We start from the raw sequence: 143,067 nt of genomic DNA, 5'->3' as shown, positions 1-143,067 counted from the left end.
TCTATGGTGCTGCGGACCCCAGACTTCCAGGCTCCCAGGCTCCCAGGCGCGGGCTCGGGTGCTGCGGACCCCAGGCTCCCAGGCTCCCAGGCTCCCAGGCTCCAAGGCGCGGGCTCGGGAGATGAGGGCCCCAGGCTCCCAGGCTCGCAGGCGCTGGCTAAGGTGCTGCGGATCCCAGGCCCGCAGCCTCCCAGGCTCCCAGCCTCCCAGGCTCCCAGGCGCGGGCTCGTGTGCTGCGGACCCCAGGCTCCCAAGCGCGGGCTCGGGAGCTGAGGGCCCCAAGCTCCCAGGCTCCCAGGCTCCCAGGCTCCCAGGCGCGGGATCAGGTCCTGCGGACCGCAGGCTCCCAAGCTCCCAGGCTTCCAGGCTCCCAGGCGCTGCTAGGGTGCTGCGGACCCCAGGCTCCCAGGCTCCCAGGCGCGGGCTAGGGTGCTGCGGACCCCAGGCCACCAGCCTCCCAGGCTCCCAGGCTCCCAGGCGCGGTCTATTGTGCTGCGGACCCCAGGCTCCCAGGCTCCCAGGCTCCCAGGCTCCCAGGCTCCCAGGCGCGGGATAGGGTGCTGCGGACCCCAGGCCCCCAGGCTCCCAGGCTCCCAGGCTCCCAGGCGCGGGCTCGGGATCTGAGGGCCCAAGGCCCCCATCCTCCCAGGCTCCCAGGCCCGGGATACGGTGCTGCGGACCCCAGGCCCCCAGGCTCCCAGGCTCCCATGCTCCCAGGCGCGGGCTCGGGAGCTGAGGGCCCCAGGCTCCCAGGCTCCCAGGCTCCTAGGCGCGGGGTAGGGTGGTGCGGACCCCAGGCTCCCAGGCTCCCAGGCTCCCAGGCGCCGGCTCATGCGCTGCGGACCCCAGGCTCCCAGGCTCCCAGGCTCCCAGGCGCGGGCTAGGGTGCTGCGTACCCCAGGCTCCCAGGCTCCCAGGCGCGGGCTAGGGTGCTGCGGACCCCAGGCCCCCAGCCTCCCAAACTCCCAGGCTCCCATGCGTGGTCTAGGGTGCTGCGGACCCCAGAACCCAGGCTCCCAGGCTCCCAGGCGCGGGCTCGTGAGCTGAGGTTCCCAGGCTCCCAGGCTCCCAGGCGAAGATCGAAAGCTGCTCAAAACCAGTATCCGGCCTCCCGTGCGTTTGCTCGGGAGATGCGTGCCCCAGGCTCCCAAGCGCGTGCTCGTGAGCTGGGACCCCAAGGCTCAGAGGCTAACAGGTGCGTTCTCGGGAGATTGTGCCCGCAGGCTCACAGGCTCCCAGGCGCGTGCTCGTGTGCTGCGCACCCCAGGCTCTCAGGCGCGTGCACGTGAGCTGGGACCCCAAGGCTCACAGGCTACCAGGCGCGGGATCGGGGGCTGGGCTTCACAGGCTCCCAGGCGCGGGCTCGTGTGCTGCGCACCCCAGGCTCCCAGGCGATGGCTCGTGAGCTGCATCTCCCTGGCTTCGAGTGCAGGCCCGGGAGCTGCCTCCCCCAGGTTCAAAGGCAACCAGGCGCGGGTTCCGGAGCTGCGGCCCCAGGATCCCAGGCTCCCAGGCTCCCTGGAGCGGGCTAGGGTGCTGCGGACCCCAGTCCCCCAGCCTCCCAGGCTCCCAGGCTCCCAGGCGCGGGCTCGTGTGCTGCGGACCCCAGGCTCCCAAGCGCGGGCTCGGGAGCTGAGGGCCCCAGGCCCCCAGCCTCCGAGGCTCGCAGGCTCCCAGGCGCGGGATAGGGTGCTGCGGACCCCAGGTCCCCAAGCTCCCAGGCTCCCAGGCGCGGGCTCGTGTGCTGCGGACCCCAGGCTCCCAAGCGCGGGCTCGGGAGCTGAGGGCCCCAGGCTCCCAAGCACCCAGGCTCCCAGGCTCCCAGGCGCGGGCTCAGGTCCTGCGGACCCCAGGCTCCCAAGCTCCCAGGCTCCGAGGTTCCCAGGCGCTGCTAGGGTGCTGCGGACCCCAGGGTCCCAGGCTCCCAGGCGCGGGCTAGGGTGCTGCGGACCCAAGGCCCCCAGCCTCCCAGGTTCCCAGGCTCCCAGGCGCGGTCTATGGTGCTGCGGACCCCAGACTCCCAGGCTCCCAGGCTCCCAGGCTCCCAGGCGCGGGCTCGGGTGCTGCGGACCCCAGGCTCCCAGGCTCCCAGGCTCCCAGGCTCCCAGGCGCGGGCTCGGGAGCTGAGGGCCCCAGGCTCCCAGGCTCCCAGGCGCGGGCTAGGGTGCTGCGGACCCCAGGCCCCCAGCCTCCCAGGCTCCCAGGCTCCCAGGCTCCCAGGCGCGGGCTCGTGTGCTGCGGACCCCAGGCTCCCAAGCGCGGGCTCGGGAGCTGAGGTCCCCAGGCTCCCAGGCTCCCAGGCTCCTAGGCGCGGCCCAGGTCCTGCGGACCCCAGGCTCCCAAGCTCCCAGGCTCCCAGGCTCCCAGGCGCTGCTAGGGTGCTGCGGACCCCAGGCTCCCAGGCTCCCAGGCGCGGGCTAGGGTGCTGCGGACCCCAGGCCCCCAGCCTCCCAGGCTCCCAGTCTCCCAGGCGTGGTCTATTGTACTGCGGACCCCCGACTCCCAGGCTCCCAGGCTCCCAGGCGCGGGATAGGGTGCTGCGGACCCCAGGCCCCCAGGCTCCCAGGCTCCCAGGCTCCCAGGCGCGGGCTCGGGAGCTGAGGGCCCCAAGCTCCCAGGCTCCCAGGCTCCCAGGCGCGGGCTCGTGTGCTGCGGACCCCAGGCTCCCAGGCGCGGGCTCGGGTGCTTCGGACCCCAGACTCCCAGGCTCCCAGGCTCCCAGGCGCGGGCTCGTGTGCTGCGGACCCCAGGCTCCCAAGCGCGGGCTCGGGAGCTGAGGGCCCCAGGCTCCCAGGCTCCCAGGCTCCCAGGCGCGGGCTCAGGTCCTGCGGACCCCAGGCTCCCAAGCTCCCAGGCTCCCAGGCTCCCAGGCGCTGCTAGGTGCTGCGGACCACAGGCTCCCAGGCTCCCAGGCGCGGGCTAGGGTGCTGCGGACCCCAGGCTCCCAAGCGCGGGCTCGGGAGCTGAGGTCCCCAGGCTCCCAGGCTCCCAGGCTCCTAGGCGCGGCCCAGGTCCTGCGGACCCCAGGCTCCCAAGCTCCCAGGCTCCCAGGCTCCCAGGCGCTGCTAGGTGCTGCGGACCCCAGGCTCCCAGGCTCCCAGGCGCGGGCTCGTGTGCTGCGGACCCCAGGCTCCCAAGCGCGGGCTCGGGAGCTGAGGGCCCCAGGCCCCCAGCCTCCCAGGCTCCCAGGCTCCCAGGCTCGGGCTCGTGTGCTGCGGACCCCAGGCTCCCAAGCGCGGGCTCGGGAGCTGAGGGCCCCAGGCTCCCAGGCTCCCAGGCTCCCAGGCTCCCATGCGCGGGCTCAGGTCCTGCGAACCCCAGGCTCCCAAGCTCCCAGGCTCCCAGGTTCCCAGGCGCTGCTAGGGTGCTGCGGACCCCAGGCTCCCAGGATCCCAGGCGCGGGCTAGGGTGCTGCGGACCCCAGGCCCCCAGCCTCCCAGGCTCCCAGGCGCGGTCTATGGTGCTGCGGACCCCAGACTCCCAGGCTCCCAGGCTCCCAGGCTCCCAGGCGCGGGCTCGGGTGCTGCGGACCCCAGGCTCTCAGGCTCCCAGGCTCCAAGGCGCGGGCTCGGGAGCTGAGGGCCCCAGGCTCCCAGGCTCGCAGGCGCTGGCTAGGGTGCTGCGGATCCCAGGACCCCAGCCTCCCAGGCTCCCAGGCTCCCAGGCTCCCAGGCGCGGGCTCGTGTGCTACGGACCCCAGGCTCCCAAGCGCGGGCTCGGGAGCTGAGGGCCCCAGGCTCCCAGGCTCCCAGGCTCCCAGGCGCGGGCTCAGGTCCTGCGGACCGCAGGCTCCCAAGCTCCCAGGCTCCCAGGCACCCAGGCGCTGCTAGGGTGCTGCGGACCCCAGGCTCCCAGGTTCCCAGGCGCGGGTTAGGGTGCTGTGGACCCCAGGCCCCCAGCCTCCCAGGCTCCCAGGCTCCCAGGCGCGGTCCATGGTGCTGCGGACCACAGACTCCCAGGCTCCCAGACTCCCAGGATCCCAGGCGCGGGCTCGTGTGCTGCGGACCCCAGGCTCCCAAGCGCGGGCTCGGGAGCTGGGGGCCCCAGGCCCCCAGGCTCCCAGCCTCCCAGGCTCCCAGGCGCGAGCTCGGGAGCTGAGGGCCCCAGGCTCCCAGGCTCCTAGGCGCGGGGTAGGGTGGTGCGGACCCCAGGCTCCCAGGCTCCCAGGCGCGGGCTCAGGTGCTGCGGACCCCAGGCTCCAGGGTCCCAGGCTCCCATGCGCGGGCTCGGGTGCTGCGGACCCCAGGCCCCAGCCTCCCAAGCTCCCATGCACCCAGGCGTGGTCTAGGGTGCTGCGGACCCCAGAACCCAGGCTCCCAGGCTCCCAGGCGCTGCTAGGTTGCTGCCGACCCCATGCTCCCAGGCTCCCAGGATCCCAGGCTCCCAGGCGAAGATCGAAAGCTGCTGAAAACCAGTATCCGGCCTCCCGTGCGTTTGCTCGGGAGATGCGTGCCCCAGGCTCCCTAGCGCGTGCTCGTGAGCTGGGACCCCAAGGCTCATAGGCTAACAGGTGCGTTCTCGGGAGATTGTGCCCGCAGGCTCACAGGCTCCCAGGCGCGTGCTCGTGTGCTGCGCACCCCAGGCTCCCAGGCGCGTGCACGTGAGCTGGGACCCCAAGGCTCACAGGCTACCAGGCGCGGGATTGGGAGCTGTGCTTCACAGGCTCCCAGGCGCGGGCTCGTGTGCTGCGCACCCCAGGCTCCCATGCGCTGGCTCGTGAGCTGCATTTCCCTGGCTTCGAGTGCAGGCCCGGGAGCTGCCTCCCCCAGGTTCAAAGGCAACCAGGCGCGGGTTCCGGAGCTGCGGCCCCAGGATCCCAGGCTCCCAGGCTCCCAGGCGCGGGCTAGGGTGCTGCGGACCCCAGGCCCCCAGCCTCCCAGGCTCCCAGGCTCCCAGGCGCGGTCTATGGTGCTGCGGACCCCAGACTCCCAGGCTCCCAGGCTCCCAGGCACGGGCTCGGGTGCTGCGGACCCCAGGCTCCCAGGCTCCCAGGCTCCAAGGCGCATGCTCGGGAGCTGAGGGCCCCAGGCTCCCAGGCTCGCAGGCGCTGGCTAGGGTGCTGCGGATCCCAGGCCCCCAGCCTCCCAGGCTCCCAGGCTCCCAGGCTCCCAGGCGCGGGCTCGTGTGCTACGGACCCCAGGCTCCCAAGCGCGGGCTCGGGAGCTGAGGGCCCCAGGCTCCCAGGCTCCCAGGCTCCCAGGCTCCCAGGCGCGGGCTCAGGTCCTGCGGACCGCTGGCTCCCAAGCTCCCAGGCTCCCAGGCTCCCAGGCGCTGCTAGGGTGCTGCGGACCCCACGCTCCCAGGTTCCCAGGCGCGGTTTAGGGTGCTGTGGACCCCAGGCCCCCAGCCTCCCAGGCTCCCAGGCTCCCAGGCGCGGTCTATGGTGCTGCGGACCACAGACTCCCAGGCTCCCAGACTCCCAGGCTCCCAGGCGCGGGCTCGTGTGCTGCGGACCCGAGGCTCCCAAGCGCGGGCTCGGGAGCTGGGGGCCCCAGGCCCCCAGGCTCCCAGCCTCCCAGGCTCCCAGGCTCCCAGGCTCCCAGGCGCGGGATAGGGTGCTGCGGACCCCAGGTCCCCAGGCTCCGAGGCTCCCAAGCTCGGGCTCGTGTGCTGCGGACCCCAGGCTCCCAAGCGCGGGCTCGGTAGCTGAGGGCCCCAGGCTCCCAGGCTCCAAGGCTCCCAGGCTCCCATGCGCGGGCTCAGGTCCTGCGGACCCCAGGCTCCCAAGCTCCCAGGCTCCCAGGCTCCCAGGCGCTGCTAGGGTGCTGTGGACCCCAGGCTCCCAGGCTCCCAGGCGCGGGCTAGAGTGCTGCGGACCCCAGGCCCCCAGCCTCCCAGGCTCCCAGGCTCCCAGGCGCGGTCTATGGTGCTGCGGACCCCAGACTTCCAGGCTCCCAGGCTCCCAGGCTCCCAGGCGCGGGCTCGGGTGCTGCGGACCCCAGGCTCCCAGGCTCCCAGGCTCCCAGGCTCCCAGGCTCCAAGGCGCGGGCTCGGGAGCTGAGGGCCCCAGGCTCCCAGGCTCGCAGGCGCTGGCTAAGGTGCTGCGGATCCCAGGCCCGCAGCCTCCCAGGCTCCCAGGCTCCCAGGCTCCCAGGCACGGGCTCGTGTGCTGCGGACCCCAGGCTCCCAAGCGCGGGCTCGAGAGCTGAGGGCCCCAGGCTCCCAGGCTCCCAGGCTCCCAGGCTCCCAGGCGCGGGATCAGGTCCTGCGGACCGCAGGCTCCCAAGCTCCCAGGCTTCCAGGCTCCCAGGCGCTGCTAGGGTGCTGCGGACCCCAAGCTCCCAGGCTCCCAGGCGCGGGCTAGGGTGCTGCGGACCCCAGGCCACCAGCCTCCCAGGCTCCCAGGCTCCCAGACGCGGTCTATTGTGCTGCGGACCCCAGGCTCCCAGGCTCCCAGGCTCCCAGGCTCCCAGGCTCCCAGGCGCGGGCTAGGGTGCTGCGGACCCCAGGCCACCAGCCTCCCAGGCTCCCAGGCTCCCAGGCGCGGTCTATTGTGCTGCGGACCCCAGGCTCCCAGGCTCCCAGGCTCCCAGGCTCCCAGGCCCGGGATACGGTGCTGCGGACCCCAGGCCCCCAGGCTCCCAGGCGCGGGCTCGTGTGCTGCGGACCCCAGGCTCCCAAGCGCGGGCTCGGGAGCTGAGGGCCCCAGGACCCCAGCCTCCCAGGCTCCCAGGCTCCCAGGCTCGGGCTCGTGTGCTGCGGACCCCAGGCTCCCAAGCGCGGGCTCGGGAGCTGAGGGCCCCAGGCTCCCAGGCTCCCAGGCTCCCAGGCTCCCATGCGCGGGCTCAGGTCCTGCGAACCCCAGGCTCCCAAGCTCCCAGGCTCCCAGGTTCCCAGGCGCTGCTAGGGTGCTGCGGACCCCAGGCTCCCAGGATCCCAGGCGCGGGCTAGGGTGCTGCGGACCCCAGGCCCCCAGCCTCCCAGGCTCCCAGGCGCGGTCTATGGTGCTGCGGACCCCAGACTCCCAGGCTCCCAGGCTCCCAGGCGCGGGCTCGGGTGCTGCGGACCCCAGGCTCTCAGGCTCCCAGGCTCCAAGGCGCGGGCTCGGGAGCTGAGGGCCCCAGGCTCCCAGGCTCGCAGGCGCTGGCTAGGGTGCTGCGGATCCCAGGACCCCAGCCTCCCAGGCTCCCAGGCTCCCAGGCTCCCAGGCGCGGGCTCGTGTGCTACGGACCCCAGGCTCCCAAGCGCGGGCTCGGGAGCTGAGGGCCCCAGGCTCCCAGGCTCCCAGGCTCCCAGGCTCCCAGGCGCGGGCTCAGGTCCTGCGGACCGCAGGCTCCCAAGCTCCCAGGCTCCCAGGCACCCAGGCGCTGCTAGGGTGCTGCGGACCCCAGGCTCCCAGGTTCCCAGGCGCGGGTTAGGGTGCTGTGGACCCCAGGCCCCCAGCCTCCCAGGCTCCCAGGCTCCCAGGCGCGGTCCATGGTGCTGCGGACCACAGACTCCCAGGCTCCCAGACTCCCAGGATCCCAGGCGCGGGCTCGTGTGCTGCGGACCCCAGGCTCCCAAGCGCGGGCTCGGGAGCTGGGGGCCCCAGGCCCCCAGGCTCCCAGCCTCCCAGGCTCCCAGGCCCGAGCTCGGGAGCTGAGGGCCCCAGGCTCCCAGGCTCCTAGGCGCGGGGTAGGGTGGTGCGGACCCCAGGCTCCCAGGCTCCCAGGCGCGGGCTCAGGTGCTGCGGACCCCAGGCTCCAGGGTCCCAGGCTCCCATGCGCGGGCTCGGGTGCTGCGGACCCCAGGCCCCAGCCTCCCAAGCTCCCATGCACCCAGGCGTGGTCTAGGGTGCTGCGGACCCCAGAACCCAGGCTCCCAGGCTCCCAGGCGCTGCTAGGGTGCTGCCGACCCCATGCTCCCAGGCTCCCAGGATCCCAGGCTCCCAGGCGAAGATCGAAAGCTGCTGAAAACCAGTATCCGGCCTCCCGTGCGTTTGCTCGGGAGATGCGTGCCCCAGGCTCCCTAGCGCGTGCTCGTGAGCTGGGACCCCAAGGCTCATAGGCTAACAGGTGCGTTCTCGGGAGATTGTGCCCGCAGGCTCACAGGCTCCCAGGCGCGTGCTCGTGTGCTGCGCACCCCAGGCTCCCAGGCGCGTGCACGTGAGCTGGGACCCCAAGGCTCACAGGCTACCAGGCGCGGGATTGGGAGCTGTGCTTCACAGGCTCCCAGGCGCGGGCTCGTGTGCTGCGCACCCCAGGCTCCCATGCGCTGGCTCGTGAGCTGCATTTCCCTGGCTTCGAGTGCAGGCCCGGGAGCTGCCTCCCCCAGGTTCAAAGGCAACCAGGCGCGGGTTCCGGAGCTGCGGCCCCAGGATCCCAGGCTCCCAGGCTCCCAGGCGCGGGCTAGGGTGCTGCGGACCCCAGGCCCCCAGCCTCCCAGGCTCCCAGGCTCCCAGGCGCGGTCTATGGTGCTGCGGACCCCAGACTCCCAGGCTCCCAGGCTCCCAGGCACGGGCTCGGGTGCTGCGGACCCCAGGCTCCCAGGCTCCCAGGCTCCAAGGCGCATGCTCGGGAGCTGAGGGCCCCAGGCTCCCAGGCTCGCAGGCGCTGGCTAGGGTGCTGCGGATCCCAGGCCCCCAGCCTCCCAGGCTCCCAGGCTCCCAGGCTCCCAGGCGCGGGCTCGTGTGCTACGGACCCCAGGCTCCCAAGCGCGGGCTCGGGAGCTGAGGGCCCCAGGCTCCCAGGCTCCCAGGCTCCCAGGCTCCCAGGCGCGGGCTCAGGTCCTGCGGACCGCTGGCTCCCAAGCTCCCAGGCTCCCAGGCTCCCAGGCGCTGCTAGGGTGCTGCGGACCCCACGCTCCCAGGTTCCCAGGCGCGGTTTAGGGTGCTGTGGACCCCAGGCCCCCAGCCTCCCAGGCTCCCAGGCTCCCAGGCGCGGTCTATGGTGCTGCGGACCACAGACTCCCAGGCTCCCAGACTCCCAGGCTCCCAGGCGCGGGCTCGTGTGCTGCGGACCCGAGGCTCCCAAGCGCGGGCTCGGGAGCTGGGGGCCCCAGGCCCCCAGGCTCCCAGCCTCCCAGGCTCCCAGGCTCCCAGGCGCGGGATAGGGTGCTGCGGACCCCAGGTCCCCAGGCTCCGAGGCTCCCAGGCTCGGGCTCGTGTGCTGCGGACCCCAGGCTCCCAAGCGCGGGTTCGGTAGCTGAGGGCCCCAGGCTCCCAGGCTCCAAGGCTCCCAGGCTCCCATGCGCGGGCTCAGGTCCTGCGGACCCCAGGCTCCCAAGCTCCCAGGCTCCCAGGCTCCCAGGCGCTGCTAGGGTGCTGTGGACCCCAGGCTCCCAGGCTCCCAGGCGCGGGCTAGAGTGCTGCGGACCCCAGGCCCCCAGCCTCCCAGGCTCCCAGGCTCCCAGGCGCGGTCTATGGTGCTGCGGACCCCAGACTTCCAGGCTCCCAGGCTCCCAGGCTCCCAGGCGCGGGCTCGGGTGCTGCGGACCCCAGGCTCCCAGGCTCCCAGGCTCCCAGGCTCCAAGGCGCGGGCTCGGGAGCTGAGGGCCCCAGGCTCCCAGGCTCGCAGGCGCTGGCTAAGGTGCTGCGGATCCCAGGCCCGCAGCCTCCCAGGCTCCCAGGCTCCCAGGCTCCCAGGCACGGGCTCGTGTGCTGCGGACCCCAGGCTCCCAAGCGCGGGCTCGAGAGCTGAGGGCCCCAGGCTCCCAGGCTCCCAGGCTCCCAGGCTCCCAGGCGCGGGATCAGGTCCTGCGGACCGCAGGCTCCCAAGCTTCCAGGCTTCCAGGCTCCCAGGCGCTGCTAGGGTGCTGCGGACCCCAAGCTCCCAGGCTCCCAGGCGCGGGCTAGGGTGCTGCGGACCCCAGGCCACCAGCCTCCCAGGCTCCCAGGCTCCCAGGCGCGGTCTATTGTGCTGCGGACCCCAGGCTCCCAGGCTCCCAGGCTCCCAGGCTCCCAGGCTCCCAGGCGCGGGCTAGGGTGCTGCGGACCCCAGGCCACCAGCCTCCCAGGCTCCCAGGCTCCCAGGCGCGGTCTATTGTGCTGCGGACCCCAGGCTCCCAGGCTCCCAGGCTCCCAGGCTCCCAGGCCCGGGATACGGTGCTGCGGACCCCAGGCCCCCAGGCTCCCAGGTTCCCATGCTCCCAGGCGCGGGCTCGGGAGCTGAGGGCCCCAGGCTCCCAGGCTCCCAGGCTCCCAGGCGCGGGCTAGGGTGCTGCGGACCCCAGGCCCCCAGCCTCCCAGGATCCCAGGCTCCCAGGCACGGTCTATTGTGCTGCGGACCCCAGACTCCCAGGCTCCCAGGCTCCCAGGCACGGGATAGGGTGCTGCGGACCCCAGGCCCCCAGGCTCCCAGGCTCCAAGGCGCGGGCTCGCGAGCTGAGGGCCCCAGGCTCCCAGGCTCCCAGGCTCCCAGGCGCGGGCTCGGGTGCTGCGGACCCCAGGCCCCCAGCCTCCCAGGCTCCTAGGCTCCCAGGCTCCCAGGCGCGGGCTCGTGTGCTGCGGACCCCAGGCTCCCAGGCGCGGGCTCGGGTGCTGCGGACCCCAGACTCCCAGGCTCCCAGGCTCCCAGGCTCCCAGGCGCGGGCTCGTGTACTGCGGACCCCAGGCTCCCAAGCGCGGGCTCGGGAGCTGAGGGCCCCAGGCTCCCAGGCTCCAAGGCGCGGGCTCGCGAGCTGAGGGCCCCAGGCTCCCAGGCTCCCAGGCGCGGGCTCGGGTGCTGCGGACCCCAGGCCCCCAGCCTCCCAGGCTCCTAGGCTCCCAGGCTCCCAGGCGCGGGCTCGTGTACTGCGGACCCCAGGCTCCCAAGCGCGGGCTCGGGAGCTGAGGGCCCCAGGCTCCCAGGCTCCCAGGCGCGGGCTCAGGTCCTGCGGACCCCAGGCTCCCAAGCTCCCAGGCTCCCAGGCTCCCAGGCGCAGGCTAGGGTGCTGCGGACCCCAGAACCCAGGCTCCCAGGCTCCCAGGCTCCTAGGCGCGGGCTTGAGTGCTGCGGACCCGAGGCTCCCAGGCGCTGTCTTGTGAGCTGCATCTCTCTGGCTTCGAGTGCAGGCCCGGGAGCTGCCTCCCCCAGGTTCAAAGGCAACCAGGCGCGGGTTCCGGAGCTGCGGCCCCAGGATCCCAGGCTGCCAGGCTCCCAGGCGCGGGCTAGGGTGCTGCGGACCCCAGGCCCCCAGCCTCCCAGGCTCCCAGGCTCCCAGGCGCGGGCTCGTGTGCAGCGGACCCCAGGCTCCCAAGCGCGGGCTCGGGAACTGATGGCCCCAGGCCCCCAGACTCCCAGGCTCCCAGGCTCCCAGGCGCGGGCTAGGGTGCTGCGGACCCCAGGCCCCCAGCCTCCCAGGATCCCAGGCTCCCAGGCGCGGTCTATGGTGCTGCGGACCCCAGGCTCCCAGGCTCCCAGGCTCCCAGGCGCTGCTAGGGTGCTGCGGACCCCAGGCCCCCAGCCTCCCAGGCTCCCAGGCTCCCAGGCGCGGGCTCGTGTGCTGCGGACCCCAGGCTCCCAAGCGCGGGCTCGGACGCTGAGGGCCCCAGGCCCCCAGCCACCCAAGCTCCCAGGCTCCCATTCTCCCAGGCGCTGCTAGGGTGCTGCGGACCCCAGGCTCCCAGGCTCCCAGGCGCGGGCTAGGGTGCTGCGGACCCCAGGCCCCCAGCCTCCCAGGCTCCCAGGATCCCAGGCGCGGTCTATGGTGCTGCGGACCCCAGACTCCCAGGCTCCCAGGCTCCCAGGCGCGGGCTCGTGTGCTGCGGACCCCAGGCTCCCAAGCGCGGGCTCGGGAGCTGAGGGACCCAGGCCCGCAGCTTCCCAGGCTCCCAGGCTCCCAGGCGCGGGATAGGGTGCTGCGGACCCCAGGTCCCCAGGCTCCGAGGCTCCCAGGCGCGGGCTCGTGTGCTGCGGACCCCAGGCTCCCAAGCGCGGGCTCGGGAGCTGAGGGCCCCAGGCTCCCAGGCTCCAAGGCTCCCAGGCTCCCATGCGCGGGCTCAGGTCCTGCGGACCCCAGGATCCCAAGCTCCCAGGCTCCCAGGTTCCAAGGCGCTGATAGGGTGCTGCGGACCCCAGGCTCCCAGGCTCCCAGGCGCGGGCTAGGGTGCTGCGGACCCAAGGCCCCCAGCCTCCCAGGTTCCCAGGCTCCCAGGCGCGGTCTATTGTGCTGCAGACCCCAGACTCCCAGGCTCCCAGGCTCCCAGGCTCCCAGGCGCTGCTAGGGTGCTGCGTACCCCAGGATCCCAGGCTCCCAGGCGCGGGCTAGGGTGCTGCGGACCCCATGCCCCCAGCCTCCCAGGCTCCCAGGCTCCCAGGCGCGGTCTATGGTGCTGCGGACCCCAGACTCCCAGGCTCCCAGGCTCCCAGGCTCCCAGGCGCGGGCTCGGGTGCTGCGGACCCCAGGCTCCCAGGCTCCCAGGCTCCCAGGCTCCCAGGCGCGGGCTCGGGAGCTGAGGGCCCCAGGCTCCCAGGCTCCCAGGTGCGGGCTAGGGTGCTGCGGACCCCAGGCCCCCAGCCTCCCAGGCTCCCAGGCTCCCAGGCTCCCAGGCGCGGGCTCGTGTGCTGCGGACCCCAGGCTCCCAATTGCGGGCTCGGGAGCTGAGGGCCCCAGGCTCCCAGGCTCCCAGGCTCCTAGGCGCGGGCTCAGGTCCTGCGGACCCCAGGCTCCCAAGCTCCCAGGTTCCCAGGCTCCCAGGCGCTGCTAGGGTGCTGCGGACCCCAGGCTCCCAGGCTCCCAGGCTCCCAGGCTCCCAGGCGCGGTCTATGGTGCTGCGGACCCCAGGCTCCCAGCCTCCCAGGCTCCCAGGCTCCCAGGCTCCCAGGCGCGGGCTAGTGTGCTGCGGACCCCAGGCTCCCAGCCTCCCAGGCTCCCAGGCTCCCAGGCTCCCAGGCGCGGGCTCGTGTGCTGCGGACCCCAGGCTCCCAAGCGCAGGCTCGGGAGCTGAGGGCCCCAGGCTCCCAGGCTCCCAGGCTCCCAGGCGCGGGCTCGGGTGCTGCGGACCCCAGGCTCCCAGGCTCCCAGGCTCCCAGGCTCCAAGGCGCGGGCTCGGGAGCTGAGGGCCCCAGGCTCCCAGGCTCGCAGGCGCTGGCTAAGGTGCTGCGGATCCCAGGCCCGCAGCCTCCCAGGCTCCCATGCTCCCAGGCTCCCAGGCGCGGGCTCGTGTGCTGCGGACCCCAGGCTCCCAAGCGCGGGCTCGGGAGCTGAGGGCCCCAGGCTCCCAGGCTCCCAGTCTCCCAGGCGCTGCTAGGGTGACGCGGACCCCAGGCTCCCAGGCTCCCAGGCTCCCAGGCGCGGGCTAGGTTGCTGCGTACCCCATGCTCCCAGCCTCCCAGGCTCCCAGGCGCGGGCTAGGGTGCTGCGGACCCCAGGCTCACAAGCGCGGGCTCGGGAGCTGAGGGCCCCAGGCTCCCAGGCTCCCAGGCGCCCAGGCGCGGGCTCAGGTCCTGCGGACCCCAGGCTCCCAAGCTCCCAGGCTCCCAGGCTCCCAGGCGCTGCTAGGGTGCTGCGGACCCCAGGCTCCCAGGCTCCTAGGCGCGGGCTAGGGTGCTGCGGACGCCAGGCCCCCAGCCTCCCAGGCTCCCAGGCTCCCAGGCGCGGTCTATTGTGCTGCGGACCCCAGAATCCCAGGCTCCCAGACTCCCAGGCTACCAGGCGCGGGATAGGGTGCTGCGGACCCCAGGCCCCTAGTCTCCCAGGCTCCCAGGTTCCCAGGCGCGGGCTCGGGAGCTGAGGGCCCCAGGCCCCCAGCCTCCCAGGCTCCCAGGCTCCCAGGCGCGGGATAGGGTGCTGCGGACCCCAGGCCCCCAGGCTCCCAGGCTCCCAGGCGCGGGCTCGGGAGCTGAGGGCCCCAGACTCCCAGGCTCCCAGGCTCCTAGGCTCGGGGTAGGGTGGTGCGGACCCCAGGCTCCCAGGCTCCCAGGCGCCGGCTCAGGTGCTGCGGACCTCAGGCTCCCAGGTTCCCAGGCGCGGGCTCGGGAGCTGAGGCCCCAAGGCTCCCAGGCTCCCAGGCTCCCAGGCTCCCAGGTGCGGGCTCAGGTCCTGCGGACCCCAGGCTCCCAAATTCCCAGGCTCCCAGGCTCCCAGGCGCTGCTAGGGTGCTGCGCACCCCAGGCTCCCAGGCTCCCAGGCGCGGGCTAGGGTGCTGCGGACCCCAGGCCCCCAGCCTCCCAGGCTCCCAGGCTCCCAGGCGCGGGATAGAGTGCTGCGGACCCCAGGCTCCCAGGCTCCCAGGCTCCCAGGTGCGGGCTCGTGTGCTGCCGACCACAGGCTCCCAAGCGCGGGCTCGGGAGCTGAGGGCCCCAGGCTCCCAGGCTCCCAGGCTCCCAGGCGCGGGCTCAGGTCCTGCGGACCCCAGGCTCCCAAGCTCCCAGGCTCCAAGGCTCCCAGGCGCTGCTAGGGTGCTGCGGACCCCAGGCTCCCAGGCTTCCAGGCGCGGGCTAGGGTGCTGCGGACCCCAGGCCCCCAGCCTCCCAGGCTCCGAGGCTCCCAGGCGCGGTCTATGGTGCTGCGGACCCCAGGCTCTCAGGCTCCCAGGCTCCCAGGCTCCTAGGCTCCCAGGCGCGGGCTCATGTGCTGCGGACCCCAGGCTCCCAAGCGCGGGCTCGGGAGCTGAGAGCCCCAGGCTCACAGGCTCCCAGGCTCCTAGGCCTGGGCTCAGGTCCTGCGGACCCCAGGCTCCCAAGCTCCCATGCTCCCAGGCTCCCAGGCGCTGCTAGGGTGCCGCGGACCCCAGGCTCCCAGGCTCCCAGGCGCGGGCTAGGGTGCTGCGGACCCCAGGACCCCAGCCTCCCAGGCTCCCAGGCTCCCAGGTGCGGTCTATTGTGCTGCGGACCCCAGACTCCCAGGCTCCCAGGCTCCCAGGCGCGGGATAGGGTGCTGCGGACCCCAGGCCCCCAGGCTCCCAGGCTCCCAGGCTCCCAGGCGCGAGCTCGGGAGGTGAGGGCCCCAGGTTCCCATGCTCCCAGGCTCCCAGGCGCGGGCTCGGGTGCTGCGGACCCCAGGCCCCCAGCCTCCCAAGCTCCTAGGCTCCCAGGCTCCCAGGCGCGGGCTCGTGTGCTGCGGACCCCAGGCTCCCAGGCGCGGGCTCGGGTGCTGCGGACCCCAGGCTCCCAGGCTCCCAGGCGCGGGCTCGTGTACTGCGGACCCCAGGCTCCCAAGCGCGGGCTCGGGAGCTGAGGGCCCCAGGCTCCCAGGCTCCCAGGCTCCCAGGCGCGGGCTCAGGTCCTGCGGACCCCAGGCTCCCAAGCTCCCAGGCTCCCAGGCTCCCAGGCGCTGCTAGGGTGCTGCGGACCCCAGGCTCCCAGGCTCCCAGGCGCGGGCTAGGGTGCTGCGGACCCCAGAACCCAGGCTCCCAGGCTCCCAGGCTCCTAGGCGCGGGCTTGAGTGCTGCGGACCCGAGGCTCCCAGGCGCTGGCTTGTGAGCTGCATCTCTCTGGCTTCGAGTGCAGGCCCGGGAGCTGCCTCCCCCATGTTAAAAGGCAACCAGGCGCGGGTTCCGGAGCTGCGGCCCCAGGATCCCAGGCTGCCAGGCTCCCAGGCGCGGGCTAGGGTGCTGCGGACCCCAGGCCCCCAGCCTCCCAGGCTCCCAGGCTCCCAGGCGCGGGCTCGTGTGCAGCGGACCCCAGGCTCCCAAGCGCGGGCTCGGGAGCTGATGGCCCCAGGCCTCCAGACTCCCAGGCTCCCAGGCTCCCAGGCGCTGTTAGGGTGCTGCGGACCCCAGGCTCCCAGGCTCCCAGGCGCGGGCTAGGGTGCTGCGGACCCCAGGCCCCCAGCCTCCCAGGCTACCAGGCTCCCAGGCGCCGGCTCAGGTGCTGCGGACCCCAGTCTCCCAGGCTCCCAGGCTCCCAGGCTCCCAGGCGCGGGCTAGGGTGCTGCGCACCCCAGGCTCCCAGGCTCCCAGGCGCGGGCTAGGGTGCTGCGGACCCCAGGGCCCCAGCCTCCCAAACTCCCAGGCTCCCAGGCGTGGTCTAGGGTGCTGCGGACCCCAGAACCCAGGCTCCCAGGCTCCCAGGCTCCCAGGCGCTGCTAGGGTGCTGCCGACCCCATGCTCCCAGGCTCCCAGGCTCCCAGGCGCAGGCTCGTGTGCTGAGGATCCCAGGCTACCAGGCTCCCAGGCGAAGATCGAAAGCTGCTCAAAACCAGTATCCGTCCTCCCGTGCGTTTGCTCGCGAGATGCGTGCCCCAGGCTCCCAAGCGCATGCTCGTGAGCTGGGACCCCAAGGCTCATAGGCTAACAGGTGCGTTCTCGGGAGATTGTGCCCGCAGGCTCACAGGCTCCCAGGCGCGTGCTCGTGTCCTGCGCACCCCAGGCTCCCAGGCGCGTGCACGTGAGCTGGGAACCCAAGGCTCACAGGCTACCAGGCGCGGGATCGGGGGCTGGGCTTCACAGGCTTCCAGGCGCGGGCTCGTGTGCTGCGCACCCCAGGCTCCCAGGCGCTGGCTCGTGAGCTGCATCTCCATGGCTTCGAGTGCAGGCCCGGGAGCTGCCTCCCCCAGGTTCAAAGGCAACCAGGCGCGGGTTCCGGAGCTGCGGCCCCAGGATCCCAGTTTCCCAGGCTCCCAGGCGCGGGCTCGTGTGCTGCGGACCCCAGGCTCCCAAGCGCGGGCTCGTGAGCTGAGGGCCCCAGGCCCCCAGCCTCCCAGGCTCCCAGGCTCCCAGGCGCGGGATAGGGTGCTGCGCACCCCAGGCTCCCAGGCGCGGGCTCGTGTGCTGCGGACCCCAGGCTCCCAAGCGCGGGCTCGGGAGCTGAGGGCCCCAGGCTCCCAAGCACCCAGGCTCCCAGGCTCCCAGGCGCGGGCTCAGGTCCTGCGGACCCCAGGCTCCCAAGCTTCCAGGCTCCCAGGCTCCCAGGCGCTGCTAGAGTGCTGCGGACCCCAGGCTCCCAGGCTCCCAGGCGCGGGCTAGGGTGCTGCGGACCCAAGGCCCCCAGCCTCCCAGGCTCCCAGGCTCCCAGGCGCAGTCTATTGTGCTGCGAACCCCAGACTCCCAGGCTCCCAGGCTCCCAGGCGCTGCTAGGGTGCTGCGTACCCCAGGCTCCCAGGCTCCCAGGCGCTGGCTAGGGTGTTGCGGACCCCATGCCCCCAGCCTCCCAGGCTCCCAGGCTCCCAGGCGCGGTCTATGATGCTGCGGACCCCAGACTCCCAGGCTCCCAGGCTCCCAGGCTCCCAGGCGCGGGCTCGGGTGCTGCGGACCCCAGGCTCCCAGGCTCCCAGGCTCCCAGGCGCGGGCTCGGGAGCTGAGGGCCCCAGGCTCCCAGGCTCCCAGGCGCGGGCTCGTGTGCTGCGGACCCCAGGCTCCCAAGCGCAGGCTCGGGAGCTGAGGGCCCCAGGCTCCCAGGCTCCCAGGCTCCTAGGCGCGGGCTCAGGTCCTGCGGACCCCAGGCTCCCAAGCTCCCAGGCTCCCAGGCTCCCAGGCGCGGGCTAGGGTGCTGCGGACCCCAGGCCCCCAGCCTCCCAGGCTCCCAGGCTCCCAGGCGCGGTCTATTGTGCTGCGGACCCCAGACTCCCAGGCTCCCAGGCTCCCAGGCTCCCAGGCGCTGCTAGGGTGCTGCGGACCCCAGGCTCCCAGGCTCCCAGGCTCCCAGGCTCCCAGGCTCCCAGGCTCCCAGGCCCGGGATACGGTGCTGCGGACCCCAGGCCCCCAGGCTCCCAGGTTCCCATGCTCCCAGGCGCGGGCTCGGGAGCTGAGGGCCCCAGGCTCCCAGGCTCCCAGGCTCCCAGGCGCCGGCTCAGGCGCTGCGGACCCCAGGCTCCCAGGCTCCCAGGCTCCCAGGCGCGGGCTAGGGTGCTGCGTACCCCAGGCTCCCAGGCTCCCAGGCGCGGGCTAGGGTGCTGCGGACCCCAGGCCCCCAGCCTCCCAAACTCCCAGGCTCCCATGCGTGGTCTAGGGTGCTGCGGACCCCAGAACCCAGGCTCCCAGGCTCCCAGGCGCGGGCTCGTGAGCTGAGGTTCCCAGGCTCCCAGGCTCCCAGGCGAAGATCGAAAGCTGCTCAAAACCAGTATCCGGCCTCCCGTGCGTTTGCTCGGGAGATGCGTGCCCCAGGCTCCCAAGCGCGTGCTCGTGAGCTGGGACCCCAAGGCTCAGAGGCTAACAGGTGCGTTCTCGGGAGATTGTGCCCGCAGGCTCACAGGCTCCCAGGCGCGTGCTCGAGTGCTGCGCACCCCAGGCTCTCAGGCGCGTGCACGTGAGCTGGGAACCCAAGGCTCACAGGCTACCAGGCGCGGGATCGGGGGCTGGGCTTCACAGGCTCCCAGGCGCGGGCTCGTGTGCTGCGCACCCCAGGCTCCCAGGCTCGCAGGCGCTGGCTAGGGTGCTGCGGATCCCAGGACCCCAGCCTCCCAGGCTCCCAGGCTCCCAGGCTCCCAGGCGCGGGCTCGTGTGCTACGGACCCCAGGCTCCCAAGCGCGGGCTCGGGAGCTGAGGGCCCCAGGCTCCCAGGCTCCCAGGCTCCCAGGCTCCCAGGCGCGGGCTCAGGTCCTGCGGACCGCAGGCTCCCAAGCTCCCAGGCTCCCAGGCACCCAGGCGCTGCTAGGGTGCTGCGGACCCCAGGCTCCCAGGTTCCCAGGCGCGGGTTAGGGTGCTGTGGACCCCAGGCCCCCAGCCTCCCAGGCTCCCAGGCTCCCAGGCGCGCGCGGTCCATGGTGCTGCGGACCACAGACTCCCAGGCTCCCAGACTCCCAGGATCCCAGGCGCGGGCTCGTGTGCTGCGGACCCCAGGCTCCCAAGCGCGGGCTCGGGAGCTGGGGGCCCCAGGCCCCCAGGCTCCCAGCCTCCCAGGCTCCCAGGCGCGAGCTCGGGAGCTGAGGGCCCCAGGCTCCCAGGCTCCTAGGCGCGGGGTAGGGTGGTGCGGACCCCAGGCTCCCAGGCTCCCAGGCGCGGGCTCAGGTGCTGCGGACCCCAGGCTCCAGGGTCCCAGGCTCCCATGCGCGGGCTCGGGTGCTGCGGACCCCAGGCCCCAGCCTCCCAAGCTCCCATGCACCCAGGCGTGGTCTAGGGTGCTGCGGACCCCAGAACCCAGGCTCCCAGGCTCCCAGGCGCTGCTAGGGTGCTGCCGACCCCATGCTCCCAGGCTCCCAGGATCCCAGGCTCCCAGGCGAAGATCGAAAGCTGCTGAAAACCAGTATCCGGCCTCCCGTGCGTTTGCTCGGGAGATGCGTGCCCCAGGCTCCCTAGCGCGTGCTCGTGAGCTGGGACCCCAAGGCTCATAGGCTAACAGGTGCGTTCTCGGGAGATTGTGCCCGCAGGCTCACAGGCTCCCAGGCGCGTGCTCGTGTGCTGCGCACCCCAGGCTCCCAGGCGCGTGCACGTGAGCTGGGACCCCAAGGCTCACAGGCTACCAGGCGCGGGATTGGGAGCTGTGCTTCACAGGCTCCCAGGCGCGGGCTCGTGTGCTGCGCACCCCAGGCTCCCATGCGCTGGCTCGTGAGCTGCATTTCCCTGGCTTCGAGTGCAGGCCCGGGAGCTGCCTCCCCCAGGTTCAAAGGCAACCAGGCGCGGGTTCCGGAGCTGCGGCCCCAGGATCCCAGGCTCCCAGGCTCCCAGGCGCGGGCTAGGGTGCTGCGGACCCCAGGCCCCCAGCCTCCCAGGCTCCCAGGCTCCCAGGCGCGGTCTATGGTGCTGCGGACCCCAGACTCCCAGGCTCCCAGGCTCCCAAGCACGGGCTCGGGTGCTGCGGACCCCAGGCTCCCAGGCTCCCAGGCTCCAAGGCGCGTGCTCGGGAGCTGAGGGCCCCAGGCTCCCAGGCTCGCAGGCGCTGGCTAGGGTGCTGCGGATCCCAGGCCCCCAGCCTCCCAGGCTCCCAGGCTCCCAGGCGCGGGCTCGTGTGCTACGGACCCCAGGCTCCCAAGCGCGGGCTCGGGAGCTGAGGGCCCCAGGCTCCCAGGCTCCCAGGCTCCCAGGCGCGGGCTCAGGTCCTGCGGACCGCTGGCTCCCAAGCTCCCAGGCTCCCAGGCTCCCAGGCGCTGCTAGGGTGCTGCGGACCCCACGCTCCCAGGTTCCCAGGCGCGGTTTAGGGTGCTGTGGACACCAGGCCCCCAGCCTCCCAGGCTCCCAGGCTCCCAGGCGCGGTCTATGGTGCTGCGGACCACAGACTCCCAGGCTCCCAGACTCCCAGGCTCCCAGGCGCGGGCTCGTGTGCTGCGGACCCGAGGCTCCCAAGCGCGGGCTCGGGAGCTGGGGGCCCCAGGCCCCCAGGCTCCCAGCCTCCCAGGCTCCCAGGCTCCCAGGCTCCCAGGCGCGGGATAGGGTGCTGCGGACCCCAGGTCCCCAGGCTCCGAGGCTCCCAGGCTCGGGCTCGTGTGCTGCGGACCCCAGGCTCCCAAGCGCGGGCTCGGTAGCTGAGGGCCCCAGGCTCCCAGGCTCCAAGGCTCCCAGGCTCCCATGCGCGGGCTCAGGTCCTGCGGACCCCAGGCTCCCAAGCTCCCAGGCTCCCAGGCTCCCAGGCGCTGCTAGGGTGCTGTGGACCCCAGGCTCCCAGGCTCCCAGGCGCGGGCTAGAGTGCTGCGGACCCCAGGCCCCCAGCCTCCCAGGCTCCCAGGCTCCCAGGCGCGGTCTATGGTGCTGCGGACCCCAGACTTCCAGGCTCCCAGGCTCCCAGGCTCCCAGGCGCGGGCTCGGGTGCTGCGGACCCCAGGCTCCCAGGCTCCCAGGCTCCCAGGCTCCAAGGCGCGGGCTCGGGAGATGAGGGCCCCAGGCTCCCAGGCTCGCAGGCGCTGGCTAAGGTGCTGCGGATCCCAGGCCCGCAGCCTCCCAGGCTCCCAGGCTCCCAGGCTCCCAGGCGCGGGCTCGTGTGCTGCGGACCCCAGGCTCCCAAGCGCGGGCTCGAGAGCTGAGGGCCCCAGGCTCCCAGGCTCCCAGGCTCCCAGGCTCCCAGGCGCGGGATCAGGTCCTGCGGACCGCAGGCTCCCAAGCTCCCAGGCTTCCAGGCTCCCAGGCGCTGCTAGGGTGCTGCGGACCCCAAGCTCCCAGGCTCCCAGGCGCGGGCTAGGGTGCTGCGGACCCCAGGCCACCAGCCTCCCAGGCTCCCAGGCTCCCAGGCGCGGTCTATTGTGCTGCGGACCCCAGGCTCCCAGGCTCCCAGGCTCCCAGGCTCCCAGGCTCCCAGGCGCGGGCTAGGGTGCTGCGGACCCCAGGCCACCAGCCTCCCAGGCTCCCAGGCTCCCAGGCTCCCAGGCGCGGGCTAGGGTGCTGCGGACCCCAGGCCACCAGCCTCCCAGGCTCCCAGGCTCCCAGGCGCGGTCTATTGTGCTGCGGACCCCAGGCTCCCAGGCTCCCAGGCTCCCAGGCCCGGGATACGGTGCTGCGGACCCCAGGCCCCCAGGCTCCCAGGTTCCCATGCTCCCAGGCGCGGGCTCGGGAGCTGAGGGCCCCAGGCTCCCAGGCTCCCAGGCTCCTAGGCGCGGGGTAGGGTGGTGCGGACCCCAGGCTCCCAGGCTCCCAGGCTCCCAGGCGCCGGCTCAGGCGCTGCGGACCCCAGGCTCCCAGGCTCCCAGGCTCCCAGGCGCGGGCTAGGGTGCTGCGTACCCCAGGCTCCCAGGCTCCCAGGCGCGGGCTAGGGTGCTGCGGACCCCAGGCCCCCAGCCTCCCAAACTCCCAGGCTCCCATGCGTGGTCTAGGGTGCTGCGGACCCCAGAACCCAGGCTCCCAGGCTCCCAGGCGCGGGCTCGTGAGCTGAGGTTCCCAGGCTCCCAGGCTCCCAGGCGAAGATCGAAAGCTGCTCAAAACCAGTATCCGGCCTCCCGTGCGTTTGCTCGGGAGATGCGTGCCCCAGGCTCCCAAGCGCGTGCTCGTGAGCTGGGACCCCAAGGCTCAGAGGCTAACAGGTGCGTTCTCGGGAGATTGTGCCCGCAGGCTCACAGGCTCCCAGGCGCGTGCTCGAGTGCTGCGCACCCCAGGCTCTCAGGCGCGTGCACGTGAGCTGGGAACCCAAGGCTCACAGGCTACCAGGCGCGGGATCGGGGGCTGGGCTTCACAGGCTCCCAGGCGCGGGCTCGTGTGCTGCGCACCCCAGGCTCCCAGGCTCGCAGGCGCTGGCTAGGGTGCTGCGGATCCCAGGACCCCAGCCTCCCAGGCTCCCAGGCTCCCAGGCTCCCAGGCGCGGGCTCGTGTGCTACGGACCCCAGGCTCCCAAGCGCGGGCTCGGGAGCTGAGGGCCCCAGGCTCCCAGGCTCCCAGGCTCCCAGGCTCCCAGGCGCGGGCTCAGGTCCTGCGGACCGCAGGCTCCCAAGCTCCCAGGCTCCCAGGCACCCAGGCGCTGCTAGGGTGCTGCGGACCCCAGGCTCCCAGGTTCCCAGGCGCGGGTTAGGGTGCTGTGGACCCCAGGCCCCCAGCCTCCCAGGCTCCCAGGCTCCCAGGCGCGCGCGGTCCATGGTGCTGCGGACCACAGACTCCCAGGCTCCCAGACTCCCAGGATCCCAGGCGCGGGCTCGTGTGCTGCGGACCCCAGGCTCCCAAGCGCGGGCTCGGGAGCTGGGGGCCCCAGGCCCCCAGGCTCCCAGCCTCCCAGGCTCCCAGGCGCGAGCTCGGGAGCTGAGGGCCCCAGGCTCCCAGGCTCCTAGGCGCGGGGTAGGGTGGTGCGGACCCCAGGCTCCCAGGCTCCCAGGCGCGGGCTCAGGTGCTGCGGACCCCAGGCTCCAGGGTCCCAGGCTCCCATGCGCGGGCTCGGGTGCTGCGGACCCCAGGCCCCAGCCTCCCAAGCTCCCATGCACCCAGGCGTGGTCTAGGGTGCTGCGGACCCCAGAACCCAGGCTCCCAGGCTCCCAGGCGCTGCTAGGGTGCTGCCGACCCCATGCTCCCAGGCTCCCAGGATCCCAGGCTCCCAGGCGAAGATCGAAAGCTGCTGAAAACCAGTATCCGGCCTCCCGTGCGTTTGCTCGGGAGATGCGTGCCCCAGGCTCCCTAGCGCGTGCTCGTGAGCTGGGACCCCAAGGCTCATAGGCTAACAGGTGCGTTCTCGGGAGATTGTGCCCGCAGGCTCACAGGCTCCCAGGCGCGTGCTCGTGTGCTGCGCACCCCAGGCTCCCAGGCGCGTGCACGTGAGCTGGGACCCCAAGGCTCACAGGCTACCAGGCGCGGGATTGGGAGCTGTGCTTCACAGGCTCCCAGGCGCGGGCTCGTGTGCTGCGCACCCCAGGCTCCCATGCGCTGGCTCGTGAGCTGCATTTCCCTGGCTTCGAGTGCAGGCCCGGGAGCTGCCTCCCCCAGGTTCAAAGGCAACCAGGCGCGGGTTCCGGAGCTGCGGCCCCAGGATCCCAGGCTCCCAGGCTCCCAGGCGCGGGCTAGGGTGCTGCGGACCCCAGGCCCCCAGCCTCCCAGGCTCCCAGGCTCCCAGGCGCGGTCTATGGTGCTGCGGACCCCAGACTCCCAGGCTCCCAGGCTCCCAGGCACGGGCTCGGGTGCTGCGGACCCCAGGCTCCCAGGCTCCCAGGCTCCAAGGCGCGTGCTCGGGAGCTGAGGGCCCCAGGCTCCCAGGCTCGCAGGCGCTGGCTAGGGTGCTGCGGATCCCAGGCCCCCAGCCTCCCAGGCTCCCAGGCTCCCAGGCTCCCAGGCGCGGGCTCGTGTGCTACGGACCCCAGGCTCCCAAGCGCGGGCTCGGGAGCTGAGGGCCCCAGGCTCCCAGGCTCCCAGGCTCCCAGGCTCCCAGGCGCGGGCTCAGGTCCTGCGGACCGCTGGCTCCCAAGCTCCCAGGCTCCCAGGCTCCCAGGCGCTGCTAGGGTGCTGCGGACCCCACGCTCCCAGGTTCCCAGGCGCGGTTTAGGGTGCTGTGGACACCAGGCCCCCAGCCTCCCAGGCTCCCAGGCTCCCAGGCGCGGTCTATGGTGCTGCGGACCACAGACTCCCAGGCTCCCAGACTCCCAGGCTCCCAGGCGCGGGCTCGTGTGCTGCGGACCCGAGGCTCCCAAGCGCGGGCTCGGGAGCTGGGGGCCCCAGGCCCCCAGGCTCCCAGCCTCCCAGGCTCCCAGGCTCCCAGGCTCCCAGGCGCGGGATAGGGTGCTGCGGACCCCAGGTCCCCAGGCTCCGAGGCTCCCAGGCTCGGGCTCGTGTGCTGCGGACCCCAGGCTCCCAAGCGCGGGCTCGGTAGCTGAGGGCCCCAGGCTCCCAGGCTCCAAGGCTCCCAGGCTCCCATGCGCGGGCTCAGGTCCTGCGGACCCCAGGCTCCCAAGCTCCCAGGCTCCCAGGCTCCCAGGCGCTGCTAGGGTGCTGTGGACCCCAGGCTCCCAGGCTCCCAGGCGCGGGCTAGAGTGCTGCGGACCCCAGGCCCCCAGCCTCCCAGGCTCCCAGGCTCCCAGGCGCGGTCTATGGTGCTGCGGACCCCAGACTTCCAGGCTCCCAGGCTCCCAGGCTCCCAGGCGCGGGCTCGGGTGCTGCGGACCCCAGGCTCCCAGGCTCCCAGGCTCCCAGGCTCCAAGGCGCGGGCTCGGGAGCTGAGGGCCCCAGGCTCCCAGGCTCGCAGGCGCTGGCTAAGGTGCTGCGGATCCCAGGCCCGCAGCCTCCCAGGCTCCCAGGCTCCCAGGCTCCCAGGCGCGGGCTCGTGTGCTGCGGACCCCAGGCTCCCAAGCGCGGGCTCGAGAGCTGAGGGCCCCAGGCTCCCAGGCTCCCAGGCTCCCAGGCTCCCAGGCGCGGGATCAGGTCCTGCGGACCGCAGGCTCCCAAGCTCCCAGGCTTCCAGGCTCCCAGGCGCTGCTAGGGTGCTGCGGACCCCAAGCTCCCAGGCTCCCAGGCGCGGGCTAGGGTGCTGCGGACCCCAGGCCACCAGCCTCCCAGGCTCCCAGGCTCCCAGGCGCGGTCTATTGTGCTGCGGACCCCAGGCTCCCAGGCTCCCAGGCTCCCAGGCTCCCAGACTCCCAGGCGCGGGCTAGGGTGCTGCGGACCCCAGGCCACCAGCCTCCCAGGCTCCCAGGCTCCCAGGCGCGGTCTATTGTGCTGCGGACCCCAGGCTCCCAGGCTCCCAGGCCCGGGATACGGTGCTGCGGACCCCAGGCCCCCAGGCTCCCAGGTTCCCATGCTCCCAGGCGCGGGCTCGGGAGCTGAGGGCCCCAGGCTCCCAGGCTCCCAGGCTCCTAGGCGCGGGGTAGGGTGGTGCGGACCCCAGGCTCCCAGGCTCCCAGGCGCCGGCTCAGGCGCTGCGGACCCCAGGCTCCCAGGCTCCCAGGCTCCCAGGCGCGGGCTAGGGTGCTGCGTACCCCAGGCTCCCAGGCTCCCAGGCGCGGGCTAGGGTGCTGCGGACCCCAGGCCCCCAGCCTCCCAAACTCCCAGGCTCCCATGCGTGGTCTAGGGTGCTGCGGACCCCAGAACCCAGGCTCCCAGGCTCCCAGGCGCGGGCTCGTGAGCTGAGGTTCCCAGGCTCCCAGGCTCCCAGGCGAAGATCGAAAGCTGCTCAAAACCAGTATCCGGCCTCCCGTGCGTTTGCTCGGGAGATGCGTGCCCCAGGCTCCCAAGCGCGTGCTCGTGAGCTGGGACCCCAAGGCTCAGAGGCTAACAGGTGCGTTCTCGGGAGATTGTGCCCGCAGGCTCACAGGCTCCCAGGCGCGTGCTCGAGTGCTGCGCACCCCAGGCTCTCAGGCGCGTGCACGTGAGCTGGGAACCCAAGGCTCACAGGCTACCAGGCGCGGGATCGGGGGCTGGGCTTCACAGGCTCCCAGGCGCGGGCTCGTGTGCTGCGCACCCCAGGCTCCCAGGCGATGGCTCGTGAGCTGCATCTCCCTGGCTTCGAGTGCAGGCCCGGGAGCTGCTTCCCCCAGGTTCAAAGGCAACCAGGCGCGGGCTCAGGTCCTGCGGACCCCAGGCTCCCAGGCTCCCAGGCGCGGGCTCGGGTGCTGCGGACCCCAGGCTCCCAGGCTCCCAGGCGCGGGCTTGGGTGCTGGGGACCCCAGGCTCCCAGGCGCGGGCTCGTGAGCTGCATCTCCCTGGCTTCGAGTGCAGGCCCGGGAGCTGCTTCCCCCAGGTTCAAAGGCAACCAGGCGCGGGCTCAGGTCCTGCGGACCCCAGGCTCCCAGGCTCCCAGGCGCGGGCTCAGGTCCTGCGGACCGCAGGCTCCCAAGCTCCCAGGCTCCCAGGCTCCCAGGCGCTGCTAGGGTGCTGCGGACCACAGGGTCCCAGGCTCCCAGGCGCGGGCTAGGGTGCTGCGGACCCCAAGCCACCAGCCTCCCAGGCTCCCAGGCTCCCAGGCGCGGTCTATTGTGCTGCGGACCCCAGACTCCCAGGCTCCCAGGCTCCCAGGCTCCCAGGCGCGGGATAGGGTGCTGCGGATCCCAGGCCCCCAGGCTCCCAGTCTCCCAGGCTGCCAGGCGCTGGCTCGTGATCTGAGGGCCCCAGGCCCCCAGCCTCCCAGGCTCCCAGGCGCGGGATACGGTGCTTTGGACCCCAGGCCCCCAGGCTCCTAGGCTCCCAGGCTCCCAGGCGCGGGCTCGGGAGCTGAGGGCCCCAGGCTCCCAGGCTCCCAGGGTCCTAGGCGCGGGGTAGGGTGGTGCAGACCCCAGGCTCCCAGGCTCCCAGGCTCCCTGGCGCGGGCTAGGGTGCTGCGGACCCCAGGCCCCCAGCCTCCCAGGCTCCCAGGCTCCCAGGCGCGGGCTCGTGTGCTGCGGACCCCAGGCTCCCAAGCGCGGGCTCGGGAGCTGAGGGCCCCAGGCCCCCAGCCTCCCAGGCTCCCAGGCTCCCAGGCGCGGGATAGGGTGCTGCGGACCCCAGGTCCCCAGGCTCCCAGGCTCCCAGGCGCGGGCTCGTGTGCTGCGGACCCCAGGCTCCCAAGCGCGGGCTCGGGAGCTGAGGGACCCAGACTCCCAAGCACCCAGGCTCCCAGGCTCCCAGGCGCGGGCTCAGGTCCTGCGGAACCCAGGCTCCCAAGCTCCCAGGCTCCCAGGCTCCCAGGCGCTGCTAGAGTGCTGCGGATCCCAGGCTCCCAGGCTCCCAGGCGCGGGCTAGGGTGCTGCGGACCCAAGGCCCCCAGCCTCCCAGGCTCCCAGGCTCCCAGGCGCGGTCTATTGTGCTGCGGACCCCAGACTCCCAGGCTCCCAGGCTCCCAGGCGCTGCTAGGGTGCTGCGTATCCCAGGCTCCCAGGCTCCCGGCGCGGGCTAGGGTGCTGCGGACCCCATGCCCCCAGGCTCCCAGGCTCCCAGGCGCGGTCTATGGTGCTGCGGACCCCAGACTCCCAGGCTCCCAGGCTCCCAGGCTCCCAGGCGCGGGCTCGGGTGCTGCGGACCCCAGGCTCCCAGGCTCCCAGGATCCCAGGCTCCCAGGCGCGGGCTCGGGAGCTGACGGCCCCAGGCTCCCAGGCTCCCAGGCTCGGGCTAGGGTGCTGCGGACCCCAGGCTCCCAGCCTCCCAGGCTCCCAGGCTCCCAGGCGCGGGCTCGTGTGCTTCGGACCCCAGGCTCCCAAGCGCAGGCTCGGGAGCTGAGGGCCCCAGGCTCCCAGGCTCCCAGGCTCCTAGGCGCGGGCGCAGGTCCTGCGGACCCCAGGCTCCCAAGCTCCCAGGCTCCCAGGCTCCCAGGCGCTGCTAGGGTGCTGCGGACCCCAGGCACCCAGGCTCCCAGGCGCGGGCTAGGGTGCTGCGGACCCCAGGCCCCCAGCCTCCCAGGCTCCCAGGCTCCCAGGCGCGGTCTATTGTGCTGCGGACCCCAGACTCCCAGGGTCCCAGGCTCCCAGGCTCCCAGGCGCTGCTAGGGTGCTGCGGACCCCAGGCTCCCAGGCTCCCAGGCTCCCAGGCTACCAGGCTCCCAGGCGCGGGCTCGTGTGCTGCGGACCCCAGGCTCCCAAGAGCGGGCTCGGGAGCTGAGAGCCCCAGGCTCCCAGGCTCCCAGGCTCCTAGGCGCGGGCTCAGGTCCTGCGGACCCCAGGCTCCCAAGCTCCCATGCTCCCAGGCTCCCAGGCGCTGCTAGGGTGCTGCGGACCCCAGGCTCCCAGGCTCCCAGGCGCGGGCTAGGGTGCTGCGGACCCCAGGCCCCCAGCCTCCCAGGCTCCCAGGCTCCCAGGCGCGGTCTATTGTGCTGCGGACCCCAGACTCCCAGGCTCCCAGGCTCCCAGGCGCGGGCTCGTGTACTGCGGACCCCAGGCTCCCAAGCGCGGGCTCGGGAGCTGAGGGCCCCAGGCTCCCAGGCTCCCAGGCTCCCAGGCGCGGGCTCAGGTCCTGCGGACCCCAGGCTCCCAAGCTCCCAGGCTCCCAGGCTCCCAGGCGCTGCTAGGGTGCTGCGGACCCCAGGCTCCCAGGCTCCCAGGCGCGGGCTAGGGTGCTGCGGACCCCAGAACCCAGGCTCCCAGGCTCCTAGGCGCGGGCTTGAGTGCTGCGGACCCGAGGCTCCCAGGCGCTGGCTTGTGAGCTGCATCTCTCTGGCTTCGAGTGCAGGCCCGGGAGCTGCCTCCCCCAGGTTCAAAGGCAACCAGGCGCGGGTTCCGGAGCTGCGGCCCCAGGATCCCAGGCTGCCAGGCTCCCAGGCGCGGGCTAGGGTGCTGCGGACCCCAGGCCCCCAGCCTCCCAGGCTCCCAGGCTCCCAGGCGCGGGCTCGTGTGCAGCGGACCCCAGGCTCCCAAGCGCGGGCTCGGGAGCTGATGGCCCCAGGCCCCCAGACTCCCAGGCTCCCAGGCTCCCAGGCGCTGTTAGGGTGCTGCGGACCCCAGGCTCCCAGGCTCCCAGGCGCGGGCTAGGGTGCTCCGGACCCCAGAACCCAGGCACCCAGGCTCCCAGGCTCCTAGGCGCGGGCTTGAGTGCTGCGGACCCGAGGCTCCCAGGCGCTGGCTTGTGAGCTGCATCTCTCTGGCTTCGAGTGCAGGCCCGGGAGCTGCCTCCCCCAGGTTCAAATGCAACCAGGCGCGGGTTCCGGAGCTGCGGCCCCAGGATCCCAGGCTTCCAGGCTCCCAGGCGCGGGCTAGGGTGCTGAGGACCACAGGCCACCAGCCTCCCAGGCTCCCAGGCTCCCAGGCGCGGGCTCGTGTGCTGCGGACCCCAGGCTCCCGAGCGCGGGCTCGGGAGCTGAGGGCCCCAGGCCCCCAGCCTCCCAGGCTCCCAGGCTCCCAGGCGCGGGATAGGGTGCTGCGGACCCCAGGCCACCAGGCTCCCAGGCTCCCAGGCTCCCAGGCGCGGGCTCGGGAGCTGAGGGCCCCAGGCTCCCAGGCTCCCAGGCTCCTAGGCGCGGGGTAGGGTGGTGCGGATCCCAAGCTCCCAGGCTCCCAGGCTCCCAGGCGCCGGCTCAGGTGCTGCGGACCCCAGGCTCCCAGGCTCCCAGGCTCCCAGGCGTGGTCTAGGGTGCTGCGGACCCCAGACCCCAGGCTCCCAGGCTCCCAGGCTCCTAGGCGCGGGCTTGGGTGCTGGGGACCCCAGGCTCCCAGGCGCGGGCTCGTGAGCTGCATCTCCCTGGCTTCGAGTGCAGGCCCGGGAGCTGCTTCCCCCAGGTTCAAAGGCAACCAGGCGCGGGCTCAGGTCCTGCGGACCCCAGGCTCCCAGGCTCCCAGGCGCGGGCTCGGGTGCTGCGGACCCCAGGCTCCCAGGCTCCCAGGCTCCCAGGCGCGGGCTCGGGAACTGAGGGCCCTAGGCTCCCAGGCTCCCAGGCGCGGGCTAGGGTGCTGCGGACCCCAGGCCCCCAGCCTCCCAGGCTCCCAGGCTCCCAGGCGCGGGCTCGTGTGCAGCGGACCCCAGGCTCCCAAGCGCGGGCTCGGGAGCTGATGGCCCCAGGCCCCCAGCCTCCCAGGCTCCCAGGCGCTGCTAGGGTGCTGCGGACCCCAGGCTCCCAGGCTCCCAGGAGCGGGCTATGGTGCTGCGGACCCCAGGGCCCCAGCCTCCCAGACTCCCATGCTCCCAGGCGCGGTCTATGGTGCTGCGGACCCCAGACTCCCAGGCTCCCAGGCTTCCAGGCTCCCAGGCGCTGCTAGGGTGCTGCGTACCCCAGGCTCCCAGGCTCCCAGGCGCGGGCTAGGGTGCTGCGGACCCCATGCCCCCAGCCTCCCAGGCTCCCAGGCTCCCAGGCGCGGTCTATGGTGCTGCGGACCCCAGACTCCCAGGCTCCCAGGCTCCCAGGCGCGGGCTCGGGAGCTGAGGGCCCCCGGCTCCCAGGCTCGCAGGCGCTGGCTAGGGTGCTGCGGATCCCAGGCCCCCAGCCTACCAGGCTCCCAGGCTCCCAGGCTCCCAGGCGCGGGCTCGTGTGCTGCGGACCCCAGGCTCCCAAGCGCGGGCTCAGGAGCTGATGGCCCCAGGCTCTCACGCTCCCAGGCTCCCAGGCTCCCAGGCGCGGGCTCAGGTCCTGCGGACCGCAGGCTCCCAAGCTCCCAGGCTCCCAGGCTCCCAGGCGCTGCTAGGGTGCTGCGGACCACAGGGTCCCAGGCTCCCAGGCGCGGGCTAGGGTGCTGCGGACCCCAGGCCACCAGCCTCCCAGGCTCCCAGGCTCCCAGGCGCGGTCTATTGTGCTGCGGACCCCAGACTCCCAGGCTCCCAGGCTCCCAGGCTCCCAGGCGCGGGATAGGGTGCTGCGGACCCCAGGCCCCCAGGCTCCCAGTCTCCCAGGCTGCCAGGCGCTGGCTCGTGATCTGAGGGCCCCAGGCCCCCAGCCTCCCAGGCTCCCAGGCGCGGGATACGGTGCTTTGGACCCCAGGCCCCCAGGCTCCCAGGCTCCCTGGCGCGGGCTAGGGTGCTTCGGACCCCAGGCCCCCAGCCTCCCAGGCTCCCAGGCTCCCAGGCGCGGGCTCGTGTGCTGCGGACCCCAGGCTCCCAAGCGCGGGCTCGGGAGCTGAGGGCCCCAGGCCCCCAGCCTCCCAGGCTCCCAGGCTCCCAGGCGCGGGATAGGGTGCTGCGGACCCCAGGTCCCCAGGCTCCCAGGCTCCCAGGCGCGGGCTCGTGTGCTGCGGACCCCAGGCTCCCAAGCGCGGGCTCGGGAGCTGAGGGCCCCAGGCTCCCAAGCACCCAGGCTCCCAGGCTCCCAGGCGCGGGCTCAGGTCCTGCGGAACCCAGGCTCCCAAGCTCCCAGGCTCCCAGGCTCCCAGGCGCTGCTAGAGTGCTGCGGATCCCAGGCTCCCAGGCTCCCAGGCGCGGGCTAGGGTGCTGCGGACCCAAGGCCCCCAGCCTCCCAGGCTCCCAGGCTCCCAGGCGCGGTCTATTGTGCTGCGGACCCCAGACTCCCAGGCTCCCAGGCTCCCAGGCGCTGCTAGGGTGCTGCGTATCCCAGGCTCCCAGGCTCCCGGCGCGGGCTAGGGTGCTGCGGACCCCATGCCCCCAGCCTCCCAGGCTCCCAGGCTCCCAGGCGCGGTCTATGGTGCTGCGGACCCCAGACTCCCAGGCTCCCAGGCTCCCAGGCTCCCAGGCGCGGGCTCGGGTGCTGCGGACCCCAGGCTCCCAGGCTCCCAGGATCCCAGGCTCCCAGGCGCGGGCTCGGGAGCTGACGGCCCCAGGCTCCCAGGCTCCCAGGCTCGGGCTAGGGTGCTGCGGACCCCAGGCTCCCAGCCTCCCAGGCTCCCAGGCTCCCAGGCGCGGGCTCGTGTGCTTCGGACCCCAGGCTCCCAAGCGCAGGCTCGGGAGCTGAGGGCCCCAGGCTCCCAGGCTCCCAGGCTCCTAGGCGCGGGCGCAGGTCCTGCGGACCCCAGGCTCCCAAGCTCCCAGGCTCCCAGGCTCCCAGGCGCTGCTAGGGTGCTGCGGACCCCAGGCTCCCAGGCTCCCAGGCGCGGGCTAGGGTGCTGCGGACCCCAGGCCCCCAGCCTCCCAGGCTCCCAGGCTCCCAGGCGCGGTCTATTGTGCTGCGGACCCCAGACTCCCAGGGTCCCAGGCTCCCAGGCTCCCAGGCGCTGCTAGGGTGCTGCGGACCCCAGGCTCCCAGGCTCCCAGGCTCCCAGGCTACCAGGCTCCCAGGCGCGGGCTCGTGTGCTGCGGACCCCAGGCTCCCAAGCGCGGGCTCGGGAGCTGAGAGCCCCAGGCTCCCAGGCTCCCAGGCTCCTAGGCGCAGGCTCAGGTCCTGCGGACCCCAGGCTCCCAAGCTCCCATGCTCCCAGGCTCCCAGGCGCTGCTAGGGTGCTGAGGACCCCAGGCTCCCAGGCTCCCAGGCGCGGGCTAGGGTGCTGCGGACCCCAGGCCCCCAGCCTCCCAGGCTCCCAGGCTCCCAGGCGCGGTCTATTGTGCTGCGGACCCCAGACTCCCAGGCTCCCAGGCTCCCAGGCGCGGGCTCGTGTACTGCGGACCCCAGGCTCCCAAGCGCGGCTCGGGAGCTGAGGGCCCCAGGCTCCCAGGCTCCCAGGCTCCCAGGCGCGGGCTCAGGTCCTGCGGACCCCAGGCTCCCAAGCTCCCAGGCTCCCAGGCTCCCAGGCGCTGCTAGGGTGCTGCGTACCCCAGGCTCCCAGGCTCCCAGGCGCGGGCTAGGGTGCTGCGGACCCCAGAACCCAGGCTCCCAGGCTCCCAGGCTCCTAGGCGCGGGCTTGAGTGCTGCGGACCCGAGGCTCCCAGGCGCTGGCTTGTGAGCTGCATCTCTCTGGCTTCGAGTGCAGGCCCGGGAGCTGCCTCCCCCAGGTTCAAAGGCAACCAGGCGCGGGTTCCGGAGCTGCGGCCCCAGGATCCCAGGCTGCCAGGCTCCCAGGCGCGGGCTAGGGTGCTGCGGACCCCAGGCCCCCAGCCTCCCAGGCTCCCAGGCTCCCAGGCGCGGGCTCGTGTGCAGCGGACCCCAGGCTCCCAAGCGCGGGCTCGGGAGCTGATGGCCCCAGGCCCCCAGACTCCCAGGCTCCCAGGCTCCCAGGCGCTGTTAGGGTGCTGCGGACCCCAGGCTCCCAGGCTCCCAGGCGCGGGCTAGGGTGCTGCGGACCCCAGGCCCCCAGCCTCCCAGGCTCCCAGGCTCCCAGGCGCGGTCTATGGTGCTGCGGACCCCAGGCCCCCAGCCTCCCAGACTCCCAGGCTCCCATGCTCCCAGGCGCGGGCTCGAGAGCTGAGGGCCCCAGGCTCCCAGGCTCCCAGGCTCCTAGGCGCGGGGTAGGGTGGTGCGGACCGCAGGCTCCCAGGCTCCCAGGCGCCGGCTCAGGTGCTGCGGACCCCAGGCTCCCAGGCTCCCAGGCTCCCAGGCGCGGCTAGGGTGCTGCGTACCCCAGGCTCCCAGGCTCCCAGGCGCGGGCTAGGGTGCTGCGGACCCCAGGCCCCCAGCCTCCCAAACTCCCAGGCTCCCATGCGTGGTCTAGGGTGCTGCGGACCCCAGAACCCAGGCTCCCAGGCTCCCAGGCGCGGGCTCGTGTGCTGAGGTTCCCAGGCTCCCAGGCTCCCAGGCTCCCAGGCGAAGATCGAAAGCTGCTCAAAACCAGTATCCGGCCTCCCGTGCGTTTGCTCGGGAGATGCGTGCCCCAGGCTCCCAAGCGCGTGCTCGTGAGCTGGGACCCCAAGGCTCAGAGGCTAACAGGTGCGTTCTCGGGAGATTGTGCCCGCAGGCTCACAGGCTCCCATGCGCGTGCTCGTGTGCTGCGCACCCCAGGCTCTCAGGCGCGAGCACGTGAGCTGGGAACCCAAGGCTCACAGGCTACCAGGCGCGGGATCGGGGGCTGGGCTTCACAGGCTCCCAGGCGCGGGCTCGTGTTCTGCGCACTCCAGGCTCCCAGGCGCTGGCTCGTGAGCTGCATCTCCCTGGCTTCGAGTGCAGGCCCGGGAGCTGCCTCCCCCAGGTTCAAAGGCAACCAGGCGCGGGTTCCGGAGCTGCGGCCCCAGGATCCCAGGCTCCCAGGCTCCCTGGCGCGGGCTAGGGTGCTGCGGACCCCAGGCCCCCAGCCTCCCAGGCTCCCAGGCTCCCAGGCGCGGGCTCGTGTGCTGCGGACCCCAGGCTCCCTAGCGCGGGCTCGGGAGCTGAGGGCCCCAGGCCCCCAGCCTCCGAGGCTCGCAGGCTCCCAGGCGCGGGATAGGGTGCTGCGGACCCCAGGTCCCCAGGCTCCCAGGCTCCCAGGCTCCCAGGCGCGGGCTCGGGAGCTGCGGACCCCAGGTCCCCAGGCTCCCAGGCTCCCAGGCTCCCAGGCGCGGGATAGGGTGCTGCGGACCCCAGGTCCCCAGGCTCCCAGGCTCCCAGGCTCCCAGGCGCGGGCTCGGCTGCTGCGGACCCCAGGCTCCCAGGCTCCCAGGCTCCCAGGCTCCCAGGCGCGGGCTCGGGAGCTGAGGGCCCCAGGCTCCCAGGCTCCCAGGCGCGGGCTAGGGTGCTGCGGACCCCAGGCCCCCAGCCTCCCAGGCTCCCAGGCTCCCAGGCTCCCAGGCGCGGGCTCGTGTGCTGCGGACCCCAGGCTCCCAAGCGCGGGCTCGGGAGCTGAGGGCCCCAGGCTCCCAGGCTCCCAGGCTCCTAGGCGCGGGCTCAGGTCCTCTGGACCCCAGGCTCCCAAGCTCCCATGCTCCCAGGCTCCAAGGCGCTGCTAGGGTGCTGCGGACCCCACCTCCCAGGCTCCCAGGCGCGGGCTATGGTGCTGCGGACCCCAGGCCCCCAGCCTCCCAGGCTCCCAGGCTCCCAGGCGCGGTCTATTGTGCTGCGGACCCCAGACTCCCAGGCTCCCAGGCTCCCAGGCGCGGGATAGGGTGCTGCGGACACCAGGCCCCCAGGCTCCCAGGCTCCCAGGCTCCCAGGCGCGGGCTCGGGAGCTGAGGGCCCCAGGCTCCCAGGCTCCCAGGCTCCCAGGCGCGGGCTCGGGTGCTGCGGACCCCAGGCCCCCAGGCTCCCAGGCTCCTAGGCTCCCAGGCTCCCAGGCGCGGGCTCGTGTGCTGCGGACCCCAGGCTCCCTGGCGCGGGCTCGGGTGCTTCGGACCCCAGACTCCCAGGCTCCCAGGCTCCCAGGCGCGGGCTCGTGTGCTGCGGACCCCAGGCTCCCAAGCGCGGGCTCGGGAGCTGAGGGCCCCAGGCTCCCAGTCTCCCAGGCTCCCAGGCGCGGGCTCAGGTCCTGCGGACCCCAGGCTCCCAGGCTCCCAGGCGCGGGCTAGGGTGCTGCGGACCCCAGAACCCAGGCACCCAGGCTCCCAGGCTCCTAGGCGCGGGCTTGAGTGCTGCGGACCCGAGGCTCCCAGGCGCTGGCTTGTGAGCTGCATCTCTCTGGCTTCGAGTGCAGGCCCGGGTGCTGCCTCCCCCAGGTTCAAATGCAACCAGGCGCGGGTTCCGGAGCTGCGGCCCCAGGATCCCAGGCTTCCAGGCTCCCAGGCGCGGGCTAGGGTGCTGAGGACCACAGGCCACCAGCCTCCCAGGCTCCCAGGCTCCCAGGCGCGGGCTCGTGTGCTGCGGACCCCAGGCTCCCGAGCGCGGGCTCGGGAGCTGAGGGCCCCAGGCCCCCAGCCTCCCAGGCTCCCAGGCTCCCAGGCGCGGGATAGGGTGCTGCGGACCCCAGGCCACCAGGCTCCCAGGCTCCCAGGCTCCCAGGCGCTGGCTCGGGAGCTGAGGGCCCCAGGCTCCCAGGCTCCCAGGCTCCTAGGCGCGGGGTAGGGTGGTGCGGACTCCAGGCTCCCAGGCTCCCAGGCGCCGGCTCAGGTGCTGCGGACCCCAGGCTCCCAGGCTCCCAGGCTTCCAGGCTCACAGGCGTGGTCTAGGGTGCTGCGGACCCCAGACCCCAGGCTCCCAGGCTCCTAGGCGCGGGCTTGGGTGCTGGGGACCCCAGGCTCCCAGCGCGGGCTCGTGTGCTGCATCTACCTGGCTTCGAGTGCAGGCCCGGGAGCTGCCTCCCCCAGGTTCAAAGGCAACCAGGCGCGGGCTCAGGTCCTGCGAACCCCAGGCTCCCAGGCTCCCAGGCGCGGGCTCGGGTGCTGCGGACCCCAGGCTCCCAGGCTCCCAGGCTCCCAGGCGCGGGCTCGGGAGCTGAAGGCCCCAGGCTCCCAGGCTCCCAGGCGCGGGCTAGGGTGCTGCGGACCCCAGGCCCCCATCCTCCCAGGCTCCCAGGCGCGGGCTCGTGTGCTGCGGACCCCAGGCTCCCAAGCGCGGGCTCGGGAGCTGAGGGCCCCAGGCCCCCAGCCTCCCAGGCTCCCAGGCTCCCAGGCGCGGGCTCGTGTGCTGTGGACCCCAGGCTCCCAAGCGCGGGCTCGGGAGCTGAGGGCCCCAGGCTCCCAGGCTCCCAGGCTCCCAGGCGCGGGCTCAGGTCCTGCGGACCCCAGACTCCCAGGCTCCCAGCCTCCCAGGCTCCCAGCCTCCCAGGCTCCCAGGCTCCCAGGTTCCCAGGCACGGGCTCGGGAGCTGAGGGCCCCAGCCTCCCAGGCCCCCAGCCTCCCAGGCTCCCAGACTCCCAGGCTCCCAGGCTCCCAGGCGCGGGCTAGGGTGCTGCGGACCCCAGGCCCCCAGCCTCCCAGGCTCCCAGGCTCCCAGGCGCGGGCTCGTGTGCTGCGGACCCCAGGCTCCCAAGCGCGGGCTCGGGAGCTGAGGGCCCCAGGCTCCCAGGCTCCCATGCTCCCAGGCTCCCAGGCGCGGGCTTGGGAGCTGAGGGCGCCAGGCTCCCAGGCTCCCAGGCTCCCAGGCGCGGTCTCGGGTGCTGCGGACCCCAGGCTCCCAGGCACGGCCTCGTGAGCTGCATCTCCCTGGCTTCGAGTGCAGGCCCGGGAGCTGCCTCCCCCAGGTTCAAAGGCAACCAGGCGCGGGTTCGGGAGCTGCGGCCCCAGGCTCCCAGGCTCGCTTGCGCGGGCTCAGGTCCTGCGGACCCCAGGCTCCCAGGCTCCCAGGATCCCAGGCTCCCAGGCGCGGGCTAGGGTGCTGCGGACCCCAGGCTCCCAGGCTCCCACGCGCGGGCTAGTGTGCTGCGGACCCCAGGCCCCCAGCCTCCCAGGCTCCCAGGCTCCCAGGCGCGTGATAAGGTGCTGCCGACCCCAGGCCCCCAGGCTCCCAGGCTCCCAGGCTCCCAGACGCGGGCTCGGGAGCTGAGGGCCCCAGGCTCCCAGGCTCCCAGGCGCGGTGTAGGGTGGTGCGGACCCCAGGCTACCAGGCTCCCAGGCGCGGGCTAGGGTGCTGCGGACCCCAGTCCCCCAGCCTCCCAAGCTCCCAGGCTCCCAGGCGTGGTCTAGGGTGCTGCGGACCCCAGACCCCAGGTTCGCAGGCTCCCAGGCTCCTAGGCGCGGGCTTTGGTGCTGCGGACCCCAGGCTCCCAGGCGCGGGGTCGTGAGCTGCATCTCCCTGGCTTCCAGTGCAGGCCCGGGAGCTGCCTCCCCCAGGTTCAAAGGCAACCAGCGCGGGTTCGGGAGCTGCGGCCCGAGGCTCCCAGTCTCCCCGGCCAAGACACGAGAGCTGCTGTAAACCAGTCTCCGGGCTCCCGGGCGTTTGCTCGGGAGCTGAGGGCCCCAGGCTCCCAGGCTCCCAGGCTCCCAGGAGCAGGCTAGGTTGCTGCGGACCCCAGGCCCCCAGCCTCCCAAGCTCCCAGGCTCACAGGCTACCAGGTGCGGGCTCAGGTCCTGTGGACCCCAGGCTCCCAGGCACAGGCTCGTGTGCTGCATCTCCCAGGGTCCGAGGGGCCGTCTCGGGAGCTGCCTCCCCCAGGTTCAAAGGCAACCAGGCGCGGCCTCGGGTGCTGCTGAAAACCAGTCTACGGGCTCACGTGCGTTTGCTCGGGAGCTGAACGCCCCAGTCTCCCAGGTTCCCAGGCTCCTAGGCGCGGCTCGGGTGCTGCCGACACCTGGGTCCCAGGCGCGGGCCGTGAGCTGCATCTCCCAGGCTCCGAGCGGTTGCCTTTGAACCTGGGGGAGGCAGCTCCCGAGCCTGCCCCTCGGAGCCTGGGAGATGCAGCCCAGGAGCCCGCGCCTGGGAGCCTGGGAGCCTGAGAGCCTGGGGCCCTCAGCTCCCGAGCAAACGCCCGGGAGCCCGGAGACTGGTTTACAGCAGCTCTCGTGTCTTCGCCTAGGAGCCTGGGAGTCTGGGGCCCCAGCTCCCGAGCCCGCGCCTGTTTGCCTTTGAACCTGTGGGAGGCAGCTCCCGAGCCTGCCCCTCGGAGCCTGGGAGATGCAGCTCACGAGCCCGCGCCTGGGAGCCTGGGGTCCGCAGCACCCGAGCCCGCGCCTGAGAGCCTGGGGCCCCAGCTTCCGAACCCGCGCCTGGGTGCCTTTGAACCTGGGGGAGGCAGCTCCCGAGCCTGCCCCTCGGAGCCTGGGAGATGCAGCTCTCGAGCCCGCGCCTGGGACCGTGGGGTCCGCAGCACCTGAGCCCGCGCCTGGGAGCCTGGGAGCCTGGTGCCATCAGCTCCCGAGCAAACGCCCGGGAGCCCAGAGACTGGTTTACAGCAGCTCTCGTGTCTTCGCCTGGGAGCCTGGGAGCCTGGGGACCCAGCTCCCGAGCAAACGCACGGAGCCCGGAGACTGGTTTACAGCAGCTCTCGTGTCTTCGCCTGGGAGCCTGGGAGTCTGGGGCCCCAGCTCCCGAGCCCGCGCCTGGTAGCCTGTGAGCATGGGGACCCCAGCTTCCGAGCCCGCTCCAGGTAGCCTGTGAGCCTTGGGGTCCTAGCTCCCGAGCCCGCGCCTGGTAGCCTGTGAGCATGGGGACCCCAGCTTCCGAGCCCGCTCCAGGTAGCTTGTGAGCCTTGGGGTCCTAGCTCCCGAGCCCGCGCCTGGGAGCCTGGAAGCCTGGGAGTCTGGGGCCCACAGCACCCGAGCCCGCGCCTGGGAGCCTGGGAGTCTGGGGCCCCAGCTTCCGAGCCCGCGCCTGGTAGCCTGTGAGCACCAGTTCCCGAACCCGCGCCTTGTAGCGTGTGAGCCTGGGGGCCCCAGCTCCGGAGCCCGCGCCTGTTAGCCTGTGAGCCTGGGGGCCCCAGCTCCCGAGCCCACGCCTGGAAGCCTCTGAGCCTTAGGGTCCCAGCTCCCAAGCCCGCGCCTGATAACCTGTGAGCCTTGGGTCCCAGCTCACGAGCCCGCGCTTGGGAGCCTTGTGTCCGCATCACCCAAGCCGGCGCCTGTGTGCCTAGGAGACGGGGAGCCTGGAACCTGGTAGCCTGGGAGCCTGGGGCCCGCAGCTCCCGAGCCCGCGCCCGGGAGCCTGGAAGCATGGGGCCCCAGCTCCCGAGCCCGCGCCTGGGAGCCTGTGAGCCTGGGAGACCCAGCTCACGAGCCCGCGCCTGGGAGCCTGTGAGGCCCAGCTCCCGAGCCCGCGCCTGGTAGCCTGTGAGCCTTGGGGTCCCAGCTCACGAGCCCGCGCCTGGGAGCCTGGTGTGCGCAACACACGAGCACGCCCCTGGGAGCCTGTGAGCCTGGGGGCACAATCTCCCGAGAACGCACCTGTTACCCTATGAGCCTTGGGGTTCCCAGCTCACGAGCACGGGCTTGGGAGCCTGGGGCACGCATCTGCCGAGCAAACACCCAGGAGGCCGGATACTGGTTTTCAGCTGCTTTGTATCTTCGCCAAGGAGCCTGGGGCCCCCATCTCCCGAGGAAACGCACGGAGCCCGGAGACTGGTTTACAGCAGCTCTCGTGTCTTCGCCTGGGAGCCCGGGAGTCTGGGGCCCCAGCTCCCGAGCCCGCGCCTGGTAGCCTGTGAGCATGGGGACCCCAGCTTCCGAGCCCGCTCCAGGTAGCCTGTGAGCCTTGGGGTCCTAGCTCCCGAGCCCGCGCCTGGGAGCCTGGGAGCCTGGGGCCCTCAGCTCACGAGCCCGCGCCTGTGAGCCTGGGAGTCTGGGGCCCCAGCTCCCGGGCCCGCGACCGGGAGCCTGTGAGCCTGGGGGCCCCAGGTCCCGAGCCCGCGCCTGGAAGCCTCTGAGCCTTAGGGTCCCAGCTCCCAAGCCCGCGCCTGATAACCTGTGAGCCTTGGGTCCCAGCTCACGAGCCCACGCTTGGGAGCCTTGTGTCCGCATCACCCAAGCCCGCGCCTGTGTGCCTAGGAGACGGGGAGCCTGGAACCTGGTAGCCTGGGAGCCTGGGGCCCGCAGCTCCCGAGCCCGCGCCCGGGAGCCTGGAAGCATGGGGCCCCAGCTCCCGAGCAAACGCCCGGGAGCCCGGAGACTGGTTTACAGCAGCTCTCGTGTCTTCGCCTGGGAGCCCGGGAGTCTGGGGCCCCAGCTCCCGAGCCCGTGCTTGGTAGCCTGTGAGCATGGGGACCCCAGCTTCCGAGCCCGCTCCAGGTAGCCTGTGAGCCTTGGGGTCCTAGCTCCCGAGCCCGCGCCTGGGAGCCTGGGGCCCCAGCTCCCGGGCCCGCGACCGGGAGCCTGTGAGCCTGGGGGCCCCAGGTCCCGAGCCCGCGCCTGGTTGCCTGTGGGCCTTCGGGTCCCAGCTTACGAGCCCACGCCTGGGAGCCTGCTGTCCGCAGCACCTGAGCCCGCGCCTGTGAACCTGGGAGCATGGGGGCCCCAGCTCCTGAACCCGCACCTGGTTGCCTTTGAACCTGGGGGAGGCAGCTCCCGAGCCTGCCCCTCGGAGCCTGGGAGATGCAGCCCAGGAGCCCGCGCCAGGGAGCCTGGGAGTCTGGGGCCCCAGCTCCCGAGCCCGCGTCTGGGAGCCTGTGAGCCTGGGAGCCCCAGCTCACGAGCCCGCGCCTGGGAGCCTGTGAGGCCCAGCTCCCGAGCCCGCGCCTGGGAGCCTGGGGTGCCCAGCACACGAGCACGCGCCTGGGAGCCTGTGAACCTAGGGGCACAATCTCCCGAGAACGCACTTGTTAGCCTATGAGCCTTGGGGTCCCAGCTCACGAGCACGCGCTTGGGAGCCTGGTGCACGCATCTGCCGAGCAAACGCCCGGGAGGCCGGATACTTGTTTTCAGCTGCTTTCGATCTTCGCCTGGGAGCCTGGGAGCCTGGGGCCCCCATCTCCCGAGCAAACGCTCGGGAGCCCGGAGACTGGTTTACAGCAGCTCTCGTGTCTTCGCCTGGGAGCCTGGGAGTCTGGGGCCCAAGCTCCCGAGCCCGCGCCTGGGAGCCTGGGAGTCTGGGGCCCCAGCTTCCGAGCCCGCACCTGGGAGCCTGGGAGTCTGGGGCCCACAGCACCCGAGCCCGCGCCAGGGAGCCTGGGAGCCTGGGTGCCTTGGAGCCTGGGGCCCACAGCACCCGAGCCCGCGCCTGGGAGCCTGGGAGTCTGGGGCCCCAGCTTCCGAGCCCGCGCCTGGTAGCCTGTGAGCACCAGTTCCCGAGCCCGCATCTTGTAGCGTGTGAGCCTGGGGGCCCAGCTCCAGAGCCCGCGCCTGGTAGCCTGTGAGCATGGGGACCCCAGCTTCCGAGCCCGCTCCAGGTAGCCTGTGAGCCTTGGGGTCCTAGCTCCCGAGCCCGCGCATGGGAGCCTGGGGCCCTCAGCTCACGAGCCCGCGCCTGTGAGCCTGGGAGTCTGGGGCCCCAGCTCCCGGGCCCGCGACCGGGAGCCTGTGAGCCTGGGGGCCCCAGGTCCCGAGCCCGCGCCTGGTTGCCTGTGGGCCTTGGGGTCCCAGCTTACGAGCCCGCGCCTGGTAGCCTGTGAGCCTTGGGGTCCCAGCTCACGAGCCCGCGCCTGGGAGTCTGGGGCCCCAGCTCCTGAGCCCGCGCCTGGGAGCCTGGGAGCCTGGGAGCCTGGGTCCCTCAGCTCCCGAGCAAACGCCCGGGAGCCTGGAGATGGTTTACAGCAGGTCTCGTGTCTGCGCCTGGGAGCCTGGGGGTCTGGGGTCCCAGCTCCCGAGCCCGCGCCTAGTAGCCAGTGATCCTGGTGGCCCCAGCTCCCGAACCCGCGCCTGGTTGCCTTTTAACCTGGGGGAGGCAGCTCCCGAGCCTGCCCCTTGGAGCCTGGGAGAAGCAGCTCACGAGGCCGTGCCTGGAGCCTGGGGTCCGCAGCACCCGAGCCCACGCCTGGGAGCCTGGGGCGTCAGCTCCCGAGAAAACGCCCGGGAGCCCGGAGACTGGTTTACAGCAGCTCTCGTGTCTTCGCCAGGGAGCCTGAGAGCCTGGGGCCCTGAACTCCCGAGCAAACGCCCGGGAGCCCGGAGACTGGTTTACAGCAGCTCTCGTGTCTTCGACTGGGAGCCTGGTAGCCTGGGAGTCTGGGGTCCGCAGCACCCGAGCCTGCGCCTGGAAGCTTGGGAGACTGGGAACTTGGGAGCCTGGGGCCCTCAGCTCCCGAGAAAACGCCCGGGAGCCCGGAGACTGGTTTACAGCAGCTCTCGTGTCTTTGCCTGGAAGCATGGGAGTCTGGGGCCCCAGCTCCCTAGCCCGCGCCTGGGAGCCTGTGAGCCTGGGGGCCCCAGCTCCCGAACCCGCGCCTGGTTGCCTTTGAACCTGGGGGTGGAAGCTCCCGAGCCTGCACCTCGGAGCCTGGGAGATGCAGCTCACGTGCCCGCGCCTTCGAGCCTGAGGTCCCCAGCACCCGAGCCCGCGCCTGGGAGCCTGGGAGCCTGGGAGCCTGGGGCCCGCAGCTCCCGAGCAAACGCCCGGGAGCCCGGAGACTGGTTTACAGCAGCTCTCGTGTCTTCGCCTGGGAGCCTGGGAGTCTGGGGCCCCAGCTCCCGAGCCCGCCCCTGGTAGCCTGTGATCCTGGTGGCCCCAGCTCCCGAACCCGCGCCTGGTTGCCTTTGAACCTGGGGAAGGCAGCTCCCGAGCCTGCCCCTCGGAGCCTGGGAGATGCCGCTCACGAGCCCGCACCTGGGAGCCTGGGAGCCTGGGAGCCTGGGAGCCTGGGGCCCTCAGCTCCCGAGCAAACGCCCGGGAGCCCGGAGACTGGTTTACAGCAGCTCTCGTGTCTTCGCCTGGGAGCCTGGGAGTCTGGGGCCCCAGCTCCCGAGCCCGCGCCCGGGAGCCTGGGAACCGCCACTCCCGAGCCTGCGCCCGGGAGCCCGGGGGTCGCAGCTCACGAGCCCGCGCCTGGGATCCTGGGGGCCGCAGCTCCCGAGCTCGCGCCGGGGAGCACGGAATGAGAAGTTTGGATGATAAGGCAATTCATCAAGGCTTTTGTGTTTTTACGTGACTATCTGATCTCATAGCAGTAACGCCCAGAATTTTCACGGCTTACTTTACTTTCGATATGTTATAAAGCATAGTCAATACATACTCTGCTATCTAATGTGCTCAAGTGAAATGAACTGCGCTGATTGGTCATTTGGATTTGTCAATGTTTTAAAAATTAGTAACATAATTCTAAATTAAAAAAGACATAACGTTGGCAGTCTGATTAAAATGAAGGATGAGACAAACCAACCTAGTGAATAGATTACTGGTGTTATGAGTAAGAAACAGGACCCAGTTCATATCTAGTTTTCAGGTTCAGTGAATGAGGTTCTTTCCCAGGTCATTTAGCAGAATTTGTTGAAGATGTCTAAGATATTAACCTTATTAACATTTCTCAGAAGGCTGGTTGAGGCTTGAAGCCTTCTTCTCTGCTTTGCCTCACAGGATTTGGAAAGGCTGATGAAACAACATTAGCAAGTTTCTAAGGACTTTGTGGGTAATGGCTTCGCACACAAAGGCCTGGAGAGACTTCCTCTGTCCTGGGAAGACGCAGGTGCGCCTGCCCGGTGGGTGACTGGGTCAGGGTGAGGAACGGACCCCAGTGAGGTGTTGTCATCTTTCGGCCCAAGGATGTTGCTCCATTTCATCCACTCACCCTGGAGAGCAGAGTCTGATTGCTCAACCGTTGCTCAGAAATGCGTCGTTGATCCATTTCTTCTTAAAATTGAATGCTTATTAGCACCGTGCTAAACATTTTACAAACACCATCTGATTTAATCCTTACAATGAACCTATGAGAGAAGCACTACTCTTTCCCTTTTACAAATTAGGATCCTGAGGCCCAGAACTAACTTACCTGCACAAGATCAGACAGCCCGAGAGAGGCAGGGTGTGAGGCCTGTGCTAACTTCAGAGTCTGAACTCTCAGCTCAGGTTACACTGTTAACTGATCTTCACGGGTGCTGCCCAATGGGTGGGTGGCAGCAACTCAATGATGCATGTCTCAATTCCTTGACTTTATCAGACTACAGATACATCTAACTCCTCTGAGCTATTACAACACTGTCTGTATCATTCATTTGGCAAATACCATTTATTGTCTTATACAGTTTATTTGATTCTGTGTATAAACATATTTTAGTTTGCATTAATTGGGGATCTTCGGTTGCAAGCTACAGAAACTAACTTCAACTAACTTAAGGGCTCCCTACTACTCCCCGACTGCAATATGGGAAGAATATCGGGTGATTCACAAAATCAGAAGAAAAAAGAACCACTTCATCTTGGGAAGATCACAAACAAGGGCAACTTTGGAGATCTTTATAGAAGACATTTATGGGTGTTCTCTTTTGGTGTGAAACGGGGAGGATTTAACTCTAAGTACCTTCATTCAAGCAGTGTCGCCTGCCCAAGATTCACACTCCCGGCAGAGATGGAGAGCCTGATTGGCCCAGTTAGACCAATCATCTGCCTAGTCTTTGCAGAGCATGGGGACTGTGATGGATAATCTTTCAGGATCCAAATGATCCTACTGTGATATGGGAAGAGACACAATCCATGTCTAGATTATTGTGATTAATTTTATATCCCCTGATGCAATACTATAATTTTTCAGGCAGAAAAGACAATCTATGGTACAAAGACAAGGCTAAGAGGCAGGAAATTATTAAGACAAAGGACCCAGAGAATAAGCAGAGAAATCACAATTCTTAGAATGATGATGCCCTAGGAAGAGGCACATAATTTCAGCCTCCATCAGTAAAAGTTAAAGTATTCATCTATTATACTCTTAGCTGTTCCTCTGCTCTCTTCTACTTTCAGAACTGCTCCCTGTGATAAATTTTATGGTTTGAGCAATCTTACAGCAGATTATTCCTCCTGAATAAACAAATATGGAAATGAATTTTTATGAACACAAGTTAGATGTAGTTCATTTCATTTATAGCTGTAGCTAAATAAACTTGGCTTTAAAAAAGCTAAGTAAAATTATAATGAGTGAATTTTAATACAAACCACTTCAAGATATTTTTTTTTTTTCAAATTTAAATTTTGGTTGGGCCTACAAACTGCCTTAGGAAAGCAGGTGGTGTTTTGGATTAAATTTTGTATTATTCCACTACGTAGAAATCCTTTTAGAAAGTTCTCTTTCCCTAAGTGCTACAGTATTGACTGGTCAACCTGACCTCAAAGTAGTTGCAGAGGATCAATGTTGGCTTAGCTACAGCTTGGCAAAGACTGGGAGGTAAGATAAGAGCTGTTGGTCCAGAAAAACAACCCATGATAAAGCGTTCTTTTAAACTATAGCAAATGCATATATTCTAACAAAACAATACAAAATTTCTTCCAAACAACTCTCAGATCTCTCTACACGTATTTTAAAATCATCTGCAAAACCATAAGGATCATGGTTGTGTGATGAAAATTCAATAGAAACCTCTAAAGATTAATAGTAACATATGGATAATCATTAAAGAAATTACATTCAATACCCTAAATTTTCAAACAATTGCACCTACTCTGCTTATATACATATTTTTTTGACATGCTTGCATGTTTTAATACACATATATCATTGCATGCTTTACCTTTTTCTTTGATGGCTCTGGTAATCCTACTTCATGATCACAGCAGCCATGGCTCTCATCTCCTATCACAACATACCAAGAAGGAAGAAGATATAGAGGCTAAAGACCCTGTATGTCTTATGAACTTTCTTTTTTTTTTCAGGATGGACAATCTCTCTCGCGATCTCTTAGCAGACTTCCTCCTAGATCTCACTGACTAGAGCTGGGTTTACACAAATATGTACTCCTCAATCAAACATAGGCAAAGGAGAGCTGGATTGTCATGGCCTGCTGAGACCAGGCCAAGCATGCTGCCCATTATGGTTTGGGAGGCTTGTAAGAACCTGGGCCCCATCTTCAGAGATTCATATTTATTTGGCTAGAGTAGGGTGCAGATATCAGGAGTTTTAAACATTTCCACAACTCTAATATGCAGCAGGTCGGGATCCAAGAGTCTATGCCAGCTTTGGTGTTTCACTTTTGTCTGGCCTGTTCCTACTCTGTAAAAAGCAGAGCTCTGTTAGCAGGAGCAGGCAGACCCCACAGCTCACAGTGTCTACCAGAGGAGCTGACAGTAGATCAGGTACACGGCCTCCCCAAGAGAGCATATCTGAAATCTACAGAAGACATTGTTCATTTAGGCCCTTCATGAATTTAATTCGTCAATCTTAATAGAATGTATGCCACTGTGGAGACCCTGTATATGTATAAGGTAAAAACTGGGAGCAGAGTATACTTTATCTTGTAAGTCCAATTTCCTTGTAACAACCTTCACTCAGCACCTAGAATGAGATCCACATCTAGTTACATTAGGTGCTAGGTTCAAGCAGAGAACAGAGATTCTGCCCTAATGCAACTTACTTTCAAGAATACAGTTGTGCTCTAAACATTGCAGAGAATTGTAAAGAAATTCATGCAATGGTTTCCTCCTTCCATGAGTTAACAATTCAAGGCTGCCTGTTCACTTTCTACTGTTTAAACTCAATATTTAAGTACGTACATGTTCTAGACAGATACTGTTACACAAAATAATCCTAGTCATAAAGACTGCAGGCTTAGATATAGGGGAGATATACTAAAGAAGTAGTATATTATAGTTAAGTGCCATGAAGGAAAAGAATAGGCTCTTATGAGAGAGTTACAGGGCAACATAATTGAAATGAAAGGAGATCCAGAAAGGCTAACTGTTTAAAGTGAGATGGAGACAAATTTAAATTCAGATTAAAGCACATTCCTTCCATTTCTTAATTTCTGTTTTACTACCTTCTCTTCTAGCTGACTACCTGGAACTTCTTGAAAGACTCACCATCTTGCCAGTGAAATTGATCGAGATGTTATCTCAGAGAAGCTGCTTTCTCAAGATTTTTTGGGCAAGACATGTGCTCATAGACTCATGTTTGTCTTGCTTGCTATATTCTCCATTGTTTCTTATCACCTGATTTCCCTTTTTTTCATATATTCCTCTCCCCCCTTTCATCCGCCCCACTGTCTTTTTTCTTCCTCTTTTCAAAATATGAATTGCTCCTAAATGCACTTAGTACTCGGAGAAGGCAATGGCACCCCACTCCAGTACTCTTGCCTGGAAAATCCCATGGACAGAGGAGCCTGGTAGGCTGCAGTCCATGGGGTCGCTGAGCCGGACACGACTGAGCAACTTCACTTTCACTTTTCACTTTCACGCACTGGAGAAGGAAATGGCAACCCACTCCAGTATTCTTGCCTGGAAAATCCCTTGGACAGAGAAGCCTGGTAGGCTACAGCCCATGGGGTTGCAAAGAGATGGACACAACTCAGCACCTATGCATACCAGCATACCATATCATGGTGCTGCCAAATATTAAAAGCTGAGAACTCTTAAAGCCACAAGCACACATGTGAGCTGTCTTCCAAAAGACAAAACAACAACAACAAGAAACCCCAAATTATGTTAATTTGTTCAGAGGTATGAATGATGTAGCCTACACCATTGTAATTGACTATGCCAAAGCCTTTGACTGTGTGGATAACAATAAACTGTGGAAAATTCTGAAAGAGATGGGAATACCAGACCACCTGACCTGCCTCTTGAAAAATCTGTATGCAGATCAGGAAGCGACAGTTAGAACTGCACATGGAACAACAGACTGGTTCCAAATAGGGAAAGGACTACGTCAAGGCTGTATTTTGTCACTGTGCTTATTAACTTATATGCAGAGTACATCATGAGAATTGCTGGGGTGGATGAAGCACAAGCTGGAATCAAGATTGCTGGGAGAAATATCAATAACCTCAGATATGCAGATGACACCACCCTTATGGCAGAAAGCAGGGAGGAACTAAAAGGCCTCTTGATATAGAAACGAATGAAAATGAAAACACAACAACCCAAAACTTATGGGACACTGTAAAAGCAGTGCTATGGGGAAGGTTCATAGCATTACAAGCTTACCTCAAGAAACAAGAAAAAAGTCAAATAACTAACCTAACTCTACACCTAAAGCAACTAGAGAAGGAAGAAATGAAGAACCCCAGGGTTAGTAGAAGGAAAGAAATCTTAAAACTTAGGGCAGAAATAAATGCAAAAGAAACAAAAGAGACCATAGAAAAAATCAACAAAGCTAAAAGCTGGTTTTTTGAAAAGGTAAACAAAATTGACAAACCGTTAGCCAGACTCATCAAGAAACAAAGGGAGAAGAATCAAATCAACAAAATTAGAAATGAAAATGGAGAGATAAAAAAAAAAAGAAAGAAAATGGAGAGATCACAACAGACAACACTGAAATACAAAGGATCATAAGAGACTAGTACCAGCAGCTCTATGCCAATAAAATGGACAACTTGGAAGAAATGGACAAATTCTTAGAAAAGTATAACTTTCCAAAACTGAACCAGGAAGAAAGAGAAGATCTTAACAGACCAATCACAAGCACGGAAATCGAAACTGTAATCAGAAATCTTCCAGCAAAGAAAAGCCCAGGACCAGATGGCTTCACAGCTGAATTCTACCAAAAATTTAGAGAAGAGCTAACACCCATCTTACTCAAACTCTTCCAGAAAATTGCAGAAGAAGGTAAACTTCCAAACTCATTCTATGAGGCCACCATTACCCTAATTCCAAAACCAGACAAAGATGCCACAAAAAAAGAAAACTACAGGCCAATATCACTGATGAACATAGATGCAAAATCCTTAACAAAATTCTAGCAAACAGAATCCAACAACATATTAAAAAAATCATACACCATGACCAAGTGGGTTTTATCCCAGGAATGCAAGGATTCTTTAATATCCACAAATCAATCAATGTAATACACCACATTAACAAATTGAAAGATAAAAACCATATGATTATCTCAATAGATGCAGAGAAAGCCTTTGACAAAATTCAACACTCATTTATGATTAAAACTCTCCAGAAAGCAGGAATAGAAGGAACATACCTCAACATAATAAAAGCTATATATGACAAACCCATAGCAAGCATCACCCTCAATGGTGAAAAATTGAAAGCATTTCCCCTAAAATCAGGAACAAGACAAGGGTGCCCACTCTCACCACTACTATTCAACATAGTGTTGGAAGTTTTGGTCACAGCAATCAGAGCAGAAAAGGAAGTAAAAGGAATCCAGATTGGAAAAGAAGAAGTGAAACTCTCACTGTTTGCAGATGACATGATCCTCTACACAGAAAACCCTGAAGACTCTTCCAGAAAAGTACTAGAGCTAATCAATGAATATAGTAAAGTTGCAGGATATACAATTAACAACAGAAATCTCTTGCATTCCTATATACTAACAACGAAAAAATACAAAGAGAAATTAAGGAAACAATACCATTCACCATTGCAACAAAAAGAATAAAATACTTTGGAGTATATCTACCTAAAGAAACAAAAGAGATGGACAGGGAGGCCTGGTGTGCTGCAGTCCATGGGGTCGCAGAGTCAGACATGACTGAGCGACTGAATTGAACTGATACCACTGTAAAACTTTGCAATTTCAGCTGTGGGTTATAGGCCTGTAGCACTGATATTACCTGGGATCTTGCTAGAAATGCAGAGTCTTAGATCATACAAAACCTGCATTTCAACAAGATTCCTGGTTGTTTCATACGTACATTAAAACTGGGGACTTGCAGATGCAGAGGATCCTAGAACATAGAGTTATGAGAATTAATAATCTTACTTCCTAGACACCATTGTATATTTAACCTTCCTGGCATAGCCATTTTTGCTTTCTCAGCACTTTTTCATTTCTTTATATTCTCTAAGTTATCATATGTTGCTCTTCTCATTCCATCTGTAGCACAAAATATTACATATCTCTAAGATCTAGAAAATTGTAGCTGATCAGTCATCCACTGCCTTTTCTGTCTTCATTCAAAATATCTTATTTAATTTTGAAAAGCTGTATTAAACTTAGTTTCTAATTCCTTAGAATAAACAGATACTAACACAAATATAAACTGAGACATATTAATTAACCAATGTTTATCTTTAATAGGAATCATGTACATCTTACTTTCTCAAAATTTCTATCCAGTTATTTAGATAATTTTGTTATGTGACGTGCTTACTTTTCTAGATTCTTTTCTAAGAAGTATTTTGCTATCTGCCTTTTCTTTAAATAAGAGCCATAGCACCTCAGGTAAAATTAACCTTGGTCTGTTAACACAAACATTAGACAGTGTTTGGTCTTTAGATGTTTAAATATATTTATATCTGTAACATTCTGGAGAGGGAGGTCACTGTTGTGTGGAATATCAGCTCTGAAAATACTTGGCTTGAACCTCGAGCAATCCAACCAACCTTGGATCTTCTTTGTCTCCAGATCATCTACAAATGTTAAGGTTTTTTCCTATGTCAATAAAGAATATACACACACATATGAGTTTGATTTTGTTTTTAAATTAAACGTGGAGCTAATATAAAATAAGATTTATAAGGTATGTGTAAGGTATCAAGTATCATAGTACAATGAAATCCATGTAGCCACTGCCCAGTTTAAGTAACATAACATACCTTTAAAATCCTGCCCCTGCTAGATACCATAATCTTCCCTTCCTGCTCCCTAATCACTCTAGAATTTTATGATCATTTCCTTGCTTTTTCTCAGTTATACAACACTTGTAACTCTAAATACTGTTTATTTTGAACTTTTATATTAATAGAATCATATGATATATATTCTGTGACTTTTTTTTTTTAAACCTGACATTATTTTCCTGGTATTCATCTGCAGTAATTTTTGTAGATAAAATTCACTTATTCTCACTACTCTATTGGCAAATACTGAATACACCTTAATTTATCCATCTACTACTAATGGAAAGTTGGATTATTTGCAATTTTTTGCTATTACAACTGTACTGAGGGACTTTCCCAGCAGCCTAGTGGCTAAGAAACCGCCTTCCAATGCAGGGAATGCGGGTTGATCCCTAGCCCAGGAACTGGGATCCCATAGGCCATGGGACCTGAGCCTGAGCGCCACAACTAGAGAGAAGCCCACAGGCTGCAGTGAGGATCCTGACGTAACCAAAAGTAAAATAAATGTCAGAAAAGTGAAGCCGCTGCACTGACAGGGTCTTTGTGTTTATGCATTAAGGACACGAGTCTCTTTATGGCAGTGATTCAGTCCTCACTGAGTACCACTGACTGACTATGTTTTACGATAAATGACATGTAATAATTCTTCCGTATTGATTCTATAAGGACTTGCTTTCATACAAATGACAGCACATGATAAATTTAAGAATAATATTACCACATTTCAACTTTTTGGAAAATGTATTTCAGACTGTTACACAGAATCACATGATCCTCAAAATTCAAGTTTACAACTGATCTTCACAAGACCCTTATCCATATACACAATAGTTATTCAGAAGGAAAAATTCGATACAGTATTTTAGTAGTTACATGATTTGCAACCAATACTGAATTACTGAAAGCCGAAGAACTCTCAATGAATTACATATAGGATAACCATTCTCAAATACAAGAAGCGAGACAATAAAGGAAAATTTTCTGTTCAGTCGTAGAAAAATGATAAAGGCATTTATGATGAGATAAATGCTTTAAGTTAGTACACAACCTACTGGGTGAATAAAACTGCCACACTGGTTGGTAGTTTTCCTCTTGAATATATGTGGTATGGCATCATCCATTTTGGAGAAGAAAACGGCAACCCACTCCAGTATTCTTGCGTGGAAAATTCCATGGACAGAGGAACCTGGTGGGCTACAGTCCATGGGGTTGCAAAGAGTCAGACACAACTGAGCATGCACACATTACCCAATTATCTGACATTAAGTAATACGTAAAATTTCAAGTCGGAGTTCTCAAAACGGTTGCTTGGTATTTTTGAATAGTGTCTGGTGTACTCAGAGTGTTTCTTTTCATTTATCTTTTCTTCTTTTATAAGGTTTAGTGGGACTGTGCAATGCTGGAGCAATAGTCCAGAATGTCCTGAATAGTGAATTCCATTGTAACACCAGATCCAGGATAACAGCGAGCTATCAAACCTTCAAAATGCTTGTACTGGCGAATGAATTCATCCTGCATGGAGTGCCACACCACCTACAAAATGAAAATGAGAGTCGCTAAACTGCAAGAGGAAACAATACATAACAAGAATGTAGAAATACTGTCAAGACATATTCTAAGCATTTAGGATAGCATAATTCACTTTCACACATTGGAGAAGGCAATGGCAACCCACTCCAGTGTTCTTGCCTTGAGATCCCAGGGACGGGGGAGCCTGGTGGGCCGCCGTCTATGGGGTCGCACAGGGTCGGACAGGACTGAAGTGACTTAGCAGCAGGATAGCATAATAGTTAATCACTGTGGATGGTGACTGCAGCCATGAAATTAAAAGATGCTTGCTCCTTGGAAGAAAAGCTATGACAAACCTAGACAACATATTAAACAGCAAAAACTTCACTTTGCTGACAAAGGTCTGTAGAGTCAAAACTATGGTTTTTCCAGTAGTCATGTAGAGATGTGAGACTTGGACCATAAAGAGGGCTGAGTGCCAAAAAACTGATGCTTTCGAACTGTGCTGGGGAAGATTCTTGAGTCCCTTGGACTGCAAGGAGATCCAACCAGTCAGTCCTAAAGGAAATCAACCCTGAATATTCATTGGAAGGATTGATGCTGAAGTTAAAGCTCCAATATTTTGGACACCTGATGTGAAGAGCCGACTCACTGGAAAAGACCCTGATGCTGGGAAAGATTGAAGGTGGGAAGAGGAGAAGGTGGCAGAGGATGAGATGGTTAGGTAACATCATCGACTCAATGGACATGAATGTGAGCAAACTCTGGGCAGTCCATGGGGTCGCAAAGAGTCGGACACGACTGAGCGACGGAGCTGAACTGGGAGAGAGTGAAGGACAGGGAAGCCTGGCGTGCTGCAGTCCACAGGGTCACAGAGTCACGTCTGAACGACTGAACAACAACAGTTAAGAATGTACATCCTGAAGGAAGATTCGTAACTCCTCGAGTGACCTTGAGTATGTTACACCACTCTTCTGTGCCTCAAGGCCCTCCTTATCTGTAAACTGGGTCGTGATAATAATACCTTCCCCACAGGTTCAAATGAGATTAAATGAGTGAATGTATGTAAAGTGCTCAGAACAGTGTTTGACAACACAGTAATGTTTATTACATTTCAGCTGTTATTGTATCTGTTCCAATAGCCAACACAGATGTGGCTATGCACTACTATGTATGAAATAAGACTAAGGATTAAATGAAACTTCACAGCAGATGAAAGTTTAATTTATCTAAAATTAAGGATGCAAAACACTTCTTGATGACATGGAGAACACCAAGATGAGTCAGACTAATCATGAGCAGTCAAAGGGATCTATAGTCTAGAAGTGGAAACTAAATTGCTGACAGATATAAGCAGAAATCAATACGACACTGTAAATCAACTGTACTTCAGTCAAGAAAAAGTAAACAAATGAACAGTCCCATCAGAAAATAAACCTTAGACAACTATCAAGGCAGAACCTGACACACACACACTGACACGGCAGCGCTGTCAATAGGCTACACTTACTCGACTTGTTTCACATCAGCACAGTGCAAAGGGCTTTATGCACGTATTATTCTATTTAAGTCTCATGACAACCTGGTGAGGGCGGGTACTATGAACGAACACCACTTCTATCTGCCAGTTCAAAGAGTGCCTTCTTCGAGGATTTTTCCTTGTAAATCCTAAATGTCACAAACCTTAAATTCCTAACAGTCAGCTTAAGACTATTTTACTAAACAGCTTTACTTACACTTTTTGCTTCTCATCTTTTAGCTCACAGTATTTCTTCCACTGGGAATGCCACTTCTATTTTATCTGTTAAGTTAGTATCTGACTTCCAGAGACTAACATAAATGCTTTCCTTCATGAAGCCTTCCATGATGCTAAAATCAAGAGTGATTCTTACTCATCTCTAACTGAGGTTTAAACCTGACTCTATCATACATTAGCTATGGGATCGTGGTCACATTACTCTACCTCTCCAAGCTCTGATTTTCACATGTATAAAATGGCAATGGCAATAATATTAGTGCCCACCTAGAGAGTACAGGTATTATTTCTGCTTTTCAAATAAGGAAACTGAGGCTCAGAGAGGTGAACTAACTTGCTCCAAACCAGGCAGTTTTACCTGGAGGCAGATTATGAACCCATATCCAGGCTCCCATGCTCACAATCACTCCACATTCCATTCCCTTACTACCTTCCAAACTAAAACAAAACACAGAAAGTCATGAAAAACCCGTCCCCAAACAAAAGCAAAACAACTTAATGTCTCAAAATGATACCACAGAAATATAAAATACACAGAGATAGCCATATAAACTTGTATAAATATTCCTTTTTTCCTCACAATTTACTAATCTTGTCTGCATTTTATATGGCGCTTTCCTCCTGCACTAAAATTAGAAAATGTATAGCATTTCTAGAGGAATATTTAGGGGAAAATAGATATATAAAAGGATGTGCAATCTAGGTAGGTTAAGAGAACTAAAGCATACCTGAAGTAAGTTCTCCTCTTCACATAAATGTTTATCAACCTTCTTGTAGAGGTTATCGAGACCTTTTTTCACTTCTTTTCCAGGAGACTCTTTAATAACTTTTCGGAGTTCTTGCTTGTTAAACGCAAGTTGATAGCTCACTTCCTCCTCTCTTATACCCTGTGCCACCCGAGCTTCCACACCTTCAAACAAATGCTTCAAGGAAATGAAAAGAAACAACGGCTAAGAACGGCTCTCACTACCACTTAAATTAAAAAAAAAAAAAAAAATCTGATTATAAACTAGTATATATCCACTGTGTAAAAATCAGACAGTGTGTGAAAATATAAAGGATAAAATAATAATCAGCTATTATCACACTACTCAGAGATAAGTACTGTCAAAAGACTAGAATTCCCTCTAGTCTTTTGATGTGTGAGTATGAAAATGAGATTAATTTTGTATGCTATATTTTCCATTTAATATTTGATATGTTTTTCCCAAAGTATAAATTTTAATGGCTGCGTCATGTTCCGTCCAATGACTATACTATGTTTATTCATTCCTTCAGTATTAAGTATTTAATATTTTTTACTTTTTCTCTTGAAGTTGGCAAAATCTACTCATCAAAAACAAAATCTATTATAAATACAGCTATAAATAACTTTCATACATAGGTATTTACCCACATTTTTGATGACTGTCCAGCATAAATTTCTAGGACTATAATTCTTCAGTTGAGGAGTGTAATTGTTAAGCATTCTGAAGACTCTTCATATACACAAATTGCTTCCCAGAAAAGTTCAGTTACTTTATATTTCTGTCAGCAGTATATGACACTATTTAATCTTATCATACTATCATCAGCATTATCATAACTAAAGAAAAATCTTTGTCATTTTGAAAAGTGAAAAAGGGGGACTTTCCTGGCAGTCCAGTGGTTAAGACTCTGCCCTTCCAATGCAGACGGCATGGATTGGATCCCCGGTGGACGGACGGGGATGGGGAACTAAGATCCCACATGCCAAGTGGTGTAGCCAAAAAAAAAAGGTAAGAAAGGTTTATTTGTCATTTTATTTCAATATTCTTCAGCTAGCAATGAAGTTTATCTGCTTTTCATATGCTCAGTAAGTACATTCAGAACCCATACCCATTTATATATTGGGATCCTAGTGCTTTCCTGACTGATTTTAAAAAGATCTTTTATATTTAGCATCCTGACTCTTGTACTGTTATAAATATTCTTCTCAGGCTGCCTTTTAAGTGTAAGTGGTTTTTTAACATGTATATTGGCAAGTCTTTACTTGAGCACAACATGATTTAATACTGACAAGTCAAATCCCCTCTCTACTATTCTCTAAAATTTTCTTAGCAATTATTTATTTATTCTTCATTAAATTACTACATTTTTAATAATAATTTTCTAGACAAATCTGTTCCAGATATTTAAATTTTTTTTCTACACAGATTTTAATTAATGTATTTATTTTTCTACACAGATTTTTAATTGGTTATTATAACATATAGGAAACAAACTGTTTTTTGATATATATATATACCTTGACTAGGTTAAAAAACCTACTTTACTTTACAAGATGAAATAACTCCCACAGGTCACACACAGGTGATTGTAAGCCCGAGGGCCTCCCAGGTGGCGCAGTCACAGACTCCGCCTGCCAGCAGGAGACACAAGAGGCCCGGATCTGACCCCTGGGTGGTAGGATTCCCTGGAGAAGGAAATGGCAGTCCATTCCAGTATGATTCTCTTTCCATATGTCTTTATGTTTCGGTCTTACTGCATTGGCTAGAGCTTCTCTAACAATGTTACATAATAAAGGATTTATCAATGTGTCTGCTCTAAATTTGATTTCAAAGGAAGTTCCTTTATGTTGCAGTTACGCATCATGCAGGCTTTAGGTCTGAGACAGACCCTTTACCCTAAAGGAACATCTGCCTGTTCTTCAGTTTACAAGGCACTGGTTCTGCATTTGAATTGCTGACAACAGACAGACAATTTTTATTTGACTCTAACTTCAAAACAAAGATGACGAATCACACTGTGGACCTAATTTGTTAGAAGGGTCCATTTAACCTTCTACTATGTTGCAAAGTTCTCTAAAACTACCATTTCTCATGTTTAAAGATCAGATTTGCTCTGGGGAATGACAAGTCAAGAAAGGAAGGATAAAGAAAAGGCAATGAATAAAACAATTTTTTATTTTCTTTTTATCTTGATAGAATTTTCAAAATCTTCATCTGAGCTAGGGATAAAGGTTAGCCATTTACGAGGTAAGAAATGGAAGACTGGTATAATGGAAAAGGCTAAATCTATGGTTAATCCCCCTGCTTTGCTACCTGTCAATTACTATAACTTTTTATTTACTTCCAATTTCTTCATTTGTAAAACAAGGATAATGCTATCTTACCCCACATCATCGTTTACAAGAATTAAAAGAAATAATGTATATAAAACATCTAGCAGTGTCTGAGCAGCTTCAATATCTCAGTCCATCCTTCCTTATCCTCCTGCACCCACCAATGAATGAGCAAATTTAAATGTCTGTTGTGTTACTCACATCTAAACACAGGTTCAAAACCAAGAAAAAAATACTGAATGAAAATATGCTGACATTTAGCTTTTCAAGAGGTTGTCCTAAAGTGTATATGACATAAGACTGAAGGTGATCTGTGTTTTTTTGTTTGGCTTCTTTTTTTTTCAGCTTCTAGACATGAGATTTTCAAACGAGAAAGTGTTGCAAAAATATGGTGGAAGTTTTCCATCATGAGGACATCCCTGGGGGTCTTCTGGCTTTCGTTCGCTACTTTCTCCACTAAAACAAAAATGGAAAAAATGTAACGATGACCTGGTATGAATATGACCACATTTAGCTATGGAAAAATTACATGATTTTTTTCATTTATAACTTTAAGAAGGAAGCACATTTCTGGACTTAATCAAATAAAACATACTGTATTGAAGGATCGACCTAAACCTAAATAAAAAATCATTCTAAAACAGTTATATATATATATATATATATATATATATATATGGCTAAATTTGGATTCCTATTTCACATCTTTTAGCCAACCAAATTCTAAATTGTTCAAGTGCTTAAAATGTCAAAGGCAAATAAATGAATGCAATTGTAAGTACTAAGAAAAATAAACCTAATTAAAGAAATAATTCTGTGGTAGTACGAACTTTCTAAGAATGGCCCAAAACTGAGAAGTCATAAAGAGAAAGATGAATAAACTTAACATATAATTTGGAAGCTCTTACACAGTAAAACATACCATAAGCAAAACTGAATTATATCCTTCTAGGTTAACAAAGGATAACAAGACTGATAATACCGAGAAATACTGGGTCTTGAGGCAGATGTGACAGAAACTTTCACCAAACACTCAAAGGACCAAACTGGTATAATCTTTCTATGTGGTTATTTGGCAGAAACTCAACAGACACAAAACTTCTGACCCAGGAATTATTTCTAATAACTGATCCTAGGGAAATCATTGGACAATATACAGAAATATACAGAAAACTGGAAACAAACCAAATGCCTGTTAACAGAAGATCTGCTAAGTAAACAATGACAGATGGAACTCTATGTAATCATCAGAAGTGACTACGGTTATCTGTATCAGGAGACAAGGACAGACACTAGAATCACAGAGTCTAGCAGGTTCCAAACAGGGTGTAAGGTGTGAGAAACATTTCAAATTACAGAACACACAATATGTGCATGTCTGTCAGGGAGAGAGATATACTGAAAAGTTCACACAGGTAAAAATTAAATGTTAACCTTTGTATGATGAGATTACAAATTACCTTTAGTTTCTTCTTGATTTTTAAAGTCAGTGTGCTGATTTTGGGGGGTATGTAATGAGCATATACTACTTTACAATCAGACAAAGCAAAGCTACTTTGAATTTTAAAAGAAATATCAACCATATAAACATTCAATCATGTAATTTATCATCTTTCCCCTAAACCTGTTTCCACCAAAAATGTATTATCTCTAACTGTTGAGATAATTCTACTTTGGTCATTTTTTTTAGTTTTAAAAATTCCTGAATTGATGCAGTCAGATCATTTATTTCAAATTAAACACATCCACACTGTTTCTGTAACTTAACTGTGTGATCTGACATAGCTAGATGATGAATTACACTATTTTAGCATTAATTTGGGCTTCCCTGGTAGCTCAGCTGGTAAAGAATCGGCCTGCAATGCAGGAGACCCAGATTCAGTAACTGGCTCGGGAAGATCCCCTGGAGAAGGGATAGGCTACCCACTGCAGTATTCTTGACCTTCCCCGGTGGCTCAGATGGTAAAGAAACCACCTGCAATGTGGGAGGCCTGGGTTTGATCCCGGGGTTGGGAAGATCCCCTGGCTGATTGCACGGCAACCCGTGCCAGTATTCTTGCCTGGAGAATCCCATGGACAGAGGAGCCTGGTGGGCTACAGTCCATGGTGTTGCAAAGAGTCGGACATGACTGACTGACTAAGCACACACACATACAGACATCACTGTTGATCAGCTCAAGAAGACTCCTGCTAAAATGCGAATGTAATCCACAAGGTCATTTTTGTGTTTAAAAAATGAATTTCAACTTTGCATACTGATAGCCCATATGAACCCTAAAATATAAGTAGTTCCTGGTAAATACAAAAGGGTTTTACACACTGTTTTTCAAATTTAAGAAATCTTTATTATTATTATTATTTTTAATATATATATATTTTTTTATTTACTTGTGCCAGGACTTCATCGCTGCATGTGGGATCTGGTTCCCTGACCAGGGATTGAACCCAGGTTCTCCACATTGGGAGTGTGGAGTCTTAGCCACTGGACCACCAGAGAAGTCCCAAATTTAAGAAATCTTTAATTTCAGAAAACTTAAAAAAGACTAGAGACTATGGAAAATAATGAACACATCTGTCTCCCAACTTCTAACTTAATCAGAAATAATGAAAACAACTGACCAAAAACACCAGAAATAAGGAAAACCACCACCAAAAACTTCTTCATAATGTAACAAAAGTTTACCATTAACAAATACTCCTCTGATAAGTTTAGTATATGCTTTATCTAGATCTCCACGACACTCAGCATTTTTAAAGATTGATTCTGCGAGTCCAGCAAATTCTTCAAATTCAGCAACAAACGGGAGAATTCCTACTTTACTCTTCTTTGAGATCTTTACTTCTTCCATTTGCCTTATTTGGTTACTCTAAAGTTAGGCAGAAAGCAAGGGAGAAAAATAGCTAAGCAACTTAGAAACAACGTACAATTAAAAGTAAATATATATACCACAAAGGCATGATGTAATTTAATACCTAGAACATTTCGGACATTTACTAATCAAAGATTAACACAATATGGATAACTATGAAAAACTATTTCTAGAGATTAAAAAGTACATAGATATCACTGAAGGAACTAAAATCAAGGGAAAAAATCCAAATTATTCAAAACAAAATGCACTCAAAGCTTGTGAACCTCAGGTCTTTGTTTCAAGTAAAAACAACCAATGAACACTTCTATCATTTATAAAAGGTAAGTATATAATGATTGCCCACTTTGGGGCAGAGCAGATACCAGAGCACACACAGGATCTCTCAAGATTATTTCTGGTTGGTGTCTATATAGTCAAGTTGAGAACCACAACCATTTCCAAATCTCATCAGCCTAAAATTTGTTTGGATAGAGAAGTTCTATGTTTTGGGGGTATGAGCACAGAGGAGAACAGGTACTTCTACTGTGGATTTGCATTATATAGTTTTCCATGTACCTATTAGTCATTCACTCTAAATCAGTATAGCAAAGTACTTGTGTAAGATGGATACAAAGTAACAAATAGACAAATAGACAGAATATAGACACTTTGGTTCAAAATAATCAATTATGATTCTGTGTACTTCCAGGGGATCTAGTTCTATTCCCAGTAAGAAGTACACTGCCCAAGTGTTGAATCATTTTCAACTCCTACCTAAAATTTCATTGTGCTGAGATTCTGGGGGTATAACCTGAAAACCATATGACATGTAGAGATTAGAAAAGTAACCGTTCTTTTGTTCAATATGGTAATGGAAGTCCTAGACATAGCAATCAGACAGGAAAAATAAATAAAAGGAATCCAAATTGGACAAATCATTCTAAAACCTGTATGGAAACACAAAAGATCGTAATGCCAAAGCAAGCTCAAGAAAGAAGAACAAAATCAGAGGTATTATGCTCCCTGATTTCAAACTATACTACAAAGTTACAGTCATCAAACAATATGGTACTGGTACAAAAACAGACATGTACATTAACAGAACAGAGCGCCCAGGAATAAACCCATCCTTATACGGTTAATTAATCTATGACAAAGAAGGCAAGAATATACAATGAGGCAGAGACACCCAGATCATACCATTTTCAAAGGTTAAAGGGTACAAAACCACATCACTGTAGTGTGAGGAATCCTGAAAAGCAAAGTAAATGCAGGTAAGAAATGTACTGGAGTGCAGTGTCCAGCTTGGTAGTACTTGCTATGTTTCTAATTTTATCCCTAGTTCTTGGCAGGCTAATCTTTTTAGCCCCGTTCCTTGAAGAACACTTTGGGCTTGGCCACCAGATGAAAGTACTAAACTCAGATACCATCTATTCCACTTTCTGCAGTTGTCTGACATTCATTCTTTGGCTCAATACACAGAGAACCATTCACTACTCTTTCAAGGTATGCTTTATGTCCAGATCTTGTCCCAAGTACCAAAAACATGTAACACTTACTGAGCACACACAACTGACGACACTGTGAAAAGACTTGATTTAAATTAAGAAACAGATTGATGATAACCAACAGAAGGAACCATCCTCTTCCCTTTAGTGACAAGGTCCATCTTTTAGAAATACATGCAATTTAGGGAAAAAACACGACTTTATACCTTTGTCTAGGTTAATTTAACTAAATTTCTTCACTTCCCAGTTTTGAGAGGAACACGAACATTCTTCAGCAAACTATTACTAATTACCACTATTGTTCCCTGGTGACTCAGATGGTAAAGCATCTGCCTACAATGTGGGAAACCTGGGTTCGATCCCTGGGTCGGGATGATCCCCTGGAGAAGGAAATGGCAACCCACTCCAGTACTCTGGCCTGGAAAATCCCATGGACGGAGGAGCATGGTAGGCTACAGTCCATGGGGTCGCAGAGAGTCGGTCACGACTAAGCGACTTTACTTTCACTTTCATTACTGTCATCATCATCATCATCATCATCACCATTACAAGCAATTAGTTACAAGCTCTTATTCTGTACCAGGCAATGTGCTAAGCACTTCATTTGAACCCATGTCTACATCTCCCTGACACTATTATATCTTACACTTCTAACAATTACATTCAACTGGATTGAGAGGTATTATATTAAAGTTTTATATACTAGCTTTATTCACTGATAAGAGCAAGAAAATCTTCATATTCTAAAAATGTACAGTGTTCTCATGGTTTATGTTCTAGCTATTCTTATTCTATGTCACATGGGACTCATTATCTTAGACTTTAGTAATTCTTTATTTTCTTTTTGGCAATCAGCTTACAATCAGACCTTACAGGTTTATCATCACTTCTGAAGAAAGCTGGGCAGGGAAGAGGATAAGTGGCCAAATTTCATAATATTTCAAATGCCAGTGCAATCATTTGGTGGGGAAGGAGGGTTAACAAGTCTGTTGAGGTGACATTTACGTTTCTACGGATGGCTTTTAAACTTTCAGAAATCAGTAAGCATTATTTTTAAAAAGTATAAAAGATGAAGTGGATTTTAATCACCCTTAATATTTTTATTATTCTCTCATTATTCTATGGGCTTCCCTGGTGGCTCAGCCGGTAAAGAATCTGCCTGCAAAGCGAGAGACCTCGGTTCGATCCCTGGGTTGGGAAGATCCCCTGGAGGGAATGGCTACCCACTCCAGTATTCTTGCCTGGATAATTCCATGGACAGAGGAGTCTGGCAAACTACAGACCATGGGGTCACAAAGACTCAAACATGACTGAGTGACTTTCACTCACTCATTATTCTATGGCTATTCAAGCACTGGATTTAACTTAGAGGTTACATAGTAGAATAATTCAGATGATAAATACCTATTTTTACATATTAATACTAAATATATTCATAAAATGAAACTCTTTTTAGAACCTGGCCCAATCCTCTTCATATCTATGAGCTTACCAAAACCTAACAGAAAAAATAAAGTTAATGATTTTTTTCCCTATTAGGAGAAAAATGATAACTACCAAAAGTTGTCATAAGAACAATGTATTCTTAAAGCAATATGATTAAAGCTATTGAACTGAAAGAAAATACTTTAATCAATTAAAATAACCCAAATATTAATTATCCTATTGTGATATATTAAAAGAAGAAAAACAATAAATTCAAGTTTCAGTTGCTTCATTAAATCTATGGTCACTAATTGGTCACCTGGGATTTCAGTTACTTAGTGGATCTCGGGTGTAATCGCTGCTGCCTCTGTGTCAGCCACTCCAGGACTGGCCATGGTTCACAGTGTAGACGGGACACAACTTGGCACTAGCCTGCTCCTGGACACTGCAGCCAATACCCTGCTGCAAGGCGTGGGGACAGGAACAGTAGGTCCCCTGGTGGGAAGCCAGAAGTCTTTGAAACACACACACACACACACACACACACACAGATACTCTGCAATGGTTAAGAGTTCTAAGTTACTGAAAAAAAAAATACCCAACTTACAATACATTTGTCAAAGTTCCTTTTGACAGTCACCAAAACATTTCCCAGTGTAGTGCTCAGAAAAGAAGCGGGGTCCACGTTCTGTGCAGTCCACACATGGCGACTCATTTTGACTAGCATGTCAAGGGAGTTAAAGCTATCGATTTTGTCTCCTAATGCAATCAAGTTGTTCAGTTCTGGCTCAATGCAGCGAAATATTTTAATCATCATCTGGCGGATCATATCTTTCCTGTTCAGAAATAAAAAACAGAATAGTTAGTACAAGGTATTTAGTTAGTAAAGGTATTTACAAGGTAAATACCTTTAACTTTAATCCACTCGGTATACACAAATGACTAAAATTTGATATATCAACTAACACTGTCCAAATAGTTAATTATTCTAGAGTGGTTTCCAACATAAACATATTTTTTTGAGGTTGCATTTTTATCACTCAAAATAACGTCCTTTGTAGAACTGGGTCCTGAAATGTGCTTTGTGATTTCTGAGAAATACACTACAATTCAAATGCAACTTCCTACCAGCAAACATCAAAATTGACTGCATTTGTGTGATTACAAGAGCAAAGAAAAGCCAAAGAGCTATAAAGGGGACCAAGTTTACTTCATTGAGAAGCTCTGTAACACACTGGGCACACAGATCGGTGCTCTGAGTGTTGTCAGCTATGGACAGTAATCTGGACTCCTCACTGGGCAGCATTCCTTCCTGCTCAATTGAAAGTTTACTTTTTTTTCACAATAAACAACAGATAGTAACAAACACATACTCAGATGAAACAGGCAGCGGTGTGCCAGCATTATGTTGCCGTGACAAAGTTCCTCCATCTGTGTCCTCTGCTTCAGTCTGCAAAAATTATTCAGATACTTTACATAATAAAAGGCTAACAAATTGAAGAGTTTAGTTTATATAGCAATAGCCTGCTCAGTCTCCAAATTCTTAGGAGAGAATGTATGATGAGAAATAATGATTTTTAAAGGTAGTATTATCAATGAAATTATATAATTTAACATGTTGCTTCAGAATGTTCAGGAGAAGCTTTGTTTTCAGATTTTATCTGAGAATGAGAAGCTGTGTTTGCTTGTGAGCACATTTGGGGGGGGGTGGGGCGGGAGAGAAAGGTAGAGGAGACTCAGAGGGAGTGCAGGAACGAGGGGACAATTTAATAAAAAGCTGAAAATATCTAGGGACATGTTCAAGGGAGAATTTTGAAAATTAAAATCATTGTAATAAAATTAATCATCCTAATAAAACTTGAGCATAAAAAATGCTGTCAGAAGTTCTTACAGAAACTAACAAATTTACTAGCAATTACCATCTACAAGAACAAACCCCCTAACCATCTGAAAGACTTAATTTTGAGCACTGTTTTTATATGTTAGTTCTTTTAAAGATCATCTTAATTTTAAAAAAATCACTCGATTTGCATTGTGTTTTTAAGTTCTTTAAAATACTCTAGCAAATGGCTCATTTTATTTTCTTACATTTATGCCACCAGAGAGCCATGTTCAATAGGCATTATTATACCCATTACATAGATGAGGAAAAGTAGGGATTAAATAATTAGTTTATGGTCTTGAAAGGTTGTTGCTGAACGATAAGACGCGGGATTCTTGGCCTCCGGAGGAGACGAATTCAATCCGGGGCCAGAGACGAGGCTGGATCGCTCAGAGCTTTTGTGTAATAAAGTTTTATTAAAGTATAAAGGAGATAGAGAAAGCTTCTGACATAGGCATCAGAAGGGGGCAAAAGAGTACCCCCCTCCTAGTCTTTAGCTGTATGGTATATAGTCACTCACAGTCTGTTAATGAAAAGAAAGGAATGTCATAAAATCTAGAATGGCACCAGATAATTCATCCCAGGCCATAAAACTATTGACTTGCATCTTGTACCAACAAATAGTTTCGTTTACATAGATTAGGGGAACAATACCTGAACAAGTAAATTAGGCCCTTTGGCGGAACCAACTTGAAGATGGAGTCTGGGGTTCATTAACATAGCTTAAGACAACACTTCCATACGAAAAAGAAATGTATTGGTTAACTCAAGGTTTGGGAGTAGTTAGCTTTAGGTGAGACCAGGTGTCATGGCCACACAGAATGTTAGGAGAAACCTCCTTTTAATTTTGTATAGAGAAGGAAAAACAGATCGCTGGTTTGTTCTTTTCTGCCGGTTAGGAGAGATAAAAATGTCTGGCACTTACAGCCTCATTCCTCCATTTGGAGACCCCTGGCCTTCCCGCCTGTTACTCTCTCAGTCTCATAGTAAGAAAGCCATAAGAAAGATTCTGATTTGAGGCTCTCCATTTTTCTCTTGCTTGCTTTCATTTATTTTTTAAGACCATGGGGGCTTCCCTGGTGGCTCAGCAGGAAAGAAATCTGCCTGCCAATGCAGGAGCCACGGGTTCAATTCCTGGGTTGGGAAGATCCCCTGGTGAAGGAACTGGCAATCCACTCCAGTATTCTTGCCTGGGGAATCCCATGGAGAGAGAAACCTGGTGGGCTACAGTCCACGGGGTTGCAAAGAGTCAGACACGACTTAGTGACTAAATAACAACAAATATACATTAAAACATCATTGTAATTTTTTTAATTCTATTTACTTTTTCTTGATCACTAAAACAATAAATTTGCTTTTTAAAAATATTTTTTGCCAAGTAAACTCAGACATTTCCCCCACTCATCAATTTGGAGAATGTTTAGCCCTAAGATAGTCTAGAATATTAGATTAGATGCCCAAACCCTATCCTTTTTTTTAATATCTTATATGATAAAAAATATTTTAAAAATCCTTACAATGTAAATTCTTTCTGTTCTGATATTAAAATTATGACAATATAATGATTATGCTAATTATGATATAGATCACAAATATGCGCTAGTAAATAAATGTCACCCATACCACAGTTCCAGGCATACTCTGATGCTGCTGTAGTTTGAAAAATTTACTTATGAAGTCTTGTTCTGCCAGACACAGGGGCTCCAGTTCACTCAGTACCTGTTCAAAGATCTGAAGAAAACCAAAATGATTCTACAAAGAACTGAACAAAACGCTTAAAATAACATTCCACATTTAATCACTTTTCTGCAGCAACCAGGGAAGCTTTATCTATAATCTTAATAGAATCCCCCAAACAAATACTTCCAAGATTGACAGGACAATGCAGTACTAATGAGGCATAACAGGGTCAGAACATACCTAAAACAAAACTGACAACAATTACTCACTTGGAATCTGGAAAGAGGAACAGAGTGATAAAACTTTATTTAAACAATTTAGCTTCATAAAAGTTGTTTCCTCTTTGTAGTCACTCAAATAACTGGATTGACAATGCAAGCTCTTTATGATTTAAAACAAATTTTAATAAAGCTGTTATGTCATTTAATTGATGAATCACATTTCAGTTGCCATTTGACCAGTTATTTTTTTTTTTTTTTTTAGATTCAGAAATGGAAAGTAAGACACGGTTAATTAAAAGAGTCAATAGAGCCCAAATCTTTGAACACAATTAAAGCAGTAACAAACTGGTGCTAGAAAACTGACAGTAATGTTTAAGAAACATGCGTCATTTTATCTTACCTTATCAAACCTGGCTCTGTCGGCGACATCGAGATCAGAGGCCGACATGTCTCCCATGTCCAGCAAGGAAGATGACTGAGACCGGCGGTTCCCGGAGCTCTGAACACTGAGCTTATTTAGACTGGAAGTAGACCCGGTTAATTTCCCGGAACTCCCGTGAAGACCTGGGAAATGATAAACCTTTAAAAGCTGTGACCTTCACGAATGAAAGGTTCATGGCATCCATCAGGGCTCCCTTCTGCTGTCCTGCTCTTCTGGGGCTCATATGGGTTAGGGCACAACTCTGCCACATGAAGAGGATGTAGAGTGTCTTCCTCTTTCATTAAGATTTGTGTTCTACTTCTGAGCCTATGTAAAGATAGGTGAAATCATACAGAATCACAGAATAAGACTGAAAGGGATCTTAGAGATCACACTGTGCCCTGCCCAGTCTCATCACAGTTGTCTGATGATTTTTCAAAAGTAGATGAGGAGTTCTTTTCCACTCAGAAGACATGACTATGGATGAAAGTCACTGACCCCCTAGAATACTAGCTAACATAATGATTGTATTTCTAGAAAAAAACTGCCATATTCCAATATTATTTGCCTCTACATTGAATCAACATATTAGGCTGAACCACATGAAACTACCAACACTCAATTAATCTTGTCCTACTAAAAACGTCAATTACACATGACTCAACTTAATACATTCCTGAACTCAGACATTCCTGTTTTTTCAGCAAGTGAATTGATTAAAGTTCTTTTAAAAACTAAACAAAATGAAAAGAGAAAAAAAAACAACAAAAACAAAACCCTGAATATTTGTTGTATTTAAAATACAACTAACATAACACATACATAGTTAACTATATTAATATGGGACATCTGAGTTTAGGTATAAACATAGGTATCTATCATAGCTATGAGGAAAAATGAGAACAATATGTCTGCACAATATCCTACATACACCAAACTATTAAAGGATTCTATTTTTACAAGAAAATGTGATGTTTCTATTCAGAATTAAATTTAAACAGTAAAACATTTTTATTCTTCTTGACTATTTCTCAGCTAAACCTGTATTATTCACTGATGGTCAGAAGGGACAAATAATAAAATAAGTGATAAAAAATATGATATACAAATCATATTTGTATATGTAAAGTAAAAAATAACAACAACAAATATGATATACAGTTAGTTAGAGACAAACTTTGGTTTCATTATGCAAAATCTGACCATACGTACAAGAAATTTTATAGTTTCTAAACACAGCCTGAAAACAAAAGTATAACGGTTAAGACTTTTTATAAGTTTCTGACTACCCACCATACATGTTTAACCATGCCACACATTTCTTGGATGCAGTCATCCCACTTCCTTTCTGTTGGTTTTCTTTCTGGCCAAACCCTGGCAACCCAGAGCAAGCAGTGTTTCTGGCGCAGCTTCTCCAGGATGAACGACTGGCTCCTAGACACACACACGCACTGAGAGCACCTGCTGACACGCCGAGCACGCCCACTCTCGGCTTCCCGTCTGACAGCACTGCCTTTCCAGGCAGTGTGGCTGCCACGGGTTAGGCTGCAAGCGTCACAGACAAAGACAAGTTAGCAAGCTGCAATCTGCACAAACCGCGCACAAGAGGAAGTTAAAGCTCTAGTTGAAAAGACACATGCAAAGAACCAGGAGCACCAAGCAACGAGAGAGGCAACATATGTTTAGTTGGTCAGCTACTGCTTGAGAAATTACATGACAGAAAAACCTTTACTAGTCTTTTAATGTACTATTTAATGCAAATATTCAGGTAAAAATATCTACATTTGTAAACCTCCCCCACACTTTTAAGTCTCCTAAGCTGATGTACTTAAATTTAAAGACTACACTTCCAAGTTCTGATTTCTGAAGAAAACAGAGTTCAAGTAAATAATTTAATACAGTGAAAATTTAATAGAATGAACTTGCACATTTATACATTAAATGCATTAACAATCCTGTATTCACTGAAAGCTCTTGGAAGGAATCTCCACTGTACTAAATAATTTTATACTCCCTCTGATAAAAAAAATTATGAGTGGAGTTTTAAAACCATTTTAGAAATAATAAGCTAAACTGTTTAGTAACTTAGCTGGCTCTGTGAACACTGAGAATAAAACACATGTATCAAAACACTAATTATTGGGAGATGGGTAGGTAGAAGGGTAAAGCTGAGAGACAGGTCTAATGTGGGAATTGGAGTTCTTTCAGGGTCATTTGGCATTTCCTTTATCTAAAACCTCTCTTTAGTATTTGTTAGATCAATTGTAGAGATCGTTTTGTGAAACATTCTAAACCCAAATGAGAATCTAACTTGAATGGCAAAGAAAGAAATTATAGAATAAAACAGAAAATTAATGAATATAACTCTAGAAATATTTAAGAAACGGAAAACAAGGTGTCAACTCCTGCCAAACAGGGATAGTGATAGTTGCTATTGCTAGGCAAAAGCTCGAGTATAAACTACTAATTTGCCACACCAAAAACATGTCAATCTTCCTAGCCTTGTCTGCCTGAAGTTTAAAGGAATATGAAATGATAAGGCTGGACACACAGCAACCAGGAGCGGGGGATGCACTGGAGCCACTAGCTTGTCAATCTGAACAGTACCTGCTGGCGATCTTAAGGTGTCACTCTACTAAGTTCACCAGTTTCAGAGCAAAGCCTAATTCTGCATATAGTTTTCTTTTTTTAAAGTAGTTAATAAATACTACTAGTGCCCTATTTGGGCTCATAAAAAAGTCTATATTATTTATCAGCAAGAAGTAACAATATTCTGGTAAATTTTAAATATCCTTAAACAATTTCTGCTAGAGTACAAGCACCAAGAGGGTAGGGTCTTTGCTCATTGCTGCATTCTCAGTATCGAGCAGCGATTATCATGTAATAGGTAATTAATAAACATTTACTGAATGAATCTTCTACTCAGGACTGAATGTAGTCTTGTGTTCAAGACTCCCTTTGGAGTCAACAAGATTTCTTAATTTCAGTGGAGAAACACTGGAAAAAATGTGCTTGGCATATCATTTTTTAAGTTTTGGATTACTAAAGATAAGGAAGTTATTATGTAAATGGACTCAACTAATACTTGTGTGTCTTATCTTAGTAGTAAAAAGAAAAAAAATGGGCAATTTAAAAAATTATTACTAGATATCCTTTGCCTGTCTTTTCATTCAGTACATCTGAGGAATACAGAAGAAAAACAAAACACCAAAGTATCAATCTCGGGAGGACAATCCCACACCTCTGAGAGTATCAGGGTAACCTTCTGACCTTAGAAAGGCAAAGGTTTTATAAAAACCTTACCACAAAGAAAAAGTGCTTTACTGGCATTTTAACATTGTTTTAAATTATCTAAACTAAGTAGATGTTAAAGACTTGAGTAAAGAATGGTTCAAAAAGAGAGAATTCCCCTGAATCTCTATGACTATACACAATTTCCTTTTGTAAAATACATTCAATCTGACTTTCTATTCTTTTTTTTTTTAACCGCCCGCCGCTGACTTTCTATTTTTATTAGTATCTCGGATGCAGCATTTTCAGAGCAAGGAAAAAACAAAACAAATTTAAAATTTTATTCATAATTCCTTAATTTTGAGCCATTGAAAATTTACCTTCCCCAAATTTTAGGTTTCTCTTTTAACTGTAATTACTATTAAGAACTGATTTAAACATAATTCGAATCCTTGAAAAGGTATCTTTAAAAAGTTTACATTCTATCTATTTAGAACTTCTGAAGTCATTTGTATTTAACTTGAAATTTATTTTTAAATGTTGACCAACAAGCTACATTTTCAAAGATGAACAAAATAGTTTTTATCCTCTGAATTCTGTTTATTATTTAGTTTTTCCTTTCTTGTAACTGATAACATCAAAGTAATAGAAACTATAATTTTTTGGTTACTCTCCTATTTCTTACTACTTAATGGATACATACGAGAGATGTAATTTTAACCCTGTTCTAAAAGTATCTTCTAAACTTGTCTTAGGTTAATTAAAAATTTTTTAACAAGATAATTTAAGAACTTCAAAAAATAAGAAAAAAAATTAAGGTTTTAGGTTAATGCAATGATACCATTAAGATAGTATTGTATTTGATTTAAATTATATTCCAATTATGTCATTTATCTCAATGAGAATCTTAAGCTTGATAAATTAATATTATGACAGGGGCATTAATAACCTCCCAAGGAGGTAGTTTTAGAAAGATTTCCCTTTTACTGCAGTAGCAAGTGATGACAAATATACTAAATGAAAACATTAAACATGTAACTGTATTAATATGTTGTTTACTAAAAAGAAAAACTGATTTTGTTATAGCCACGCTTTCCGGGAAACAGACTCACTCAGAAGGACAATGCAGATAGTGGAGTGCAGTTTATTACACCGGCGGGCCCAAGGCAGAGTCTCCTCTTAGCCAAGGACCCCGTCCAGCATTTGTGAAAATCTTTTATACCCCATGTGTACGTGTCCAAATCCACCACCTACCCCATGTGTACGTGTCCAAACCCCACCACCTACCCCATGTGTACGTGTCCAAACCCACCACCTCAATTCCGTTGAGACTTACATAAACAAAGGTAGGGTAAATACAACTACAATAACCCCATCATTCAAGTGTTGTGTGTTCAAACAGTCAATAGTCAATAAGCCCGGAGTTACATTCCAACCAGTTAATAATCGATAAGCCTGTGATTACATCCTGATAGATACAGGAAAAGTTTATGACCTGTCCGGAGACAGGGGTGATTACGGTATGCTTCCTCTTAGGCAATGAGCAACCTGGATGTGATCTTCAAGATTCCCCTGTCTGGAGGGGGTCTTATCCTTCCATTGTCGTTCCCACAGGCACTAAGCAGAGAGTTCAGAGTCCACTGGAGAGGCAGCCGAGCACGATCAGCACGGACAGGCCTGAGATGGAGTCCAGGCCCTATGAATTCCTTCTTCAATTTAACATATCCATGGTGAAACATTAACAAGGATATAAACACACCGTTTAAGAACAAGTAACCTTTAGGATGAGTTAGCATTTCTGTTTCCAAAAGCCTATTGTCCCAATATTTTTATCAGTATCTTTACCAAAGTGCAATACACAGATTCAAACCATTTAAAAAATCGGAACTAGTATCACCAATATATTAGTGTTGTATTAAAAACAAAAACAAACCACAAACCAGTGAATCACAAAATAATTACCCACTACTAAAGATAGTCTTCTTTGTCCTAAAGAAAAGAATGGAAAGACGAGCTATCAATTTCAATCAGGGCACAGGCTCCTTTCAACAAGCAAATGCTACACTCATGGTTCTAAAGGGGAGCTATGCAGACACAGAGGACACACTGTAGCCATTTAAGGCCAGGTTCTGACTCCGACAGGCACAGAACTCCATCCAAAAAGCCCAGAGATGGGTACATGCAAGAGCAGAACGTGGCCTCGGCAAATCATTTCCTTGCAACTTGATACTTTCACTGGTTATCCTTTTAAATCAAGTTTTTTGTTTATTTAACATATTTAGAAGCAACAAAAACCCCTCTTGTTTCAAAAATAACTCTTTGGAAAAATAAAGTATAATTACAGGAGAAATTTTGGTGACATTTTTACAGCCCCTTCACAGGGGAGAAAACACTTAGCAACTTTCTTTTTGATTCAAAATAGCCAGTGACAAGTAAGAAGCCAGGCATCACTTCACTTCCCTGTGGAGTGCAATGACTTAAGAGATCACAGACTTGCCTCCAACTGGTACAAAAGGTCTTTTAGGAAATCAGAAACTGAACTTCCAACATCTGTCTCTTAATCTAGTACTTTCTCTCCAGACTGCACTTCATTCTCTGGCCAACTGCTGCTGCTGTGACTATACACAGCTGTCCCTGGTGTCTGTGCAGGGTTGGTTCCAGCACCAGTGGTGGACACCAAAATCCATGGATGCTCAAGTCCCATGGTTGGTCCTCCGTATTCACGGGTTCCGCGTCTGCGCTGTACTTTTATTAGACACGGCATGTATATACAATTGCTGTCAAGTTCACATACTGCAGAATTTTAATTAGTAAAAATAAGGCTTTAGAGACATACTTGTTCCATGAAAAACCTATAAATCAAACCAATGCATTAGATTTATTCTTTTACTAATTCTATTGTATCTCCTTCCACCTTGCCTAAAAAGTCTTAAAATTATGTGTCACAGATAAATAATTTTTAGTAGAAGAGAAAACAAGGGGACTGAGGTGCCTAAGCTTACCAAGCTTCTTGCTTTCTTTAGTTGTGCCAGTCATCTTGATCTTTGCAACTTCAAAGACATCTTTAATTTCTCTCTCACAGAGTCATGACAAATAATCCATGCAATTCTTAAAAGTGAAAACAACACATACTCATTAATAAAACAAGTATAACAATTTCCATTTCTCAATCCCCCCATATCCTTTGTGCTTGTTTTCAATTTTGTGGTCTGAAAATATTTGATGCATTTCATAGGACACAAGAAGGCTATTTTCCATCTTTTAAAAAAACTGAACTGGCATCATAATATTAACAGTTTGTAAAAATATGAAGTTGAATAATCACACTCACATTTTCACTTTTATACTTTCAGTTCAGTTCAGTTGCTCAGTCAAGTACGACTCTTTGCAACCCCATGGACTGCAGCATGCCAGGCCTCCCTGTCCATCACCAACTCCCGAAGCCTGCTCAAACTCATGTCCATTGAGTCGGTGATGCCATCCAGCCGTCTCATCTTCTGTTGTCCCCTTCTCCTCCAGTCTTCAATCTTTCCCAGCATCAGGGTCTTTTCAAATGAGTCACTTCTACGCATCAGGTGGCCAAAGTATTGGAGTTTCAGCTTCAATATCAGTTGTTTCAATGAATATTCAGGACTGATTTCCTTTAGGATTGACTGGTTGTATCTCCTTGCTGTACGAGGGACTCTCAAGAATCCTCTCCAACACCACAGTTCAAAGGCATCAATTCTTCGGTGCTCAGCTTTCTTTACAGTCCAACTCTCACACCCATACATAACTACTGGAAAAGTCATAGCCTTGACTAAATGGACCTTTGTTGGCAAAGTAATGTCTCAGTTTTTTAATATGCTGTCTAGGTTGGTCATAGCTTTTCTCCCAAGGAGCAAGCCTCTTTTAATTTCATGGCTGTAATCACCACCTGCAGTGATTTTGGAGCCCCCCAAAATAAAGTCTCTCACTGCTTCCATTGTCTCCCCATTTATTTGCCATGAAGTGATGGGACCAGATGCCATGATCTTAGTTTTCTGAATGTTGAGTTTTAAGCCAACTTTTTCACTCTCCTCTTTCACTTTCATCAAGAGGCTCTTTAGTTCTTCACTTTCTGCCATAAGGCTGGTGTCATCTGCTTATCTGAGGATTTTGATATTTCTCCTGGCAATCCTGATGCCAGTTTGTGCTTCACGAAGCCCAGCATTTCAAACGATGTACTCTGCATATAAGTTAAATAAGCAGGGTGACAGTATACAACCTTGATATACTCCTTTCCTGATTTGGAACCAGTCTGTTGTTCCATGTTCAGTTCTAACCGTTGCTTCCTGACCTGCATACGGATTTCTTGAGAGGCAAATAACGTGGTCTGCTACTCCTATCTTTTGAAGAATTTTTCACAGTTTGGTAATCCACACAGTCAAAGGCTTTGGCGTAGTCAGTAAAGCAGCAGTAGATGTTTTTCTGGAACTCTCTTGCTTTTTCAATGATCCGATGGTAATTTACACATTACCTTTCATGTATTTTAAACATAGCTGCATTCATACGATACTGGGTGTTTGGGGCAGCACAATCACGCTTTTCCAGGTCATATGCTAATGACTGCACAGTATTATGCTCTGCTGATGTTCAGTTTAGTAAACCAACCTCCTAACACAGACTACATAATTGGTTTTGATGTTTTCCTGTGATAGACAATGTTACAACAAGCTTTTCATCTCTAATGAACTGCTTTCTTGGAATAATTTCCTAAGGGTAAAATTACAGTGCTAAAGAATAAGGGAATCTTTTAACTCTTCTTCCATAATACCATGCTGTTTCAAAAATTATTATACCAACAGACAGGATCAATGACACTGAAGCAGGACACTGAGTTTTACCATACCTTGCCAGCATGGGGTAGTAAATTAGCCCCAAATAGGTTACTCTCATAAGAATTTAATTACCACATCTTACAGTTTTCATAATCAAATGATTTCTTTTTAAAAAACAAAATTTATTCTAGTTCAAATGAAAACATCTATTATTTAACATGCAAACTCATTCCCTCATCATCTATGCTTATTATCATACAAAAATATTTTATACCCTGATGAAAGAGTCAACAGCGGGAGGCCATGTATTTTTCCAAATCCTATGTTAAATGCCTTATGTAGAGTTTCACTAAATTTAAATAAATCCGCAGCAGAAAAACTCCTATGCCTAGTTATTCTTTTAAATTTATCATGAAATCTACACTTCAATTTCAAACACATCCAGTTTTAGAACAGTTTACTTTGCTTTAAACATCAGATGTAACTTTCAAAGGTATATCACTTAAATTATTTGTATACTGACTCATAGTTCATTATTGATTTTTTTAAGTTATTTTATAAGTATATAAAAATATATTAGATATATTTATATATATTTAGATATTTTATTGATAGATACGTCCTTATAAAAAATTTTTGGATGAAACATAATATAGAGCCTTCTTTTTTCCAATTTGCATGCCACATACATTTCCCACAGATTCTCCGTAAGGAAAGTTAAATAGGAAATTTTTTCCTGTGATCTTTGTGTGTAGCTTTAAAAGCAAATCTAAAGCTAAACAGACACTAAAATTATTCCTATTTCGTTCAGCTATTTCACTTTTCAGCATCTCATTCGTTGAATTTTAAATTATCACAAAAACACTGATCACTGGAAATCAATGTAAATGGCTGACCAATTTATAATTCATAAAATCTTCATTAGATTTCTACTCAACTCACTCAATATAACAGACTGCATTCCAATACCCAAACTAAGTGCACACTACTACCCAAGCAATTTAAACAGTCGCTATTTCTAAAACAGTGATTTGAGCAGACTACTGAAAATCACCTTCTTTTTCAATACAATTGAAATGACTGAACACCTTCCCCCAGGTGCTCAACAGAACCCACAGGTGGGGAAGCCCACAGACAGGCGTGACTCCCAGCTCATTCACTTACTGAATTCAGAGAGAAGCTTCTCACTGGGAGTATTTCTCTTAGCATCCTGTATACAGCACCTAACTTAAAATCCAACTATCTTGAGCTTAAATACTGTTATCTCAGGCAGTATTTCCAACTTTTTCTTGTGCTCACTTTAGAGTCTTACAGATAACACCATGTTTTATTTTCTATATTTACAAATATAGGACTGAGGCTGAGACAATGTGTGAGCAGTCTTAAAGACTGTCGGCCTCAAGGGGCTATTGGGAGAGGAAAGATTGTTCCTACCTAAACAAGGATAAACCATCTCCCTGCTCAACTGCTCTACATGCTCTACTGCCCCAGCTAGGCAGAAGGGATTCTGGGCAGCCGAGCTTATTACATGCCCAACGCACCTCTATTTTCCTTAGGCTCTAAATTACATACACCCCCAAATCAGGGGTTTGCTTAGATTCAGCCGTAAGTAGAGTTGGGGCAGGGCCTAGTTATTCTTTTCCCTAAAGAAATGAAGACAAGCTTTTCCTGGTCCTGCCAAAAAGTGTGAGCTGGGTACAAATAACCAAGTACAAAGGTGAGTGCTACGTCACTTCAATCAGGTTCAACTCTTTGCAGCCCTATGGACTAGAGCTCACCAGGCTCCTCTGTCCATGGAATTCTCCAGGCAAGAATACTGGAGTGGGTTGCCATTTCCTTCTCCAGGGGACCTTCCTGAGCCAGACACTGAAGCTGAATCTCCTATGTCTCCTGCATTGGCAGGCGGGTTCTTTACCACTAGCACACACTACATGGAAAGGATCAAGTACAAATAGCATCTGGATTTAATTATTATTTCTTACCAAAGAAACACTGATTTGTCAGGTTCCTTTTTTCATTCCTTTCCTTCCATTTCCTTTCATTCCTTTCTTGGTCATATTAATAAGATTCCTATTTTTGAAAACACTTGAGCAACCAAATTAGATTATCAGGCATAAAACTGCATGGTCTGTCACAAGTTCAAACACAAGATAAAGCAAGATTCTTTGGAAATAAGATAATTTCATTTAAAAAAGCACATCAATACTGTCAATTGAAAATATACCATGAGCAGAGAATGATTCCATACTTCAGCACTAGACTGGCTACTGGCTTGCTTCTTCACTTTAAATTACATTCATGAAGCTACATATATATAAAGATACGGCAATAATACTCACTGAGAACACAATCAGGCAAAAAGCTTATTGATTATTTTACTCATTTGAATATTCACTAGGGGACAAAGCACTTGTTGGCACAAAACTCTTAAGATGTAACGATATTTAATCATTCAAAATACAGTATTAATCCTCTTAAAACTTCAGAAGGCAAAGATTCCAGTCATGCAAATATTCTTCTGTAAACTATCTCCAAATCAGAATTCTGCTGACTCAAAACTAATCAGAATACAACACAACAGTAGAGTCCTGAGCCCAAGGGTTCCTGCTACAATGGCCGTTTACTAAATGAGAGCATGTCATTCTGCTACTCAAAGCCCATCAACACCCCTCCCTCATCTCTCTGCAAGTAAAAACCAAATTCCAACACCGGTGCCCAGTCCCTTCCAGATCTGCCCTGCCCCGCCCCCCGCCCCCCACCGCACCTCTCACGCCCGCCCTCCCATCCTGAACCTGACTCGCCGTGCTCCCACCACCACGGCCTGCTTGCTCCTCCAGTGCTCCAGGTTGCTCTTGCCTTGGGGCACTTGTGCTGTGCTGGGAAAGCTTTCCTCGGAAATTCCCACTGCGCACCCCTGCTTATCTTTAAAATTTGTGCTCAAATGTTGCCTTCTCGGACCACCCTTTTTGAAACCGCAACCTTTCTGATGTCCTAGCATTCCCTGCTTTATTTTCTCTAGAGCTCTCAGCAGTACCTTCCAGCAGACTATGAAGTTGACTTTTATGTTGGTCCTTCTCCACTGGAATATGTACTCTGAACAGGCAAGTGTTCGCCTGTCTCCTTCAGCGCCGTTCTCTTTCGTGCATACAACAGTGTCAGCACACAGCAGATGCTCAGCGCGTTTGCTAAGGGAACGTGTGAATGGCTCTTTCTTGTCCAGCTGTGGCCATCCGTGTGTGTGTGTGCTCAGCCACTCAGTCGTGTCCCACTCTGCGACCCCACGGACTGTGGCCACCAGGCTCCTCTCTCCACGGGATTCTCCAGGCAATGGTACTGCAGTCGGTTGCCATTTCCTTCTCCAGGGGATCTTTCCAACCCAGGGATCAAGCCTGCATTTTCTACATTGACAGGTGGATTTTTTTTTTATCATTGCGCCACCTGGGAAGCCCAAGTGGTATTTATCACTGTTTTAATCTCTGCGTCTCACAAGTCTGGCACCATCCTGTCCCTTGTTTTGGGATTCTCTCTTGTGACTTATAATCTCTATTCCTACTATCATCTTCTTCGTCCAAGATTTCACTTCAGCTCATTATTGTATTAGGTTCTTAGTTTCCCCTATCAAGTCTCTTCCTATGTCTGAAGAATGCTGCTAGGACTCACGACTCAGATTTTTCAACCTAACTTCTCACTCTTCTAGAATATGGAATTTCAGCTTCAGTCAGGCTGGTCTTCTTAAAGTCCCGGGAAAAGAGTCAAGTCCAGTGTTTTCTATGAAGTTTTCTCCTGTGGCTACAGGTCATGAATTTCCTTTCTCTAACATGCTATACATTTAAACTCATATCCAGTTCAGCACTTAACTCTGGCCGGCTGCTAAGGATAGTTGCTCTTCCCAGGCAGACCTGACGCTCTCTGGAAGTAGGAGCATGTGTGGGAGCCACTTCTTATTCTTACATATGGATTAGTGAGTACAAAAGAGGCACACAGTGAAAATCTGGTGAGTGACAAAGAAATGTACCATAATATGATAATCCAATTTTTCCAGCTAGTGTGTCCCACAATCAGGAACAGAAATACCCATGGTCCTCTGTGCCTGGAACAGTGGAATGTCTGCTTAATAAAGAGGCACACTGCATGTGCTTAAAAGAACAGATTACAGGTTCTTATAAAGCAAATGCCTCATTGAAAATATAACTTCATACTCTCTAGTTTTTATATTGCACATAAAGCAACTCAGGAAATAATTATTTAACTAACTAAACTAAATGATGCTTCAAGCTACAGTACGGCCTAATACTATACTGAAGTTCAAATTTTAGCTGTTCTCCATCTAAGTACATAAAATAAATGTTCTCCAGAATTTTAGACTCTGTGGGAGAAGGCGAGGGTGGGATGTTCAGAGAGAACAGCATTGAAACAAGTATACTATCAAGGGTGAAAGAGATCACCAGCCCAGGCTGGATGCATGAGACGGGTGCTCAGGGCTGGTGCACTGGGAAGACCCAGAGGGATGGGATGGAGAGGGAGGCGGGAGGGGGGGATCAGGATGGGGAACACATGTAAATCCATGGCTGATTCATGTCAGTGTATGGCAAAAGCCACTACAATATTGTAAAGTAATTAGCCTCCAACGAATAAAAATAAATGAAAAAGAAAAAAAATGTTCTCCATAGCTAATGAGCACTAAGAAATTCAACTACTTGCTGCTTTTTTAAGAACATACAACAGTGCTTCAAATGTCACTTGCGGAACTGAACACACGACCTCTCGATTCTAAAAGATAATGCTCTATATTCAGTGAGTAACTGACGTCAAATCCATACCTTTGTTAGTCCCTCATATTTTCGATAATCCGTACTCTCTAGCCACTCCATCAGCTTGGCATATCGGAGTAAGTCTCTATGAAATGCATGATGATTAGGTAAAGTCAGTTCAATAGAGCGCTGAGCAAGAGTTGAACTCTGATCACGACCCTAGAGTGAATAAATAAGGACATAACTATCACTGACAGTATAAAGAAACACTGTTGTAACTAAATATCCTTAATAATGATCAAGCATGGCCAAGCAAAAACAACAGAACATAGAAATATAAGAACTGAGTACTTACTTGTCTTTTTTTAATCATCCTGTGTATACAAACTGAACACCACCACCATAAAATAGTCATAAACACACAAGAATGACTCTCTGATAAATCGACTCATTTTATCTTTTAGAGTAGTTGAGAATGAATAGTTTAATCAACTTTACCTCTCCCATAACATTTTACAATTGACTAAGCAAATAAATATCATGATATAAACTGTTACTAAGAAACACACACCGAACAGGGGAAGTCATTCAAAACAAATTGTCTCCATCTATGATATCTCCATTAGAGTCTACGATATTTAAACAGCAGGTGAAAATGCACAGGACACAGAATGTCAGAACTAGGAAGGACTGCAGATGACTGCTTCCTGGGCTTTCCAGGACAGCGCTCAGTGCTCAGTTGCTGGATCATATCCTATTCTTGGCCAACCCAATAGATTGTCTGTAGCCTGCCGGGCTCCTCTGTCCATGGGAGTTCCCAGCAAGCGTACTGGTGTAGGTTGCCATTTCCTCCTCCAGGGGATCTTCCCCACCCAGGGACTGAACCTATGTCTTCTGCACTGCAGGCGGATTCTTTACCACTGAGCCACCTGGGAAGCCCTTTCCAGGATAACCCCTAATAATAATGTAATTTTAATTTTTCCATTAATTTTCTACAGAAGCAACTATATAATTTTGTTTTTAATCCTTGACATGACTTATATAAATGAGCACGTTTTCAATCAGCCTGAGGCAGACGATGCATCCTGACTTTTGTTCTAGAGTATATGGATCCAGTAGATCAGCTGACCCAACGGAACAAACTGAAATTCAAAGGGCTAAGTGATCCACACAGGCCACACAGGCGGAAGGCTAGAATCTGAACCTCAGCCATGTGAGTCTCACTTCTGTTTTCTTTTAAAAACATGCCAAACAAAACCATTCTAACCAGACTCAAAAACTGCTGAAGGTCATTACAAACATTACATTTCAGAAATGTTTACCACATCAGAAGGATGACTGAGATTCCACTGACTCACAGATATTAGATACTGTACACAGAGAGAGATTAGTTTTAAGTCTGCTAATGTCTCCAAATTGTGCCTTAATTAAGTTACACTAACTAAAAGGAAGGAGTATTTGACAAACTTGTTATTGCTGATAAATGTTTTCCAAATATTTTACCCTTATTAATAATAATATTAGATATATTTCCATTATCCTTCCTCATTAATTTTTTCAATAATTCAAGACTCAAAATCATGGTTTATGTTCTTCTATAGCTGTTTACTCAGGTCACTGCATGTTAAGTTGTACTATTTAATTTAATGTCAGGAAAACTCTTCAATTAAAAACCTTCATCTCTCCTGCAAAATGGAAGAACCAACATTTATAGAGAATTTTACGGTTTACAAAGCTCTTCTACATATATTACTATTCAAAACTTTCTACTGTAAGTAGCATTTCCAGATCATCATCATGTGAAAATTCACTGATATAAAAACATTATTACCTTCAGACTATTAGGATATATTAAATATTGTTAGTGTTAACAGAAAGATTTTAAGAGAAACTGGTTTCAAAATATATAGGAAGGAGAAAAAATACTTAAATTGCTTAATTCAATCAATAATATAGATAACTATCATATCTAGAATTCAATCGTGCTAAGAATTTTACTCTTTATATACTTTAAAAATTAAGACATTGTTTAAAGTTTCTTATTAGAGATAAATAAATTAGTAATGATGACTGAAAACCTTTTGAAAAGGACTGGCCATTCTAGATGCCTTTAAGAACACCATGATTCATGAGAAGAGGTCAAAATATCAACATTAACAGGAGTTTTGGAAGAAGCGGATTCCAACCCTCATGAATGACTTTGAGGGGTATGACTTCAGTACAGGAAGTAACTATAGATGTGGTAGAAAGCAGAACTAGAATTAGAAGTGGAGTCTAAAGATGTGACTGAACTGTTATAATCTCATTTAACAGATATTTAATGGATGAGAAGTTGCTTCTTACGGATGAACAAAGAAACTGGTCTCTTGAAAGAGAATCTACTCCTGATGAAGATGCTGTGAAGGCTACTGAAATGACAACAAAGGATTTAGACTATAATTAATACATAAACTAAGTTGATAAAACAAGTAGCAGGATTTGAGAAGACTGACTCCAATTTTGGAAGAAGTTCTACTGTGGGTAAAATGCTATCAAACAGCATTGCATGCCACAGAGAAATTGTCTGAGAAAGGAAAAGTTGATCATTACAGCAAACTTCACTCTTGTCTTATTTTTAAAAATTGACATAGCTACCCCAATCTTCAGCAATCACTGCCTTGGTCCTCCAGCACCTTCAACATTGAGGAAAGACCCTCCACCAGCAAAAAGATGATGACTCAGATGGTAGGCTCAGAGGGTGCTTAGCAATTTTTAGCAATGAAGTATTTTTAAAATAAATGTGTACATTCTTCTGTTAGACATAATGCTATTGCACACAATAGGCTACAATACTGTGTAAACATAGCTTTTTTACGCACTGGGAAACCAAAAAATTTGTGTGACTTGCTTTACTGACACATTCACTTCATTGTGGTGTCCCTAAGGTAGCCCCTATACACTGCTGTAGAGTTTTAAGTACATTACCTTTACCACATCCTCACAAGCATCTTGAGGGTAGCAGCCATTTCTTACTCTTACATATGGAAGACAGTGAGTCCTGTCACACAATGTAACACACAAATCAGACACACAATCAAAATTTGATGGTGAACAAAGACATGTAACCCAGTGCAGTAATCGAATCTTCCCAGTGTGTCCCACAACCAGGAACAGAAATCCCCTTGTTTCCCAACTCTTTGCTAGGTGACACGAAGTATTCAATTTAACACACAGAAAATCTCTTTTCTGCACTTGGGACACTGTCTTTCATCTTCATCAGCACATTCCAGGTTGTTGCAACATTCTGGTTTTTAACATGCATTACTCACATGTAACAATGCATATTAGATTTTCAGAACTGGGATGCATTCATTTTAAACAAAGCCATTAGTTTATAAGGCAAGGAAGCAAAAATCACAAATAATAGCATGTTATAACAAACAATTAAGGGTGGAGAAAGGATTATCATTTAATGACTGGTATTTTCCATACCATTTACAAATGTGGACTATAGCCTGTCAACAGGATAATTTAAAAAAACTAGGGAATTGTGTAAAAATAGATATTATTGAAATAATAGTGTAAGAAAAATGTGCATTAGTATTTCCTATGTGATTCCTAGGTTTACTTTTTTCCTGAAGCTTTTCAAGTCAAGTGGAATGTTAAGAGAGTCTTCCCCTGGTTCCCCCTTGCACGGTTAGTTAGCTGATCTTCCTTTACTCCCATGGTACCACCATAACATACACCCTCCCTCAGTCTGTTTGTCGCCCTTCTCTAGATCGTGAGCAACTAGAGCAAAGAATCAGCCTCTCATCTATTCCAATGAAATGTCTGGAATGCATCTTTAATCACTTGGCAAATGACTTCCAAATAAAGGAGTGAGTGAGTGAATGAAAGAATGACAGAAAGAAAGGCAAGCAGAATGAGATTAAATGCCTTTGGATCTAAATAAACTTTCTGTTATGGGACATTAAAAAAACTGCCACAAATATGGTTAACAGGTAGCTCAAATCAGTAAATTATAACTATAAAGATTCTGCTGCTATTAAGCTTAGTAAACCTTACAGGGGAAAAAAAAGAATCGGAGAAGCTGGAGCCAAAGTTGATGTACTCACAGGCACGGAAAGAAAGTAGGACCTGTTATAGAGTTGAAGGAGGGCCTGAGTAAACTAATCAGAAATAAAATAGAGTAAATACAATTGTTTCAGAATACTACAAAGTGAAAACAAAATAAGAACCTGGAATATCAGTCAGCATTTCTTGATGAACAAAATTTCACTCAACTTTTTTTTGGCCCCAAATCCCTATTAAAGAGATCATAAATACACAAAATCTAATTTATGACACCTAATTTATTCAAGAAATATTAAGTCTAATTTATTATTTATTAAAAAAAGCACCTTCTAGTCAAATCCCTCTAAGGTATACTTAACAGTAACATTTATATCATTGCCACAACCTTAATTATAACACCCTTTCCACATAGAAATAGAGATAAAGGTTTTCTATAAGATTAAATCAACTAGAATTTACAATTGAGTTAGTCATTTTTCTCATATTTATAAGTATATGGAGCCAATGAAATACTGAAAACATGGAATCAAGTCCCTGTTCTCACTTGAAAATACTGAAAAATAAAACAGGCCAAACATTAAAAACGTAACAAGTTTGGACTTATTTTTAGAAACAAGATTGTCTAAATGGGGTATATGTAACATGCAAGCACAATTATTTAAAACTTAGGGAATTTTGACTAAAAGGAACTGTCTTCATAGGAGACCACTGAGGCCCCGAAAACATCTATGAGCAAATACATACATATCTAAAAATATTAAAATCAAATAAATATAGAAAGGAACATATTGTGCTCCCAATTAAATACATTAAAATTTTTTTTCTGTGACCATTTCATTTCAAGCTACAGGAACATGCCAGTACTATAATAAGATAAAATTACCTGTCGAACAAAAACATTGTTGAGGTGACTGGCCAGTCTCCGGGCAAAATTCTCTCGCAAATCACTGAAACGCTGCTGCTGCTGCTGCTGCTGCTGCTGCTGAACTGCCAGAAGCACGTCATGGCCTGAAATCGTGACAGCTTATTCAACGGGTTAAAGAGCTCCCGGATGTCTAAGGAGTGCATTTATAACAGAAGCCGTATTTCAGTTCTGAAGAACTCAACCTTTTGCTGGTTTATGCGTGTGTTTATAAAAGAAAGGTAAGGGGGAAAAACAGTGTAACTCAGCGATCCTCACGCTGCGGTCTTGCCTCAGCCTCACCTGGGAACGGTCAGAAACATGGATTCTAAGGCCTCAGAGCGGACCTACTGCTTCTGCGCTGGCCCCTAGCCGTGATCCCGATGCAAGCTCAAGTTTAGGAACCGCTGGTCTAGCAAAGCCTTACGGCATCTACTTTGTGCTAGGTCCTGTGAACAGCGCTGAAGAAAAATGCTGGTGTTAACGTAGAGTCACTGATGGTCAATCAGAAGGTACTGAAATGAACAAGTTCTTCGTGCCGATATAAATTATGTTTGAGAGTAAGTGAAACTTGTTTCAATAGCTAATAATCTAACCCTAAACCACCTGCCTCATGGACTTCTTGTCAAAAGCTTTACACTAAGTCAGAAGCTTAGTCCCAGGTTCTTGGGCAGATTTTATGGTCATACCTGGTCGAAGAGCTACATTCACGCACTGCAGCAGGGCATCTGCAGCATTGGTGCAGGCCTCAATGCCCCTGGAAGAAGAAAGATCTCCTTCCTGAAGTGCCTTTATATGACCTTTGGCCAGGTCCATGTGGCTCTGGAAAGTAAACAAACACACCATTTGTCTGTGTACTCTTAGGAAGTTTACAGGTAAGATGCTACGCAATCCTATTACTGGGTGTTTGAAACTTCAGTATTTTTAAATCTTGCTCTCCTAAGGAAACTAGAAAATACTTGCAAATGGGCTTTAGAGATCATTAGTTTTGTTTTTTTTTTTTTTAATTGTTGCTAGTAGTTTATAACCATGCTTACCACAAGAAACTCTATCTCAGACAGGAGTTTTACGTTATTAGTGTTACTGAGATGAATGAGGTGGTTGCTTTCGGAGATCTGATCCATCTGTTCTTTTACACTTTGGAGCATTTCCTCATAACTGCTCAGTTTCAATTCAATCTGATCCACCTCCTTGAGAGGCTCATCCAGTAACTTCATTAGGATGTTGACTTGCTTTTCAGAGGCCATGATAGACTGGATGTTGGCCTACACAGTTAAAAAGAGAAGTAATACTTCATATTCTTCAAATGAAATATCCATAAATCTTTGACAGCAGCGTGACTCAGCAGCAGCGGCAACAAAGGCTGACACACACATCTACACGTCTACTTTAATTGGCTGCTTTGTGTTTACACTCCACTTTTTCACACAGTATTTCAGGGAAGCACACGTCCCCTTATGTGGAGGTTAGGGACCAGATCTCAATACCGCATATTTAGGGCATGCGCCATGATGTATCATCAGCAATGGTGGACTCTCATTAGTGCCGTTAGGTTATACCATCTCTGACGCTGCTTCCAGCTCTATCAACTATAGACATTTTCTATAATCTGCAACATTTATGTAAAACCCTAAACAAAAGCATAATAATCACCTATGCTAATACCTTAGTTAAGAGGGTAGCAGTAGCATGCCAGTCTTTAACAGATACATGGAACTAATTTATAACTGTAGCATGATTGGTACTAATAGGATGTGGAAGAGTCTATTGCCATAAGATAGCTCCTTCTACAATATTCTTTCTTTTCTCTTTCATTTGCAACTACTTTTTTTTTCCAGACAAAGTAGCAACAAACCACCGACCCCTTATTAATATTTTCTAAAGACTCTATTGATTCTCAATTCCCTGAAATATGGAAGCTTTCAAACCCAAAATTAAGCTGCAAAGTAATATGATGACTTGAAACACAGAGGCAACATTAACTAGAAAATACAAACCACAAAGCCACATTAAGAAGGCAGATAACATGATATGAGGAAAAAATTTGGATAAAGAGTTAAAATAATATCATTGTATGGGTGATGCTAAAATTTCACATGTTATTTTATATACTATTCATAATAACTCCCATGGAGGTGCAGCCCAACTGTAAAGCAGCAGAGCTCTGACCCACTGAATCTTAAGCAGCAGAGCTGTGACTTGAACTGATCCAGGACAATTTTCACTTCAACATCTTGAAGTCTCTTCTAGGCTTTACTTCCAGAGAGTTCTACAAATTTGTAAGCTTGGGCTATTGGTGTAATCTCTGGACCTCAGTTCAACCTTACAACTTCTGTACCTTTCATGTATAAAATGCCAACACTCTTTTAAGTCTTAAAAACATTCCTTATTCTCAGAGTTTTTCTTAAATTCATACTTTGCCTAACAAAACGACACCCCCCTCACAAAACACTCTCATTTTAGATTTTTCTCATAAGACAGGTGCTACTTGTAGCTTTTTACTTCCTAAAGATGTACATGTAGGTACAAGCTCAGATATGTGCATACAAATAAACAGCATCTATTCCACAGCAGTTCAGAGGAGTCGTCAAACATCCTTTTGCCCTGGCTCTCCTGTTTTCACTACACTATTTTGCTCTCTTTGGGTAAAGGATTCGCTTCTTTCAGCTCACTCTCTCTCCTTCTAACTTGTACCTATTTTTTTCCCCCCAAACCACAAAAATGTTATTCTCTTGCCTTGAACTATTCTGAAGTGTTCCAGAGGCTGGGGGAATCAACCCCCAGGGTGGTTTCAGGTTGGCTACTTTCTACTTCCATCACTTCATATCAAGAACCTCCCCAAATCCAGAACCTCAGCCAACTGCCTTCACTGGCCTAATAGGAATGGTTCTGTCTCTGGACCAAGAACAGTGAAAGACAGAGGGAGGCAGCTGGTGATGCGCTTCTAGGGAAAGACAGCAACGATCCCACCGTCTAGGCTCAAAGGCAGCGGCAGCAGAATATGAACATCACCAGTCTCCTCAGCTTACCACACATCACTAGCCACACGTTACAAGAAAGGCTGACCCCATCTAACACCTGCAGCTCTCTGGACAACCTTTCTGCAAAGGCCTCGGCGCTAGAAATTGCATATTCACAGCCTTCCATCATTATCTCAATATCCCGCTCTTCTCTTGCATTTAACTCTTGGCATTCATCCACTGCCTCTTCCTCACCTCCTGTCACACTCTGATTTTCTCCACTTGGAACAGATTCTTAAAAGAGGGTAAAAATTAAAAATAAAGTAGTAAAAAACTAGGAAGGACAACAGCATTGTACTTACAGGTAAGGTCAGTTATAAGCACAGGTCACATTTAGAGGCTGAAAAATAGGAAAAAAATGATTCAAAATATATGAAAAAAAACTTATTTTATGAAGAACCGCATATGTTAACATGTCTATTATAACAAAAGCATGCAGTCTAATTTATTGACTTGTGTTAAAACAGGCCTTAGTCACACTTTCCCAAAACATAATTAAACTATAAAACAAATATACAACCGGAAACGAAACACGTGTACAAGCCTAACCTTTTTTTTTCTCTACCTGAGATAACTGTTGCTCTAATACAATAATGCTTATAATTCAGGACACATGAGGAACAATTTGCTTTCCTTTTTTTTCCAGGTAACACCTTCTTCTGTTATTTTTGTTCTTTCTATCTTTGTTATGTTTTGTGTTTTCCTCCAAATAACTTTCAATTGAAATTTTAAAAATGCATCTACAATTCATAATTTATTTTGGGCAATGAAAATATTAACTGAACTTTCCATTTCTCTCTGTAAAAATTTTTCACATGTGTTTATAAAATTTCTAAGGATCAGCTAATAGAAACTTTCTCAATATCTGTATAGTAAGAACAACATCATGGCTGTGTAAAACTACAAAAATTTCAGCTGTCTTCCTGCTTCAAAACAAAAGACCAGGAGGTCAGAACTGAGATGCTTTCTAGATAAATGTTTCAGTTCACTTTCTGGAAAGAACAGACTCAGCATATGGGATTTTACATAAATCTTGAGATCGAGAGATAAAATGAAAAAAATAATTTTACCCTTAAATAAACCTCGAAACAAAGTTACTGATTTTCAACAATTCACAGGACACGCTTTAAAACACAAATTCCAAGTGTTTTAGATATTCATTATTTTGTATGAAAATGAGACTCTACATTCAGCATGACTTGACATATGTTAACTTGTCCTTGAACAAAACACACCTAATTCAAAGTAACAAATGATCTACTCTTAAGAATGCTAATTAGCCAGCTTTAGATAACATGCCAGAAAAAAAAGAGGGGCTAAAACTTTCGGCACAGGCAATTACAGACTGCAGTACACAAACGCAAGTCCCCTAGAGCGGCGTCTCCCAGCTCTCAGCCCTTTCCAAGTCACTCTGGAAATGTTAAAAGTGTTTTGTGTGCAGCTTTTTAGCCACTAGGGGGCAGGGGATGCCCAGTTCATTCTGCACAGCTCCTTACACAAGTAAACATTTAAAATAAACAAATATTTTAAATGATCATAATTGTTTCAGAAGGCATCTTCTCACATAAGCAAGGTCATGAATCACTGTCAAGTAAAACTGAAGTAGCACCAAATCAATAACAAGAAACATTTTTATGGACTTTGAAACTTTAGAAAGCATTTGTATGTTCATTATCTAATGTAATCCTCAAATAAATTCCATGAAATAGTTATTATTTTCCCATTAGAAATTACCACATACTATGTCCTTAGTGACTGCCCAAGAAAAGCTGAAATCTTGAGTGTTACACCTATTAATGCCAAGGTCCCCGCCCCACCCCATGGGAATGCTGGATGCTAAAACTGACAGGGATTTTCAGCTCAAGATGGCAGACTAGGACACATTTACTTTCTGTTCCTTCTGAAACCATACTTAAATAAAAGTGTAGAAATACCAAAATTAATAAGCCAGTAAAAGCCAAGAGGTTGTGGAAGTCATCAACTACAGAAAGATTTCAACATATTTCGAGAAGGCAAAAAATGAAACCGAGTGATGAATAAAATAACTAAGGAAAGACTGTCCTAAGGAGGGTCTGCACAAAGCCAGTTAGCTTTCAGTGAGTTCTGGTTATAGCAAAGGGCAAGGAAAGAAGAGGAGCTGAAAAACAAGGAAATTAAAGTTATTTTAGGGAAAAAAGTTAATTGTATGAGCTCCAGAGACCACTCAGCCTGCTGCCATATCAATCCATGGATTACAATGGATTGTTGGTAAGCAAGACAAGAAAATAAGGAAGAAACAAAAATGAAGAGATTGTTCCTTACTGAACTCTTCTCAAATGAGATCAAGGAATTATGGTTAAATGCCACAGCTGTAAATCATTTCTGCTCCTAGAGAGGTCAGATAGGGCTTATGATATTTCTCGCTTTTTTCAGACATAATTTAGGTCTGAGAAAAACCTTCTGTGTCCTCCAATCTCAAATCTTCTTGGGGATGGAAGTCCAAATTTACTCTGACATACTATAAAAAGAATCTCAAGAGCAGAGGGCAAACTAATTTATAATATATGAATTATGTCCAGTGTTATTTTAAATAGATTTTAAACTAAAATATATAAATAAAGTTTCACTGATCAATACAATTCTGGGTTCTGAAACCTCTACATGTCACATGCCTGCTGTGTAACACACAATGTCAGCCCAGGAGAAAGAAAACACTCCAATGAAGTAAGCCAAAGAAACAAGATTCAAACTCGATAAAGCCATGTTAGACTAGGAGTTTTCAGTCCTATCCTATTCTTTTGAAGCTTCTACCTTGTGAATAATAACATGTCTCCCTTGTCCTAGACACCCAAGAGTGTGACTTCTCTCCTGGGCATAAGAATCTTTAGAATTATATATGGTAGTAAAGAGTGGACCCAGCTGACATGCTCACAGTGACCAAACTGTACTGACTGACTGAAGCTGACACAGGGCTCCACTATGAAGCTGCAATAAGTGATGTGTTTGCTTTCTCAACATGAATGAGCTGCCTTACTGAACACACTCCAGGAAGGCCACAGAAACAGGCTTCTAATCCATACAGAATAATGCACTGGTAAATTTCTTTCAGGAAAGCCCATGATTTATCTAGACTATCATCTTTACATATCTGGATCCTTCAAACTATACCAAAGGGAAAACCTCCGCTGGTGCTATGCTGACAACTGGTGGTCCTTAACCTGCCTCTTCTGAGATCAGAACCCAACGCAGCAGGTGATCAATTCATGAATTGAGCAAAAGAAAACCTACAGGGTAGGATATAGACTCATTATAGGTATGACACTTAGGGCTAAGTGCCATAAGGAGGACAAGAAAAGAGCAGTAACACGTGAAGCATGTATGGCGGGGAGGCACCACAGCCCAGAGCAGGTTTGGGTCACAACCTGGCTAAGCCATTACCATCTGCACACCCTGAAGAACAGTCTAAGATTTAACTGTTGTACCAAATTTCTAAAAAGAAGTGAAGAAAGAGGCTTACCCGCCAGAAAAGGACGTGGTGGGGTGCAGCACCTGGCCAGGTGAGGGCTCTGCATTCCGGCTGGTGATGATGGCAGAGGAGCCGCGGCGGAGAAGCTGCTCCTGGCTCCTGGCCTCGCAGAGAAGCTGGAGAGGTCCCCACAGGTGCTGGACCACCCCCGGGAGGGTGGGTGGCTCCTGCAGTCAGCTTTGCACAGGTCTCTGAGACCCAGGCAGGGAAGGGCCGGCAGATACACACGCAGGCACCAAGGGGGCTGCATGATGAGGAGCTAGATGGGATGAGCTCTGGAGAAGGAGGCCCCCACGGTCCTGAAGAGTCTCTGCACGGTGGCCCATCTGGTGCCAAACACCTGCCACCCACAGTGGGAGGTCTCAGCGGCTAGAGAGCCCGGGAGGGGTCGTGCACTGGGGCCCGCCCTTTGCCCCGGAATTTGCAGTTTCTCTGTGACACGTATACCATGGACGCGTCACAATTGCCAGGCTGAGTCCTCCTCTCTCCAGGGCGTGTTTGACCGCGAGAGGAGTAAGAAGCTAGGGAGACGCTCTCGCAGTTTCACATTCTATTCTCGGGTTATTTGGCGCACAATACGGGCAATTTACTGTGTAAACTTCTTTCTGTGCTCCGCCGCCGGCGCCCGCTGGGCCGGCGCTCGCTGGTTTTGCGCCCTCGGGGTGCCACCACATCTGGCCGGGGTCACCCCGCCGCCCCAGCTCCTGCTTTACAACCTGGTCGCAGGCTGCTCAACCAGGATCCAGTGCCCTCATCGTCCGGGTTTTACAGCATGCCGAAAAGGTGGTACCCAATCCAGCAGGCTGGGTACTCTCCCGTGTGGGCGGGCTACCCCTGGCGAACTTGAGGGAGCGGCCGAAGCAGCAGCCCGTCCTGTCCACTCGTAATTCCATGATGTTCGGACCTTCGAGAACCGTCAGAATTCCTCCACCGGGGCGCAAAATTACTCTCCTGCGTTCACTCCCTGAGCTACCTGTTCAGGTAGCCAAGGCTGGGAAGCCGGTACCAACCAGTCACCGCCCACTTCCTCGCGCAAAGGAGAGTAAGGCCATGGTCCAGGAAGATCAAAGGGAAGGCGTGACAGAGGAGGAAGGTCACACAGAGGCCGAAGGAGAGGACAACGGAAAGATGAGTCCGGACCGCAGCGGGGCTATGACAATGACACCTAGGCCCCAGGAGACCGGCGGGCTCCTCCCGCCCCTCCACTGCCCTCCCGAGCCTCCAAACCTCCTTCCGGGGCACCCAGGAGGCAACTTCAGTGAGAAAGCCCAGGTGTCTCGGACGAAGTCTTCCTCCCAAAGCCCCGCCATCTGCTCAGACGGCACTGCTGGAGACGGCCGGCCTCCCTCGCAGCCTGGCCCCCTGGCCACGGTGCTCTCTGCCCCAAGTCCGCGCTGCAGCCTGCTGCCCGAGAGGCCAGGAGAAGTGGTGCTGGGTGAAGACCACCAACCCGGCTGCCCAGAGTCACTGATGTCCGGGAAGGCGCTGCAGCGTGAGCCACCTTCAGACACCCCGCGGAGAAGCTCTTCTCCCCTGGGAGCCGCCGGCAGTGGGCGCCCCCGCAAGAGGACGATGCCCCCGCCGCTTTTTCTGCCACTGCCGACCCCGCTGCCGCCACTGCCGCCCCCGCTGCCGCTGCTCTGGGGTCGCAGTGACCTTCCCCCGCCTCCGAAGCTTCCAGCCATGACTCGCGCCAAAACCCGGGGCACCCTGAAACAAAACAGGGACCGTCAGAGGAACAGAATCCTGAGGGATCCAAGGCAGGCCATGCGACGCCGCAGCGCCGCCCCGCCTGCCCCAGGGACCACAGGCTCCCTGCCTCCGGTCAGTCACACGTTGCAGGTCCCTCCTACCACCACCAACTTGGCCGACCTGTCCTCCAGATTCCCCAATCTGGCTGGCCTTCCACCTTGCCTGACACCTTATGTGGATCGGGTGGCAAGACACACAGCCCCCGTGGACTCTCATTCTGCTAGTCCTGCAGATGCTCTGCCTCCAGTTTCCAATCCCACTGTGGGAACTGCCCTCAAGGAGGATGCGGGCACTGCGTGTGCAGTCAGAGCAACACCACCTTCTATTTCTGACCTCTCCACACCCCTGAGCACCCCAACCCTCCCCTTCCAGCCACCCTCCGACAAAAATGAATCCCCAACACCCATGTGTGTAGATTCTCCCCCTCCCTCATACTTACTCACCCCTCTTCCAGACCGCCCCATCGCTCCCCCTGCTACAACTTCTACTGGAGTCCCTTTTACCACCACAGTCACAGCATCTCCAAGTGTAACCTTCCTGTCTCCTTCAGATCAGGACGTCACTGACATGGACACTACTCCCCCGGCTCATGCTGTAACCTTTCAGTCTCCCCCAGGTATTGGGGTGGAGCAGACACGCACTGCAGGGAGACCAGACACCACCAGCGCCATTTGTGCCGACGGTCTCCTGCCCTGCTTCAATCTTTAACTATGCCTTTCACTCCCAAACCAACCCTCACCCTACATCTGCAGCCACTGATGGGCAGCAGAGAGCCTCTGTTTTTCCCAAGCCCCCATCTGGGGCTCCGGCTGCTGTCTTCCCCGGGCCCCCACCTGGGGGTCAGGCTGTCGTCTTCCGCGGGCCCCCACCCGGAGGTCAGGCTGCCGCCATTCCCGAGCCCTCATCTGGGGCTCCGGCTGCCGCCTTCCCTGGGCCCCCACATGGTTATCAGGCTGCCGCCTTTCCCGGGCCCTCATCTGGGGCTCCGGCTGCCGTCTTCCCCGGGGGCCATCACCTGGATATCAGGCTGCCGCCTTTCCCGGGCCCTCATCTGGGGCTCCGACTGCCATCTTCCCCGGGCCCCCACCTGGGGGTCAGGCTGTCGTCTTCCGCGGGCCCACACCCGGAGGTCAGGCTGCCGCCTTTCCCGGGACCCCACCTGGGAGTCAGGCCGTCGTCTTCCCCGGGCCCCCACCTGGGGGTCAGGCTGCCGCCTTTCCCGGGCCCCCAATCTGGGGCTCCGGCTGCCGCCTTCCCCGGGCCCCCACCTGGGGGTCAGGCTGTCGTCTTCCCCGGGCCCCCACTCGGAGTCAGGCTGCCGCCTTTCCCGGGCCCCCACCTGGGGCTCCGGCTGCCGCCTTCCCCGGGCCACCACCTGGGTATCAGGCTGCTGCCTTTCCCGGGCCCCCACCTGGGGGTCAGGCTCTCGTCTTCCCCGGGCCCCCACCTGGGGGTCAGGCTGCTACCTTTCCCGGGCCCTCATCTGGGGCTCCGGCTGGCGCCTTCCCCGGGCCCCCACCTGGGACTCTGGTTAATGTCTCCCTTGGAACCCCATCTACGGCCTTGGGTCCTGTCTTCCCCGGCCCCACTGTGTAGGACTCCAGCCAGTGTCTTCCCCATCCCTCCATCTAGGGTTCTGCCCACTCTCTCCCCTAGCCCCCCATCTACAGCTTTTGGTCCTGTCTTCCCTGGCCCCCTCTCTAGGGCTTTGGCTCTTTCCCTCAGTCCCCAAATTATGGCTTTAGGTCCTGCCTCCCCCAGCCCCCCATCTATTGCTTCAGCTCCTGTTTTCCCCAAACCCCCATCTATGGCTTCGGCTCCTGCCTCCCCCAGCCCCCCACCTATGGCTTCGGCAGTTATCTATGCTTCAGCAGTCAGCATCTCTACAGATGTCAAACCAGTCTTTGACATCAAAGCTATGGATGCACCTCCTCCTCAGACTTTACTTTCTAGTCTACCTCTGACTCCAAGGACAACCACTACTCATACCACATGGCTCTTCCTGGTTCTGAGAACACAGCACCCAGTGGCAGCGATGCCTGGACCCGAGCCTCGACTTATTTACCTGTGGACGTGGTCAACAGAGGTACCCATGTTTCAAGTGAAGCTTGAAACCCAGAACTCACCATTGAACCCACATCTGGGGCCAACAACAGGAAGAAGCCTAACAAGTCTATTCCACTGGGAAACCCATTAGCCCTAGCACAAGATGAAAAGCTAACCTCTTCTGCAGTCCAGCCACCCAGAGGAAGGATAATGGATTCGGGTTTACCAGATCCCCTGTCTTCCACCACCACCATCAACATGCAGCCGCCCTCTGTCTACAGCTCAGGTATTTTCCCCAGGGATGTATCTGCTACTTCTGGTTTTGGAATGGATACCACAGTGCCCAGTCCTGGAGACAGTAGCTTGTTGTCTTGCTAGTACCACATGAGGCCCACTGTTGATGGGGCTGCAGCCTCTATGGCTGGTGGGAGTTTTGGGTTGGTGTGAATGCCCTAGGCCTCACTTATTCAGAAGCATCTGGCCCACCTCACTTTTGCACAGAACTGTGTGGGACACCCAGCACCACCTGTGTTCCTACTGTGGCCAGATCACCTTGGGCTCATCTCATTGCAGCTGGCTGCTGCAGTAGGAACAGCAAGCCCCCATCCCAGCATCCGGGCACATATCTGGTTCCAACTTGAATCCAAACGCCTGGGGTCTCCTTCAGCCAAGTCCAGGTGGTAGAGTCACGGCAGGGGAAACCACCATCCTTATGGTTAGAGGTCGGGGTGTTACCACTTCCCATCACTGCACCCAGGACCCACATGAGTGTAGACAATCTACAGTTACAAATCCCATCACCATGAAGAAGAAATTTGTGTCAAGGGACAAGTCAATTTCAACTTTTCACTAGAACAACACTGCATCCATTGGATTTGCAACTGTGAGACCCACCCCTGGCTTGAAACCCACTAGAAGTTCCACCTGACTTCCAAACACAAGGGGTCCACCTGTCCAAGATCCAAGTGGTGGTGGTATAGGAGGGAACGTCATCATTCCCAGGAATGGAGGACCTGGTAGCCACACTTCCCATCAGTACAACTGGGACCCACCTGGCCAATACACCATGGGTGAACACATGGAAGGAGCCACATCTCATCTCGGATGGGAGGCCCCAGTGTCAGCACCTGCCACTGGGCTCGGAACTCATATATGCAAAGCACAGAGCGGGTGACGGGGGCCAGCACCTCACCCGCTGTGACTGGGTACACTTCTGCTGTCCCATTCACACAAAGCACCCAGGCCTCCCCAGCCCAAACCCACGTAGTACGATGGGGGATAGCACCATATATATTTAGAGAGGAATGTCTGCACTCAGAACTCCTGGGACCCCAACTCAGGGCACCCCTCTGACTTTGGAGGAGCACGATGTTGCCTTTAGCAGCAATGAGCCAAAGGACCACACGCTCAGCGATATGCACGAGTAGGTGTGTGTTGTATGTGCATGGGTGAGGAAGGTGGGTGTGTGTGTCGTGCAGGCTGAGAAGTATCTGAGCCCAGTTCAGAACTACATACCAGAATTGAGAAGTTCCATGTGGAGGATGGAAAGTAATCTGCATGTATCATCCACTATGCCATCCCTGGTTTGACTGTAAACTTGGCCGACCCAAACTTCTGGATATTTTCCCTACACTTGGAACTGGCAAGTTCTACAGCTGTCTTTAGCTGCTTCCTCTCCCCCTACCCATTTGCCTCAATGGACACTTATCTTTCCCAGCTTTATGGACAAATATGTATATAGGTAATTTATATATAAGTAAAAACTTATTCCTGTTAATCTACTACTGTTTGTGTGTCTTTACCCATTGATATATATGAGTCATGATGTGTTGAGGCAGACTTAAGGTTGCAAAATTTTCTGGGTCCCAGTGACTGGGTTGTGGAGCTAGGCATACATTATGACCATGTGTGCTGACTTCTGAAATCTGCTTTGAGTGTAAGGAGTGACAGTCCAGGAAGAACTAAGGTCCAGAGGAGGCAGAGACAGGGCAGCTCATCCTTACTTCTCTATGTCTCTCTCTCTCCCCCTGCACCACTCGAACCACACCAGAGGCCAGACAATCCCTGATGTGTGAAGAGGAAACACACTTGATGGTTTTCGTTTTTGAAAACGTTTAAATGTCTCTTTTGTGCATCTTTTGATCCAATTGAAACTTAGGCCAGTCATCTCTGTATGTTCCCACTTCACCCAGAGAGGATGGACTTTGTATCCAGGTTCATGTGTCTGGAGAAACAAAGGAAGAGTCCATGCCTGCTCTGTAATTGTTGAAAATTTAAGTTTACTTCAAGTTGATCATACTGCTTAAAGTATCAGAAAAGATTCTCTTCAATAACTGGCTTGGCTCTGAGATAGGCTGCTAAAATACCAAACATAAGAGGTATAACTGTGTCCAGTTCTAGCAGACCCTAGAGTTTTGCTGGGCCTCCAGGAGGTTCAATAAAGGCAAAACTCCTGACTCTCTGTAGCCTATCCTGTAGTCAGAGGGGAGAACAGAAATCAGTGTAAATTATCTGACAAGCTGGTGGTGTGGTTTAGTTGCTAAGTTGTGTCAGACTCTTTGCAACCCCAGGGACTGTAGCCCACCTGTAGGCTCCTCTGTCCACAGGATTTTCCAGGCAAGGATACTGGAGTGGGTTGCCATTTCCTTCTCCAGGGGGTCTTCCTGACCCAGAGATCGGGCCAGGTCTCCTGCATTACAGGTGGATTCTTTACTGACTGAGCCTCCAGGGAAGCCTAGTAACAAACGCAACAGAGATTGAGCAGTGCATGGGCAGAGAAACAAGGTGTTCCAGTTAAACAGTAGAACAGGATAAGTCTTACTGGGAAGGTGGAGTTTGAACAGTGTAGCGGGAGGGAACTGAGTCAGATATCTGAGGAAAAAGCATTCCAGATAATGGGAATAACCTCTGCAAGGCCCAGAAGAAGGACACCAATGTCCTAAGGGAAAAGCTAGTAAATAATGCGGCTGGAAGAAAGTCAGAAAGTGGGAAGGGAGAAGAGAAGAGGAAAGGAGGGTGGAGAAGATGTGGATTGAATTGTGGCATCATCATTTATTGATTGTGTGATCACAAAGTTAATCCAACCTTCAAACGTTTCAGTGAAATCAGTGATTTTCCTATGGCCAATTTACCTCACACGAGTTTTGGAAGGATAAAATAACACAGGGAAATGAATTATAAGCCACTGTTATTATTCTACACATAAAGACAGATAGACAGACAGATATAGAGAGTTAAGACAATTTTTTTGTCCCCCTCCACAGATTCATATATTGAAGCCCTATCCCCTTATGTGTGATGGAAGTAGGAGATGGAGTTTTTAGGAGGTAACTAGGTTTAGAAGAGGCCATGAGGGTAGAGCTGTCATGATAGGATTAGCTCTTATAAAAAACAGAAAAAACACGAAAGCTTTCTCTCTCCACCATGTGAGGAGGACACAGCAAGGAGATGGCCATCACCTGGAAGTGTTTCTGCCTTGCTCTTAAGACTTCCCAGAAGTGTGAAATGTCTCTTGTTTAAGCCACTTAGTCTATGCTATTCTGTTATAGCAGCCTGAGCAGACTAATACAGGCAGGTGAGTAGGGAAAGGATAACTGATAGCTACATAGATGGAGATAGAGCATGCATATGTATGCTTAATGAATTACTTCAAATGTCCTCACCAGGCAATTCAAATAGGAGATTCCCATTTTAAAGGGAGCATAAAAGTGCTTGCTTTCATGAAGTATACAGATGGAAAAATACTGCAGCCTAAAAATGCACAGCACTGAGCCTAATGCAACATTTCTGAGATTAGTCCTGCAAAACAAAGAACACCATCACAGAGAGGCCGACAGCCTCCTCCCGGCACCCTGCCGCCTGATTCATTTACTCCAAGTTGTTCCTTCCGACTCCAGAGGATCAAAGCTCCTGTTGCCTGACTTCAGACACTCTCCTTCCCTACCAGAAGCAGGGTTGAAATACAGTTTGCTTCTAATAGTTCCACACCTTCTCTCGGCCATGCAGGACAACATCACCAGGGACAATTTTTAACTTTTAAAATTTATAATGCTTTTCATTAAAAAACAAAAATCCTTCAAAGCTGAAAACAACAATTCTGATAAGGCAAGCACTTAGCAAATGTATGAGATATAAAGATGATTTTGAATTTCATGTTTTAATGCATTTACACAGTTGAAGCTTCATCTAAATAAATGGAAATATTGTTATGAAAATACTATGTGGACATGATAGCATCTCAAATACAGAAATTCAACTTTTCTAACCCCAGTTCCCCTCTCCAGAGACAGTTTTTGGCCACAGGAATGTTGCCCCCATAATTCTAGACATTATGTTTATCTGCTGTATCCATTGTAGATCCATTTTAGCACCCTAGCATGAGGCAGGAAGATAAACTCCTACCCCCACTACTTCTCATCCCTCTTCCCTCCAATACATCATATTCATTTCATCACTTCTGCTGCCTCTCTTCTGTAATGCCATGCAATTTTTGCTGGCTTTTATTGAAGGGAGAAGTAGTAGTCTAGTGGCTAAAAGCCTTGGTTCTGGAGATGGACCACTTGGCTTGGAAGCTTTGTTCTTCAGTATATTATTAGCTCTGCAATCCTGAGCAATTTACTCAACCTTCCTGGGCCTCTGTTTCCTCACCTGTATGATGAGGAACTGGATGATAACCACCACTGCGTGGAGTTGCTCGTGATGATGCAAATAATAACACATCTGCAGCCTTCAATGTCCAACACACGGAAGCTCTCAAGAAATACTAGCTATAGGACATAGCTACAGTACTCACTTTCACTCTAATCTCATCATTTTCTTTATGCCTGAGACTGCTTGTGCCCCCAGTTCTGTCTTTCCCCTTGTACAGCTCACCTTTGGGCAATAGCATGTTTGCTTTACCTGTGATGATAATATTTATAATTTGTTATGCAAACACAACAAAGTGTCCTGTGTTTTATTTACAGGTTGATGCTATGGGTTGAAAACCAGTAAGTTAAATTAACTAAGTTCTGCTCGGTCCTGGGGACAACAGAATGGTAGAACTGTATTTCCCTCTCTGTAGGCATGATGCTCCTACTTCTGTCTCTATCATCAACTGTTTAAACTCATGCTGTATTTCAGTTTGCTTTTTCCTTCAACTGCTATTTTCTCACAAAATGTCATCACTTCTCCTAAAATCTGACCCACCTTCTTTTGTTCTCTTGAACCATTTCCCCAGAATAAACTATTTTTAAAATGTTCAAAGGCAACACTGTTTCCTTGCCTGGATCCCCTCCTCTTTCAGAACCCTTGCCCCTCCCCCTCCTCAGTTTGAAGCTCTAAGACCAAAGGAAGCATAAGACCCTGAAAGAAAAGAGACCAAATTGCTTTCAGGTTAGACTGGAAATAACCACTAGTTACTGATCATGAAAACGGCATAATTCTGGCCCCATCACTCCTAATTTCCTTGCCTTGTGGGAGAGTTAACAATCTGGATTTCAAACAGTACTTCAGGTCATTATGAGCCAGGTAGTCCTTATTCCATACTGTGCCCAATACTGGTCTAGGCCACGAGTGAGATCTCACCTAGGGCCTCTTATATTTCTTAAGATTAGAAATTTTGTGTGGAACTTCAGGCTAAAACTCTCGTTATTATCAAGCAGGGCATTTTCCCCACATATACCTCTCAAGAATTAGCAGGCGGCTTGTGGAAGATTTGAGAATCCCAGACTCATGAATGCATGTCTTTCTTGTCGCCGATATTTTCTTCTCAGAGATCCAGAAACACCCTTGCCTATGCTGAGCCCACCCAGGCCCTCCCTGGACCGGGCGCTGCCGTCACCCAGGGTGACGAGAGGCGAGGGGCTGCCTGAGCAGCAGCTGACGCCTCACGTGAGACGGAGCCGGGCGCGGTCCCTCAGCAGCCCCGGGACAGGGGTGCCGCCCTCAGACGCTCCTCTCGGGCCTGGAGAACGCCGCGGGTGCTAAGTGTTGGAGCCACAATGTGGACCTCCCGTATTTGCCCAAGGTGGAAAGGCTAGGAGAGACAGAAAAACAAAACAACCTTGAGAAACAGAACCAGGCTTGAAAAGTTCTCTCTCTGAGACAAGTGGCACTATTGTCTTAAATTCACGCTAAGTTGGAGATCACACACCTTTGGTTTTTAAACTGGCAGATACTTGTTTTACAATGTTGTGTTGGTTTATGCCATACAACAAAGCAAATCAGTCATAATTATATATACATATATAATATATACATTATATATAATATAAACATATAATTATCTATATCTGTATCTCCCCTTCCTCTTGAGCCTACCTCAGCCCTCCCCTCACTCCCCTCCAGGCCATCACAGAGTACCAGGCTGGGCTCTCCGGGTTATCCGGCAGCTTCCCACTAGTAGCTATTTCACACGTGATAGTGTCTATATGCCAATGCTACTTTGTGGCGACATGGATGAACCGAGACACTTTCTTAGAAGTAGGTTTTCAGAACATGGAGGAAAAATGAAAGCTTATGTCCAAAGAGATGGGGATGTGTGTGGGGGAGGCGGGGGGACAGTGAGATAAAGGGTGCAAAACATAAGCTCTGTCCATTTTTAATTTGCTGCTGGACTAGCCCAGGCTGTTGTACAGAAATCTGAAAACACTAAATGTGGTGAAATAGCCACATGGACAATTGCTCAAAAATACTTTTCTGTTCCCCTTGAAACAGAATGATTTTACTGATTTCATCAAATACATACCTCAAAGTGATGACAGAAAGTTGAGTAAGTTATGTGCTGGGAATTGCACTTATGATTATTAGCAAGCACAATTACAGTGCTTACACTACAACAAGTACTATTTTAAGTGCTTAGCAAGTGCTTAAGCCCATTTAATCCTCACAATTGCAATCTTAGGTAGGTATTATTTATAATACTGACTTATTTTTTTGAAACTGAGGCCCAGAGAGGTTAAAGAGCCTGTCCAATGTCGCACAGTAAGTAGATGGCAAAAACCCAGGATTAAAACAAACCATCTATACTTTCATCACTTTGCTATGTCACCTTATTACAAGTTATGTTTAGGGAAGGGACAAAAATGACAAGACTCAACTAAAAGGAAAAGGGAGAAATGAGAAAATGACTGATCCTAGAAGCTAGGCAGGGTTTAGGCTCAGGAATTTCTGGTGATGAGGTCTAGAAATAAGAATAAGAACTTTTGGGGAATATTAATTTGGGGTAGTATCTGAATCCATTGAGAAATGACTTTGTTTTCTTTAAAATTTATAAAGACCAGTTGGATGAAGAGTCATAAAGGAGAGGAAAAGAAGATGGTGGCTTAAGTAACGTCTTACTTAAGTAACCTCTTCCCTCTCGTTAGGACTTCCTGGGTAGCTCAGTTGGGAAACAGTCTGCCTGCAATGCAGGAGACCCCAGTTCGATTCCCGGGTCAGGAAGATCCCCTGAAGAAGGGAAACTGCCCACTCCAGTACTCTTGGGCTTCCCTCGTGGCTCAGTTGGCAAATAATCCGCCTGCAATGCAGGAGACCTGGGTTCGATCCCTTGGTTGGGAAGATCCCCTGGAGCAAGGTATGGCAACCCACTCCAGTATTCTTGCCTGGAGCCTCCCCATGAACAGAGGAGCCTGGGGGGCTATGGGGTCTCCAAAGAGTTGGACATGACCGAGCAACTTTTACTTTCCTTCTAATTAATAGAGGTGAGAGGACCTGTGGAGAAGGACAGAGCTCTCTCTACTAGCTGTCCAGACATGTTACCAGGATGAACAAGGAGAAAAACGGCAACCACTGTACTGGATCTGATGATCCCGCAAAGCCAAGGATTCAGGTTTTTAAGAATGGCTTATGATGGCAAACCTGCTGCATGCCGCTATTCCACTAAGTGTGCTTCCAGGCACACATCTTAACTGGGGTAATAGTTCCTAAGAGGTGCACATTTGTTCGGTACGGTTGCTGTAATATTACTACAAACTTGGTGGCTTAAAACGAAACACATTTTCTTACGGTTCTGGAAGACAGAGGTCCAAAACCAGTTTCACTGGACTGAAATCAGGAGTTGGTAGGACCATTCATGCCCCCTCTAGAGGCTCTAAGACAGAATCTGTTTTCTTGTCAGCATTCCTTGGTTTCTGGCTGCATCAATCCAAACCTAGCTTCATCATCACTTTCTCTTTGGAGTCAAATCTCCCTCTACCTCTCTCTCGTGAGGACACCAGTGATGACTGAGTGCCCATCCAGGTAACCCAGGAGAATCTTCCTATCAATAACCTTAATTTAATCCCATTGGCAAAATCCCTTCTGTCATTTAATGTGACATTCACAGGTTCTGGGCATTAGAATATGGATATTTAGGGACAAGGGTATTATTCAGTACACAACAAGGAAGATACAGTTATGTTTCTCGGTTGCAGGAAATGAAGTTTAGGAGAGCAATTTTTCCCAGGTTTTACAATCTCCAGAGTTGAGGTTTAAATCCTGGCAGTCAGAGTTTAGGACACACTCTAAACAATTTCAATCTGTGTCCTTAACTACTGCATACTACTTGGTTAAGAGTCACACACAGGTATCAAGACCCAATTGAATAAAACATGATGTACTGTCTCATCTTTCACTTGTGTATTTCTGAATCTGGCCCAGCGCAGAAGAGTCCAGAAAATTGTTAAGCAGGGTTACTAAGAGAAAGCATTTCCTGTTTGATTTGCACTGAGTAATGAAAGGTTGCTATTTTTTTTTAATTGAATATGCCACCAAGTAGTGTTATCACCATTTTATATACTCAAACAACCAAACAACAACAAAAAGCTATGGATGCAAAGGTGTCAGGGTCATGTCTAAAGGCATCCTGCTGGAAAAAGAGCTGGGTACCAGATGCCGAGACCCGGATTCAGCCCATCCGTCCTGACTAAGCACCTATTCAGAGATTGTGACTCACCACCCAGCACCTGAGTCTTTATATCCCAGCTTCAAGATGGAAATTAGTTGAGGGATCACAGACACTTGTACTAATCACCAATTCATAATCTGCTAACCCCTTCCTTTGTGGGAGAGAACCTGACATTTCTAAAATCCTTTTCTGCCTGAGAGCGAGCAGAGCTGCCCTTGCTCCTCTGGCCATGACCTACTGTGCTTTGAAAAGGAGATTTGGCAAGTGCAGCTGCAAACACATCTCCAATATCACACATCTATGGAAAATTCCAACCAGGTTTTAGGCCCAGTCACATTACATTTTTCTGAGGATCAGTAATGATTTGCTGCCGGGGTCCAGCCTCGGCAGGATCCAGGGGATACCCTCAGGATGAACGGCGTCGGCGAGAGAGAGAGAGAGAGAGAGAGAGAGAGAGAGAGAGAGAGACGAGAGACTAGCATTGATAGGGCCAAGTCTGCGAGAGAGAGAGAGAGAGAGAGAGAGAGAGAGAGAGAGAGAGAGATGACCAGACGCGGGTGCAGAGAGTCTGGAAGAGTCTGGCAATGCTTTATTTTTTACCATAGCTTTTATACCCTAAGTTTGTACATTTCTAAGGGGAAGATAGTTTAACATTACGTCAGCTTGTCCTTCACGAAACCAGGGTGTTTTCTGCATACTTCTTTGTTTATGAGGGTCTTGTACATTATCTTCTGGCCTTGGGGCCTATTGACATTTTATGACCTAGGTGAATGCAAAGCTGTTTTCCGTAATCTATTCTTTAATGAACACAAAGGTCAATCCTTTTGCAGAAGTTATCAGTTAAATTTATCTAAAAGGTTTACCACACAAAGACTCTGCAGCTCCAGTGAGGCAGCCCCTGTTTAGCATTCCTGGTTAAAATTAACAAATTTAAACTCTTATTTTTCTAAATCTTTAACTATAACCACTTTTAGAATAATATTTTTATGTTCTCTCATAGGGCTTCCTCACCCCCGAAGGGCTCTGTGCCTACTAAAGACTTTAGGTGATCAGGTTCTTTATGCTGTTTTATGATTAGGATATTATAAGCAATCATGCATATTAGTACCAAGGACCTAAACGCATTTGCCAAACAAACTAAAATACCAGCAAAGGAGTTTAAATTAAAACACTCCTTTCACCCTAAATAATCTCATAAAATACCACCACCTGGGAAACTTATTGATTAAAATTCTAAATTGATTCTTATTTGGGAAGAGATCGGGGAAGGCCTTCCTGCCTGTGTCAGAGAAATTAGGGAGTAGTCCATTGAGGCAGGCATCAGAAAGACAGATATCATCTTTAAGGTGAGAGCCGGGGGCAGCTTTCCAAAACCCCTGAAAACCTGATTCGCCTTGCCCGTCAGGTTTTCTCCCCTATGGCCTCTTTAGGGGTAGGGTCTCGTGTGTTGGCTCCCGGCAATTTGCTGAGGATCAGTAATGCTCTCCGTATGCTAGCTGACAAGGGCATGATCTCTGTGCTTATTATATTCCATTTGTCAGTTCCTCTCTGACACAGTTGTCCGCAGGATTCCTTAGGAATATTTGAGTTATTTAGGCACTATTTCAGGAGTTGCTCCTGCCTGTATCCTCTCATTTCTTAATCAACAATTCCCAATAAGTAATTCAGCTGAGGTAGGTTATGAGAGGCATTCTTCCCTACTCCATGTGAATCTACACCCTGGACATCTGAATCTTCATGCCCTGTAAGTTTCAGATATGTGACATCTCATCCTCCCCATCATCACTATTTTCAGGAGTCAGGACCACAACGGTGACTGGCAAGTTCATCAACCTTTCCATTTCTTTCCCTCTTGATTGTTTCAGAGTGATTGGCGAGAGACTGTGCGTTTCGATTTTTTGAAAAGCTCAGTGGTCCAGAGACAATACTAGAATTCGGCCCTGGAGAAACACACATTCTGCTCATTGTTCTCTCTCTCTTATAGAACAGAAAAGAGACTCACCCATCACACAGTTACGCAAGGTTTACCTGCGTGCACTGCTAAGGATTTGGATAAGACTGCTAATACTCCGTGTTTCCTACAGGAAGATACTTTGCATTCCATAAAATTAAATCCACACCATATGAGAAATTTAGTCTAACCTCTTATCTATTGATTCATGAGGTTTGGCTCACTGAGATTTCCCCCTCATTCTACGGTGAAAAAAGGGAATTGCTGGCCAAAGACATCATCAAATGTTTATGTTTCCAAGTTTGCCAGTTATCTTTAACTCTATTTGGGTTGCCTTTTGCTATGCAGAATTCTTTCATTTTTCTGAAGTCAAAGCAACTCTCTTTTTCCTTTATATCTCAATTTCACACTCCGCTTAGAGAAAGACTTCCTCATAACAAGATACAAATTCTCATCCTACAGGCCTCTAGGTATTTGTTTCTTACCATGGGACATTACTCAACATATGCTATACAGGCAGTTCTCACTCTGAACAGTTTGCTCATGCATGAATTTCAGTTCAGTTCAGTTCAGTTCAGTCGCTCAGTCATGTCCGATTCTTTGCAATCCCATGGACTGCAGCACGCCAGGCCTCCCTGTCCATCACCAACTCCCAGAGTCCACCCCAACCCATGTCCATCGAGTTGGTGATGCCATCCAACCATCTCATCCTCTGTCGTCCCCTTCTCCTCCTGCCCTCAGTCTTTCCCAGCATCAGGGTCTTTTCAAATGAGTCAGCTCTTCGCATGAGGTGGCCAAAGTATTGGCGTTTCAGCTTCAACATCAGTCCTTCCAAAGGACACCCAGGACTGATCTCCTTTAGGATGGACTGGTTGGATCTCCTTGCAGTCCAAGGGACTCTCAAGAGTCTTCTCCAACACCACAGTTCAAAAGCATCAGTTCTTCTGCACTCAACTTTCTTTACAGTCCAACTCTCACATCCATACATTACAGTTATTTAATTAAATAATGCCTATCCCACAACAGAACAAACAAATTTCAGATACCGGCATGTATTAACTGTGAGGAAGTGCCAAACTTCACAGCTGTTATCAAGTTCACAAACCACCACGGTGATGATAGATGTATATCACAATTAGAGAACAGTCAGGCCCCATCTTTCAAAGTCTCTGGGCTAATTTGGCCTTGGAGTACAGAATGAAACAGGGCAAAGGCTAACAGAGCTTTGCCAAGAGAACACACTGGTCAGAGCAAACACCCTCTTCAAACAACACAAGAGAAGCCTCTACCCATGGACTTCACCAGATGGTCAATACCAAAATCAGACTGATTATATTCTTCACAGCCAAAGATGGAGAAGCTCTATACAGTCAGCAAAAACAAGACCAGCAGCTGACTCTGGCACAGATCATGAACTCCTTATTGCCAAGTTCAGACTGAAATTGGACAAAGTAGGAAAAACCACTAGACCATCCAGGTGTGACCTAAATAAAATCCCTTAGAATTATATAGTGGAAGTGACAAATAGATTCAAGGGATTCGATCTGATAGTGGCTGTAGAACTATGGATAGAGGTCTGTGACATTGCAGGGAAGGCAGTGATCATGAACATCAACAAGAAAAAAACGCAAAAGGCAAAATGGCTGTCTAGGAAGGCCTTACAAACAGCTATGAAAAGAAGTGAAAGACAAAGGAGAAAAGGAAAGATATCCCCATTTGAATACAGAATTCCAAAGAATAGCAAGGAGAGATAAGAAAACCTTCCTCAGTGATCAATGCAAATAAATAGAGGAAAACAATAGAATGGGAAAGACTAGAGATCTCTTCAAGAAAATTAGAGATATCAAGGGAACTTTTCATGCAAAGATGTTATAAACAGTGACACATCCCAGAAAAGTCAAGTCAGAAGCACTTCTAGAATAGTGATGTGAGGAACTCTGTGGATCCTCTTCCCAATAAAAAACAAATGATCAAAGTATGGAAAACAATTTAAATATGTCTGGAAGCCATCCTAAGGTCATATAACAAATGGAGAAATACTTATTCAAGAAAATCTGCTAACTTTTAGAAGAACAGAGTCAGTGCCATCTGAACCATGCCTTGCCCCCTTCCTTTCCCAGGTATAGTGACAGGAGGTCTAATCTAGGCTTGGGAAGTTAAGAAGATGGAGTAAGTCTTTCATGACAGTCCAAGCCTAGGGTTATGGTATCTGCCAAGAGGAGCAGACCACCTATTTCTCATCCCTTCCTCTCCCAGCTTCATGTGGCTAAAGCTCTATTTCAGGCAAAAATGACTGAGAAGGTAGAGGCTCTCTTCCTCTACCTGGGCCTTGTTGTAGGACAAAAGTTCCACAGCAGCCATGACAGGCTGAGAATACTAGACCTTAAGCATCCTCGTCTTAGTACACGAGTATAGCTGAGGTTCCATGTTAGGAGGAGAAAGCCAAGACGACCATACAGTATCTTTGCCTAGAACTCTGCTCATAGAACATGGGTGTCTCTGCAAGAGAAACAGGGTGCTGTCCTCACCTTAAACTCTGAAGCAGTAGCAGGTACATTCTGCCCGGGAAGAAGAGGAAGCCTAAAAGCACAGAGCACTCCATACTTCTCCTTAAGAGGACTCATCTTATATTGAATGGAGTGTGGAGAAGTTCAAGCCTAAGGACACTGGAATCACCAGTGGTGATTTTGGTGATAAGTAAATTAGTTGGGGCTTATAGCTCTGTAACAGCAATACGAGAAAAGGCAGAACAGCTAGAAGGTTAGTAGAAATAACTGAGGAAAGAAGTAGCAGGGTCCTCCTGGGGGTGGCAGAAGCCTTAAAATGTGACCTCAAAGACAACTCCTACAGAAGTTGTAGAAGCACTGGAATCAGATTGTTTCTGTTCAAGCAGAATCAGATCAGACTTCAGAGTAATTTATTTACCAGGGTGTTGTCAAAACAATAGAGCAATCAGCTAGAAATTAGCATAGGCTAACTGTGGCATCTGATACCAATGCAGATATGCCATCTGCAACTAAAGCAGTATCCTCAAAGGGAGTTCACTGAAAGAGATAATCAAAGAGGACAGAGATAAAACCATTTTAACCCAGTGGGGTAGGAGGAGTCATACTCAAGCCTGCACTCTCTAAGCTCAACATTAAGGGTTGCACATTTGGGGAAAAACTAATTTCACTCAGCTAAAACAAGCAACTAACTAGAAAATAAATGCCAACAAACAAGTAGACTAGTTAACAATGATAGCCCTAGAAATAGGGAGTTAGTATCAGAACTGCTACAATGTATTATCAAATATCCAGTTTGGAACTAAAAAAGTACCAACTATGAGAAAGGCAAATAAACAAGAAAGCATAGTTTCAGGATTTAAAAGAACAGGCAAAGGAAACTGCATTTTAGAGAGCCCAAATGTACTTTGAGGAGAGAAACTCTAAAGTAGCTATTACAAATACCTTCAAAGAACTAAAGAAAGTCACACTTACAGAATTAAAGGAAGATATGATGATAATGTCTCATCTATTAGAAAAGATCAATGAAAAATAGAAATGATAAGTTGAACCAAAAGGAAATTCTGGAGTTCAAAAAGCCCAATAACCAAACAAAAATTCTGCTTCAGGGGTCAACAGGAAATGGGAGTTAGGAGAAGAATAAACCAGTAAACACGAAGACAGGCTGATAGAGATCACAGAATCTGACAGCAGAAAAAAAATAAGAATGAGGAACAATGAAGAGAGCCTTGGAGAAATGTAGGACACTATTGAGCATACTAACGTACGGATCCATTCTTCATGGATTCTGCATTTGCAAATTTGACGACTTGCAAAATGTGTTTGTAACCCCCCAAACGGACACTCAGCGCAAGTTCACAGTCATTTACAAACTTATATAAAAAGTAATGAATCATCTGAGTCACCCAAAACATGTTCTAACTGAGGTCAAATCAGGCAACACACTGCCCTGTCATTTCAGCTCTCACACGGAACAAGTTTCTTTTCTGACGTATACTTAGTGTCAAGTTTTTCATGTTCTCGTGCTTTTTTTTGTGATTTTGCTATTTTAAATGGCCTCAAGTGTAGTGAAGTGCTGTCTACAAGCACAAGACGGCTGTGATGTGCTTCTTAGGAAAAAATGTGTGTTAGATAAGCTTCATTCAAGCATGACTTATAGTGCTGCTCACTATGAGTTCAATGTAACAAATCAACAATACTTTACGTTCAGGAAAAAGAAGAGGGGATTTGTTTTGTATGTGACACTGCTCCATAAAGTGCTAAGGTAATATCCATAGTATGTGATGAAGCTACGGAAAGGTAGAGTTTTACAGATAAACTTTTCAGATAACTTGTAGATTTGTGAGTTGATGAACAATTTTTTAAAAATGCAGTGTACAGATTGCTTTGAGGCTGAATTCCAAAGAATTTTATGGTCAAACAGTTAATGAAAACACGACCAATTCCTTACACAGTCTTCTAAAAAACAGAAGAGGACAGAATACTTCTCAACTCATTCTATTATTTCAATTTACCCTGATGCCAAAACTGGACAAACACAAGAAATACCCATACATAATTTGAGATAATGTGGGTGTGGGATTTGATCTATTCTCAAGAATGAGGACTATTTCTGGCTTAGAAGTGAACCACAGTTCTGATGATAATAATTCATATTAGTATGTGTCTGTGTTGTAGTGCTCAATTGTTTAATCTTCAGTCTTAAATATTGTTTCATGGCTGCAATTCCATCAAACAATATGTATATAATAAATTACCTGCCCCCCAATAGAGAAGAAAATCTTAAACAGCTGCAGTGATTATTATCAGAAACTTTATATGCAGCCATAACATCAAACAGTGCTGCTGGTGTTTAGTCGTTCAATCATGTCCTACTCTTTGTGCCCTGAAGGACCGCAGAATGCTTCCCTGCTCTTCACTATCGCCCAGAGTCTGCTCAGACTCCTTGAACTGGTGACGCCGTTCAACTGTCTCATCCTCTCTGGTCTCCTACTCCTCCGGTACTCAGTCCTTCTCAGCATCAGGGTCTTTCCCAAAGAGCTGGATAGCTCAAACAGTGATACATATATAATTTATCATGTGATCAGATGATAATAGTCTTCTTCAGCCAAAGCTGATAAATCACAAAAACGAAGGACTGAAACCTGATGCCAAAATAATTTTCTCTTCCTGTGTTAAACAATACAGAGACTGAGCAAACTTCCTCTGACTATGTTAAACAATACTGAGAATAAGCAAAGTAAAATTAGGTTTTTGCTCCAGGGAATACTCCCTCCTAGAAGAGAAGGCTGAGCAAATAAGAGCAGTTGACTTGTGGAGACGAGACTTACTTGTCACACCGCACTTCAAAACCCTCACTTCCCTGTACGTGCCAACCCAAAGCAGTTACAGCATAAACTCTGCCCGGTCCCAGCTGGTTCCCTCTCTTGCAAGATTCACCTGAAAATTACTCTCTAAAATTCTAAAACCATGCAACTATTCCCCACCTCCCCGGTTTTCCCCTTCAGAGATGTTACCAAGAGTGTGACAGCTATAGTGTATTTTCCCTTATTGCAATATGTCAAATAAATTTAGCTTTACTGGATTCAGGATTTTCTGTTGATCTTTAGGGGCTGTTGGCACACCCCTTAAGATTTTTATATTCTATTGGACAGTGAGTTTTTAAAGACAGGCTCTTATACTCTACTCTCCAAGTATATGTCAGAAAGTACCTCCCAAAAGAATGACTGCATTCACCAGGCAGTTAAGAGAAACCTATGAAACTGAAACACTGCCTTTTATTTTAAAAATAACTATAGTGGAAGAACAAATGCACTACAGTCTCATGCTTTAGAGACTAAAAATAATAGTATGTTTTTCATTGCTTTCTAATTAGTGTAGAAATTATCTAAAATGGAAAAATGAAACTCAGAGGATCATATCAGCCTAGAGAAGCAGTAAAATTTGCCACATTTTATAAAGACAGCATTTTAAAGAGAAAAACAGAGGAACATGTAGAAGGGCTTTGAACTAAATCATTCATAATATGATAAGTAATCTACTCCTAAAAGAGGTTTAAAGGTATTTGACAGTATGGGAATGTACTTATTTATTCAATAAATATGTTTTAAAAAATTTTTTTTTAATAAATATGTTTTAATAACTACTATAGGTTGAGTCAAGTTTTTGGAACTGGTGCATAATGGTTAACAAAGCGAATGTTCTCTAAATACATGGGACTTGTATTCTAGTTGTAAGAAGGCAAATCTTTCAGAAGTTAATGCATACATAAATATAGAATTAACCACTTGCGGGAGGAAATACAAAAGTGAAATTTCAAGTATCTTACATAATGGAAATAATAGATGACAGGAATGAGATATGTTTCATCGATCTTAAATAAAACAACACACTCGATCTGAGGAGGAAGGACTGAGACCATGTGAAACTCAGCGCTCCACGGGGCCACAGAGAGCTGGACAAAACTGAGCCCACGACGCACAGGAGACACAGCTCAGCGCCCGAAGCTCTGTTTCCACACGGCGTCTCCAGAAGCGTCAGACAGAGTGACTCTGAGAGAAGCTGCAGCTGGGACTGGTTATGGAACCCTAACAGAGACCAGCTACTGCAGGAGACAGCATTCTAACTCACTGACTGCACTGGGCATTTTCAGTAAACACACATCACAATGCTTACCTAGAATGTACAGGACATAACCTGGTCTGCATTAATACATTTAGGTATCTAAACTCCAAAAGAACACACAAGTGGGATAAAAATCACTTAAGCATGAAACATACACACTTACCCAATCATAATTCAGTACTAAATAAAGAGTTTGAGTTGTCTCAAGGCCCTCTGTGCTGAACTAATTCTTAGAAAAGCACATTTTCCCAAGTCTGAGTCAGGAAGAAATACAAAATAGGAACAGGCCAATTGCCAGTAATGAAACAGAACAGATAATTTAAAAACTGCACCCAAAACAAAATGCCAAGACTAGATAGCTTTTACAGGTGAATTCTACCAAACAGAGAAAAGTTGTCATCTATACTTTTCAAGTAGACTCAAACACTGTTAGCCCACAGGCCATACTTTGAGCAACAAGTGTGTAGGGACTATAGCGATAGCTATGTGTAAGCCAGTGTCAGTCTCCAAGGAATTTCAATAGCAATCAGCAGGAAATGATTGAGCAGGTCCGCAAATCATTGTCGACTCTTCCTGCAGAGGTCTTAATCTTCACTGGGAACATGCAGGTACCCAGAGTCTCTGTCCTGGTCTAAGTAAGGCAGACCAGAGGAAACAGGCTTTACGTAGCGCAAGCTCAACCACCATAAACGCTGCGGATGAGGTCGGCAAGAGTCGGATTTTTCTGTTTGTTTTCGTTTTATTCATCTATATATGCACAGTCTCTGAAACAGAACCTTCCTTTAATAAGAGTTCAATAAGTGTTTGTTGAATTAGATTGGAAGTAAATGAAATCTTTCTGGTCTTATTTTCTAGTTCACCTTAAATATTAAGACTTCTAGTGACATATGGGCTGATTCTCAAAGAGTGTATTTGCTGGAATTATGCTTTCAGATTCTTGCTGTTCATACAGATAAGAAATGGCTCAATATCTTTACTAACTTGAATTCAGCAGCTTACTCTTACTGGGTTTCTGACATCAGAAATACCTAACTTGACTACTTTTCAAAATCATAACATGGATAAATCTAAAGAGCTTTTCTATTTAGTATATCATGATCATAAAATTCTTGTTGGAAAGATTATTTATTAACAATCCAGCAGCACTCGGTAACCACATTAACACTTCTTAATAAAAAGTATAATTAAATAAGATTTTAATGATGCTAGTATCTCCTTAGAATTTTTAATGTGATAGAAAACTCAGTGCCCTGAGTTTATCATGGAAGCCTAGATTAAAAGCCTAGCTGTCTCATTCTTCAGCAGTGTAGACCCTCTGTAAAATAAGAAACAAACATTATATATATGCATATATATTGGTCAGGGCCCCAGTGTCTGACACAGATCTCTTGGACTTGTAGAGGGAGATACTATCATTACTCTTTGACCCAAGTTCCTGACACAAAGCTCTTGAGACTTTCGTTAATTTACTGAGTGATGGGACCATCTGACACAGAGCTCCTAAGTCCTCTGTGATTTCCTAGGTGATAGGAATATCTTTCTGTTCTCTTGGATGGAGGATGGTCACCAGAAAGAGCAAGCTGGGAGCAGAACTTTGGGACTTTTGGTCCCATCTCCTATTCTCCAGGAGGGGAAAAGGTTGGAAGTGCAGTTTGTGATCATGCTAACATTAGGAATCCTCCATAAAAACCCTAAAAGTACTGGGTTCAGAGTATTTCCCCGTTAGTGAACACACCTACGTGCCTGGAGGACAGCGCATTTCAATTATAAAAGGTAGACTCTTGCACTCAAGACCTTTCCAGACCTCATCCTACGTATGTCTTCATCCAGCTTTTCATTTGTAACCTTTATAAAATATAAAATCAGTGAACTGTTTTCCTGAGCTCTATGAGCTGCTCGATCAAATTACTGAATCCAGGGAGGGTACTGTGGGAACCTCCAATTTGCAGCCAAGTTGGTCAGAAATTTTAGGCAACCCGAGGATCTACTACTAGTGATTAGTATCTGAAGTTAGGGGTTGGGGGAGGGGCAGTCTCACAACCCTTAACCAGCAGCCTCTATGCTACCGCTGGTTAGTGTCAGAACTGAATAAAGGATATCAAGCTGGTGTTGGAGATTCAGCGTGGGAAAAATCCCAGACATCTGGTGTCAGAAATCTTATGAACGAGTTGGCCTCTGCTGCTGTTGTTGCTATTTAGTCGCTAAGTCATGTTGAACTGTTTAGAGATACCACCAGGTTCCTCTGCCCATGGGATTTTTCAGGCAAGTACACTGGATTGTGCTGTCATTTCCTTCTCCAGGAGATCTTCCCGACCCAGGGACTGAACCTTCAGCTCCTGCCGTGTCTCCTGCATTATCAGTGGGTTCTTCACTGCTGGGCCACCAAGGAAGCGCTCAACACCCACATATCAAGTGGAAATCACAGCTCACTTGAGACTCTCATGTCAAGCAAAAATAATCACAAAAGTCATTCTAAAAGTCAACAGATGTGAAGAGTATACCAAACTCACGGGGGTGGCACAGGAGTCAAAGCTTTTTTTTTTTTTCTTAGCTTGCAAAGCACTTTAACATTCCTTATCCTGTTTGAATTACCCTAAGAGCATTTTCTAGTGCCAGTGTAAGGGAAGGAACAATATGAACAACCCTCTTTATTTGTGAATATACAGATACAAGCATACCTCATTTGACTGTGCTTAGTTTATCAAGCTTCACATACATTGTGGTTTTCACATATTGAAGGTTTGTGGCAAGACTGCGTTGTCAAATGATGGTTAGCATTTTTTAGCAATAAAGTATTTTCAACTGAGGTATGTACTTTTTTAGACATAATACTGTTGCACACTAGACTACAGTATAGTGTAAGCATAACTTTTTTGTGCACTCAAGAGACCAAAAAAATTCATGTGACTCACTTTATCATATTTGCTTTACTGCAGTGGTCTGGAACTGAACCTACAGAATCTCTGAGGTATGCCTATATATAAATACACTGAAGCCCTAAAATCCTAAGGCTAAGGGCAGAGGACTTCTCTTTGAGAATTATAGCATTTTGGTGTTTTGAAACATGTGAGCAATGCCTTGTAATTAATTTTCCCACCATCATTATTTTATGTTTAAAAGCTTTAATGTGTGCCCAGATTTCTAAGGTCAATAAACAAATAATATATTCTAAAAAGAAATGGCCCTGAGACAAAAACTGCTTGCCAGTTTGTTTTCTATCATTGATATCTATTGACAAATATGCCAATGGTTGTGCTAATCAATGTCATTTCAAATTTGTATCCTTCCATTCTCAAACACAGACTTGAGTAGACGTTTTATTCATATAAATGGAATCTTTTCAAGTACTTTTAAACTTGAAATCATAGGACTTATAATAGTGAGAAATCTACAGTTTAAGTAATTACAACACAATTCATTGAAAACTTTTTTTGAGAAACTCAATTTTTTGAAATGTTAGTGTGAGAATCATATAAATCAAGCTCCCCTCTCCTGTAGAATTTTGGCCTGGAGTTTTTAATAATTATTTCAGGAAATATGATAAGTGAGAGAAAGTATAAACACATTTCACAGAACTTCTTATATATATGACATTATAGTATATCAAACTAAGAAAACGATTCTGCAACAATAAGCAATAGTCTTATGACTTGAGATATGCTTACAGATCATTTCCGATCAAGTATGTAATATTTAGTATTTTGATAACAAGAATGGTATAAGACCATCTCTGTTCCTCTCTTAAAATGGAAAATAAAATATTATACATGTCTCCTTCTTATTTCTGTATAATGCTTCCCCCGCATGCATTGCGGAGCCAAAACCTGACATGAAAGTTTATGACAGAGTGAGATTGTAAAAATGTATTTTTTATCTGAGACGATTTTGCAATAAAAGCACATTTCAGTCCTTTAAAATAACAGTCGACAAGATTTACTGTATCAAATGTAAGTGTCACACCTCAGTCAGTGGTTAAGATTTCAAACAAACCCCAGCCGCTAAGCTGAAATTGGCTTTTAAAATCTTTAAGTTAGTTTGTTCCCAGATGAACATTTTTTTTTAAACATGAAAAACCACACTTATCATACAGCTTGCAAATTCTCTGGTTTCCATTTACCCATTTTATTATCTTTTTATTACTGACAGAGACAGGAGCCAAGTCAGAGCTACATTAATCCAGAAACCAAAAGTAAGTAGACGACAATATTGTGAATATTAATGCAAGGTGGCAGCTCTTATTTTTCACCATCCCATCGTATTTTTCCTTGGAACCAATTTGTACAAAATGTATTTAAAAATCAGAAAGTTAAAGACAACCAATTTTCAACTCATTGACCTACAAATTTGTCTGATTGCAGGGGACTTCTGTTGTAGCAGGGAGATTAGGAGTGGGTGCTTGAAACTTCAGGTCCCTTGGGGAGGGTGTAATCACTGCTGACAATGCACCCGAGCTGTTTTATGTCTGGGGTAGAAATTGGAGGACATCTAGCCAGTTTATGAGTCCCAAGAGAGGGGGCAACGGATGTCCATAACCGTAACACCTCACTCTGTGGGGAGCCTGTCTAGTTTGTGGCAAGAATTTTAAGCTTCATTTTTCCTGGATAGCGTTCCCTTCTCTCTTTTTCTTTCACTCTCTTGTCTAACTAAATAAAAGTAGACCTAAAAGTACATTCATACACACATACACACACACACACACACACACACACACACAGAAAAGAAAATTAAATGAAGAAAATCTCAACAAATTCGACCTTAGATTTGTTTCAGCTATTATGAACACTCAGACTTAGCACCCACTTTCTTTGCAAGTTTATCCCTAATAATGACCAATATTTGTGTACTCCCCTTAGGATTACCAAAGGCATTCACAAATGTAACATCTGCACAATTAAAAGTTTCTGCAGCAGGAATATAGCTCCATCACGCAGATTGCAAATTTTAGTCTTGAAGATGGTTTTTTTGAAACAAAGTCCCTGAGATAGAAATTAAATCTACTTTTCCAGAATTCAAAGTCCAATGATCTTTTCTGTATACTAAATTGATATTTTCAACTTTGAAATGTTTATTAATTGTTTTAATATTGTATATAAAGAATAAATTAAAATTAGACTTCCTACATTCAGCATACTCAAAAAGGTAAACCTATACAGAGTATCCAAGGAGTAAAAATACCAAAACACACAGTGTAAAATCAGATAGAAGGTGGATGCCAAGGGTCCTCTGGTTCCCTTTCCTTTAAGAGTCCGACCAGCGAAACGTGAAGGGCTGGGACGCAGGGGAGGCGGCAAGCAGGAGACACTGCGCCCTCTGGTCCTGTCACTTGTGTGCTCCCTTGGGAAAATGTGGGACTCACTGAGTATGATTATTTCCAATAAACCCAAAGTGAAGACTACCCAAGTGCCCGTGAGTAGAAGGATGGATTAACAGATTGTGATTTACACAAACAAGAAGAAAACACAAGCAATGAAAAAGAATCATCTTCACTTCACCCAACAGTGAGGCTTTCTTAAATACGCTAATCAGCCACAAAAAAAAAAAAAAAAAAAAAAAAAAGAGCCAGACACCAAAGAATACACACTATATTACCAAATTTATATAAAATGCAATGCAGTCAAACTAGTCTCTAGGTTAAAGGAGGCGAGGAGCTGCTGAAAGGAACTAGTGCAGGGGGTATGGAGGGCTCCGCCTTCATCTGCATGATGGGTGCACAGTTGTGCTTTATTTGTCACAGTCTTTGAAATGAAACATTCATGATATTTGTACTTTCCTCTACATAGAATACACCTCAATAAAACTTGCAAAGGAAGGACATAGTTGGACCTTAAGACTGCATCTGTACCACCATGGATCTCTTGGATTAACTAACTTGTAGGCTTTTTCAGGCTGAAGAACTTTGGAAAAGTGTGGGCTTTGGATCCATTTGCCTGAGTTACAAATCTCCACTGCACTGTGACACTCACTGGCAATGTGTTCTAAGGAAGTCCCCTAAACCCTCGGTTTCTCCAGTAAAGTTTTTATGGATTTGTGCCCCTCAACTCCCCAGTAGGGACAAACAGCATAAACAGGACAAAAACATAAACGTAAACCATATAAACTGAGAGACTGCAAACAAACTGATGGTATCATTCTTCCTCAGCCCTTAAATATCTTTGAGTTAGTGCTATCACTAGCAAAAAAAAAAAAAAAAAAAAAAAAAAAGAAAAGAAAAAAAATCAAATTCTGTATTAGGAAGGTCTGGTAATAATTCAGTACGGCCAGCAACTCTCCACAGTTTAGTGCCTTCACACAACAGATGTTATTTCTGACACTTGAATGGCCAGGTGGGGTTTCCTCATTTAACGGCCTTCAGAAATCCTGTCCTCGGCTCAGTCTTTGGGATCCTCTCACTGTGTATTTGGAGAAAAGAGACCTTAGGAAAGGTGCATCTGTCCTTAACTGCTTTGGCCCTGAAGATGTGTGTGTTGCTCTCATTTACATTCATTTTAGGGGGAAGCAGCCACAGGGCCCCATCTCTCTGCAAACAAGCTCAGGAAAGTATGACTTTTCATTATCAGTCCATTAGCCACATCTGCCACATTGTCCTTATGTTCTCCTACACAAACTACAGGTAATTTCTGAGGCTCTATCAGTTAGGCATTTCACAACAAAGTCACAGAAATCCCAGGATCATTTGATCTACAAACGCATGTAACTTTGTGAAATATATATTCCAACTGGTTGACTTTAAACTCAATCTAAATACCAACGGATCTACTCACATTTCTGAGAGACAGCTTACATTCATTAACAAATGTTAGTTAGCCTGAGTCTCAACACCAAGGTGTCAGATCAGATCAATCTGAATTGAACACACTTTACTTTTTTGATCTTCAAGGTGAGAGATATCTTGGTGTTGTAGAAAGTACCCAGCACTGGTAACTGGGGTCATGATCCACCTTCTAAATTTATAATCAAATGTCAATATAATCAAATCTAGAGGGAATTCTTATATAGGACTTTTAAAAAATCTTCATAAACTTAAACCCACTGTAAATATTGTTCTCTAAAACTTTGGAAATGGAAGTTTTACTTTTACAATAGAAGGCTTATATAAGATACAGGACTTATTCCAAATCACAAACTTGGAACCAAAACTTGAGGCTCTATATTACCAGTCTAATATATATTTTCTTTCTTAGCAAAGCAGGAAAATGTCAAAAGGAAAAATGTAATAATGGTTGCATGTAGGAGACACTAATGATCAAGTTTAAGAAAAAATTTGATAAATCTGATAAGACTGTTTTACTGCCGAAATTCTCCCTGCTCCTTGATAGTTGACCCAAGTAGTACCAGGAACTGCAATTATATCAATAATCATCATAAACTGTATCTATTTCTCACTCTTCAATCTTTTTTTTGTACTTGCAGGCTTAGGATTGCAAAACATAAGGCAAAAGGTATCACTTTGAAGAGTTTTCATCATTATAACCTTTTGGTCCCAGGAAGTGGTTATTTCATTTTAATAGTCCTCTTTCTATATATATAGGTGTCTTATGCCTGAAATGAATTTTCAAGACTGTCTTTATGTGAAGTATTTGGCAATCCAAAAACTACTGTTTCTGAAAATATGTATAGACCAGGAATGAAGTGTTCCATTTTTACAATGAGATGCAGATTTCCCATTAAAAAGTAAAGCTTTCATCTCCAATGCTATCAAGGACAGTATTTGAGTTTTGGTGAATTAATTTAAGAGGCTATAGAAGTCCTATAAAAGAATTTTTGCTAGTCTATTTATTACTTACTGTTGATTATAAATTTGAGCATTACTATTAGTGTCCAGCTTGTGACTTTGAATAGTAGCAGATAAATATTGCTAACTGGTATTTAATCATTTTCAGTAACACTCTTTTCAATTAAACTTAATCTCATACACGTTTATACAATTTTACAATTTAATTATACAATGATCTCATACTATTTGTACAATTTGAGGGATCAATTATCAAAATGCATTGATACTATTTTTTTACTTGTCTCTATCTCAATCACCCTGTTTACTGTTTTAAGTGCCCTTTCTTCCTTAAAGCAAAACAGGAAAAAAAAAAAAAAGAAAGATACAGGAGAAAATGTGGAGGTTATTTCAGGGCTGAAGTAAGATATGAAGAATTGTTCTAATCTTTCCTCCAGCTTTTAACAGTGTTTCAAACTCTATCAAGTAAGAATAGATGACTGTTATGCGATGTAGGGCATTGTGGGCCTGGGGTCTTCAATATTTCTCTAAGTTTGTAGATTTCATGGTCACAAGTAAGCACAAGTAGTTAATAAGTTCTATGCACCATCTTCGCTAACCCTACATACCTATGAACCGGCACAATGCCTAGTACATAATACTTGATTAAAAATTAATGAAGTATGGTTGGCAGCAGTTCCTCTATCTCTTGGCCAATCCTGACTTGTACATTCTTCTCTCAATATTATAGGTAAGCCAAATAAACAATCACCCTGAAAGCTCTTCAAATGGCTAAGAAAACTTCTGTCCCAAACTATACTGTCATCTGAAATTCCACTTTTGAGTTTCATTCATTTAGCTAAAAATGTCGGTCTTGTTAAAATGCAAAACAAATGCAGCAACACAGAGTCAATCACACTTGAATCCCTTTTAAATTATTTAAACTCATGACAGATGAATATCAGATTTGTTTTTCCCTAGTGCAGTCTGGCCAGAGGAGGGAGTCATTCTGCGGTCATAGAAGTAGGATGAGAAAAACCCAAGTCAGTAAGATGAGTTTAGATGAGTCAGAACAAAGAAACTTATCTCACACTGTTGCCTATAGATGAAATAATACTAAGAGCATACATATTATCTGATTATTACCAGTACTCATACATAATGAAAGTGAGATCCACTGCTGTGAACTAGTTAAAAGCTAATCATTGTCAGAGTCAAGGTTAGTTTCTAAGAGACTTGACTTTTAGTTTTGTGCTCCTTCTTTCAACTTTGATTACTTCTTTATAAATGCGAATCCTACTTCAAAGTAACCTAAACCTTATAAAATATTTTGGAAATTCAAAAGAACCTTAAAAGGAGTATCAACAAATTTCCTGCCTCTGTAATTTTCTATAGTATACATAAATAACTACTTAGGCTCCTTAAGAGTGATTCAATTTTCCAAACATGTAAACTATGATTAATTAAGTGTGAAGGTTTATGATTATGTAATTGGAATTTGGTTTAAAAATATTCTCCATCATTTTCATCAATACTAAATCAGCTAATTGAAATAATCATTGGGATCTACATCTATAGCAAAAAAGAAAAATCTGTATTGCTGCAAAAAAGAAAATATCTTTCCTCCTACTTCAAAAATGTATTCAATAAGGTAATTACTGCTAAATAAAAATTATACCATGTTCCATAATAGAGTGCTGAGGTCAACAGAGTCAAAATTAAGAATATCAGGCAATGCATTAGAGTTCTCGAGAGAGATGGGACCAATAGGGCATAAATATGTATATATGTGTGTTTATAACAATATATGTATATATTTATACACAAACACATTCATTACAGGGAATTAGCTCCCATGATTAGAGAGATGCAGAAGTCTCAGTATTTGCAGGGTGGTAAGTCAGAGCTGAAGACTCAAGCCTAAGTCCACAATTCTGAGAATCAGGAAAGCCAATGATGATGTTCCATTCTAAAAACTAGCAGGCTTGAGATCAGGAAGAGCTAATGTTTTAGTTTGAGTCTAAAGGCAGGAGCAAAGTCAGTGTCCCAGTTCAAAGGACACAAGTTGGCAGAATTCCCTCTTCACAGGGGAAGGTCAGCTTTTCTGTTCTATTTAGGCATTCAGATGATTAAATGAGGCCCACTCACATTAGGGGGGGGGGGGCAATCTGGTTTACTCGATATGCCGATTTAAATTTTAATCTCATCCAAAAACACTCTTAGCAAATACTTGGTGTCTTAATCCACTTGGGCTGCTGTAACAAAATACTATAAATTGGACAACTTATAAATAACAGAACTTTCTCAGAGTTCTGAAAGCTGTACATCAAAAGATCAGAGTGATAACATGGTTGGCTGCTGACTTTTTCTGGATTGTAGACTTCTTATTGCATCCTCACATAGCAGGAAAAACAAGGGATCTCTGTGGGGCCTCTTTTATAAGAAAACTCATCTCATTCATAAGGGTTCACCTCTTGACTCTTAAGTCACTTCCTTACACCCTTAACTCTTGATACTATCATTCTTGTGGGTTGCCATTTCCTCCTTAGGGGAGCTTCCTGACCCAGGGATCAAACCTGTCCATCTTATGTCTCCTGCTCTGACAGGCGGGTTCTTTACCACTAGTGCCAGCTGGGGAGCCCCCTACGGTGCCTGGCATCTACATTAGTCAGGGAGCACTCTAAGGGAGCCCTCTGTGACATCCTAGTAGGGTGACTGAGTCAAAATTTTACGTAGTGAAATAGTCTACTGATAAATCCATTTTCATTTTGTGTTTTACTGCTCTGTACTCACAAAAACATATAAAAATGAGCTTCCCTACAGTCTCCAACCCTAACTCCCTTCTCTCCAGAAGCACAGTCAGCCCCACAGTTCTAGTTCTTAACTCTCCATGTGACAAGGTGCATAGTAGACAGGATCCTCTTCACACCTCTTTAAAGAAATCAGACCCAGGACCATGGACCACGATGCTGTCAGTTCTTACAACGGCTCTTTCTGTGTGGAGACTGGGGACACTCCAGGTCTTCCCTGGTAGCTCAGAGGGTAAAGCATCTGCCTGCAGTGCAAGAGACTGCGCTCCATCCCTGGGTCCGGAAGACCCCCTGGAGAAGGGAACGGCAACCCACTCCAGTGCTACTGCCTGGAGAATTCCATGGCGGGAGGAGCCTGGCAGGCTCCAAGAGAATCTAAGGAGAGAAAGACAAATGGTAGTGTACTACAGAGAGCTCATATTCTCTTGCTTATCTTTTTCAGGAATTTTGTGTTGTCAAATACAGTCATCATTAAAATTTAAATGATATAAACTTACTGTGAAACTAATTTTATTAACAACAATACTAACGGATATTCAAAACTCATCACTTCCTAATTATTATACTGCATTTTATTATAATCTGTGCTCTTTCTTGAGGTTATTTACATGTCTTAAATTTGTATGGTGGAAATAATAAAAAAAATCTGTTCCCAACTCTGCCTTCACTGACATCATGTTGGTAACATGAAACTGACCACCATGGGAGCAGTCCCACTACAGAAATTGGCAAACACTACACTGTGGCTTCAGTTTCACAGTGAGTCCATTACGAAGCTGGCATATCACTTGGCTGACAGAGTGAGTGCCAAGGTCTAACAAGGATGATCTGACCCTAGCTATTGTGAGCTCACTGAGGATGAAGCAGAGGACAGTGGTTACAAATTGAACATGGCACCCATGTATGGAAGGATTTCTAAACGTGCTGTGTCTATGGAGTGGATTCTAAATCATGATATTCTGGAATCCCCTCCACCTTCAAAGGGATCATTCCTGGTCTGATCAAAAAGTATTGGCAGGCATGACCTTTGCAAATGAGGACCAAGTCTCTCTTCACTTTTTCTGGTATAGAAGAAGCCTCCGATCTCGTCTACAAAATAATGGAAGGGTTTCCCACTATTAGATGACACTGTACATTTGCCCAACTAGGTGGTTTGTGTCTGGATCCAAAATAAATGGTATTTATATGAAAAATCTGATATTACTTGTACCCCTACGATTGTGTAATGATTCATGTTTGTTATTGCATGGGGAAATGCCTTGTTAGTAAAAATTAAATGTGGCAGTAGGCATATCTCATAGGGACACTGATTATAAATTGCATTTATTACTAAGTTTCATATAGGCCAAATATTTGAAATATTCATATTGTCTTAGAAAAAACAGGTGTGATTAATGTTCTAAATGTTTGCATCTGATTCCAGAAACTATGTTGCAGAGTTATAATTCCCCCTCTATCCCTCAGATTTTGTGAGACTAAGAAATGATTATACATGTGACATTGGAAGGAGAATTGATGAAGTTGGTAGAAAGGTCCTACAACCTTTCTCAAGACCCCCCAAATCATGCTACCTTAAAGATACTCTAAGGATGGCTCAGATATTACAGTTAGTCGAATGCAGCTAATGAGTTAGTAAAATTAGGATATTAATGTTACTGGGAATTGGTTGATCCTCACTGATTAGTGAGTTAGTCATGAGAAAAACTGCCCTATCCATTGTATCCCAGGGGCTAGCCAAGGAAAGAAAACCATTTTACAAGCAAGATTAAAGGGAATTAAGTACAGAGAATTGGTTATACCAGTCATGGAAGAGCCATGAGACCAAATAAGGGATGTGTGCAATCCACAGATTATCACCAACAGAAGACTACTATTCTCTTAGGCTGGAGGTCAAAGGAAACAGGTGATATCACCAAGAGTCAAGACAGCATCTATGGTCACCTGGCTGACAGGCTTTTTAGGACCTGGAGTCAAAGAGTTGAAGACATTCCTGCCAGAGATGCCAGCAAGATCAAGATAGAGAAAAAGACTCTGGTTTCTCCCTTCCTCCTGCTCCTCAACTACATATCAAGGATTCTCATTAAATCTAATCATGTGAACAGTATGTGGCTTCTAGGGGTCAGCAGAGCAAGAAAGGGAGAGGGAATACATCTGAGGGGAAACAGGTACAGGAATAATAAATCTAGCAAATCCAAAATATGTATCTATATCTAGATGGATAGACAGATAAACACAGACTCCCCCCAACATCCATTAATGCTATGACAAGGTAAAGAAAAATAGGGTTTTTTTCCCCTTACCCAGGTATATTATCTAAAGGAGCACTTAATTAGTTACTGAATTAGAAGTTGGTACATTCTACTGCTATTTAGCGTCCTAAATGAGCACAAGATTGGCCAACTATCATGAGAGTCTATTACTGATCCAAGAGACTCTTTTTTTCCCATTATTCCGAAGCTCTCTATCTGTTCTCAAACTGGGAGAGGTACTATAAAACAGAAAATGAGACTGATCTGACAGTTAACCCACTCTTTTCACCTTGCCTTCTTTTAAATATGCTGAGAAAAGTAAAATGGTCAAAAGGAAAGGAGGAGGAGAGGCACAAGTATGCTCACAAACTAGGTGATGGATGGCTGAGAGCTGACTCTTTCTCAAGTGCTTTTATTGTCCCACGTGCTTACCCCTGCATCCCAGGAGACAGCTTGATGTAACACGCCAGTATTAGTGTCACTTCCTTGCCATATCCTCTTTTCACCATCACAAAGATAAGAGTCCATCAGAAAATACATGTTTCCTAGGGTTACTTCTGTTTTACGCAGATCCTCTTTATGAAGCTATTCTTAGAGTCCTCTTCAGTATCATAAGCTTCAACTAAGAAAACTACCTTTCCTTCCTTTCTGAACATTGTTTCATGAGGAATGAGTCCTGTTACTTACAAAGATAGGCAGAGGTCTCTCAAAGCAGAAAAGTCATCTCTTTTGCTTGCTTTCCACGTGCCATCTAGGTACTACAGTTAAGAACTTCAAGCACACAAATTTGTTCTAGAGAACTGGCAACTCAAAAATACAAATAATCTTTATAGTATTCAAGTAACCCTTAAACTTTTTGAAAAATAACCTTGCTTTAAAAGTCAGAGTGCAAAAAAACTCAAAAGAGTTGGCACGTCCCTCCAAAAGATTCTCTAACGTTTAGCAAAACTGAATTCACACTAAATCTGTTTATGAGTAAAAGACAAGTCAACTTTAAAACCAATCATAGATGACAATGTTTCTTTTCAATGTGTCTGCTTTGGAGCCATATTTCTGCTAAACACTCAAAAATTTCTTCTTGAGTATTTAGTGATATATTAGAACCAGAAATAAGGGATGTTAGTGCTAGAAGGCAGTCAACGGTCTGTAATTTAATTCACATATTCCTTCTGCACCAGACTCTGTAAGATCACTGAGTCAGCTTAAGAACTTTGAAGCTGTAGAGTCCAGGGCAGGCCATTACAGTATGCCGATATCACTGTCCTCCTGCTCTGACGTTCTCCACTGAGTGACAGGGGAAGGAGAAGGAAGCGCAGTCACCATCAACTGAGAGTGATGAGACTGGAATATTAAAATTCAGGCTTATCTGAGCTGACTGAATTGGCTGGCAGAATGTTCTCCAGTTAAAGGTGGGGAAAGGTTAATTCTGCACATGACACCGCTACTGCATTTATACAAGTCTCCTAGGACAACTGTTTGCCTTGAATTGTTTTCTTCCTTTATTTCAGTCAGACAGTTGTGTTGACTGATTTTTCTTTTTGATGTATGAAATGACTGTTTGACTGAATTTACCATTTGATTTCTACTAACGCACTGTAAAAACAATAGTCAACTTAGACTGGCAGGTATGAAAAATTCTACTGCAGAACCAGACAGAAATATTGCGTTCTATAGGTACATATGTCATATGCCCTGGGTTTTGGAAAATTGTTCCAATTTCAACTATTTTGCCCCATGTTTCAAAAGAGTGGGGCCACTGATTTAATAGTAAAAATAAGATTTGTGAAGTTCATATAAAAATAATTTTGTGTGAACCTGAGAATCACATAATGGGATCAGAAAAGAACTATTATGAGAAATTTTACTGTTTCTTACTTATCAAGAGGTGTTTCTATGTCAAACTTTTCAGTCTTCTTCTAGAAGATGTTTAGGAACAAAAGGTTTGAATATATTCATAGCAAATCCTTATTTATAGTTTTGTTTTCCCAATAATTATAGTTACTAAGATAGGACATGGAAAATGGCCTATCTCATGATTCTAAGCTCCTATTGAACATGTGGAAATTGGTAACATGAGTAGGAAAGTGAAGCAACTTTTGAGATTGTTACTGAGTAATGCTGATTTTATAATGAGTGCTTCCTTACATATCTGACTAATTTATCACGGTGCAGATGGCTGATTCCCATGCTTAGAAATGACAAAGGTCTTAAGAAATTCTCCATATTCCATTCATCAATCTGTGTTCTTCTTCAAAGCAAAATTAATCCCTTGACTATTAACATAGTAGCTTAATTATAATTTTTAATTTTAAAATTAACTGTGAGAATCGGAATTTCTGGTAGGAAAAAGTGATGGAAGATGGGACAAAATAAAATAAATCAAAGAATTCATAGAAAGCTAAAACAGAATTTTTCAATAGTAGGTAAGGACTTCTGCTTCCAACTATATCAGTTTACCTTAGGAAACCATACTAGAAAGGTCAGATAAATCATAAGCAACATTTGACTGTGAGCATTATAAAGCTAATGAGGTAGCCATGACATAGAAAAATAAAATAGAAAAGAAACTCATAGAAGTAAGAACAGTATTCTGCACATGCTTTATCTAATCCAGTCATTTAGAAACTATTGATGAAAATCAAAAGCATGAGAAGCCAAATATGGCTCCTAAGAGGCAGAAAAGCCAGTAGATCTTAGGACAATATTGGAGGACTGAGGAGAGAGCAGGGTTGGACCTTAGAAATAACAAGGCAGCTAGAATTTTAAGGATCAAAATCCCAGAGATGGGAAAGATTCAGAGACTCGAGCTCAATTCAGCAACAGTGGTCCCTTGACGTTATCACATTTTCCACGTAGGTAGACAAGGCAAGATGTTAAGAAGTCAAACAAAAGCTAACTGAAGTCAAAACAAAGACTCAGGAGTCTTGTAATGCTGAGGAGATAAAACTGAGGTTCAGAACCCACCAAAGAATAGTGGCCCGGTGGAAAGCTAATGATATGAATTAGGACACTGGAGGTTTCTATATGTATCTGTGTCCACGTGAATGTGTGTTAGGAAGGTTGATGAAACAGCTACCTTGATGGAAACATCTATAAAGAAGGAAAATGAGTATGAAGCTTGTGCAATGACTGAAGATCAATAAGCTGATCTTTCCTTCTGCTCCTTACCTGGGAATAGGAAATTCTCTCTTGAAAAAAGGACAGTTGACCGTTCAACAATACAAGACTTAGAGACACCGACTCCCTATGCAGTCAAAAATTCACATATCACTTGATAGGCGGCCCTTCCTATCTATGGTTCTGCATCTGAGGATTCAACCAACCACGGATCATGCAGTGCTGCAGTTGTTGGGAAAAAATCCATATATAAGTGGATCTGTGCAATCTAAATCCAGGTTGTTCAAAGGTCAACTGGAATGTCATTATGATTCTCTACAACTTGTCATATCCCAAGTCTGGTGTTCATCAAAGAACCACCAAGACTCCCAAGAAAAGGAGAATTAGAATAAAAAACAGAATCAGAATCATGGATGACCTAGATATTAAAGTTCAAATATATTTTGATAAATATTACCAAGTTCAGGAAAATAGATGACAAGGTAGAGAATTTAACTAGACAACTAGAAACTGATTAAAGTTGAACTGACAGAATTCAAAATTAAACTCAGTAGTGGGCCGAACACAGGTGAAGAAAGATAAATGAACTGGAAGACAGAGTAGCAGTAAAAATAGGAAGACTAAACGTGGAAAACAAAAAGGATAAAAAAGTACAGAAAAGAGCATTTGAAACATATGGGCCACAGTAAACATTTTCATCATATGTTTACATTGGAGTCCAAAGGGAAAAGAAGAGAGAGATTCGGGCGAGAACAATATTTAGAAATAATAGCTGAGAGTTCTCAAAAACTAAAAAGAATATATCAAGCCATAAATTCAACAAGCACTAAAAAACGCAACAAGAGTAAATATAAAGAAACCATATCTAACACCACCAGAGTACAATTTACAAATAGCAAAGAAAAACAGAACACCTTAGAAGTAACCAGAGGAAAAACAACAGTTGACCTTTCAACAACGCATGAGATTAAGATTACTGCTTACTTCTCAACAAAAATGATTAATACTAGAAAATAATGGAACGTGCTAAAGAAAATAACTGCTCACTGAGAATTCTAGAGGCAGAGAAAATGTTGTTTGGAAGATGAAATAAGGAAATCTGCAAACAAACAAAATTTAGAGAATATGTTCTCATCAGAACCAACTGAAAGGGAGACCCGCAGGCAGAAGGAAAATTATCATAGAGGAAAATAAGGACTTGACAAAGGAATTAAATAGAACAGAAAGGAAGCGTAAGTGAATAAATCTGAATAAAATCTAACTGCACATAAGAGTAATAATGAAATATATAAAAATTAGAATGCATGAAAACAAGAGGAAGAGGAAAAAGTAATAAAATAAATTTAAGGTCTCAGCACTGCTTGAGAAGCAGTAAAGGAGCTAATAAGTCACGGTGCATGTGTAACTGCTACCTATATAAGCATTGTGAGCTAATAAAGGGAAAATGGAGTTTGATGAATTTAAAAGGAAGAGCCAGAGGAACATAAAAAGGAAGGACAAGCAGAAAACAAGGAGTAAAAGGTCTATAATAAGATACGTTAACTGTAAATAGTCACATTAAAGGGCAGAGATTTTTTGAAACAAACAAAAATCTTAATTCTATGCCCCTTACAAGACACCATAGTCAGACTGCAAGTTAAAGGATGCAAAACTTATGTCATAAAAACAATAAGCAAAACTGAAAAAAAAATAATGGGAGATTTGAAAGCAAAAAGTATCACTGGAGATAAGACAGGATAATAAAACCAACCATTACTTTACAAGGAACATGTCATAAAACTAAACTTCGAGGCAATATATGAAGGGAAATTCTGAAAACTAACTAGAAATAAAATCTAAATTACCTAGATCAATAATTCAGAACAACAACAAATCAGTAAACTACAGAAGATCTGAATACCATTGTTAAAGTCTTTGGCCTATACACCCCGAGGAAACCAGAATTGAAAGAGACATATGTACCCCAACATTCACTGCAGCACTATTTACAAAGCTAGACAAGGAAGCAACCTAGATGTCCACCAGCAGATGAATGGATAGGAAAGTTGTGCTATATGCACACAATGAAATATTACTCAGCTATAAAAAGGAATGCATCTGAGTCAGTTCTAATGAGGTGGATGAACCTGGAGCCTATTATACAGAGTGAAGTAAGCCAGAAATAGAAAGACAAATACTCTATATTAATGCATATAGAGAGAACTTAGAAAGATGGTACCAACAATCCTACATGCATGGCAGCAAAGATGACACAGATGTAAAGAACAGACTTTTGGACTCAGGGGGAAAAGATGAGAGTGGGATGATTTGAGAGAAGAGCATTGAAACATGTACATTACCATATGTAAAATAGATGACCTGTGCAAATTTGATGCATGAACCAGGGCACCTAAAGTCGGTGCTCTGAGAAAACCCAGAGGAATACAGTGGGGTGGGAAATGGGAGAGGAGGTTCAGAATTGGGGGGGACACATGTATACCTGTGGCCATTTCATGTTGACCTATGGCAAAAACCATCACAATATCCTTAATGTAACTATATCCAATTAAAATAAATTAATTGAAAAACTCTTTGGCCTACATTTGCATAAAACACTGCATTAACAAGAATGAAATGCACATTTACATACAAATTTTGAGGTGTACATGGCACATTTTTAAGTTGACTGAATGCTGGGTATAAAACAAGACTCAGAATAATCAAGAAATTTTAAAATGTATAACCAATATTTTATCAAATATTTGGACATTAAAAACACACTTCTGGATTTCCATGGTGGTCCAGTGACTAAGACTCCATACTCCCAATGCAGGGAGCCTGAATTCCATCTCGAGTCAGGGAACTGGTTCCCACAAACAAAGAGTTTTCATGCCACAACTAAACGACCTTGCATGCTACAATGAAGACTGAAGATCCTGAAAGCCACAACTAAGACCAGGTGCAGCTGAATAAACAAATTAAATTAAAAAAAAAAAAACCAAAACATACTTCTGATAAATATGGATGTCAAAGATAAAGTCATAATAGGAATTAGAATTTCATTAATTGAATGATAATGAAACACTGACCTAGAGCCAGACATCCTGGAATATGAAATCAGGTGGGCCTTAGTAAGCATCACTACGAACAAGGCTAGTGGAGGTGATGGAATTCAAGTTGAGCTATTTCAAATCCTGAAAGATGATGCTGTAAAAGTGCTGCACTCAATATGTCAGCAAATTTGGAAAACTCAGCAGTGGCCACAGGACTGGAAAAGGTCAGTTTTCATTCCAATCCCAAAGAATGCTCAAACTACCGCACAATTGCACTCATCTCACACACTAGTAAAGTAATGCTCAAAGTTCTCCAAACCAGGCTTCAGCAATACCTGATCCGTGAACTTCCAGATGCTCAAGCTGGTTTGAGAAAAGGCAGAGGAGCCAGAGATCAAATTGCCAACATCCGCTGGATCATCGAAAAAGCAAGAGAGGTCCAGAAAAGCATCTATTTCTGCTTTATTGACTATGCCAAAGCCTTTGACTGTGTGGATCACAATAAACTGTGGAAAATTCTGAAGGAGATAGGAATACCAGACTACCTGACCTGCCTCTTGAGAAACCTGTATGCAGGTCAGGAAGCAACAGTTAGAATTGAACATGGAACAACAGACTGGTTCCAGAATTAGGAAAAGGAGTACGTCAAGGTTGTCTATTGTCACCCTGCTCATTTAACTTACATGCAGTGTACATCATGAGAAACGCTGGGCTGGAGAAAGCACAAGCTGAAATCAAGACGGCCTGGAGAAATATCAATAACCTCAGATATGCAGATGACACCACCCTTATGGCAGAAAGTGAAGAAGAACTAAAGAGCCTCTGGATAAAAGTGAAAGAGGAGAGTGAAAAAGTTGGCTTAAAGCTCAACATTCAGAAAACGAAGATCATGGCATCTGGTCCCATCACTTCATGGCAAATAGATGGGGAAACAGTGGAAACAGTGGCTGACTTTATTTTTCTGGGCTCCAAAATCACTGCAGGTGGTGACTGCAGCCATGAAATTAAAAGACACTTACTCCTTGGAAGGAAAGTTATGGCCAACCCAGGCAGCGTATTAAAAAGTAGAGACATTACTTTGGCCACAAAGGTCCGTCTAGTCAAGGTTATGGTTTTTCCAGTGGTCATGTATGGAAGTGAGAGTTGGACTATAAAGTTGAGCACCAAAGAATTGATGCTTTTGAACTGTGGTGTTGGAGAGGACTCTTGAGAGTCCCTTGGACTGCAAGGAGCTCCAACCAGTCCATCCTAAACGACACCAGTCCTGGGTGTTCATTGGAAGGACTGATGTTGAAGCTGAAACTCCAATACTTTGGCCACCTGATGTGAAGAACTGACTCATTTGAAAAGACCCTGATGCTGGGAAAGATTGAGGGCAGGAGGAGAAGGGGACGATGGAGGATGAGACAGTTGGATGGCATCACCAACACAACAGATATGGGTTGGGGTGGACTCTGGGACTTGGTGATGGACAGGGAGGCCTTGCATGCTGCAGTTCATGGGGTCGCAAAGAGTCAGATATGACTGAGCATCTGAACTGAACTGAATGAAAATATACTGTAGCAAAACCTGTGGGCTGCAGATAAAGCTGTGGTCACATAGACGCTTAAGTATTAGAATTATATAATATATGTAATCATATACGTGTGTGTGTGTTGTGTAAATGGAAAAAGAATAAAGCTTCCAAAAGATACCCTATTACCTTGAGGTAGACAACTACTGAACTATACCTAATAGTGGAGGCAGGGCAGACTTCAGAACTTCAGGAGACCAGCAGAAGGCAGCATTTGGAAACAGGAGTAGCTTCCAAATTAGGCAGTTTGAGAGCACAGTGAACGCCAATGTCAGAAGCAGTCTCCAGGAAAAAGCATTTAATGTATAAAGTGGTGGAGAAACTAAAATATATTTAAGATTTGACACTCTAATTCCTTTTAAGGATGATTTATGTTTCTAGGGAAAAAATAAGAAGTACTTGATGTAGAAGGTGAATAACTTTATAATTTCCAGGAGAATCTTGGTACCAGGATGACACAATGAAGAACTTGGGAGTCCCCTGACTAATCTAGCAGCGAGAAAATGAAAACAGAGATGAGAGAGAGAAATAGAAAGACATATTTGTGCAATTGGGCACTGCTGCACTTTAAAGTCTAGGTATGCACTCCAAATCATAAACAAATGCCACCATGTTCAGAGCTAACCCTGAGACAGTGATTAGTGTCTAAGAGATTAATTAGGGACAACTCTTGGCATCAACAACGTATGGAAGAAAAGGACATCAGATTGGGCAAAGGTAGAAGTAAAGTTGTGTTGCAGCCTCAGGAAACCTCAGGTGACCCTTTGGGGGAGAGTTCTTAAAATGAGATGACCCCTTCAGGGGGATGTCCCAATTCAGGAGGATGTCTTAACTTTTATATTCTTACACCTGTCATTGGATGAAGGGCATTGTACGAAGGGGTGATGTGACCCTGGGCTAAGTGGCTCCCTTTAGCTGAGATTGGCTGTCTGCAGCATTTCCAGGGCTGGGGCAAAAGCTCTAGAATCTGAAAATTGTTCAACTTTCCTTGTCTGGGTTGCCAAAGTAAAAAATACAGGCAGGGTATATTACAAATAGTTCTTTAGCCTGGAGAAGAGGTCTTGAAGCTGTGAGCCACTCACTGGGAAGCAGCAGGACATGAAGGATTCTTGAACAGATCGGAAGCTACTGGAAGGCCTTTCAGGAGTTCAATCCCATAATAAATACTGTACCTTCAGTGTAACTTTGCCCTCTCTGCCAGTCTTCCTCAGTTCCCATGTGGGCCCTTTTGGACTTGAACTTGGGTGTTCCCAGAACTTGAGCTGGAGACTTCCATGAAGTCTGCTTTCCATCTACTGGCTCAGCTTTCTTGCTCTCTCTGCTCCAGGCTAGTCTCTTCAAACTGCCTTTTCCATTTCTGGCAATAATACCCCTCTCTAGACCTAACTAATGCTTTTCTGGGGCAAAAGGAAGAGAATTAATAAGGGTAACTTTTATTTCTAGGAGGGAAGTTACCATATTCCTTCAGAGTATTCATCTCCTTGATTATTTAACTTTTACTCTAGATTACTCATGGGTATTTCTGCTCCCCTACCTTCAACCCAAGGAGGTTTTAGAACATTGTCCTCTCTCAGCATCAAGTCTCTCTCCATCCTCCCTCTCTCTCTCTAAGACCCACCTTTATCCACACACTCACAGGCTTTCTGGACCTCCGAGGAAGATAAGCACTTCACAGAATCTCTGCTACAGGACCAAACATACTGAAATGACTTTTTATGAAGATATTGAAGCAACAGAAAAAGAATACATGAGGATTGTTTCTCCTGAGGGTTCAATTATTTAGAGGGCCTTTATCACACTTCGATTGATAAATCTAACCTTTCCTTTCTTGACTACAGTTGATCACACTGTGATGAAAACAAGGTAGAAAATGGAAAAATAATACTTGGATTTTAATGAAATAATAAAAATGCAGGGCCTATCTTTGACTTTTGCCAAGAGAGAAAAGAGTTCACATTTCGACTATGTGGTGGCAGGAGTCCCTTTTAAAACAGGGCCAGTCTGCATGATGCATTGAAAAATCAACCTTTTCAAATATAGCCATAACCCCTCAAGATTGTTTCATTTCTTGGGGCCAGGCAAACCAAACTTCGGGTTTGGTTTGAGTGGTGCCCTGTATACTAAAGTGATAAACATAATCTGGAAGCACAGCACAGGCTAAAAATATGGAGCTGGCAGCCTTTGATTGAAATTGAAATATTTTTCTGCTTTTAATTCACTGCATAAAATTTTAACTGTCCAAATTCAATCAGGTAGGTCGTCCTAATGATCATGAGCTTCAACCCTGCTAACAACTAAGCCTGCACTGTTAAACTCTACTTTATCTGTTCCAGAAACCTCCTGGGTTTCTTTAATGCCTCTGTTATTACTTGCTTTGCATCATTCTGCGTTTCTTTAAAAACACAGCTGTGTGACCTCTGGAAGTTTTATTACTTCCTTGAGACTTGGTTGCCTCCTCTATGAATATCTGGGTATATATTTAGTATTGCTCAATAGAATTTTTTATGATAATGAAAATGTTTTGTATCTGTACTAGCCAATGCAGTATTCACTAGCCACATGTAGCTAATAAACATCTTTAAAATATGGCAAATCCAACTGAGAAACTGCAGTTTTAATTTTAAAATTTGTTTAAATACAAATAACCTCATGTAGGTAGCATCTACTGACAGTATAAATCTATGTAATATTTTAAGGATATTCTCCACTCTAAAACTCTACCATTCATTAGCTCAACCTAAATATTTCTGCCCTTTGACAAGCAGAAAATAATTTATGACGCCCTTGAAATTATTTTTCAAGACCTTTGTCAGTTTGGGGACATCATATTCTTAAAAGTGACTTTGCTTTGTGAAACTTTAATAACGTTGACGTTTCCTGCCCTTGGAAGCACCTCTGTTATTATGGGAAATGTTGTGGACGAACAAGGACCATTTCAAGAGATGTGGGAAAACTCCTTCTGGACTTAATTTCATGATGAGGATGCTCAGAATGTCAAAATGCTAAATTGCTTATAGTAAGAACCATACCTCTTTCACACTATTTTCTGCATGTAGCTGGAAAATGTTTAAAATATTTTAAAATAACTGCACATCTATTTCTGAAGCTGATTTGGCTGTTCAAGGCTTACTAGAACTTTATCCATCTCACTATTTCACTCAGTAAACAAATGCAGTTGTTACATATGTGTCTGTGTTCCCTTCTAGATAATGTGTTTATGAAGTTAGAAACTAGATTTATGTCACAGCCCTTATGTATAGCACAATATTCATTGCTAATTCAGATCGTATTTTAAGATGAGACAAAAGTTAACATTTTTAATGTAGTCACAAATATCTAGCAAACCAATCAGAAAAAAAAAAAACAATTTTTTTAATTGGTCAAGAACAAAAAGAGAAATACTTCATGCAAAATCATATCTCTAATAACTACCACTGGAATTAGAACACACACATGCTAAAATTATTTTAAAATATCTTATCAAAGACTTTAAGGCTGTACCTAAAAAGATTATATCAGAAGTGAACATAATCACGTTGTCTGACCAGCGTGAATCACGCAAGGCATATTATATATAAAATAAACAATAAGAACCCACTGTATCGCACAGAGAACTTACTCAATACCTTGTAATAAACGGTAATGGAAAAGAATACACACACACACACACACACACACACACACACAACTGAATTACTTACCTGTACAGCTGACATACAACACTGTAAATCAACGACACTTCAATTTTTTTAAATAAGTGTAAAAGGTCGTATAGCTTCATAAACTCACCTCTGGTACCCAAGGGACTACCTGAAACAACAGCAGCTACAACTTTCCTGGAGACAGGACATGGCCAGCAAACTGGGCTGTTACACTCGGTAATAGTCATACCTGTAAAAAATATACAGGCTCATTAACACATAGGAATTCCTCATTTTTCTGGCAGTATTAGGCAATGAGGTATGCATATGAGAATTTTTTAAATGACAAATTTAAGAAGAGTATTTTAACCTTCACTCATTAATTTTTTCTAAAATTAAGAAATGTATTCATCAGTGTATTTAATGTTTCCTTGATGACTTGGGGTCATCAGTTCAATCAACGTTTGCATGAATAATACAAATGGAAGCAAGACAAGCACTCACACTGAAACTGAAGATGACATAATGTTCTATCAACTGGAATAACTGATGAAGGAGTAAGAAAAAAAAGACAAAAATGAAAACAAACCATGATCAAGAAACAGTCACGTTCTGACTTCTTCTATTTAGTTTCAAAAAGTGAATTGAAAGTGCTCCGTTGTGTCCGACTCTTTGTGACCCCATGGACTGTAGCCCACCAGGCTCCTCTGTCCATGGAATTCTCCAGGCCAGAATATTGGAGTGGGTAGTCGTTCCCTTCTCCAGGGGATCTTTCCAACCCAGGGATCGAACCCAGGACTTCTGCATTGCAGGTGGATTCTTTCCTGTCTCAACCACCAGGGAAGCCATTTCAAAAAGAGACCACAAATCCCAGTGGTATCTCCAACATTATTAGCTGTCTTTATCCCTTGTTTCCATTTTCCTTTCCTTTTTCTTCTACCCTAGAGGGGTTCCAGGAAATGTTTATAGCTGCTCTCAAGACAAATTCTAATACCTGCTTCTTCTCAAAATTTCACAATGTGTCCAGGAGATAAACAGTGTGGAGGTCAAATACAATTCACCACAGGGAGATCTGTGGTGAAAATAACATCAGAAACTAGCTCCTAAACATGCAAAGAGCAGAGTATGGTGTCAGGCACTAATTTCCTTCCAAATACCTCTCCATTTCTAAACGATGTCTTTATTTATTTACCAAGATCCCTTTTTATTGGTTCCCTCTTCCAGACTGCTTCACTTCACCTGTCCTCACATTAAATACATTCACACTCTTTTTGATTCCAGTTATTTGCTCATTAAGTAATCATAGAACACACACATGCTAAAATTATTTTAAAATATCTTATCAAAGACTTTAAGGCTGTACCTAAAAAGATTATATCAGAAGTGAACATAATCATGTAGTCTGACCAGCGTGAATCACGCAAGGCATATTATATATAAAATAAACAATAAGAACCCACTGTATCGCACAGAGAACTTTGGAATTAAATACTGAGTAAAATTAAAATACTGGAATCACTTGGAGGGTTTAAGCACTTCCACCAATGAATACTGGGTGTGGAATTCAAGAGGCTGCACTTGACTTGGCCTTGTCCAAGTTCTTTCTTAAGAAGTATGTAAGATAAACCTAAACTCAGAGTTATTCAGATTGGACTGCTTTCTCAGGTGGACTAGAATTCACTGCTCATTCCACCCACTCTGAGGTCAGTGGCACTTTTCGGAGATGGGGTGGCCTCCTCTGCCCACTGCGGAGGCTCAGTTCCCCCTGGGCCCACTCTCTGTCTCAAATCCCACACTGAGGCCAGATGCCAGCCTTCCCAGAACATTAGTGGTCTCCTTTCAGTGTTTGAACTGCTCAGACTGAGTCCCCGTGGACTCTTTCTCAGCTTGAAACCTGATCTTCAACCCCTTTACCTGACCTGGATGGTCACCTTCCTACTCTAGGCTTCAGCTGCTTTAGCTGTAAAATGATATATCTCTTCTTAGTTCCATGGAGTCGCAAAGAGACCGACACAACTTAGCAACTGAACAATGACGACATGATATTCTTTATGATACCCTGTATCGCAGGACCTGTTTCTACGGCTCCTGATGCCAGCTTCTTTCACAATCATATCTTGTTCATCTCTGAAAGTGGAATCCAAATCAATCATTTCCAGGCAGCTTTCAAATCTAGAATCATTCCCTGAACTTTCAAAGCAGGTTCTCTTAATCCCTTTCTCCTAGGATGGCAGGCACTTCATACTCTGTCTTCTCTCCTGAGGATTCACAACTCCTCCAAGATCAAGATGCTGCTCAACCAATTCTCAGGTCACACTCTGCACAGCGCTTGGTGTATGGCAAACAGCCAATAAAGATTTGAAAACGAATTAAATCGAAATGAATGACTCACGGTTGCTGACAACTTTAATTGTTCTCCCTTCCTGGGGAGAACAGTTGGAAGAATCCCCAGTCTCTCTTGTGGCCACAGAAATGGACTGTGGCCAAAACAGCAGCAGAGAAACTGACCTGGATCCTTCCAGAGCTGGCTCATCAGAAACTTCCATATGCATTTCTCCATATTCTTGACCCCTTCTGCTGATGGATGCAGATGGGGATGAGGTCTAAGGGAAGGGAGACGGTATAGGATGGGAGGAGTCTGGGTTCCTGAATGACCATCTGAAGGAGTGCAGTCTCCCCAAAGTGAATACCCACCCAGGGCTGTGATGTGGGAACCATAGTGCTGTGCTGCTGAAATTTGGGGAGTTGTGTGGTAATTTAGCATAAACCATTATACGCACAATTATGCTAATTATACGATCCACTTAAATGGCCCTCAATCTAGTACATTTAAAATGACAGACATCAATTTGTGTTATTGACACTTTTACCCTCCAATTTAACCCTGCTCTTCTGAATCAGTCATTTGACCTCAGAGAATATCAATTCCTCAACAGATTTTACTCTGAGATTCATACACACTGCAATCAGAATTACAATATTTGAAAAATAATGTTGAGAAAGTACTTTCCAGAGAAAACTTCAGTAACTTTTAATTCCTTGATCCTGCTTTGAAAACACAGCATAGTAAACTACTTGCAGTTTATCCATATTTATTGCTAATTAACAAAGTATTTTAGTTGGGATTAATTTTTAACAAATAAATAGCAGGTTTCTTGTCCACATCACAGCTGAATGACTAAATTCTCTCTCTGGAAGATTTCTTGACTGACCTTTATTTGTACTCAGTCAACTGATCTGGGTCAAATACCAGATATTAAAAATCTTCAGCATGTTCTTTTTCTTTCATTACTTTTCATCCAATAAGCATTTGACCACGTGGATTTTTCTCTGGTCTGGAGTATTTTTACTAACAAGCTACATGATGTTGCAAAAGACCTTAAGGCCCAAATGCTGGTATCTAATGAGTCTGTTCCTTTGAAGAGACTGATTTACTTTTGCTCCAACTTTTGGAAAACTTGCCCCAAAAAGCTCCACCACCCTCCTATTCTGCCCACTTCATCCATTAGAGAAGACGATTTTCTCAGTGTTACTTCCAAGGTACAGGCAGATGAACGCTTATACAACGGATTCAGTTACCTGCCTGGGAACTGAAAGGACCTTTCCCATTCAAATATCCTGGTTAGGAACCACGTTTTTTAATTTCTCTGGGAATTAAGAAACAGCAAGGAACGAGGGTACGTGGTTGATAAATGAACGTCAGTTCTTCTGAAAATCACTCTGTCTCCTCCCGTTCCTCTTGGTGTTCAAGGTAGGGAAAGAACCCTGGTCATCACCATGTGGTTATCGCGCTCCTTCTCTTCGAAGAGACAAGCCGTTTCATTGAGGACACTAATTCACCAAACTCAAGGCTCGAATTCCTTTTATGTACCCGATGCCTATCTTTATAGTATATGCCATTATCTTCAACAGTGAAATGATATGCTTTATTCCTCATTACAGAGACCAAAGTGCTATAGCAAAAGTCACTCCTGAGAGTTTTACGTGGAAATTTACTGACTCAAGAACAAATTTCTGTAGAAAAAGACAACCCATCTCTGTGTTACAAAGCATTGTTCCTTGCATCAACCACCAGTGTTAACTACAATCTATTATGATTTGAAGCATGCTAAATAAGCAGATTGTACTAAAAAAGAAAAGCACATAAAAAACCCACAGAACAAAACCCAAACTATTCTCAATAAAAATATCCATTTGCTGGAGCCAATCTGAGATTTAACCAGGATTAGATACTTTAAACTGCAACACTGCATACCAGAACACCATGAAATAAACATTTCTCCTGATTTGGATACCATCTCCTCCTGATGCAAACTCTACCCCGACCCAAAGAAATCCAAAAATCCCAAAACCAGCCAACCAACAACAAAAAATAACCAAAGACCCAAAACCAAACAAAAAACCAAAGAAACCACGCCCATTACTATAACTAAAATTCTCAAATATTTGAGCGTCTATGGTAACTGCTCAAAGAAGTATTTTTTAAATGCTCATTTAACTTAGGAGCTTCCCTAGTAGCTCAGTTGCTAAAGAATCTGCCTACAATGCCAGAGACTCGGCTTCGATTCCTGGGTTGGGAAGATCTCCTGGAGAAGCAAATGGCAACGCACTCAAGTATTCCTGCCTGGAGAATTCCACGGACAGAGGAGCCTGAAGGGCTACAGTCAGTCCACGGTGTCCCAAGAGTTGGGACATGACTTAGCGACAATACTGTCACCATTTAAGAGCAGTGCAGCTCCGCCAAAAGTCGCCAAAAGTCGTTAGGCTTGAAAAGCCTAACGGAATCAAGAAAAACTCTTCACCATACCCCAAAACATACAAAGGCGGGAATAGTTTTATTTCAAACTTTGCTTAGATGTTAGTATGTCACAAACTGCCCTCCAAGACGCGCTCTTAGAGTCAGTGACCGTCAATAAAGCCTGAAAACGCTGAAAGTGAACGTTAATAACCTTTTGTAGCCTATCCTCCAGAAGGCTTTAGCAAAGAGCACGGAGTCCCACCTGAACACCCGCTGTTGGCGGCCAGCGAACAGGATCCCGAGCTGGGCGCCCCCATCACCGGCGCGCATCCGGGAGCAGAGACCTCTTCACACCCGCGGACCCAACGCGCCCGACGCGCACCCCGCGGCCCCGACTTCGGGCTCCTCGGAGGCACCTCCCCTTCCCGAACCCGCGAGCCCGCGGCGACCGGGTCCAGGCGGCGCCCACAGACCCACAGGCCGCCCCCCGCGGTCGAGGGGCGCCGAGTTAGGGAGGGCTGCGAGCGCGCGGGGCGCCCACAGTTCCACGACCGTCTTGGGCCCCGGCCCGGGGTCCTCACCCTGCGGCCGGTGGCGGCGACCCCGGACCCGAGGACCCAGCGAGGCTCGCGCTCCCCGAGGCTGGAGGAGTCGGGGGCCGCTGGCCGTTGGGCAGGCGGGGGCGCGCGGTGAGGGGCTGCGGATAGAGCTGCACTTACTCGTGTCTGCGCTGCTCCCCGGTCCGGGGCCTTTCGCAGTGGGGACCGACCCAGTCTCCACCTTCCCTCCCCTCAGGAGCGGTCCGGGAGCTCTGGCGTCCCTGTGCCTCCGCCCACTCGCCTGTGGCCGCTCGCGCCTGCGCACTCGCACCTGCAGCCTCTCGCGCCTGCGCACTCGCTCCAGGCCCAGTGGGGGCGGGGAGGGGCGTTTGTCAGCCCCAGGACTCCTGGCTGGAAAATCCTGACTTTACATTTCCTTAGAGTGTTGGACTTGATATCAGTTGTTTAAAAAAATAAATGTCAAGTTTTCTTATCCTAATCATCATTTCATGACTATAGATTCTGTCTTTGTAAGATTTAAGAATAATAATTTCTACTTGGTCAACTGAGTCAGATAATAGGTACCAAACTTATCTATTGCTTCTATAAATTTTCAGTCAATACGTTTTAGCCTGTGAAGTTTTATTTAGTGTGTGTGTGTGTGTGTGTGTGTGTGTGTTACTACTAATCAGCCTCGGCAGGGGCAGAGTCTTGAGATGAAGGGAGAGTTAGGATCTCCTAGGCTAGCGCTGTCTCCCTGCCACGTAGTTTGCCGTGGGAACTAGAGGTCCTGAGACCCCAGGATATTTTGGCAATGTGGAGCAGATTCTCTGCGTGTGCACACAAGTACACACTGACATACGTCAGAGGAAGGGAGCATAGGCAGTGGGGTCAGGGGAGGGGTGGACCTTGGGGTGGCAACGGTGACAGAAACATGCGTCATTTCTCCTGGACTGAGGCAAAGACCACCTTGTTGGACCTCGTATGGAATCAAGGTCAGGACATCTGCACTGGCTGTGGTGAGGAGTCCTGAGAAGCGAATGAGACACCCCCCGGCTGAAGTGGACAAGAGGAGGCTGAGGGTCCTCTTCAAGGTCCCTCTCAAAGCCCCTGCTTCCTGTGGATCCTCTCACATTCCCTCCTGGGGCCCACGGAATGCTGGTGTCCTGAAGTCTCTCAGAGGTAGGGTCTGTGCTGTGCTTTCCCTGCTGGGTGTGCAGTATGAGAGGTTCCCATCAAAGGGGTCATGTGTCCAGTGCGGGGGCGAGGAGAGTGGCCCTTGCACTCCTACACATTCCCCTGCCCCTGACCTGGCCTATACCTCCTCCTACTAGCATCCGAGCTTCTCAGTGGAGGAATGGAGCCTCTGATCTATTCACTTACCAGCTGTGCCCTGAGCATTCAGTGGGGGCTGTGATGAAAAGAAGCACCAGGGTCACAGGCTGGAGGGGGAAGTGGAGAAACACAGGCCCTCGTCTATCAGATCTAGTCCGTTAAATCTATTTCTCACTTCCACTGTATAATCATTAGGGATTTGATTTAGGTCATACTTGAATGGTCTAGTCGTTTTCTGTACTTTATTC

At 49.9% G+C, this 143,067-nt stretch overlaps 2 protein-coding genes and 1 non-coding gene across 3 annotated transcripts; all 3 read right to left on the bottom strand.

The window, feature by feature from the left end:
- Window positions 1-50,596: 50,596 nt before the first annotated feature.
- Window positions 50,597-91,723, bottom strand: LOC136144767 (exocyst complex component 1-like). The gene is given in 19 exon segments (XM_065902618.1): window positions 50,597-51,767; window positions 54,228-54,422; window positions 56,837-56,920; window positions 56,922-57,037; window positions 59,265-59,448; window positions 62,974-63,202; window positions 63,740-63,816; window positions 65,872-65,979; window positions 66,550-66,713; window positions 72,804-72,909; window positions 79,421-79,570; window positions 84,288-84,412; window positions 84,995-85,127; window positions 85,343-85,570; window positions 87,372-87,559; window positions 87,806-87,825; window positions 90,822-90,946; window positions 91,421-91,557; window positions 91,642-91,723. Coding segments are annotated over 19 exon segments (2,604 nt in total). The 3' UTR covers window positions 50,597-51,614.
- TRNAG-CCC (transfer RNA glycine (anticodon CCC)) lies at window positions 59,006-59,078 on the bottom strand. Its single transcript has one exon. It is a non-coding gene; the product is annotated as a tRNA-Gly (tRNA).
- LOC136144766 (uncharacterized) lies at window positions 87,627-142,427 on the bottom strand. Its single transcript, XM_065902617.1, has 5 exons — window positions 142,343-142,427; window positions 141,665-141,895; window positions 136,356-136,457; window positions 90,822-92,540; window positions 87,627-87,665 (listed from the first exon to the last, which is right to left on the bottom strand). Exons 1-4 carry the CDS (start codon window positions 142,425-142,427, stop codon window positions 92,086-92,088), a joined length of 873 nt encoding a protein of 290 aa, XP_065758689.1. The 3' UTR covers window positions 87,627-87,665; window positions 90,822-92,085.
- Window positions 142,428-143,067: the final 640 nt, after the last annotated feature.

This window comes from Muntiacus reevesi, chromosome 12, assembly GCF_963930625.1.
Source record: "Muntiacus reevesi chromosome 12, mMunRee1.1, whole genome shotgun sequence".
Lineage (NCBI taxonomy): Eukaryota > Metazoa > Chordata > Mammalia > Artiodactyla > Cervidae > Muntiacus > Muntiacus reevesi.
Note: the sequence above shows the minus strand (reverse complement) of the source record. Positions and strands in the feature narration are given on the sequence as shown.

Bases quoted from the DNA above. Each gene is read 5' to 3' on its own strand.
- LOC136144766 (XM_065902617.1), bottom strand. From the start codon at position 142,427: ATGACGCATGTTTCTGTCACCGTTGCCACCCCAAGGTCCACCCCTCCC. The intron at 136,458-141,664 runs GTAAGTGCAGCT...TATTTTTTACAG, and splicing joins GGGGAGCAGCGCAGACACGA to GTATGACTATTACCGAGTGT. The intron at 92,541-136,355 runs GTGAGTTTATGA...GTTTTGTTTCAG, and splicing joins TAGTCCCTTGGGTACCAGAG to GGTGCCCCGGGTTTTGGCGC.